Source organism: Phalacrocorax carbo, chromosome 2 (assembly GCF_963921805.1).
Source record: "Phalacrocorax carbo chromosome 2, bPhaCar2.1, whole genome shotgun sequence".
NCBI classification, from domain to species: Eukaryota; Metazoa; Chordata; class Aves; order Suliformes; family Phalacrocoracidae; genus Phalacrocorax; species Phalacrocorax carbo.
In genome coordinates, this window is record NC_087514.1 from 121192354 (window position 1) to 121308906 (window position 116553).

General features: G+C 42.4%; 2 protein-coding genes across 4 annotated transcripts; one reads left to right on the forward strand and one right to left on the reverse strand.

Annotated features, from left to right (window-relative positions):
- Positions 1–381: 381 nt before the first annotated feature.
- CAPN7 (calpain 7) lies at positions 382–37432 on the forward strand. Of its 3 annotated transcripts, XM_064444142.1 has the most exons (21): positions 383–567; positions 4884–4992; positions 6638–6795; positions 9021–9088; positions 10171–10371; positions 11943–12029; positions 12924–13050; positions 13750–13835; positions 14768–14861; positions 16795–16941; positions 18675–18781; positions 20327–20447; positions 20689–20833; positions 22608–22707; positions 24367–24502; positions 24983–25058; positions 27419–27564; positions 28249–28311; positions 31778–31908; positions 33129–33221; positions 33298–37432. In XM_064444142.1, exons 1-21 carry the CDS (start codon positions 466–468, stop codon positions 33440–33442), a joined length of 2442 nt encoding a protein of 813 aa, XP_064300212.1. In that variant the 5' UTR covers positions 383–465; the 3' UTR covers positions 33443–37432. The 3 variants fall into 3 exon arrangements, with proteins under 3 accessions (XP_064300214.1, XP_064300212.1, XP_064300213.1); XM_064444144.1 differs by lacking the exons at positions 24367–24502; positions 27419–27564 and having other exon boundaries at positions 382–567; XM_064444143.1 differs by lacking the exons at positions 383–567; positions 4884–4992 and having other exon boundaries at positions 6653–6836.
- Positions 37433–38551: 1119 nt separating this feature from the next.
- Positions 38552–92505, reverse strand: SH3BP5 (SH3 domain binding protein 5). Its single transcript, XM_064444146.1, has 9 exons — positions 92329–92505; positions 90155–90217; positions 79907–80035; positions 59086–59250; positions 50867–50997; positions 46482–46524; positions 44277–44496; positions 40695–40955; positions 38552–40014 (listed from the first exon to the last, which is right to left on the reverse strand). Exons 1-9 carry the CDS (start codon positions 92407–92409, stop codon positions 39833–39835), a joined length of 1275 nt encoding a protein of 424 aa, XP_064300216.1. The 5' UTR covers positions 92410–92505; the 3' UTR covers positions 38552–39832.
- Positions 92506–116553: the final 24048 nt, after the last annotated feature.

The window sequence follows — 116553 nt, forward strand, 5'->3', positions numbered from 1 at the left end:
ACCCCTCCTGTGGGATGCAAAGGCGGGAAAGCCAAGCCGTGGTCCCGCGACCCTGCGCCTGCTCACCCCTCAAGTGGCGCAGGCACGCGGCACGCTGCCCCACCCTCCCCCTCGCGGCACGCAAGCATGGACACGCGCCAAACGCGAGAGCCCCGCCCTCTCCCCGCCCGCGCGCCCGCGCATGCGCAAGACAACGCACACGCCCACCCACGCCTTCAAGAAAAAACACCCCAAACGCGACCCCTGTTCGTGCGCATGCGTAGTGCGCCCCCGCGGAGCTGGGGCGGGGCGCGGCCGGCCGCGAGCGGCGGGGCAGCCGCGGTCAGGTTGGGTGGGCGTGGCCAGGGAGCGGGCGGCGGGGATGGGGGCGGGGCCGGCGGCCGCGACGTGGGTAGGGAGGCGGGGGGAGCGGCTGGGTCGGCTCGGATCGGCGCTGCCGCCGGTGGCAGCGGGGGGGAGCCGGCCATGGATCCCACCGCGCTGGAGCTGGACGCGGTGAAGTTCGCGCAGCTGGCGGTGCAGCGGGACCACAGCGGGCGCTACCAGGAAGCGGTCTTCTACTACAAGGTCCGGGGGGGCCGGGGAGGGGGGCGCGCGCTGGTGACGGCCGGTTCTCTCAGGGCGCCGGTGTCCCTTTCCCCCGCAGCCACCGGTCGCCCCGAGGGCCTTGGGCTACCGGTAGGCTTCCGCCGCTCCCCGCAGCTCCCAGAGGGCGAAGGGAGGTAGGGAGGGGCGGCCCGCCGTGCCCCTGCGGCCCGGACTGGGCCCGCTGGCGGGAGCGGTGCGCCCGTTAGCGCTGCCCCCGCCGCCCGGTGGGTACGCCCCGGGCCGGGAGCGCTGCTTGGCTTCGGGAAGACGGGCCGGCTCCAGGCGAGAAGAAAGCGGAAGGCCGGGCGTCCGCGTCGAAAGTTTGGCTGTCCCCGGAGGAGCGGCAGCGCCCGGCTGGGCAGGTTGCGAAATGCCTTTTCCCGGCGTTTAATTTTTAGGTGGGAGCAAGCGCCGCCCGTGCCTGGTGTTTGCTGGCGGGCCAGGGGGGAGCGCTGCAGCCGAGGGGCTTGGGCAGCGGCGACGGGCGCTTCTTCCAGCTGCTGGAGGCACCGGCCCTTCGGTGCTTCTCGGCAAGATTCGTTGCAACCGAGCTAAAAACGTCCCTGGTTCGCCAGTTTCACTCCTGGCCTCTCCCCTGCCCCCGCCGGGCCTGAAAGACGGTTCAGTTTTATGTCGGAGGTGTAAAGGGTGAGCATTTTGGAGGACTGCAAGCGGGAGTGTTGCGGCTCCTGAGTGTGCAGCTGTGTACAACTTTGTTGTACAATCAGTATATGGTGAAATACAGGATGCTCAGCAGTAAGCTAGCTTCAGATCACAAGCTACCTGTGACATGTTTTTTACCAGATGTGAATATTCTTTCCATTAGGGATCCAATTTTATTTCAATACAGCTTCACAAGTCGGTGTAACTAAGAGTGTGATTAGGTTGATTCAGTGCCTTGCTCCGTACCTATAGAATCACTGCTGGTCTTTAGTAGCTTCTGTGCAACCATTATGCATTTTTCTACCTGTATAAGTTGTCTGATTTTGTTGGATTTATGTTTTGTGGAGTTACATTAAAGTTCCATACCCCGATGGCTTTACTTCTCACTTGTGAGGGAGATTTCTTTGAAGCCTATATTTATCCTTGTTGCAGTAATCATTCCACATATGCTGTTATCCTGCCAAAGTAATTCTCCTCCATAACTTGCGAACAGCTCTGTAGTTGGCCTTTTACTTCATGAGGTCTGGGTGTCTTTGAAATGTATAAAAAACGTAGTGTTATTATCACGGTGGCCTATGCACGTAAGTGTGAAAGGAAAGGAAGAGAAGTATCTCTTTTTTTAACCTTATTTTTAATATAAGGTGAGCTAAGTTTATATATGTAAAGTATACAGATGCAAAAGTTACGGTTACCCAAAATAATGCTGATAGGCTCTGTGTTTATCAGCAACAGTGTGTGCACGTGGTCTCATAGCTGTGTGCAGTGCTACTTTGTTACAGTACATTTCTCAGTATATCTGGAAGAAATTATCAAATGCTTTACAGAAGAAAACCATCTTTTTGTGGAAATAATCACTCTTGTACACTTTTGAACAGGGTATGGAAAATCTTTTCCACTTGCTGCATAGAAGTAATATTCTCGGTAAATGGAAAAATGAATCCCTGGCAGCCTTGGTGCACTTCAAGCTGCACATGACAAAAAATGTAATCTAGAAAACATTTCCTGGTTTGCAAAGGGTGGGCCACGGAGCAAGCATGATTACGGACACTGCTTTGTGTGAGGAAAGCTTTGAATCAAAACTCTGCAGCTAAGATTTTTGATATTCAGACAGGTGACTCTTGCAGTCCAAGATCAGGTATTGACTCTTGTGCCAGAATATGTGTGAAGGTGTTGGTGTTCAAACCTATTGTGAACAGGAGGAGTGAGAGCAAACTCAGCAGGTATTGTTAGAGCATCATTCTTTTTGTATGATTTAGCCTAGATAAGTTTAGCTTTCAGGACATTGCCTGAAGAATCACTGTCAATGTTAGATTAAACAAGAGCAGTTACAAAATATCATCTAGTATTTTGGGAGTATTTCATGCATTGTTTGCACAGTGCAAGTAAGCTCTGGCCTATCACCAGCTTATTTATCAACTGCTTGAAGCAGTTCAGAGCCCACTGGTGCAATTACTAAGCATGCGGAAAAGTTGGGTGCTAAACTGTATTCTGCAAGAACTTGACCGTAAGGATAAAGCATGGGAAATGCGACAATTTGTTACCAATAGACAGCAAGCGGACCCATCGGCATGGAGTTCCTGTGTCAGGCAAGTGCTGTTCAGTTCCTGCTGTCATGTAACTTTGATAGATCCCTAGAGGAGGGCTGCATGTGAACCAGCTTAAGGTAACTTGCTAATGGTGCTGTGCATAAATATCAGAAATATTTGTTTGGGTACTTGATGACTTCAGCAAAACTGATGAAGATTGTTGCTAACTTTGACATGCAAACCGATGATCGGTAGTTAGCTTGGTGCGACTGTGGCACACAACTCATGCCAAAGAACAGTAGTGGCATTGAAGAGATCATAAATACCAACTCTGAATTGCACGTCCATCTTGTCACTGGGAACAGTTGGCGTGTTGGCTCTGCAGGCAGTTGATCAACTGCTTCAGTCCTTTAGAGCCTTAATTTATAAAAGGCTGTTTCCACTATATTTACATCTTAAAACCAGGCAGAACAGCTGTGCTTGAAATCACAGAAGCAACACCAGTTGTGTTGTTTTTGCAGCACTAGTTTACAAATCCACATTTGTTCTTTCCATCATATGTAGTCAACTTACTGTTATGGTACAGCGCCTGTTTTGTCAGTCTGTACTTGTGATATGTCACAGAGAAATGTATACATCCTTTGAGCAGATATCAGTAGTGCTTTTTTTTTTTTCTGGAAAAAAAAAAAAAAAGTTGTATGCTAGACCTTAACAGTAGTTAATTGTTACATATAGATGGCACAGTTCTTCTTTACACCTTTCTGTTGCTGTAGAAGTTTTACGTGATGTATTATGATGATGGAGTTGACAGGGAATATGTGGTGTTTGGTTTTGTGTGCTTGTCAGTGAAGACCTATCCTGATAACAAGTACAGACTGTATCAGGATCAGTTTTAAGCTTGGGCAAACTAGGCATATGTGTATGGGAGCAAACTGCTAAGCTTGACAAAAACCATGGCCTTAAAGCACGCAAGAGACCCTCTGGCCATGGCTCTGTGCTTGCCCTGTGCAGAGCGTCTTTGAGCACCATCTTTGTGGAGCAGCTCTCTAGTTACTCTTCTGCTTCCGACATGCTCGGCCTGCTGCATGACAGCCTCCTTCTCTCTTCTGCGGCTGGGAAGGCAAGGTCTGCCACAAAAGTGGGGTGTTTTTCCATGCCAATAATGAGGACAAAATAAGGATTTTATCCTCATTTTTGTGAGTGACAAATTTCAATACTCCATATGCTTCTGAGACTGTGTCAGCTCTGACTGTTTATTACAACCCTGCCAAACATTACATGTTTTTCATAAATTTAGTGAATGGATAGATGGCTTATGCAACTGAAGCATTTTTTTCTTAATAGATTTGTGCAGTATAGAAAAAACCTTAATGTAGATAATGTACCGTGCTTCTGAGCTGGAGGCCTATGCAAAAACCTTAATGTAGATAATGTACCATGCTTCTGAGCTGGAGGCCTATGCTCCCTCCCAGAAGCAGCCTTTCATCAACACCTGGCGTTTTGTGTACGTACAAACAATTAAAAAACAAAGTTTGAGGAGCTAGGAAACTTTAATTTGTAGACTTTTGAGATTTGATAGCTTTATGTGAGTCTTACAAAAGACACTCTAAACCAAAATTCTATGCATTTGATTTTGAAAAGCTTTTATATTGATTTACTTTCATTATTATCAGATTAAATGTAAATAACTAGTGTGTAGCTTTTTTTTCCCCTAAGCTTAAATCCACACCTTTAAACATAAAAGGCAGTTTGTGGCTTGTGAGCTTTGCTGAACTGATTTTAGCGCATGCTTGAAAAATTGTACTTAAAATTCTCCTAATTCCATGCATTACTCTATGTACAGACCTAAGATTGGCCTTATAGAACCTCAAAAGTTTTTTTTTTTATAGTCCTATAGGTTGTCCCAAGTGTGAGAAATTGAACGTTTTCTCATTTATAACTTGACACTTGTTCTTTCCAGCAGAATTTTCCTGCAGCCAGTGAGTCTTTTTGCACATACAGGGGCTTGCTTTCACGTAACTCATGGCTGCTGTAGGCCCTCTGTTTATGGAAATTAATTTTCTAGGCAGCAAACATGATCTTTGTCTCAAATTCTTCTCCCTGCAGGAGGCTGCACAAGCCTTGATTTATGCTGGGATGGCAGGGTCCAACTTGGAAAATATTCAAGAAAAAATAAATGAGTACTTGGAGAGAGTTCAAGCTCTCCATACAGCAGGTGAGTAAGGAGCTTTCTAATTAAAACTCTGCTTAAATTAATTTGGTGGAAAGCCTTTCAGTGCTGTGAGATATGTATCAATGATGTTTGCTCTGTTTTTCATTATTCTAAGTTTCTTGTCCTTTGTGAATGACCATAAATACAATGATCTCATCAGTGTTTTGAATTCCGAAATACATCAGGAATGAAGCGGAGGATTAATTACTTCCTAAGGACTTGAGTGTCAGTGTTCTTTCCTTTTAAATGTTCTTAGAAACCACATCTGCAGAGCAAACCTGAGAAAGTAATAAAATATAGTAATAAAAGTTGATCAGAAACAAATCAAAACTCACATCTAAGCCTCAGCTGCATGATGGATTTTGAAGAAAGTGGGTTCAGGTATTTATGTAGAATTACTAACTTTGAGAGGGCAAAAGAGCTCTTTGCTTTCATAGGGGTCTACTTGTTTGATCCAGTTTCAGTGCTTGTGCTTAGACCAAAATCTCAAATTTTTACAGACCTGCAATTCTCAGTTGGAACCACAGAATCGCGTGGCCAAAAAGGGACCCTGGTCTATAGACTGCCCAATCTCCTGCTCAAGACATGGTAGACATTGATTTTTGAACCATGTTGCTCAGGTGCAGTTAGGTCCTGAAAACATATAAGGACAGAAGTTACTATACCCTGTTCCAGCGTAAAATTCTCTTTTTGGTGACTTTTCTTCTTTTTTTAAATATATCTAGTTGGATTCTCCCCTGTTGCAATTCATAGCCACTGGCTCTCAGTCCCTTTCTTTGCACCGCAGTAAAGAGTCTGAATCCATTTTCTCAATAACATCACAGTTACTAGTAGGTTGCTAGTAACTGGACAAGCCCTGCTCCCTCAGCTTCTTCTCAAAAGGCTAAGTCCTCCAGCCACAGCCATCATGAGGGACCTGAGAGTGGATGTGGTATTCTAGATACAGAGTGCCAAGTAGAGGGTGGTAATTGCTGCCCCCATCTCCTGGCTGTGTTCCTGCTGTCACAGCCAGGGTGCTGTTGGCCTTCATCACTGGCTCGGGCTCACCCAGCTGCCCTCAGGACCCCAGGCCCTTCTCCGCAGAGCTGTACCCTGCAGGGTGTTAGTCTGTCCAGACACAGGGCATAGCGTTTGTCCTGGTTGAATTTCCTGATGTTCCTGTCAGCCCATTACTTTAGCTTGGCTGTGTCCCTTTGAATAGCAGTTTTGTCCTTGAGTGAATTGGTTTGGTGGGGCCTACAGCCTCGATGAAGGTGCACTCCATCTTCTCCTTCAGGTCATTAATAAAGTTATTCAATGAGATAGACACCTAAGGAAATTGTATATCACCATAGGTGATGTGTTTTCACAAATTATGCAATATTTTACATAATTAAAAATCCTTGTCCTTAGTGTAGTATGAAAGAGATTTTATTTACATTATGTGACATGTGAAATATCCTGAGAGTGTTCCTCTGCTTTGGGAGGGGGTGGTGGTGGTGTTTTCTTGTCCTTGCAAAGATGCTTTTAGCAAAGTTTAGAAAGATTTGGTTTCTAGCCAAGAAGTAGATGTTACCCATCTGATAAGAACTGCTAGCGTGTCAGTACTTACTGGATGTTCTTACAGGTCTACTGCTGTAGAAAGCTAAATACTTTCTTTTTCATTTAGTTCAGTCACAGAACAGAGACCCTCTGAAGTCAAAACAACAGTTGGACTTGGAGCGTGCTCACTTCCTAGTTACACAGGCTTTTGATGAAGATGACAAGGGCAATGCAGAAGAAGCTATAGAGCTGTACACAGAAGCGGTGGAACTCTGTTTGAAAACAGTATGTTAAGCTACAGGTTAACTTGGTGGAATTACGTGATGGTAAGAAATTCTTCCACTTACACAAGTGACTGACCCTTAAAGGCTGGCTTAAAAATGGAGTACCTAATGGAGTATTTCTAAAAAACTACTATTTAATTTTTTTCCACTGGTTTTTTAGTGTTTCTTCCAGTCTTTATGTTATATTTTGCTATTCAACACTGTAATTTTATGGGGGTTTGTGACTTATGTTATTTTCCTGAACTGGATTATACTAAAAACTAGAAATATTCTGGAACTTTTTTCATGTGAATTTTTGTCCTGGAGCAAATGAAACAGTAAAACAGAAATTAAAAACAGCTAAAACTGAAGATGACTTGGTAATGTGTCATCTGTATTACTTTCTGACTACATTACAGGAAGTAATTTAAGGGAAATTTTTGTGTGTAACACTTTCTGAAAACCTAACAGTCTACTGACGCCAAATCTAGTAAAAATACTCCTTCATTACTCAGTGCTCAACGTGAAAGCTATTACAAGTGAATTCAATTCACAGTGAAATTAATGATAAGGATGAATTGGCCGTTACATAAATGATGGAGAATATAATTACAGGTACTGCTTTTTTCCCTTAAGTCCAGTTACCTTAACTAACTCATTACAGGAAGAGCTCACCATCATAATGTAACTCCACCAAGTCTGTTTTTCTTTCACCCTTCTTTTTCCTTTTTGTAATGTAAATATGTGTGGGTTGTTGGGAGGGGAATGTTATTTTTGCTACATGCTAGCATGAAGTCTTCTTTTCACTGAATCCTGTAAACTAGTTTTATGTGTACAGTGTAACCAGATCACAAGTTAGTAGAACTGCTCTAGTTTTTCCACTTGAGTTGTTGGAGCAGAACATTTTCAGTCTATTACATAAAATTTACTGCAGCGGCATGCTGGTTTTCCTCTGCTGTGTTCCTCCTGTTGTGTCAGTGCATGCAAGTATTACTTACATATATTGAAGTTAGTCTGAAATTATCTCATATTAACAACTGCTTTTATCGGGTACTTCATTAGGTACAGATACTGCTGAAGTTTCTTTTAATCTTGACTAGCATATTATTTACTTAAGATGACTGTAGGCTTCATCCCTCAGGGTAATCAAAAAGTACCTCTTCCTCCCAGGATGAAAGAAGATTGAAGGAACTCTGCTATCTTGAACCTTTGCTTCTGTCTTTCTTCTCAGTATATTCAGGTGGAGAGATTTGGTTCTTCCTTACCCTTGAAGTTCTCAGAGCAGCCATTCCTCCTTTTCTATGGCCAACTCCTAGATGGGTCTGCTGGTGTTCCATCTCCACTGCTTACCCTCATACATCTTTCAAAGTCTTTTCCAACCAGCAACTCCAGAGTGTAATTTATTTGCAAATGAAGGTAGTTGCTTATAGAGGGTATTTCTAGTTTTGTTTCTTGGAGTGAAAGTAGCTTCCCTTTTGTTTCCTCAGTTGACCTAGCTGACCTAGGAGGATCGGTCAAGGTACAAAACTAGAACCTGAAACCCGCTTTTGGGTGTTAAAGGAGAAGCCACGCCTCATGTTGTGCCTCTTGCAGATTGCTTAGCTGCAGTAGCCATGCCTCATCTGTAAGGAAAACAAAAGCATAAACTGGTTGCATGAGTAAACTGTCGTAGCCAACCTCCCACTGGGACCAGAAGTTAGCACTCTTGATAATCTGTTTTGGTGCCCCATCATAGATTATTTTATGCTTTAGATGTGCAAGAACAAGGTTTTTAACTTGCAATCAATCTTGTTTAATCGTATTTTATGAAAATAAACATTTAAATTCGTGGTTTTCCTAAGTTACTATGATTATCTTTGACTCATTTGGGGAAAAGAATTGGAACACATCTAAGCTCAGTAATATACCTAACATTTGGTTTTGTCATCTTTCTCCCGGTAGTGTTTTAATATGGTTAATTCTTCTGGCAGACTTTTTGTGTATACAATGTTGCCCATGCTGAAGACTTTCAAATATCAGTTTTGCTTCATGAACATTCACCAGAACAGCAAAATGATATTTGCATACTTAGTGTGCTTTTTATGCTGAGATTTTAAAAAAACCATATTTGCTTATTTCAAGAGAGAATTGGAAAAAGTATCTAGTTATTGTTTGCTGCAACCTATAAGTGTGGAATTTGACAAATTGAGCCTATAAAACCTGTGGGTTTTTTGGATGTGTAGCTTTTTCTTTTGTTTTGCACTTAAGGCTACTGAAACTTCAGAAGCAGGCCTCCAGTCAAAACTGAAACAGCTGGCTCGGCAGGCCCTGGATAGGTGAGTGTTGCTAATGTTAGTAAACATACTTGCTGTCGGGCCTAAGTGCACTCTCTGAGTTGGATTCTCAATCTATCATATCTGTTCTGTACTGCAGAGTATGGATTCTGGGTAGATCTAGCTCCTCTAGAGGTCTCCTGGCAGATAGCTGCCAGCTGCTATACAGCTGAGCGTAGTAGCTGTTGTGCCAGCCCTCTGGGAATCTGGGGACACTCAGAATTAGGAAAGGGCTGTGTATTTGTTAGTACCAATGTACTACTTCAGCCTTCAGATATATAAATTGGAGTACTATACTACAATTTCTGGCTTCTATAAAAATGCTGAATTCAGCCCAGCACCAAGTCGGTGACAGTGTCCCTTCATAAGGAAGACAGCTTAGAAACTGGGAAATACATACCTCTAACAGAATGGAGTCTCTCTCTGAAACAAGTTACTCAAGTGTGAGTTCAATGTAACTCTCTAAATCAGCCATATGATGGTGAATAACAGCCTAAGTTGGGCTAAGTTTCAATATAAGCTGGTTTTCAGCACTTCTCAGTCTGTGTTCAGAAAAAACCCTGTATTTTGCATATGTGTGACTATCCAGCAGCTTAATGCAACAACAACAAAATATGGTTCCTGAATACACAGTCTTCAAGCAGTTGAAATGCTAGGTTGTAAGAATGCTAGTGGGTTTTTACTGCTATTGTGGCTCCTAGACAAATTAAATCCTGAAGGTATGAGAGGATGCAAATCGTTTTTTCTTTCTCTGTGTCTCAGTGGTCTTGTTCTGAGCTTCCAGATAATGAACAAATTCTCCTATTAGCATAATTTAAACGCAACAAAAATCTAATGAGTTCTGCCAAAAGTAGCTTATATGTGAGTTGGAAATGCTATATTTTAATTGATTCTAGAACAGGAAAATAAAGAAGTACTGGCATCAGAAACTGATTTTTCTTAGGAAAAGTGGTGTTGATCAACTTGAGTGTTTGTTCTTTCCATTTAACGTATGTTAATATGGGAACATGAACCAAGCAAATCAATAATTGAACCATAACTGTATTTTTATTGTTGTAAATAAAATGCACCTTTATTTGCTTTAGAGCAGAGGCACTGAAGGAATCTGTGTCTAAGTCATCTCAGAAGGAGAAGTTAACTGCAGCTAAACCAAATCAGCCGGTCAGAACATTCTTTCCACTGGGACCTGATTTTTCTTTAAATGATAAACCACAGACAATCAGAGCAGTACAAGCTAGTGAATCTCAAGGACAGAGATACACTGCAGAGGAGATCGAAGTACTCAGGTAAGTTGAAGACACGTTTTTCCAAAGTGTGCTTACATCCTTTGTGCATCTTGCACAGTAGATTGAGACAGCTAAAAGCATGAGGTGTATAAACAGAGGGTTGGAAACCCACCTCTTACAAACCCTGTTGCTGGTATTACCTACACATCAATAAATTCTTGTATTCTCTACAGTAATGTAATTAGTGGCTTTTATTCACAGAGCATACTTCCTAGTTTGCATGTAGAAGACAATTTCTTGTATCTGACTGTCAAGATTATTTTTTTATAGCCTTATTTTTGTATGTTATACAGAACCTACCTGTCTGAGTTCATGAAAGATCTGGCTCTGAGAAGCCAAGGTACAAAGATGTTTTTATAGATTATACAACTACTACTTCACTGGAAATTGAGGAAGCAAAATATTTTGTAAGACTGTGACTTCGGTTACATCCAGTTCCTTTAGCTTTGGTTTTTATTGTCGGTGAAATAAGCTACAAGTAATCGATAAAACCTTTAGCCTAAATCATGAATTTTGAAAACTATCAAATATATATTAAAAAAAGAAAAAAGAGAGAAAGAAAAAAAGCATTGTTTGGTAGGTGTTTCAACGTTCCTCCTTCTTTCCATGTAATTAAAAAGATTGTGAGAGAGGAGATGCCCAGCACTGTCCAGGATTTGATCATAAAACATTTAGTCTGCTTGTTGATGTTAGGGGACTTAAATGGGCTAAGAATATGAAGACAGAATCTATCTATCATATCTAGAATCTATATGAAGATACAAATGTACGTGTGTTGGAAAAGTTGCAGAGCATTAAGAATTGCCTTATTAAAACTTCACTTCCCCCCCCACCCCGCCACCCCGTAGTGTCTGTGCAGTGAATATTCCTGCTTTTGTGGATGGTTTGGGTGTTCAGGGCAGGGGGGCTTGGGTTTTTGTTGTTGTTTCAGTCTTGCAAGAGAACTTCAATTGTTCACATCTTTAATCATCATTTGATTTAAAAATATTTCCCATACTTTTTTCAATTTAACTGAAACTTAAATTACATTCGCTTTTTAAATGATTCTCATTTTTTAAAAAGTGTCTGTGCGCTTTAGCTAAAAATGTACTAATACGCATGTGCAGTATTTTTGTTATTGTTGTTTGACAAAGTGTTCCAAAATACTGATCCAATTAGAGGAAATCTAAGTGTTGCTAGTTGTTAATTGGTGTCAAGTTATCCTAAGAGTCTCTTTAATGAGAGGCTTAAATGACTTGAGAAATTCTATTTAGACAAATGTACTTTTAATTGTGACTTCTAGAACTATGAAGGCATTTGTTGCTGATAATCATTTCCATCCTGGTACGGTGACTTGTCCGCAGGTATATACTTGCAGGGTTAGTGACTGAGCCATCAAGTACTGCTGCGCATTTCAAACCCAAATAATACAGTCGTGGTTTCATTTTCAGGAGGTAGTTATCTTGTTTTCAGAAGCACTGTGTCTTGTTAGTTTTTAAAAACTAGTTTTGTTGTTACCTTCTGGAACTTCAGTCTTTGAAAGATGATAAATAGGTTTGTAACTACATTTTTTTTTTTCTTATGACTTGCAGGAAGACTTCAAAAATTAATGGCATTGAATATGTACCTTTCATGAGTGTTGATCTGAGGGAACGTTTTGCCTTCCCTATGCCATTTTCGTAAGTGTGATTCAATTACTGAACTTTGCTTTTGTTTTTATTTCCAAAGCTTTCCCATATTTGGTATTTCTGTGTTTTCTTTTTCAGAGTTTAAAATTGTTTAAGTAGGCTTTTAAGCACAATTCAGGCAGAGATATTTAAATACTACCACTTCCTTCTTCCAGTCTGATCTTAAAACTTTAATGTAAGCTGATCCTGCTCTGCAGTGCTTTGGCAGTTGTGTCTTCAGGCCTATAAGGACAAGGGTATATTTGGCTTTTTGCAGGATTGGGCTGGGCTGGCAGCTTGGGTTCGTTTCCTGATTCTGCCGCATGCTAACGCGTTTAGCTCCCTCTGCCTCAGTTACCTGCAAAATGAAGGTGATAGCCATTTCCTCTGTAAAGGACTTTCTGAGGAAGAGTGATAGGTAGCTGATAGACCTTCATTCATGAGCAATAATAATATGTTAAAATTACATGCCAGAATAAGCAAAGACACTTGGGGTTGTTTTCAGTTTTTTGCTAAAGGCTTGTCAATCAGACAAGCCTCTATTTTCAGAACTAAAGCAACTTTTTATTATTCATTCATATTGAAATAAAGTTCAGAATTTGAGTTTCTGCTGGTGTAGATGGCTTTTTGGGATTCCCTTCTCCTCCTGTTCAGTCCTGTATGAAGGAAGCTCTTGGGTTTTATTTCATGGTTTTACTATTTTTGCTTTCCCCGCCCCCCCAAAAGTCACAAACTTAACAGCAGTGTTCTTTGAAATTGTTTTACAGCTCTGTATAGAAAGCTGCGTAACTGTTCTGCACATGTTTTTCACCATCTATCAGACATATGTATAAGACTGGACAGACCATGAAAAGCTTTTCTAAACCGCTATTGATTTATTTCTAATTTTTTCTCTCTTAAATCTAGTGATAAATGTGGGAAGTTACCATTATCCCCCAAACAGAAAGCGATATTTGCCAAGTGGGTGCGACCAGATGACATAACAAATAACCCTACGATGATTTATACTGTATCAAGTTTCAGCATAAAGCAGGTAAATATTTCCTAAAGAGAAATGTGTGCTCCCAGCAGTTCATTGCAGGGGATCTTCTTGTTGAAAAAGGAATCCCCAAATGTGAGAGTGCTTTCCTTGGTTCTCATGAGATCAAATAAATTGTATCAATTCAGATTCCAAGCAGTCTCTAGCCATGAGAATAAACAGGTGTGTTAGCAGTGGAAGTGAAAATCAGAATTTGAATTCACGCTGGAAATCCTGTTTTCCAGAAATAGCGGTAAGGTTAGTATGAAAAAAGGCAAGGTGTACCCTGCAGCAAATTGATCACTTAATTTCCTGCATGGAAAAAATAGTGCACAAGGTGTTAAAGTTTTTATTTGACAGGAAGCAGAGTGGCCCATTGAGAATAGTGGAAATGGCTTGCTTCGTGTTAAGTTGCAGATGGCCCAAACTGTTCTGAAATCAGCAATAGATTGCGCCATCGAATATGGTTTATATCGCACAGTGTTTTGGGGAGGAAGGAGTACATGTGAGTGAATGCTGAGGTATCTGCATTTGCCTCTTATTGTCATTAATAATTCTAACTCTGGTTTGCTCGGTAGGGGCATCATGTTGAGCAACCATACGTTTCCTACCATTTTAGTAGTAACTGACAGTTTTCCTTCCCTCCACGCATCCTGTTTGTCTTTCAGTATCTAAGTTACTAGTAAATGTCCTCACTGTTTTTTTCCTCTGTAGACAATAGTGTCAGATTGTTCTTTCGTGGCATCGCTAGCTATCAGTGCAGCATATGAAAGAAGATACAACAAAAAACTGATCACAAGGTAATCAGCTGTTGCTTTCTAAGATCTTCTCAGACTTAATACTGCCAAGTTTTTGCAGTAGGTTCTATGGCAGTTGGACATGGTAAAAACTGAAAAACTAGCATTTGCTTGACCTTCATTTCAGTGGGACTCGTGGCTTCAGCACTTCTGAGAGGGAAGCCAACTTTATATAGATACGTATACAGACACTGGAGTCTAACTTCAGATGTGCTTTGAGAAGTAATAAATAGTTGGGAAGGTATTGTTTGGTTTTTAATAGAAATTTTAATTGTAATGCTTTATAGGTTTATTTTCCTACTTTTCTGTGCCAACTGCTGTGCAACAGGTGGTCCATCTTGCATCTTATTGTAGAACTAATGTTAACAACACTATCTCAGTTCCACTTGACCGGCATCCTGTGATAAATCTGGCATGGGTTTGGCAGACTCTGCCAGGAGCCTGTTGCCAGACCAGTGTGTGAACATTGTTCCTGGATTGTTGTTGTTCTTGTTTTTTTAACATATACTCATTAGAACTGAACTTATTCTTTTTGAGAGCAGTGAGTCCTGCCCTGTCTTCTCCTCCTTCAAATGTTTGACTCGTCATTCAGGCAAATACTGTATTTATACTACAGATATATAAATACTGTATGTTTAATAGTAAGATAAATTTGTTTGCCTTGTTATGTTGGAAAAACAATTAGATTACTTATGTTGGTTTTGTTACTATATTTAGCAGAGAGCTGCAGCAAGAGCAAGGCCTGAAAAAATAAAACCATTTAAACATTATTGTAATTTTTACTTAATTTGAGTTGCTCTTTCATTAAAAGCTCCATATTTATGTTCAGCATAAATTCCAGAAACAAGAGTATGTTAACACCACTTTTATTGTTATCAGTGTATGTACAGCCAAGTCATTTATTTCACAACTTCCTCCTTTTTTCTTTTTAACAGTATAATTTACCCTCAGAATAAGAAAGGAGAACCAGAATATAATCCGTGTGGCAAATACATGGTGAAGCTTCATATCAATGGTGTACCTAGAAAGGTGGGGAGACTTCATACTGTTAATGTTTAAGTCATATTTTAAAGGCTTGGTCTGCTTCACTGTGAAGCTATGATTGCACAGCAAAAACTTTAGATACATTTTGTTGGAAGGTGGTTATTAATTGTTAAACTTTTTGATATTCATTTTCATTGTGAAGTATGTAGCAGAATACAAGTATTTCTTCTACAGACATTAATGAAAATAGGCTTACTCACATAAATTAATTTAAAGATCCTCATATTGCTTAAAAGAATTCTGAAAACCATACAGGAACAGAACTTTGCATCCCATATTTATGAATAGCATGTGCAAGTAACCCACTTTTTCACTCCATCTTAGAAAGGAAGTTACAGAACTAAAAGTACAGAGGGTGACATCGAGGAAGAGTAGACATGGAATGACCAAAGAGGAACAACCCAAATGACCACAGATTCTTAGTAAGGAGAGGAGATGCCTGAAGATATATGATAGAACTTTGTAAACTCACAAACAACTTCATTTTCTTTTCAGTGCCATGAATAAGGGCATAAAATAGTGTGTTTCTTCGTGTAATACTTACTTAACGGTGGCACTGATTATTGCAGATCATAGCGACTGATGAATGTTTACGGGAGTTCAGAAGTTGAGTGGTCATATTCACAAGGCAGGGGATTAAGGGGAAAGTCCTTAAAGGCTATTAATTGCTAAGATATAACCTCTGGGTCAGGAAGTCCTTGAGCTGCAAAATTCTGGAACCTGAATATTTCAGGGAAATATCATTTATGTGCTTGCCTTGCTCTTAATACTCTTTCCAAAATACCTCCTAATGGCTGCCTTTTGTTAGGATGAATGGCCATTTGGTCTTCTATAAAAAGGATTATTCATTCCTGCACAGATAGGATTTGGCCAGAAAATGTGCTGTGCTAGTAGCCCACATTGGTAACAAACTAATGCCAATGTGAAACTGAAACATCTGCTCTGGGAAACTGTTTCAGACCACTACAAATACTGCAATAACAATCTGTAATAATGCCAAATATATTCTACCTAATTTAAAGAAGAATGCTATTATTTTATCAATACTTATATCTGAAGTGTGGGTGTCAGGAGGATGGGACTGGACTCTTTTCAGTAGTGCCCAGTGACAGGACAAGGGGCAATGGGCACAAACTGGAACACAGGAAGTTCCACCTCAATATGAGAAAAAACTTTCCTGTGAGGGTGACAGAGCAGGGGAACAGGCTGCCCAGAGAGGTTGTGGAGTCTCCTTCCCTGGAGACATTCAAAACCTGCCTGGATGCGTTCCTGTGCTCTCTGCTCTAGGTGTGCCTGCTCAAGCAGTGGGGTTGGACAAGATGATGTCCAGAGGTCCCTTCCAACCCCTGCTATTCTGTGATTCTGACTCTGTAGTACTTCCACAACTGCTGCTTTGGGTTGTTTTTCCTTTCTGGAAACAAAAAATGTAAATCTGGAACTAGAGACTGTGAAAGTGATGTGACACATAGTTTGTTTCCTTATAGATAAATAAATGTTTATTTTTCTGCTGGTTACCGAGCACAGTCCATGCTCTGTTTCCTAATTAGGTGAGGAATATTGTCAGGGTTTTGTTTACTTTTCATACTGGTAGTTACACTGAACTTTTCTGCAGCTACCTTTTAGTATAGGCATTAGTCACTTTACAAGAGCATACTGTCTTCATCCCTATGGGGATAGTGAGGCAGGTGATCACAGGTCACCACATAGACCAGTGCAAGTAAGAGCTGGCAATAGAATTTCTTGTTCACTTGGGAGAACTGTTGTAGGATTGATAGTGGCATCCATATGTGAGAATGATGGTCAGGTCTGGCTGTGGTTGAGAAGCTGTACATTAATGAGAGTGTGGTTTTATTTTTTAAATACTTCCAAAATACTTCATTAGCTTTATGATGATTTTTCATCTGTTTATTTCACACAGGTAATCATAGATGACCAGTTACCTGTTGATCATAGCGGGGAGCTTCTCTGCTCTTATTCTAACAATAGGAATGAATTATGGGTATCACTGATAGAAAAGGCTTACATGAAGGTCATGGGAGGATATGATTTTCCTGGATCAAATTCTGTAAGTACTAGATTATTTCTAAGAGGCAAAAATTCTACTTAAATAATCTTGGGTCAAATAATTTTCCTTCTAGGAAAATTGAAGTGAATTGCTTGAGGAGGCAAATGTTGCTTTTTTTTTTTTTTTTCCCTTTTCCTATTTCTTTCTTTCACAAATATGCCTCCTGTACTTAAGGAGGTTTATTCCATCAAAATAGAACGAGCAAGACATCTTGATGGGCAGAATTAATCTTAATTCTCTGACTGCAGGATTGGCAGTTATGGTTGTGAAGTATATGTGCTTATATAGAGTCTAATGAAAGTGTTGGCTGAAGCCATAATTTTTTTTGCCCATATCAATGGTGCTGATTTTGGTTTCTAACTGTCATTCAGTAAATAGGGCAGTTCTCCCTCGTTAGGTAGGGGAGTGAGCTAGAAAAGGAAGAGGCTAGTCGTTTAGTACATGTGTATAGAGGGAGCAAGTACTCTGATCTGTGCAAGTTTATCAGATTGTTCCACTCATTTACATCAGGTTCCTATAATGTGGTTACTGAAAAAAACAGTCGTCATACTGCAGCTAGGCTGACATGCAAATTATTCTTTCAAAGAGGGATGATTTACTGAAATGAGTAGCCCACGTAATCTTCATTTGTTACTTAGGAAGCATTTCTGATATGAATTTAAATTTCTTTACAATTTTAACAGTATATTTTTGATTTCATGATGCTGTTCACGTTCTAGTTGTTGTCTTGATAATGTCATTCTTGGAGGGTATGCTTGGTAATCGCCACCTTTTGAAAAATTATTATGGAGACAAATGTGGCTTTGTATACAGGGTAAACATAGCATATGCTTTTATGTTTATGTCAGTGTTGGGCTGCTTTGTTCTGGAGGACAGAAGCTGGTGAGAGTAGCTGTGTTTTATTCCCATTGTTGTCCTCTAATTTGCTATCTGGAAAAACAGCTTGACTTGCGACATTTAATCTCCACCCTTCCTGCCCCCTCTGCTTTCAACTGTATTATGGCTTCCTTGTGTGATCAGGGTAACTTACTGGCTGTCTTGTACCTGTAATTCCTCAAGTCCCCACCCACCAGTGCTGGTTATTAACACTTGAAGCATTTATAGTCTCTGCTTTTGCTTTGAGGAGTACAAAGCAAAAGAAAAGGGAATAAGCGATATTTCAAGGAGATGGAATATGGGAGGTTGAAGCATCTTTTTATGGAAATACACGTCAGTGTCAGCTTTACCAAAAAGAATAAGCCCAAACCCTGAGCCTTGAAAGTGAAACATAAATTATTTAAAATGCATATATAATAGCAAGGTTCCAAATAGTGCTTCTGAGACTGTGCTTTAAAGGTCTGTGAATCAATGAAATAAATAGAACAGATCATAGAATTGAGTGTGATTGATCATTCTCTTATTCCAGTTTGTTTCAGAAGTTCATTTTCCAGCCCTTTTTCTTTTTTTGGGGGGGCGAGGGAAGGTTGGTTGGTGTTTTTTGGGGGTTTGTTTTTTGTTTTGGGGTTTGTTGTGGGGTTTTTTGAGGCTATTTGGAAATGGTGTCCTAAACTAATAAGTTTTTGTTTGGTTGTTGTTTTTTTTTTCATATAGTCTTATTCTTAAGTCTTTTATGAGTAGAGCTGTATTGTAACTTGTGTTTATCTCTTTCAAGGTGCTTTCATAATTTGTGTACAGACATCCTATGCTTGTAGATGGATATCTATTCTGATTTCTTTTGAATGCTTGCATTTCAGAATATTGATCTCCATGCGCTGACTGGTTGGATACCTGAAAGAATTGCTATGCACTCTGACAATCAAGCTTTCAATAAAGATAGTACTTTCAGAATGCTTTATCAGAGGTAGAATTTTATTCTTTCCTAAGTAATTAAAATGCTTGCTGTGTAGTAGCTACATTACCACAGCAAATGCAGTACAGTCACCGCTAATCCTTCAATAGCATTTTGGTACTACTACAAATTGTGCTTTAAAAAAACCTCTATATACTTTCTGGAAGAAGAGGAATTGAGGTATTGATGGCTTTGATAGAACAGAATAGTGAAATTTTGTGGAATTTCATTTGAGGTGATTTTTTCTTGTTTACATATGAAGAAAAAAAAATAGTAGCCCGTTTGTTGATGATGAAAATGGAATACAGAGTCAGAGAAAAGAAGCTTGGAACCTATATACCAGTTAAAAGTGTTTAAAAAGTAGAAGGAAATGTGTTCTGTGTTCCCACACAGTCCCCCAGAACTTTGGCATTGATCTGCTGTCCTTAGCAAGCAGATCAAATACAGTATTACTGATCATGTCACAAGGTCCTGGTTGTTAGACCCATGAGGAAATCTCCTGGAGGAGCAGCAAAAGTCTATCAAAACTGCAATACTGATCTTCAGACCTACCATAAAATTTTTGTTTATGGTGAAAGATACAGCTGTAATTTATGTTAGCTAGCAAGTACTTTGACTTCCTTCAAAACAGTTTTGTGCAACCATTTTTTTACGCATTTCAATGCAGCAGAAGGGGGATAGTCTGTTGACTGAAATGTTTGCATTCATGATAAAAACGCATGACTCCCCGACAGTGCTTGTTCAGTTGGTTAGGAGCTCTGTTGATTGTCAACAACTTTTCAGAATTTGTGGTGCTGCAATTTGGAGGTGTGACTGCAACTAGGATAGGATTAGCATTACTATTGTTCACCTGTGCTAGACTGAAAATGTGTCAATCCATAGTCAAGTGACCCTGTAAACTGCCTAGGGATGCTGAGTATGTACGTGGGTTTTAGCATGGGCTGGGAAACATGCTAGTGTGTTTTCACAACAATAATTGCTGTGAAATTAACAATTGCAATTCAGAACAATTGCAGAACTCAGTTGTTCTGAGTTGACAATTCAGACCCTGTAAGGCCTCTGCTGGGAGACAAAAAACTTTAGTGTAAACACCTGCAAAAGTATAGAAGCATGAACTTCTGATTCTTTCGGTTTTGGGAAGCTCCTTTAGAATCCTGGGGGTGTGACAGATTTGTTAATTTGCTATATGCAGTCATTGGCTAAGCTGAACATGTTTGTGTTCAGCTGAAGATCTGTGAAGAGTATCTTTAAAAAGTGACACAGATTGAACTTCGGGTTGATATATGCTGATTTTTATTCATAAAGAATACAAAATGATATTAAAATATTACTTTTTTACTTAAAGCCTATACTTAAATACTGAAAGAAAATAACTCTACTTTCTCAAGCTTTTTCAGGAGTAATTCCTGCTGACAAACCCCCCCTGTATTCCACTTCTTATAAAAACAGGGTCACCCTAATGGACAGTGTAAAAACATGCTATTACAGTGTCTGGCAAATGTTAGTTTGCAACTTGCCAGATTTTAATGAAACAATTTTTCACCTCTTTTTGAATAGATTTCACAAGGGAGATGTCCTTATCACGACAGCAACAGGGGTGATGTCTGAAGAGGAAGGAGAAAAATGGGGTTTAGTTCCAACCCATGCATACGCAGTCTTGGATATAAGAGAATATAAGGTATAAAGTAAAACTGAAAATGTTTTCAGATGCCGGTTTGAAACCTGTGTCTGTGATAGGTAGTTACTGGCCGTTTTCTGTAACAGCTAATATAGTTATTTTGTCTTGAGCTCCAAGGGGAAATTGCAGAAAGCTTAATGATGCTGCATTTTCTTGAGCATGGTCCTTGTTCCATGTTAATGTAAGTATAAAAATTATGTTGACAAGATGAATCCAGCAGTTTTATTTCGTATTTCTTTAGGGACTTCGATTTCTTCAGTTGAAAAATCCCTGGAGCCACTTACGTTGGAAGGGACGATACAGTGAAAATGACACAAGAAATTGGACCCCAGATTTACAAAAATACTTGAACTTTGATCCAAGAACAGCTCAGAAAATAGACAATGGTAATAAGGTTTAAAAAGTCAATACCTTTTCAGATAATATAGATCTTTGTGGTGTATCCCTGAAGGAAGGTGGAAAGAAATGCTTAAGAACCACAAGAGAGAGAGCAAAACAAACACTAGAAACTAAATAGCCCAAAAGTTTGGGAAGTATTTGTGTACGTAAATCTGTCATTTCCAGTTTGTCTGGGGTTTAGGTAATCTGGACTGTTTAATATATCTCAAATTCATTGACAAGAAATTACCTCCTTGCTTAGTGTTGCTATCTCAGTATCTAGGCATGGGGGGGAGTTCAGTGCAAAGATAACATTCTGACAAGAAGCTGTGTAATGCTGGCTTTAATTACCAAATAGACTTCTTGTGGGGTTTTTTTCTCCAACATTTGCAAATAGGTATCAACATGCTTACTGTAATTGGTATTTAAATTAGTCTTGCTTGTATTTGAGGTTATGCACTGGAGGTAAGTGGGATTTTTTTCCTTGCATTACATTAATATATCTATAAACAAATCTTTACATACACTCCATTTCCGGCTCTAAGAGTAGATTGAGATCTGTCTTTGAGACAGTGGTACTACTGTGTCGGTCTCCAGAGAAGCCACTTGGGATGATGCCCAGTGTTGTCCTGTCCCATCTTCCTTAGGGAGCAGCAGCATGTAGCATCTGGAAAGTCAGTGTGGGTTTGCTGGTAGAAGGGCAAGTTGCTGACGGTTCAGAAATGCTGCAGAAGCTGCCTTTTACATTCAGAAAGAGATGTCTGCTCTTCTTATAGTATCCTAATTGCTGTGTGTGTGTCTCTGTGAGGGAGCCCTTTTGTTCAGTGCTACTCTATTTTGACAACAGTACGCATCCAAACCCATTAAATTATAGCATTTATTGGTAAGCCTTGTGAAACGGATAAGGAAAACTTCTGATTTAAATCAAAAGACTACCAGCCCTGGCTTATGAGAGAGTATCTCTTTATTTATTTACCAACTCATTTAGTAAGGAATTTATAAATAAAATTACATTAGTAATTTTAAGAGATTTGTTTCTTCTGACTGGATTTACACTCTGGTCTTGTCCTCTAAGTGTATAGCTTTTTTTTTTTCTTTCTTTCTTTTAATGGGCTGCAAGATGTTTGACTGCCTGTGCCAGAGACTTGAATTATAAGGCTGTTACCTTGTTGAGAGTTCATCAGGAACCTGTCAGCTTGCAGGCATTGTTGTTGGCTGGAGTTGCAATTAAGGGAGCTATGGAGAATTAACATAAATGCACAAGAACGTTGTAAAGATGAAGCAGATTCAGGGTGCCAAAGCAAGTCATGTAGGTGTTGGATGAAGTATCTTAGAAATACATTCAGGTGTACTCACATGATTGTGCTGGATGACTACTGAAGTAGGTTGTTGTATTGGGGGAACCTGTTTGACTATGTAAATTTTTATTTTTATTTTTTTCCAGAAACCTAGGAAAGGGGAAGGCAGGTCAGAACCACCTAATGGTGTCACTTTCCATAACACAGATTGTCTCATACCTTCTGCTTAGCACTTGAGAATGAAAAGCCTTCTGACAGCTTCAGAAAGTCCTTCATGATAAGCAGACGCTAGCTTGTTTTTCTTGGTTTAGATTGTTTGTTTTGGGGGATAAGTTTAAATTTAGAAATTTGGACAATGCAAATGCTAAGTTTTTCAGATGTGCTGGTTTATATAAGCTATATCATATGCCTGGAAGGAGACTTCTGAAAAATGAGTAAAATCAAGGTGTCTGGTAAGGAAACAATAACAGCATTTCCTTTTTAGGCATTTTCTGGATTGCCTGGGAGGACCTATGCCAGTACTACGATGTTATTTATTTGAGTTGGAACCCAAGTCTTTTTAAAGAATCTACATGTATTCACAGGTTGGTGGTCCAAGAGATTGAACTTTTGTGTCTGTATCTCGCTAAATGTTCTGAAGTGGTGTCTCCTTCCTCCCATTCTTCCTAGTTACAGCTGAAGAGGTTGAACTCCAACCATGCTCTCTTGAGTCTGAGTTTACACTTTTCAATTTTCAGCCCAGGCTTTGTTTTTGACTACTTCCATAAAATAGTTGAGACTCCAGCAACCTTTGTGATGTTGCTGTGGACCTAAGGTTGTATAAGCAGATTCTGACCTCAGTCCCACATCTCTCTATTGGAATAGAAGTCAGATTTTTGTGCAGTCCGTCTTTAAGCAGTGACCAGCCAGCACTTGAGTGACCTAGTTTCTATTTGGAATTCATTTTCCTGGCCAGTTGCATGTTGTTTGTGCAGTGCATGTTGCCTTTACAGGGTGTGTTCGTTGATGTCAGAGTAGTTTAACTAATTCAGTTTTTCACCAGTTGTAGTTATCATAAATAATCTTCCTTGCCTGCTGATTTTTTAATGAACATGATACCTGTCTTCTACCTAGCATCCATCACTTTCAGTCTTTTTGTCTCCCAGATTGAGGATAAGTGTGTGTCTCAGTTCCAGAAAGCAAGGGTTTCTATATTTTTCCACTCCACTATACTGCATTTTGCCACTGCTTCTACACAGTTGCTGTGAATGTTGGCTCTGCACAATCTCCTTCATCTGTAGTGCAGCTGCCAAGCTTATCTGTAAAGGCTCCTTCCATATTTGTGTTCAGAATAACTCTAAAATACACTGTGGCGATGTAGAAAGATGAGGTAGTGTGTATGCTCATCTCAAAAGCTCATCTACTAGTCTGTCTTTCCTTATATTATTAGCAATTGTCGTACCTCTGTGTAGGGAAATGCCTAGCACTGGGGCAACTGCTGTAATGATGTATGTAACTCTGTAACGATGGTGATAATTTGATGCTTAGTTGACAATGCAGCCTTCCACACATGCTGTTCACTTTTAAAAATGTGGGAGGGTCAGTGGGACTTAGGAACAGTTTTATCCACTTCTGTTTCCAGCATGCCATGCTTTGTGTTCTGTCATCAGTGCTTTGTTTTTTCATACCTTATTTTCCTTGGCTAGACAGTTGATGAGGCAACAGGCAGATTTTGCAATATAGTACCTCAAAGATATTTTTTTTAAAAAACAGTTCATGCAGGCACTCTTCAAAGGTGAAACAGATCAAATTTTAAAATAAAAATTATCTGCATAAAAAACTGGAAAAAAATTTGGCAAGCTTTTGGAACTCACTGTTGGACTCACCATGGAGTCTTACAGTTACAAAAGCATAGATGTTTTTCCCTTAATGTACGCAGTCATCACAATAATGGGCTAGCCTGGGCTCCCTGAGTGGCTCAGCTTTTTCTGTGCTTTGTGTGGTTGCAGTCACCACACCAAACAGCCACGCTATCTGTATTTAGCATGTTTTATTATCAACCTGCAGTAAAGTCATTTATAAAACGAGGATGCTTTTGACACTAATGCATTATGTAACCACTGTCATAGATTCCTGCAGAAAATCACCCTTCAGTAACTTTGTCACTGATAACGGATAGCTCTGTATGTGTAGGATTTGGAATTAGATTTCAAAGCACAAATTAGTATCTTACTCATCTAATAACATGTCTGTATTACTTCTAGTACTTGGGATGCGAAGCAAGGCCCGGTGAAGGATGCCTACAGCCTGGCTAATAATCCTCAATACAAGCTCGAGGTCCAGTGCCCACAAGGTGGTGCTGCCGTCTGGGTTTTGCTTAGCAGGCACATCACAGATAAGGTGCCACGTTCTTTTTCTTACATTTGCTGTATTATGAGTTCTATGATACCCTCTGTAAATCTTTTAAAATAGCTTTCTATGTTACTAGTATATTACTATTTTATATTTCCATGTTCAAGTATGTATATCTATGTATTTGTATAAATTTTGAATTCAGCAGTTACACATAATCGTATACGAGATGGTTGAAATAGACTCAGAGTAAAAATTTGACTAAGGTAATTATATTCTCCACCATAAAGGTAATGAAGTAATTCTGAACTGTTATATATGAAATTAGTGGCAGTTTGTGTATTTCAAGGTTTGGGGTTTTTTGTGTGTGTTTTGCTTGTTTGTTTTTTAAATAATTGGATCAGGTATCGTAGTAAATACAAATATCACTGATGTGATGATCGAAGGGGGTGATATTGATTCTGCTTAAGCATTAGTTACATTCCACAGACGTCTATAACTCTACTCAATTTGTCATTTTTTTCATAGGATGACTTTGCACACAATCGGGAATTCATTACAATGGTTGTATACAAGACTGATGGCAAAAAAGTTTACTACCCAGGTTAGTGTACCTTAATTGTCAAGAAGATGATGTCAGAAATAAATGAAGAATTGCAAAGCATTTAGTGGAGAGAAAAGGCACTTTTTGCTTTAAAACCAGGTGTTTCACTCTAAGAGATCGTTCTCCTGGACTAGTCGTTTAGCCCTGTTTGACCACTTCCAGCAGTCTACGCTGAAGGAATAAACCATGCTGTATGTGTTGGAAGCACACTAAGGTCTACGTAGTCCTGCTGACACTGAATTTGGCACAGCATTTTCTTGATTGTTCTGTTGATTTTTGCAGTGGCAGTAGTTAATACTTAGAGGGAATAGACATTGTGCTGCTGTTTATCCGATAGCATAATTATTTCCCAGATTCGTGAAATCATTTAAACGTTTGTGGCTTCCACTAAATGAAAATGATCAAGTTTAATTGTTCTATGAACTTGGCTTAGCAAAATACGTAAGCAAGCTCATGAGATACAGCTGAACACGTCAACATATTTCAAAGTATCAGGTATGGAATGTTTAAGAAAAATATTTAGATGTTCATATTTTATCAAAGTATTACTGTTGGTCATTATAGGTCAGATTCTACTCACCTTGACAGGAAGGGGCTTTGACTTTTGGAGTTGCTTTGTAGCTGCAAAACCCCCATGTATGTTTTATTTCAAGACAGATAACAGATCTGTAATGCAGGCTGAGACACAGAAAATAAAGGTAATGCCCAGGTTGAATGGATAGGGTAGGCTGCAGCTTTAAGGGAGAGCTAATAATATAATATTTTTATCTTTACATCAAGTTAGAGATCTCTGTAAAAATATTTCTTGGAATAATTCGGTGAAGATGCATCCTAAGGCAGGTGGGATTTGGCCTTTGCTTTTACAGGTAGGGAACCTCTTTAGAACCAGCGTTGCATTCAGGTAGCTGCTCATGCAACACGTAATAACAACAGTTAATTAGAGAGTAGCTTTTAAAGCTCTTTTCACCAGAGTGGAATTTGTGGGGTTTTTTCCTATTGGAGTGGCTGGTAAGGGTTGCATTGTTCATCTCTGCTCTTGTTCAGGGAACTTTGTCGACCAATTCCCCTAGAATCCAAGCTGCCTTTCTGCGGAAAGCATCTGTCGAGACCTGACCAAATCATCATCTGTTTTTGCAAGAGCTGATCTTGTTAAAGCATCTGCTTCCCCTTACAGCCCAAGACATGCTTCTGGTGTTGCCAGTACTTGTAGCAGCGCTTATTTTACACACTGTCTTCCTGAAAACATTCTTAAGTGGGCAAACCAAACACATTTGTGTAGTGGAGGGAATCGTTCAGTTGTGCTTGAAAGAGACAGTCTTCCAGCAAGATCACTAGCAAGAACTGGATGATCCATATGTTTTGTCTCACTACCCAAACTCTTTTGTAAACTTTTAATCTCACGAGCTCAAACTTGTTTAAAACCTTTTTCCATGGAAATAGATTGGTCAAGCTGCAGTATTATTTTTACCATCTGTTAAAATGAGATCAGAACAAAGCAAGTTAATCCTTTGGCAGTGAGGCTGAGATTTCCCATTCCTAAGCTTCTCATTGTTTTATATTAATCCTTTCCCCTCTCCCATGTTGCTTTGTGGGAGAAAATAAAAGGACCTGATCCTGGCCTTATTGAAGTAATTGGCTGGACTCGTTCCTGTTTTGCTGAAATAAAAAGAAGTCTGGAAAGCACCAATTAGAGGCCAAATAACAAATTATACTGTTGAATTATAAAAAGCAGTATTTGGGATGTTTGGAGTAAATGCTGGATGTGCATTGGTGCAGCTGGGGTGCAACTACATCTCTGTAATGACACAAGGATTTGGGGAGAGAGAAAGAGAGACAGAAGTGTGTGTCAGTTAAAGAAATTAACATGTTTTAAAGTTTTGTTTACCCAACAGCCAAAGATTTTGGCAGCTTGCATTCTGGAACTGTCCAGCCAATGGAGAAGGAACAGTCTCCTCAGAGGGTTTTTTTAAAGAGTGCTCAAACATTCCTTATCTTTTTCTTTAAATTTCAACATAAGGTCTCCTTTGAGTAGTGACATTGGTGGGAGATGGATAAGCAGTTCTTGCGAGTCATGGGATTTAAGCTGCACTTTCAGGTGGAGAATTTGTGTCCTGTCATGTGATGTACCTCTCCTGAAAATGAAGTTGCTCTTAAGATTATCTGTCCTTTTTTTTTTTTTTTTTTGAGCAAATCTCGAGACTCTTATTCATTTGAGAGCACTCAAATCTGCTTACAGTCTAACCTTAGTACCAACAATCTGACTTTCCTGGCCAAATTCACTGATATAAAACGGCTCAGAGGTTTACCAAGCTGGGGGATATTTTGATCAGGGAGAAGTGTTCATCCTTTTCTTTTTTCAGCTGATCCTCCTCCATATATTGATGGTATTCGGATCAACAGTCCTCATTATCTGACCAAGATAAAGCTGACCTCTCCAGGGCCCCATACGTTTACCTTAGTGGTGTCCCAGTATGAGAAACAAAACACGATCCATTACACCATCAGAGTACGTAGTGCTGATTTCATAATGAATGTAAACAATTTAAAGTGTCCTTTATTCGTAAGTTTGATAAAAAAATGTACTTCTGGATTGATATTGTTATTCTGGGGGAGGGAAGCTATGAATGGTGGAGCAGAACCACTGCATGAAGTGCTTGATTACATACTCTGTTGTAGTTCAGATAATACAGTGTGTGTGGTTTTAGTAATGAAATTTTAGTAATTAGCTGAAAAATACTTTTATTTCCTAGAATAAAAAATTAATATCTGTGTATGGGCAGAGCATTGGCTCTCTATGTATCCAAAATAAGCCTATTTTAGATCCCACTTAAGATTTGAAGTTGGGGTTTTTTGGCTTCTCTAAGTCCTTGGACTTGGTATTTGGGTTTTCCTGTAACTGCTGAGTCATGGGGTAATCAATGCTAGATGTCTCATTTTGGCAACGAAAAAAAGTAAAATGCAGATTGTTTCCTTTTTGCTTTTCTTAATAAAAATTAAGTAGAACTAAGTCTTGTTAGTCCCAGCGCTATTATAGATTTTGAGTTTCAGACAGGGTTATCTCATGAGTAATATAGGCACGTAGCGAACAAGTATCTAAAATGTGTGGGTAGTTGTGCTTTTTTTTAACATGTCATGATTTCATATGAAAAGTGCAAGATGAATGTGACCAGCTTATTCTTTTACAACACAGGTGTACTCCTTGTGCAAGTTCACCTTTTCCAAGATTCCTACACTTTACACCATTTCCAAACGGGTAAAGAAATATTTTCTTTTATGGGTCACTGGTTAATAATTTTGGTTTATCTTTTCTGTATTTGAGATGTCCATGGTTTTCAAATATATTTTTACACTACTACCCAAAAATGCCAGCCTAGGCCATCTTCTAACAAATGAAACTTCTTAACTAAAGCTTAATGTAAGCATATTAGCACAAGACCAATCCTGTACTCAAGTTACGTATAATTTACCAAACAATTAGCTGCACTGTTAGCATAATTTGTACCAACATAGAAATCCTTGGACTGGTTCCCTCTGTTCACACCACTCTGTCTGGGTGGTGGCTTAACTTTCACTGGCATTTGGTGTATAAGCTCCACCTTCAATGCAGAGTATGGTGTTAGAACTGTGCAATTGCAGATATACGGTAAAGTCTTTGTAGAATAGACTGGCCTTTAGAATAACAACCTGTACCCTAATATGTAACTGTACTGCAGAGAGCAGATTGTGCTAGTACTACTGCAGAGTAAAAACCCTGCAAGAGTGTTGCTCATCTTCTTTTGAGAGAATTGCCTGATTTTCTTGGAAAAAAAAAAAACTCCTGGCACAATGGGACAAAATCAGCAATGGCACACCAAAGGCACCACTAGCAAGGCTGTGACAAATGGACTTGGGAAGGCAGTATCACAATACATTACTATGTCTAAATTTTGCAAAGCCTTCTCAAAGGTCTGTAGCCGCTGGAATGAGCACTCATACTGCTGAACAGGATCAAGGCAATGTACCCGTGGTATATTTCCTGTAGAAATGCTCTCTGAGAGTACAGCAACAGGGGTAAGAGCAAAAAAACTTGACTGAAACTGTCAGAAGCCCAGGCAGTTTTGGGGCCAGCTGCTGTTCGTATTTTAGCGGTCAACATGAGCTGCAGTTATACCTTCAGCTGAAATATAAGAGCTCAGAGGATAATGTAACTTGCATGTATTTTCATGTATTATTGATTCTATGCCCAAGAAAGAATAAGCCAGCCATTGTTGTTAACTTTAATCTCTGTACCTACCATGCATACCCTGGGGAATCCCACTATAGGCAGAAGTCTTCTGTTTGAACAGTAACCTCTTAAGCTTCTGTCTTCAGGGTGGGAAGGCTCTGCAGAGGGATCTGGACAGGCTGGATCAATGGACCAAGGCCAATTGTATGGGGTTCAACAAGGCCAAGTGCCGGGTCCTGCACTTGGGTCACAACAACCCCAGGCAATGCTACAGGCTTGGGGAGGGGTGACTGGGAAGCTGCCCAGCAGAGAAGGACTTGGGGGTGTTGGTTGACAGCTGGCTGGACAGGAGCCAGCAGTGTGCCCAGGTGGCCAAGAAGGCCAACACCATCCTGGCTTGTATCAGGACTAGTGTGGCCAGCAGGAGTAGGGAAGTGATCGTGCCCCTGTACTCAGGCACTGGTGAGGCAGCACCTTGAAATCCTGTGTTCAGTTTTGGGCCCCTCAGTGCAAGGACATTAAGGTGCTGGAGCATGTCCAGAGAAGGGCAACAAAGCTGGTGAAGGGTCTGGAGAAAAAGTCTTGTGAGGAGTGACTGAGGGAACTGGGGTTGTTTAGCCTGGAGGAGAGGAGACTGAGGTTAGACCTTATCGCTCTCTACAACTACCTGAGAGGAGGCTGTAGTGACGTGGGTGTTGGTCTCTTGTCCCAAGTTACTAGTGACAGGACAAGAGCAAATGGCCTCAGGTTGCATCAGGGGAGGTTTAGGTTGGTTATTAGGAAACATTTATTTACTGAAAGAGTGGTCAGGCATTGGAAGAGGCTGCCCAGAGAGGTGGTGGAGTCGCCCTCCCTGGAGGTATTCAAAACACTTGTAGAAGTGGCATTTTGGGTCATGGTTTAGGAGGCAGGGCGGTGTTGGGTTGGCGGTTGACTTCATGATCCTAGAGATCTTTTTCAACCTTAATGATTCTATGATTCTCTTCGTGAAGAGGGAAACAAGGCTTTTTTGAGCCACAGTGGAACAGCCCATTTTCTAGGACACTCCTGCCTGAAGCCAAGGATTACATTACCCTATGTATGTGGTCAGGTGGGCGTGTTGGCTTGCAGCTAGGCTCTTGGGTTCAGTGTTTCATACCAGTTTTTACTTCTGCAAAAGTTCCTTGAAGCTAGCCTGTTCTGGAGAATGGTAACTGGCTAGAGAGATTCCTGGGAAGGGTGAGATGATTTGCTTGGTTCTTCCAGAAACCATTGTCCTTTTTAGCTCTTCAAAACTGGCCTTAGTTTGGGAGGACGTTTTAAGAGGGCAAAAAGTGACTGAAGGTGACCAGCTTGTTTGAGGCAGGACATCTGTTTTATGTTGTATTATGTTTCAAAAGAAAACTAAATATGTAGAAACCTCCTGTTAATTATTTGAAGATGTCTGTCTAGTATTGTATTCCTATCTATCCAAGGCAAGCTCTGCCTTTTTGTATTTAATCATAAAGTTAGTTGTTTGTGCTTAATGCTTTTTTGGTGCTTGCTTAGCAGTTGTCACACTTTAAAACAAGCAGATAACTAATTCACAGTTTACCAGTCAAAGCAAGTTGTGCTAGGTGTCTTATACTAGAGTTGTCACTTCTGGAGCTCACCAAGCCCTAGGCCCATTCCTGGAACTAACTAACTGCAGCAGAGGTGGAAAAGGCCTGAAAAGCTAGCAGCACACAGCAGTTTTAGGTTCCTGGGCAGTAGTATGGCAGGGGGAAGAAATCCCCCTTGCTTCCAAGTTTGACACATTCGAGGTCTTTGGGCACTGAGTAAAGAAATTAAATCGCAAGAAAAAATGTTACTCCTTGCTGGTTTGACAGAAAGGGAGGGAAGTATCAGGAGAAATGGATCTCAGCTATAAATTTGTGTGAATGCCTGGCATGTCTTAGAAGTCTAACCTTTCAGTTTAATGACTAGCAGGAGGAACTTGCAAACAGATGGCCCGTTTCTCAAAGCCTGAGCAGCTTTTTCCTCTTGTACGTCTTTGTCCTTGCAGAATCTGTCCTTATGGGTATGTTGTCCCTGTAATGCTGGTTCTCAGAGTGCACAGAGGTAAATGGACAGTGCTGGAGGCAGTGCTTTCAAAAGGAAATATTGCAACACTGCTGCTGTTTCTCATTTAGCACAACAGGGGGGTCTTTGAGCAGAAAAAATAACCTGCATAGCCCAGTAGTCATGGGATAGCTTCTTCATAAGATGCAATTTGTCAGAGTTGGAAACAGTTACTCAGTACTGACTTAGTAAATATAAGCTGAAAAATACGGTGCATTTCTAAGGGATGTAAGACTTTGATCAAGGTGGATGGAGGACTGCAGTGAAACTTCCTGAATACTTAACACAGTCTTTCACTTACACTTTAAAAATTAGGAGAGATGACTGAAGGCAGTGAACTCTAAAGTGAGAGGCGCCTCTAGTCTTGTTCGTGTGTATAAATAAGCAATATAAATCCTCAGGATATAACATTTTGTGTAATTTTGACATCTTTCAGGTTAACGGACAGTGGAAAGGTCACAGTGCTGGAGGATGTGGAAATTTCAGAGACACCTACAAAAATAACCCCATGTATCAATTCCAGCTGGACAAGAATGGGCCATTATTAATTGAACTACGTGGACCAAGGTTTGTAGACAAGAAATTTGCATCAACACAGCGAGAGCGTTACGTACTAAAGATAAAAGCTTTGTCAGTATCCTCCACAGGGAGGGTGGGAATCTCCCTGAAAATCCAGAAGACAAGGGATGGAAGGGGGCTCAGATTGAGTACTATTTATGTTTGTAACTAACTTCACCCTCAATGGTGATTTAAACCTGCTCATTTGCTACTGAGGAAAGCTGTGGCCTACAAGGAGACCAGGAGCTGGCTTTCTCTTCAGTTTTGGGGTCTGAGCAGAGCTAGGCCTTGCAAAGAAGGGAAGAGGGTACAGAGGACTCTTTCTTCCCCTTAAAACTGATTACGATCATAATTCCTTTTCTTTCGTAGGAGGGCTGATATGCAGGATACTAAACCCTTACAGGCTCTCAAATAATGGCCTGTGGAGTAGCTTCAGCTCTGAAAGTGTATTTACTCTGCCACTAGCAGGCCAGAAGTAATGGATGCCAGTGCCCTATAGAGTAGACCCACACAGGTCAAATTCCTTTGGCAAAATTAATCATCTGCCTCAAAATACCAGTACACAGTGCTTCTAAATAGCAACATCTCCTGGCACGCAGTCAAGTGTTTACCTTTTTGCACAGCTGTATGGTGGCCCCTGAAAAATGGCAGCACTTCTCTATCCATCCCCCCGTCTTTGAGGAAACTCCTTCTCTCATGAAATGAAAACGGGTGCAAAGGTGTGGCTCTACTGTTCCACTAATTGAGGGGGGGGTTTGTATGTGTGTTTTTCTGCACTTGTAGATCATATTTGGGTAGTTTGAATGACAGGGGCCGTGGTGCCTGTCACATGCATTAACAGGTCATAGACAAACTGTCCCAAGTTACAGTGCAACATGAGAAATTCTGCTGAGATCAGACACTGATTCCTCTGACAGCGATCAGATCACACCTCAGGATCTGTGCCATGTTGGCAGAACATGCCACCACAAGTTTAACTACTTGAAGTCCACTTAAATGTGGAGGCAGACTTCTAACAGGCATTTTCCAAATAGTCTAGTTCCAAACCTGAAATGTGTTCTGTCTTCCTCCAAATTCTAAGTTCACATCCTAGTAAGTTTGGCTTAACCTATGTGATAAAACTTTTGGGTGTCTTCCATTATACTGTGTTGTTTTTAATGAATAGTCCTCTTTGTGGTAATCCTGATGATCCAAATAATTAAAGTAACAGTCTATCATGTCACTTGCAGGCAATACAGCGTTGGTTTTGAACTCGTCACGGTCTCAACAGTAGGAGATCCTGGTTCCTACGGCTTTCAGAAAATGAGCAGTGGTGACTACAGGTAACACTCACTTAAAGTCTGAGGTTTGAAAAATAGAACTAAGATCTGAACTAACAGGTAGTTTCTTTTATCATAGGTGTGGATTTTGCTACTTGGAAGTGGAGAACATATTTGCTGGCGTTTACAACATTATCCCCACCACATTCCTGCCACAACAAGAGGGTCCTTTTTTCTTAGATTTTAACAGTGCTACTCCTCTTAAGGTATCACAGCTGCAGTGAGGAGACAGACCTGTGCAATACCATTTAAGGAGGTGGTTTTGATATGTCCTGCAGCCTGAGAACAGGTGAATAACTCTTACTACACATATGTGTAAAAAGAAAATTACATTCTAAGTTATAGCCAAAAGCATGGCATCACTGATTGGCCAGTTAAGGGTGGTGGGCTCTTAGCTGTAGTTTTTGCTGCTATGGTATGGGAGCAAGCACTGATCGAGAGGCTTGTGAAGGGGCTGAAATTCTTGTATTCAAATGAACTGGCAGAACTTGTTTATTGCAGTTTTTCCACACTTCAAATCAAAGTCTAGTGAGTTAAGAGGAAAACTAACATTGAAGTTCCCTTCTCCCAAAATACAGGGTATATGGGTTTAGGATTTTATTCTTAAAGTAAACATGTAAGGAAAAAAATATTATTGTGTATTCTGCTTATTCAGTCTCAGGACCAAATAGCTTTTACTACATATTTGTGCTGCTATCTTGAATGTTTTCAGCATTGAACTAGTTCTCACATCTAAATGTACATTTTCTACTGCTGAGCATGTAGTATTCCAGACTAACATGCTCAGCTGATCTAGAATATGTATACAGGAGCAAAGGACAAAGGAAGATTGATACTTTTGCTATTTCTAAAAGAAAAGCAGTGGCTTCACTCGTATTACACCTACTTTGAGAACTGTTATTATGTATAAAGTAATACAGGTATGAAGTATTACAGAACAAGATACTCTGTGGCTTTCTTCCTACCAGCTGCAAGACCTAGCTTTATCCAGGTCAGCGGTAACATCAGGAGATCAGCCAGCAGCAGCATACAGACACCGCAGCACACCCTTCATTTAGCAGGTGTGAAAAGTTTTCATCTGAAGGTGCACTGTCAGATTCTCTGTATCTACTGAGGTAGTCCTATTTGCTTGTGTGAGGAGGTAGGGAGCTACCCACCATCACCATCCCAGCAAAGACATGTTTTATCCTCAATATTTTTATAAGTATTCAGCTTGTAGGGGAAGGATTGTTTAAACCTCTCCCCCAATAAACCGCAGCCGCAAGAAATGCACTTGCTGATCCCATTGTACAAGACATCTTTTAAAATAAGGTACCTTTTAAGTTGAAAACAGTGAATGCATTGAGCATTTGGCCAGTGCCATCAACAGGAGTAGGGTCAAAGTTCTTAAGAAAATAGCAGTAGTGGGATTAGTCCAGAATAAGATATTATTTTTTTTTCAGAAGCCAACTATCTGCACTCTTCCTCCAGAAGATCCATATACATTGTATCTGAAAAGGATTAAAGATAAGCAAGTTTTTCTTTTTAATTTAAATTCTAACTGCCTCACTGATCCTAAAATGCATTGGGTTTTGTCCTTTTACGAATGGCAGACTTAAGATTTCACAGCTGGGGGAGAGGGTGTTTTTAAAACAGCCACAGGAAGTTCTTTGCCATTCAGGTTGGTTTGGCAGTTTTCCAAACAGAAAGGTAGCATTTAAATCTTATTTTAGAGCACAGGTGCCACTTGGGAAACTGAGCACACATGCTACAGGAGTACCAGAAATGTTATCTGTGGGCTAAAATTGTTCCTGTGGAAGTCTGCTATTAGCCCTCTCCAGAAAATACAAGATCCATTTTGTTTAATTTCCTTCATCAGACAGCTGCTTAACAAATGTCTAGCTTTAAAAGGTCGTTGAAAACACATGCCCTTCTGACTGCCGTTCTCTCAAAGACCATCTGGGCTAGGAAATTTGTGACAAGTTTGTCACAGTGTGTCTTACCATCTTTCCCAGGGAAATTTCTGATGATTATTGCAGCAAATCAACACAGGGAACAGCATGGGCACAAGCTGAGCAAAAATCAAATTAGGTTCTTTGTGGTTATCCTTGGCTTTTGGGAATATGTGCCAAGGACTGCTTCATCCCTACGAAATTAAAATTTCATACTAGTGGCAGTGGAGCCTTGCATATATTTTATCGCCTCTGAAGTTAGAGCTCAAGTGAGTATATTTTTGACAGTACAAAAGGCAGATGCCAGAACTGCCAGCTTTTAGTACTAAGTTCTTGCACATCCTCAGCTGTTTGAGATCAAGCTGGTAGGCTTGCCTACAGTAAAATCTGTTGTTTTTCTTCTGTAGTTGGTTTCTGCTCTGCAGGAAGGGCTTTTTTTTTTTCTTCCCCCTTTCTCCCCCACCACTGCACTCACAAGCTAGTGCCAAAAGCTTATGCTGGATGAAATGAGCATAAGGCTCAACATCCACAGTGTACTGAACTAAAAGCAAGGAATGTTGTTGCTTAATGCCAGACAAACGCTTTGAGGACAAAGGATCCTGGGTCTCCACCAGAATACACTAACACTTCTTACACAGTACAGTCAGGGGCTTGGGCTCACCCCCATAACTGCACAGGATTTAAGCTTAGGATCAGTGTCCTTTGTAAGGCAAGTCCTATTCAAACGTTTTACCCACCCAGGCTATTAGAATGCCATCACTCCGTGTTTCCCTCCATGTATAAGACAGAACACTCAGGTGGAGTATTTAAAAGGAAATAAATACTCCTAAGAATAACTCTGCAGATTCTGGTTGTGGCCAAGTAATTTTACAACATAGTTTTCTTGCCCTTTTTTTCTTAGAAAAAAGTTACTCCTGTAAGCACTTAAGATTTGCTTTGATATATTCTATCAAATACCTACTTCTCTTTTTCCCACAAATATATCTGGAAAATTACTAAAGAGCAAACCAGTCCTTAGCTTATAACACAGCATCAGACCAATATCTAAGGTTAAGCTTCCCACCACCACCGTTTAGCATTTTTGATACATATGACCAAGAATATTAGAGGCTGATGTAAATGTTATGCAGCAAGACCTCTAGAAGGCATGTGCATGCAAAAGTTGAAACAGCTGCACAACAGCTCAGACCGTAACAAAGGTACATCAGTCATGTTACTTTACTTCCAGTTAGCGTGTCATGCACCTCTTGACACCTAAGTCTTCTGCCTGTAAACATGCAATTCAAGCTTTTAAACATGAAAATACAAAGCCTCATAAAGTATACCACCGAGCACCCTGCCCTCCTGAGTTGTTTCTCACACACCGTACAGTTCTATACTACTGCCTGAGCTACAGTGCGAGGGGGTGACTGACAAAATGAAAGCCAGTTGCTGTAAGGGGCCTTAAGAGGATTTATACTTTGAGTCACTAAGGGAAGACTGCTACAAAGAAATGATTTCTAGTTCTCTATCAGAGGTGCAGAGGGGAAACTGGAGATAGCCTCATCAGAAGTTTTGACATTCTCCTCACTTGCACACTGCAAAGCCTTTACTGTGTAGCTTGTTTTTTTTTTTAAATCTGCCTTAAAGCTCCATACATGACCCTGTAATGCTGCTGTTTATGGCTCAGGGTGAGATGCCCTCCCAGACACACACAGCCCCCAGTTTTTCATAGGAAGACACAGGTTAGTCCTTGATTAATCCGAACCATCAGTTCTCAACGACTCAGTGAGCAGTAGTACATGGGGCAGATGGGCTGGAGGCTGTTGATACTGCTCATCCATGAGTCAGAGTCAGTCCTAGGTTCCTGATGCAAGTTTCACCTAACTGTTTTGTACAGCAGTTATGCACCTGACTGCCCAATCTCTGCCATGTTTGAACAGCCAGCTATTTAGAATTCAGTTTGTGTACCTGTAGTAGAGATTTTCATTGCACAGTCAAAAAGGACATTTAAGTTGTTTGATAATACCAAAGAGAAGTAGAATTCCAAGGTTAATGTTTGCTTTATACATTCTCACTTCAGGGCAGCTGAAGTGATTATGTATACTTTCATACACCAGAGGCTTATTTTTATACCCATGAAGGCAGCTACCATCATGTTACACTTCAGAACACAGAAAGAGCTCCAACTGGAGAAAGCTTGTTCATTTGCCTGTACCCCATAGCAATGTACATTCATTTAAGTTTGTCATATTTATAATTATGGCTTTTATGAAGTTTCAAATAAAATGAGTTTTCCATTAATTTATTAGACACGCAGTTCTGCCTGTTTGCTTGCACATTTGAAGTGTGATTTACCTGCTGAGTCCAGGGGCTCGCCAAAGAAAGAAGGCTGCAGCAAGATCTTTAAACAAATTGGGCAGAAGTATGGTATAAGAGTAAGAGGATAGCGAGTTGTTCTGCACCCTTTCATACTTCCTCATCGATGGTTTTACCCTGCTGGGAGCTGAACCCAATCAGGACATAGGCAAGGCAGCACACGTGACTGCTTTTATATCCTGCTGAACATAAAATTAATTGATCGCCCAAGTGCAGGGAGTTGGGGGTTCCAGTCAGAACTGGCAAGATGAGAGGAAATTTGATAGCAGGAGAGGATAAAAAACCCAACCAAACAGAAAACAAACACCCCCCTCCAAATACCCAAAGAAACCCAGGAAAGTATAATAGGGGTTCACTGGCAAGTCTGCAGAAAATAAGATATCCAGCCACAACTACCTCTGCTAATTTTTCTAACTATGCAGCACAGCCAATAGCTTCACTACAAAGGTTTAAGTAGAAACATTTCATACAATGTGGCACTTGAGTCCTGCTTTTCATTTTGTATTTAATACCATCAGTCCCAGCTTCTCTCCAAGTATTGGTCACACCAGAGGTTGGAACTACTGACTTCTTTCCTAAGCATTTATCAGCAGAGGTCAGCCTCCAAGTCTTTGGAAGATGTAAATGTATAAGTATTTAAAGCTCTGACAGCTTAACAGCTAGAATGTGTCAAATCAAATTTTTATGAAAACTGGTTTCTTTACCTCCAATTCTGCATGGTCTTACAGCAAGTTTCAGCAGCACTGAGTACAGAGGTGTTAGGTAACAGAATACCTTCCTCTTTCCTGCATAGTAAGGAATTTTGGAAAACTTGACTAAAGCTCTGGTCTCGTGCAGTTCAGAATAAGAAGTGAATCACAGATGCAGGGATTCAGGAAGCTGGAAGGAGGTAACAGTTGTCCACGTACTGTGAAGGACTGTAATACCAGAGTGATGCTGGGTTGCAATCTTCAACTGGAAGTGGCTGTTTAAAGGCTAACCTTGCCGCGGGAGAAGGTTTGGTTCTTAGCGCTTGAGATAGACTTAGCTTGCACAGACTCAAAATGTGGAAAACAGAAATGTTTACTGTAGTGTGAAGAATTTTACATGAACTTTGAGAATAGATACACAAGCCGTGGCAGGGACGAAATACAACAGGACTGCAAAAACATAGAATAGAAAATACTTTGGGCAATACTAAAATTCCCATCAAATTAACAATATAAACCAACATCTTAGATAAAATGGTGCTTTCAGAAATGTTTAACCACCAAAACTGAAGAGTCCTAGGATTTTTACTACCACTTATTAGCATAATTACCAGACACTACTACTGCCTAACAGCTGCTGGCAAAACATGCCTGTGCCCTTTCTAGTTTTATTGAACACTTTCTCTAGGGCATACTAAAATCCCGAGTCCCTTTAACAGTTATAAAACCCCACACAGTACAACCTACAGAGAAGCTTAAGAACACATCGTCAATCTACACTGGCAATTCCTTCATGCATATTTCAAGGGCAAATCCCTTATAACTGTCCTGAAAACATCTATGACTCCCATTTTTTGAGGGAAAAAAAAACCAAAACAAAAAAAAACACTTAAAGTGCTGAAAAATAATACTTCACTTCTCAGGGGAGGGGAAGGGCAAGGGGCCAGTCAACTCTGTTTGGTCACTGGAATCGCCCTCAGAGTCCCAGCCAGGCTCAGGAAGGTGGCTAGAAAGGGCCTACCACTGCTGAGTGTTACCATCCCCTTTCTGTCCATCTGTCCCTTAACACCAGTTTTTATAGGCATGACTCATCTTTATTCTTTCTGTGAGCACCAAGGGAAAAGTGAAGGTTTTTAGACCCCACACATGCAACAGCTTTCCTGTATACAAAATATTTCTACAGTTTCAGCATAATACAGACAAATACGGATGTTTAAAGAATATGCCACTTATACTCAAGAGATCCACTCTATCTAAAGAGCTTTTCATTCTACAAAACTGAAGCCAAACCGCTCTCTGCAAACGTCTGGCTTGAATTTCAGACCCCCTGCTGGCATGAATTTACACGGGAACATTACTAGTTATTGCTTCAGCCAGGCTGCTACAAAACAATGTACAAAGTCTGTGAAATACGAGCACAGCTTAAAACATTTGATAACTTGTCCGGCCTACAAAGGATTTACTGAATAAAAATGTCAGCCCTCCACATCAATTAGACTCCTTAGTGCAGTTTTAAATTCTTAGAGTAAACGCTTAAGATTTGGCATATCTTATTGGCACAATGTTCTTCAAACACTTAGAAGTTCATGTATAAATATTTATACTCCCATTAATCAGGACAGGGCACAAGAAGGACTCAGCCAATCTGGGCAGCTTTTCTGCCTGCGCATATTCCCTCTTTGATTTTCATGCACTGAAGGGAGAGCTGCTTCATTCGGTTATCCAAAGCCAGCCCCTCAGTGGAGCTGCTCCTGTTGCTGCTCCTATTCTTGTTCACTCTGTCGCTTGTCTTGTTCTCAGCCCCTTCTGCCCTATCCCCTGCAAAGAAAGGATTAAACTAGATGTTAAACCCGGATTTCATTCCGCAAACTTAAGCTTCAAGCGGGTCCCTCTGCAGCTTCCTTTGCCAAAGCATGAAAAAAAATACAGGAGCAGGAGCAAGATGCTTTAATGGAACCGAAGTTGGCCTTCCAAGCCGCGCTCGTCTTGTGCACTGCATCAGCAAATTACAGTGTAAACAGCCTTAGGTTGGAGTACACAAGAGCGGTGGTAATCCTCTAGTGTGGGTTTGTCAGCAAGGGCTGGCAGAGCCTGCAAGAGGTTCTTTTTGGCACATTATTTCTTTTTTTTTTTTCCCCTGGAAAGCAGGATTTTCAGCAAGCAGGACAGTAACTTAAAAAAAATTTAAACTCAGACTTTCCTTAAAATAAACGTACCGTCAGAATCCCACTGATCACTTATTTCGTGAGAAACCTTGAACCCCTCCACTCAGACAGAACTGGGGAACCTTCCCAGCCAGGAGAAGAATAATTAAAACATTTTAGATGTCATCATTAACTGCGGGATGCAGGGCCTTCGAGAACTGCCTTCCCCAAGGAAGCAGCCAGCGGGTCAGAGCTCAGCGAGCGCGCAACACGCCTAGGGGAGCTGAGAAGGTTTTCCTGCTCCCTTTATAAAGCTGAAAAACATTGGCCCAGGGCGTATCCAGCTGTGCGTACCTCTTTCCGCTTCGCATTCGGGGGAGGATGCCCCGCTGCATTCACTTCGGGGGCCAAGGACAGGAAAAATCATCCCAAACTCGGAGAGGGATACGGGGCTGGGCAGATCCAGGCTTCCAGGTCGCGTCGCAGGAGGAAACTGAGCGGGCACCTCACAGGGACTTGTAGGACCAGAACTGAAGCTGGACACCGACTGAGTTTCCGAATCTTCTTCGGATATGAAGCTGCTGCCGTTGTCATCCTCAAATGCTTCTGAAGCCACTGCAATGTTCAAAGGATATTCCAGTTAGCAAACCTGCCCCGCTCCTGCACCCTCCCAGGCAAAGGGAGTTTCTCAGGTTTGCATTTTCCACACACACATGTGCTGCTAACCCACGGGCTGCCTCTTCTCGTACTCTGTCCCCTTTGCAAAGCCTTAACCTGGCATTTCCGGCACGGGTCATGAAGGCCTGGTTCTGCTTTGAGGAACAGCATGCCTGCCAGCCATGCTGTGCAAGACCAGCTCTCCACTAGCTACTGCTCCTTGTGCCAAGATGCTCTTGGATTAATACTGTCCCTGCTGCCCCCTGCCCAGCTGGCCTTGCTCACCTCAGGTCTTTGGTACCTAACTTTGGTCAGGGCCTAGTTCCCTGGGCCCACCTCAGCCAGCACCATCCTGATCCCTGCACAGATTCCTGGTTATTTAAGGCACTAATTAGAAAGACATAGCTCCAGGGGCAGATTGCTTCTACCTTATCTTCCCACTTTGGCAGTTAAAATCCAGCATGAACTCCCAAGATCTCTTTTTGGATGCAGATCACCAAGCAACACTAAATTAAAAAAAAGCCCCACCCACATATCTCATTCTCCCTGCTCATGTTTGCTCAGATCTGTATTATAATTAAAGCAAAGCACTCCCAAACTGTCTGGCTAGATTAAGCTGCAGGCTCTTTGTTAGCAAGAGGAATAGGTATCCATTAAAGAAGGTTCTGATTTGTGCAACATAGGGGTGTAGATTTTGCTAAAATTCAACATTTTTCAATCTTGGCTCGTTGTGGGATGGGGACCTGCGAACCAAAGACTTCCACACACAAGTAGTCCCACTGGGATCAGAAGGTTTTTTTTACATGCATCAGCCTCTACACAACAAAAATGTGTGCTGGAATCACACTGGCCTGAAGAAGTCCCACGAACAGCAAGATATTTACAGTGACCTGAGGTTATCTTCAATTACTCCTCCTTGCAATTCCTGCCATTGTTAGACAGGCTCAGAACCACCTTGAAAGAAAAGCAGGAGCAAAGCAGCAGCGTTAACGAAATGGCTCAAAGGACCAGTTTTAAAGTGGTTCTTCTGTTTCCCCGGCAGCCTGGGGCTCACGTGCACCACTCGGACACGAAGGGTGCCAACAGAGGTGGCTGCCGTCATGGTTTTTGCAGAGATGTTCAGTCTCTTTCTGCTGTATTCGCAGATTGCAGAACTTACAGAACTGACCTAAAAGCCTTCAAACGTAAAATGGATAACAGCATTATCCACCTTCTTGAGCCCTTTCCAGGACACTTTGAGCTCAGAGACAGGTTGTCATGGTTTAGGTTCTGTTATTTTGTTTTTAACGATGTCAAATCCAAGACTGCAGAGTGGCCTTCTCGCTCGCTGTGTTTTATCAATATATGGGGTCCAATACAGATAATTTCGCAGGGGGTGAAAGCAAAAAAAGGTTGGGGGGAAAAAAAAGATGTTTCCAATTACAGGAGTCCTCTGCTTGCCAAGAAGCACTAACACCAGCCTGTCTACAACAAGCACAACTTAAACTCTAGCTTACTTATCACCATCTAAACTTACCATAAGACACAAGAGCAACTGCTAGGGCCAAGAAACTCTTGCTGATGATGAGGTGTTTTATTCAACTCCAACAGACAGAAATCAAGATACAGGATCTCCTTGGTGGAAAACACACACACACACCCCGTTACAATGCACAAGGGCTTAACCTGACAACGCTATTTTGGTTATTATGTCTGGCAGGATGCTAGTCCTGCCCTGTCATAATCCAGTTCTGCATTGGCACTAGGCGCAACCTGGAGTCCTTCCAGCCATGTCAGACGGTGCAATTCAAAGAGACGGATGAGCCCGTGCTCCCAGTCCTTGCCCTCAGCCTCAGCAGTGGCCAGGAGGGCCAGCAACTGGTTGCTCTGAATTAGCTGTCCTGGCTCTTTCTGCCCCCTACACACCAGGCCCCTGAACTCCTTCAGCACTAGAAAACCCTCAACTCAGTTACACCTAAGGCTCTTGGGAGGTGCAAGGAGGGGGGACTTGTGGGTATCCAAAGAGGCAATCCCTGCCTAACTCAGGAAGGCTCAGCCTTGGGACTTCAGGGTGGCAGAAGATACACAGCCATACCAAAACCCCATTACATCAGCTGGCCCAGGCACTGCACTCATTTGCTGTGGCAACTCAGGTCCCCGCTGCACAGTACTGAGCGAGAGAGCTCCAGCACATCACACAAAAACTCCTGCCACTGCAGAGGATGGAGGCCAGACTAGGGCTGCCTCCCAGCTCCTACAGCACAGACAGGCTGTACCATGGACCTACGAGGCCTCGGCACCAGTATGCACCAGTGTCTATGAGGGAACTGCACGTTCAGCCTTTGGGCACTGGGCTTGTGTAATTATGAACTCCTGCAATCCTGACGTAGGCTTTTCCCTGCAGAAATGGAGCCAAGATACAAACTAAACCAGGATTTGTGGGACTGGGCGGGGTGGGGTAATCAAAAGAAAAATACTTTCTGCATCAAGAAGGGGAAAAGTAGTGTCCAGGAGGGAGAAAAAAGTAGGCCACATGCAATGTCAATCTCTCTGCTTTCACAAAAACAAACTCACAATACAACAGCCCGTTCCAGTCTTTGCAATGCAAGGTCCCCATGTGCCCCCAGAAAGCAGAGGTTACCTAGGCCTGGAGCTTGCTCGGTGGTCACCTAAGGGAAATGCCTCTCATACAGAGCCTCTTGGTACACTGCATTAGCATATTGCTGCTTCTTCGCTTCCCTTATTTACAGCACACATGCTCTGCTGAAATCACATATTGGCAAAGGATCCTGCGGTGTAAAGGAGCTTACCCTTACACCCCTCCTATGCGAGCGTCACGCCTTTCTGTGCTACTGTGACCACAACTTTAGTCCCTCTGCCTCAGGCCCAGCACTGCAAGACAAGCTCTTGATCCAAAAGGTCTGTTTCCAAACAGCACTGCTGCCTCAGCAACAGCTTGCAAACACCCCAGGCAAGTCACTGACAGCAGCATCACTGGCTTAAAAATTAGAAGTATGGTTTGAAGTACATCAATTTTGTTCCTTCCATACAGCACTGTACAAAAAACAACAGTGATGCTAAGGAAACAGCTGATGCACTTAACTCATATCCCTTCCCCTTGAGAACAGGCTATTAAAGAATACAATCAACTTCTGTAATAACAAGAAGTATAACAAGTTAGCCACAGTCCCACAACAGCCAGCAAATTTCAAACTGCAGAATACACAGAGCAACCTTCATCTCAGCATTCCTTATGACGCCCACAGGATATTCCCAGGCACAGGAGCACTTTGTACTCACTGGAGATAGTGTCTGACTCTGGTTTACTCGCTGACAGGTCTTCCACAGAGGTATTGCTCCCTTCAGCACCCACACCACATCCTCGGGGCCCCATGGCAGTGGATCGTCTCCTCTCATGAATCTCATCCGAGATCATCTCCAGGTTTTTCAAGGCAGTCTTATACTCTCCTTTTGCCAGAGCCAGTTTTGCCTGCAGGTCATCCACTGTTTTCTTCAGTTGCTAACAAGGAAGACAGGTATTAGATGTGCTTTTACTATGAACAATGCGCAGTATGCAGTTCATTATGTGTCCACGTGACTTGGCTCCGTACAGGCAAGCTAGCAGAAGCCAGGGTTGGTCATCTAGGTGATGGGAGTGCCACTTGCGAAGGAAACAGCAGCAAGGCAAACCATGGGAGCCAGGGGCTGGGACTGCCTCTGGGGTGTGGTAGCAGCCCCTGACTAAGCATAGAGCAGGGTGGCCCCCGTTGACACGCAGGATTTCTCATTAACATTAATGCGGCTCGCAACAGTACGTTGCTCCTTATCCCACAACCACCCCTAAGGGTTTGCCGGCAGCCCGACTGCAGGGCATAGCAGGGCTGTGGGTTGTCCCTAAAGGGGCCGAGTCTCACTCTCCTCCGAGCATCAAGCCCATCACTTCTTGGTCACTAAACCTGCAAACCAGAAAACATCATGCCTCAAGCCCTGGCAGCTGTAATACAGCAGTTTCTGTGTCCCCAGACACGAACCCCGTTTTATAGAAAGGGCAAAAAATTGTTGTACACCTTGTCTCCCAAAGGTAAAACACTGCTTGTGTATCTGTAGCTGTCTCAACTCTGTTTCATATTGTACATTAAAAGCAATCTGTGCTGTCTTTTGTATTATGTTTTAAACAATCACCCCGCTTCAGGAAGGCACTGAGCAGCTGTCACAGAGAAACAACAGGCCCCCAAACAATGAGCCTTTGCCCACAGAGAAAAGGGGATTTCTCAAAAGATGCCTCTAGCCAGAAGGGATTATTGGGCTGGCACCCAGCCCAGGACCGGCGAGGATTCAGCTCCATGGAGCAGCAACTGCTGACCACTGCTCCTCAGGCAGGCAAGCCAGAGGAGGAGAGGGCAGCCCCAGCCTGGATCCCAGTAAGGAGAAGGTGCATGCCAGAATCTCAGAGGCTTACAAACAGCTGTTGCATATTGGGCAGCCCAGGGAAGAGCTCACAAAAAAGGTGTGGGACATACCTTGCATCCCAGGCAAGGAACGGGAATCTTCTAGCTAGGCTCCTGCTGACCTACTCCCTGCTGGAGCTTTCCCACACCTGTGGCCAACAGGGCAAGGCAATGTGCTCCACTTTGACCCTGTGTGCATCCCACACACCTACAGCACCAGCCACAACCCTTCAACTCAGAGGAGCCAGGCTCGCAGTTTTTGGGGGCAACATGCAGCAAAAGTCAGTCAAATAGAAAGAGAGCGGTTCTTCCATTTAAATTTTTAGGGCAACTTTGCTCCCCCACCCCTGGCAGCTCCAAGACTAAGGGCTGTGACAGCAGGGATTATCATCCCATGCACAACTGCCATGCCCATCTCAGGGCCAGTGTGCCCTGCAAGGGGTGTGCTGTGCCAAAGCACTGGCCAGACATCGTTGCACCACACAGAGTGTAGTGCAGAGATAAAAAAAGGAAAAAATAAATAAATTAAAGAGGCAGCCCTGGTAGCCTATCCAGCCAGACCCAAAATTCCACTTCTGCCAAACCCAAAATCAGAAATTCACATCTGCAGGATGTCTGAGTACTGCAGGCAGGTTACTTGTTCTGTTAATTGACCCAACCAGTGAACAGAAAAGAGCACCCCAAGCACAGTTAAACAGTCTGATGCATAAAACATAGGGAGAGGAAAAAAAAACAAAAACAACAAAACCCCACACACAAAACAAACCACACCAAACAAACCCCAGAGACTTCAAACTACAAGAAGTAGAGGTGGTCAAACAGTATTTTTTCGGTTCTGGCAGTAAATGGTAGGGTGCAAACACTCTTATTTCACACAAGGAAACAAAGCCTCTCAGTCTTTTATCTTTAAAATGTGCTTAGCAGATTGCTGAAGAGGTTTTGAATTGAATTGGTTTTGTACAGAAACACAACACGGTTGTCAGAGCACTTTAGATGTAATTTCAGTATTTACCATAAGCAGTAAAGAGTTTCAGATGGATCTGAATTACATACGTACCTCTAGCTGGACATAGTACTTCGCCTTGAGTTCAAAATAAGGTCTGTGGAAAAACACAGAACAATTGTTTACAATCACTGGGCTGAATGCAGAGTGCTGGAGTGGGAGTTGCTTTCTTCGTAGCATTAACGTAGCTATTTTGTGCTTCACTGTAATCCCAAGCGATTCCTATCTAGATGATAGAACACCTACATGTGCTCTCAATGTCTTTCTTTTCCCCTCTAATATATCAATTTCTCCTGAGTCTTTTGACCTAAACACAAATCACAAAATTCCAGTTTTTGGAGTTGACGGCAGAATTCCTTCAGGCCTAGATTCTGCAAGACATTTAAATACGATATCCAGCTTCAGGCGTAGGCACCCTGTCTGTATCCATCTACTTTTTGAGCCCACAGCACATGAAAATTCCCCACAGAAGGTGAACCTTAGACTTCCTCATGTTCAGATGTTGGGGGCCGAGGGGCAGTTCTTAGGTTTTTCAGCGCAGAAGAGGGGATGAAGGGTGGTCAGAGCACCCCAGGCAAGGGCGCAGCACTTCCCTCCAGTGGCCCATGAGGTGCTTCCCTCTCCCTGCACTGCTCTCCAATAGTTTGCTTGGACACAGAGGACAGTGCCACACCTGGTCTGTTTCCCACTATAGACAATAAAACTTGCTTATGAGGTTGCAGGAGAACAGGAGCACAAGAGGTGCAGTACAAAGCCTAGAAACCACATTCCAGCTTCAAAACTTTGAAGCCCACAAGCCAATATCATCTGACGTAACACTGGGCAGTAAAAAAAGCCCTGATTTTTAGCCAGGCTCACTACCTTCCTCACCTCTCTGAAGCTCTCCTGGAATGTGTGGAAGAGATAATCAGATACGGTTTTATATGAAACAGAACGGTAACTACTCTCATCATAATTCTACCCTGACAGCAGGCCTCTTCTGAGCTGTAAGTCCTGCTACAGCTACGTTTTGGACTGTGGACCAGAACTCGGGAGTGTAAAACTGGCTTTCTGGTCCTATACGCTTTGAAAGGTTTAATTCACTACACAGTCATATACAAAATAACTGACGTGCACTTCCCTGAGACTAGGTTATTTCGCAGCTTCTATGCTTTCAGTTAACCTCCCTACCATCACTAGGAACGCACAGCCAAGTCTGATGTTTCCAGTGATGCTGATCCAGCCAAACTGCAGCTCTGCCTTCCCTTGCTGGGACATAACCCTGCCAAAGCCTACACAGATGGACCTGCCAGGGATGGTAAAATGGATGGATCCAACACTTGACTCCTACAGCCGTACCCCAAAGCAACGGAAGGGCAGAGACACCGACAAAATGGTGTTGCAGAGAAACATGTGCAAGGAAAACAGTGAAACCTACTCACCTCAAATGACTTAATTCTTTCCCTTCCTTACCCTGGTGGTAACTGGGAGGGAACAACCAGGCTGGAATCCTAACCTCCCATCAGCTTCCACAAGCCTGGGTGAAAAGTCCCCTTTCTATCAGCAAATGAGCATGTGTGCATTTATGTGGTGTGAAAAACATATATACAGACACACACATATACATGTATGTTTAGCCTGAAGAAGAGAAGACTGAGGGGGGATCTTATCAATGCTTATAAATATCTGAAGGGCAGGTGTCAAGAGGATGGAGCCAGACTCTTTTCAGAGGTGCCCAGCGACAGGACAAGGGGCAATGGGCACAGGTTGGAACACAGGAAGTTCCATCTCAATATGAGGAAAAACTCCTTCCCTGTGCAGGTGCCAGAGCAGTGGCACAGGCTGCCCAGAGAGGCTGTGGCGTTTCCTTTTCTGGAAATATTCAAAACCTGCCTGGTTGCATTCCTGTGCCCCCTGCTCAAGCAGGGGTGTTGGACAAGATGATCTCCAGAGGTCTCTTCCAACCCCTACCATTCTGTGATTCTGTGTGTGTGTGTACGTACACGTGTGTGTATACACAAATACATACACATGCACCTATAAGCAGGCATGTTTATAGGTAACAGACAAGAAAGATGCTGCCTAAGCCAGGAAAAGGATACCAACAGCCTAACATTTAGCAGCTCAAACATAAGCCCCCTTCCTCATTCATCACTAACAGGCAGCTGGGCATCTGATGCCAGCAGAAAGCAATGCACTGGCAGGGGACTCGCATCTCCTCGGGTCACTTCATTCTCTTACATTTGCAACCCTGTAACTATTGAAACCTGGTCCATGATGCAGCAGGGCTGGCGAATCGTTCACTGATGCAATCGGGGTCCTACATCATCACTTGTCTAAGTCTATAACATTGCACAGGCAAGCAAAGTGCTTTTTAAGTAGATGACAGGAAGAGTGAAAGGCATTTTGCCCAAGTCACCAGAGCAGAAAGTTACTTCCAAAAACCATATAACACTGGCAAGTTCATTATCCTACAGCTCAGAGGCACTGAGCCAGAAGACCGTTAAGAACACGCAGCCATATGCACATTTGTAGCTTACAAGCAAATAAACACCCAGAAACAAAAATTAAAAGCAAAGGCAAAACAAAACAAAAAACCCCAGTAATCATCTGCTTATCAACTCTACATGGCAAATCATCTAAATTACTTTCCTCCAGGCTGTCCCAGTCTTACTTTCAAATAGATGCTTTAAGCATCTTAATCCAGACTGAAGTGAGGAGCAAATACAGATAATTTTTTGCATGGAAAAGAGCAACTCATTCCCATGAGTTTGTGGAGAGGGAGGATGGACAACATGGGCCTGAAATGCCAGGGCGTTACAGCCAACCCTCTTGCACCACCCAGGGAGAAGCGCAGAGCAGTTTGCTGGTGTTAAATCCTTCCTGAAAAGCAGCTAATAGCCAGTTACATTTCCCTGTTTTATGTAGCCACTTGACAGCACTGGTGTTTTCAGCTCAGTTGCAATTTTTCTTTACATGAAAACTGCAATGCTGAGAGACGACTGACCTTTCCAACATCCCTATGTAGTATGACAGCCTGTTTGTGCCATCAGGCATCTTCCACTTTAACACTAGGTCAGAATTGGTGTTTCTGTACACCCCTTGTTAAAGGATCTCCAAAACACCCTACCTAGGTGGTTTATGCTGCAGTCAGCCCTGCTGTAAGACAAAGGAGTATGTTGGGATCCTTCTACGCAAGTGAAAATCAGCTTATCCTGAGGAGAATGACACAAGACAACACTCTCATGAGGGTACTTTCAGCAAGGAAACAAAGATTCAGAAGACAAATCACACAAGAGGCAGCTGGGGCATCAGGCTCAGCATCATCATTGTTACGAAAAGGTATGCAGGACCCTGCTGACAACTTATCAGGGTCTTTATGTATACATCTTATTGTTAGGAAGCATCTCCTAGCAGCCAAACCACTTCTCAAATACTGCTCTTATCCAGAAGAATCTGTCATTTAGTGATCTGATGATTTTTTTCACAGTCCCTGTGCAGTGCTAGACAAAACACCATACAGCTCATTCTACAAAGCCACACTGCTAAGCTGTTTCAGCACACATGCTTGAATCTTCCTTGAGAAGTGCTAATCCTTTCTTGAATTGAGCAAACACCAATCAAAATAGATTTTTAGTTGATTGATTTCACCAAAAAGTCATTTTTAGATGGAGGGATTAAAAGCTAAATACAGAAAGCAGATTGTTTAGACAAGCTACAGTCTGGAAATATAAAGAAAATGTTGGTGAAATATAGAGAGGATTAAAAATTGGTTGTAAACAGGGCCAAAATTTTAAACAGGTTTTGAGCAAAAAGCTGTTTCACTTCTCCGCAACAGAGCAAAACCACACATCAAATGTGGACACATTTATTAATGACACTTGCTCCTTAGCTATGCTCTCTGAAGTGCATTTCCCTCCCCAAGAACAGCCCTCACACAGCTTTGCTATGGCAGCAATAGGAAGTAAACAAGTCTGATGTACAGCATGCGACACTGACGCAGTCTCGCACCTTTCAGGTTTCTGTCACTTGCTTTGTTGCTCTCCTAAGAACTAAACTGCAAACAATCCTAACCTGCGAAACATCTACTCAGAGAGCTCTGCAGCTCTGTAGGCACCATCTACGTAAAACCCATGAGCCTGTTTCTCAAGTCACATGCCACCAAAGGGTTCAATGCACTAGAACAAGACCAAGAATATGCCCAGAAAAGATTTCTTATCCCACTTAGTTCACCAAGTCCATCAAGTCAGATGCTTCAAAAGACACTCAGAAGGACAACAAATGCAAGGACAAATACCAGTACCAGCTGTGCTGTGAGGCTGGTACATGCAGTCAGGAGACCAAAGCGAGAGAGGTACAAAGGGCAACACACTTCCACAAGTTTGAAAAGAACCCCACAGAATCACTATCTCCCCCAAACATATTTCGCCACTAAATTAATCTCCAAATGTAAAACGTACTTTGATTTATTGATGGCTCTTTTCAGCTTCTTCTCCAGTTGTTTCATCCTTCCCATGGCAGCATTGTATTTGGCTGCAGTCTCCTTGTGAACCAACTCACTTCTCGTTTTGGTCTGTTCTGCCTCCATTACCTTAAAGAGGGGGAAAAAACAGGTTGAGTGGCAAGACACGATGATCTACTTCTTATCATTTTAATTAACATCTTGAAACATCTTTAACATCTTTAATTAGCATCTTCATAATCTCTTCAATCAGCTCATGTCAGGAAAGTGAGGGTATAGAAAAAATGACTTTCAATGAATCTACTTAAGTCATTCCTGAAAGAAGCAGCAATATGTCAGATTTGCAAACACTCTTAATTATCACAGAGCTGTTGCAGCTTCTTGCATAGTATCTCTTACGTAAAGTTCAGAAGAGCCTCAAATTTTAGGATCATCCATTTTTTAACCGAGTTAGATATTCAGGAATGGAGCAGCGCTAGCAGAAGTCACCCAGTTACATTGAACAGCATTGTTTCTGTTTCTTTACCCCTGCTTCTCTCACGGGAGCCTGCCTTTCCCAGCAGGCAGGCAGTAGGCTGCTCAGCCCTCGGCTGCACTCCCACCACTCAGGAAAGGGCTGAAAATCAACCACAGCAGTGGTAGGACTGAAATGCAGTTCAGCCTGGATCACCAGCCTCCACAAAACAGCGTGTCCAATGACTGCCTGTTTGCAGAAGGCCAGGAAGTCACCTTTTCAAACAGCTGACCAGCCTCAAATCACGGTTTCAACACCGAAAATGCACAGGGGTTCAAGCCCTGAGCTGACACCCCTAATACACAGACAGGGGAAGCTATGCTGGTGACCAGCCCACTATCTGGGCAGGCAGATGTTTAACACGCAGCAGTACCAGGCCCAGCACATCAGCCACCACTCTCCATGGCCAGCCCAGGCCTTCCCCAGCCAGTCAGGCTGCAGGCCTGCACACAAACTAGCAAATTCTTTAAGCAATCAGGTATTCGAAGCTTTATAAACAAATTCTCAGTTCCATGGCATTTTGCAGCAATTAGGAGTCTACAAAAGCAACAGGAAAAGTAAATGTCCCTCCATTAGATGCTCTGCTGGTATCCCCTAGTCACGCTTTGCCAGTAATTCTATCCAGGGTACTTTCGTTGTGCATATTTGAGATGTCAGAGGCATAACTCAGAAAACTTGTTTTCTTTATTGCACTATCAGTCAAAATACAGATAAGGAGGTAACTGATTTGTTTGAATTAAGAAAAGTAGTGACACCTCTCCATTGGTCTGGCAATGAGGGGAAGACACAGTCTCAGGCTCCCTCTCTTGCAGCTATGAAGGTATCTGTACAAAAAAAAAAAAAAAATGGCAGGACTTGATTTTATCCAGTACTGGATTTTGAAACATCTCCACTGTGAAACCAACTACTCCACAACTTCAAGCAATTTTGCTCCAACTGGCTCCCACCACCAGAACATGTACCTCGGCTCTCAGATCCAGAGAGGGAGAATATTCAAGATATCTTGATTTTAAGTAACCTCACCCACAAAGCTCTAATTTCTTGAAACAAATTTCTTTCTAATTTCTTCCTAGCCTTCAGGCTGAACTGAACAGGGAAAAGACGACAGTCGATTTCAACTTGCTTGGAGTGCTGCTCCTCTCAGGGAAACTGTCATGTCCTTTCTGATGCCTAAATGGAAGCGTGAAACTGATACACACCAAAGCTGAACTGCATCAGCATCAACTAGAAGCTCTTGCTGCCACAACTACAGGCCACGTTTTACTCATCTGCACACACCACTGATTATTAAACAAAGAAGTTGCTACAGAACTTTACAAGAAACAAAGGTTTCCAAAGGCTCTTTTGATTATATATAAAATAATATACTCAGCTCCAACACCCTTCAACTATTTATATATAAATAAGGCATCCACTTTCAAAGAAAGGTCAAAAAAAAAAAAAAATCTACCAGATTCATAACAGGCTCTCCCCTGCGTCCTGAAAACAAGCTGCAGCCTCTTATCTTGAACAACTGTTTGAAAGCTAGGTTAATGCAATGACTTTCCCCAGTCAAATGTGTCAGACAAGGCTGGTTTTAGCATGGAAGCATCTTAAATTAAAATGCAGTCTCCAAAGACTGCACAGAAGCTGGTTCACCTCCTTGTAGCATGGCAAGGTAACTGCAATTTAAAAATGCTGGAAGCTACAAAATCATGGAGCATCTGGAATATACTAACGGTCAATTAAATGTCAATCCCTCGCATCCATTCTTAGAGCAAAATTAGCATCAACTTTGATATCTGGGATGAACCACATGGTAAATACTACCAGCATCAGGGTCGTAAAGCAGGTTAGGTGTCCAGTATCGTGTTGATTTTGCACATCTTTCATATCAAACATCACAGAAATGCTGAACCCTGCAGAACTGGGATTTGAGGATGACAAATGGTAAACACCTTAAAATATCTGACAAAACACGGAATTTGCTGTCAGCCATATATATCCACGTTCATCACCCTTTCCAGAAAAAAAAAAACAAAACAAAACATAAAAACGCTGTATACTTCATCCTTTTGAGAAATGACTGATGTAAGGAAAACCGTCTCCCCCCACTCCCTTGTTCTCCTATGGTCATTCTGTCATCGCACTCACATTACCTGCACAAATCTGTGGAGATGCCAGAGACAGCCCATCCCCTTCCCCCGGGACGGTGGCTCAAGCTGCATGCCCAAGGCTGTGGATAATACCTGGAAGACTGCAAGGTATCTCTGTGGAGATCCATTGTATGCCAAGATGCGTTTAAGCATTTCATTCAGACAAGAAGAAACAGAAAGATCACCCACCCCTCCACAAAAGCAAAGTGGGCTTTAAGTAGAGCAGCTGTCCATCACGGCAGGTGGACAGAAACAGACTGCAAACCATGCTGCCACCTCTACATCTGGGAGGTTCAATGTAAGACCAGCTAGGGAAACCCCTTACCTTTTAAAAAGGTCTTAGAAGACCACTGACAAGGCTTGTGTGGGAAAGAAGTACTTCTTATCAGACCTAATAATATGGTTGGGGAAGAACAGTCTTATATGGACTTACAAACAAGTTTCTGGTCACAGCTACTGAATAAGCTGTTTTGCCTAATAAAAGTCACTGTGCTTCTATCACCAACCTTGCCTTGTTGATGTTCCTACGTGATCACAGATGTAACAGCATCACTTAGAAAAAGGCAGAGATAAAAGTGAGGATGATACCTCTTCAAACTAAGACTGCTCAAGACACAGCTCTCCCCCCTTATATTGTACCTACTATTCGAACCATTGGCATGAGCAGGAGATGTACTCTTACACAAAAACATCCAGAGTGGGTGAACTTCTAGGACGCCCATACATTCACTAGACATTTCTGTAGCCCACACCTGTCCTTAATTACTAGATCACCTATTCCAGGCAGAATTCATTCTCTCAGGTAGCACAGACTACCAGATAAAATTATTGGAAAACAAAAACAAACAAACAAAAAACCCCACCCAACACAGGTATCGATCAATTCCTCTTCTCTTCTTCCCTACCCTCTATTTCCAACTCAGATGTCCGGGAAAGGAAAGTTGGTGTAGAGTATATATTTTTAGTGAATAAGCCTGTACAAGTAGCTTTGTTGCCCCCAAAAGATTTGCATGATCTGAAGTCAAAGATGGACTCCAGGCAAAATTTCAGTTATAACAACAGATGCAAAAGAAAAATTTATCAGGGAAATTAAGCAAAGCTGCCCATCTAATCACTCTGGACAACTGTTTCTTTCTCAAAAAATTAAACTGATACCTATTCTAGGCAAAGAATTAGAAATAAGAGGTAAGAGACAATGCAAGATCAGTAAACCAGGAGGACAGAATCAACAATACAAGGGATTGCATTTAACCCCTGCATTTCCAGGGTGAAGTGACAGACATTACGGCAGGGAAGGACGTCGATATTTTTGTTGTTTCTCTCACAGACCTTTCTTTCCCCTCCCTTTTTCTCCAAGTATTTCTATCTGCAGGAAGTATCTCTTCTCCCTACATCACAAAAGTACCCACGCATTTTACACTGACAGATGGCACTTCACACTATAATATCAAAGGGAGCTTCACAAGCCAAATTAAACCAAGAGGGAGCATGTCTCCTCCCTCTTCACTCTCCCCTCATCCCTTTCCTTTTAAAATGTCTCATGATCAAGAGCCAAAACATTTCTTCTCCCTGCCAGAATTTATGAACTGAACATATCTCAGGAACGACTGTAAAAGCAGAACCTTTTTTAAGACTGCAGGTTGCATCGACAATTAGAAATTAGAAATTTCTCTTGAAATTAATATAGGATCTTCCTTTCTGCTCCAGCTTGTCTCAAACTTGAGGTAACATATCTGTCAGCACTTTCCTTCTGTACACATATACGAATGATTTTCAAGAGGAGTGTAAATGTGAAGATTTCTCTTCTTCATTCCTCCAAAATTCTCCATCCTTTGGCCCTTTTATAGCCCTGCTCTCTGCACCCCAAACTGCAGCATTATAATTCAGGGTACTAGCAGGTAGACAACACACTTCCACTTCCCAAAAACATTTTCTCCAAATTTTAAAGACAAACTGCAGTTACCAAGAACGTGGTAAGCTAATGGCTAACAGCGAACAGTACTTTTCTTCTCCAGGCAGCTTAAGAGCTCATCAAACCTGACTACATGCAAGCTAGGTGACTACACTGTCATTATAATCAACAGAGAATTCATCTTACAATGAACTTGCCCCTCTGGTCACGTGAATTATTCTCCAGACACCATCACCTTACTCATCTGACTATAACGGAAGTTTAGGCAAGTAACTGGGACACCTGAAACTGATGAGCTAAATCCCAACCTAAGTGTCATTACACTAGATCTGTGGAGAATTGACATCTAGAAAGAAAACCCACATGAATTTACCCAAAAATACACATCAAGTTAAGAGTAGAAGTGGGTAAAGCAGCTGCCTGACTTGCAGGTTCGCATCACAGTCCTGTGCTTCACTGTGGTCAACACATCGCTCAAGCACAGACATTTACAGGGATCAGTTGCATCTTCACAGGCAGGCAGGCATCCAGCTCCTATTTAGGCACCCAGCTTCCTTTGGAAACACAGCTCAAACTGCAAGGTGAAAAAAAATTGCTGAGTGACAGCCTGTACTCCCTGTACCTATTCATGCTGGTCCTGCCTGCTCTGCGAATAAAAACATCTTCCACATGTTATGCTTCCAGCCCACCAAGGATAAGGAAAATTTCAGTAGCTCTCCCATTTCTCACCGGTTTAATTATATGATTTTCTATATCGGTGGCTACAAAAGCCTTGTTTACAGTAACCTGTTAGTCTGACACATTAAAAGTAGTGTTAATAGCTTTTCAGTCTACGAAGAAATCAAAAAGCAATTACAACATGCAACCCTTATCTCCATTTCCTCCCAGTGAGGGTCTGCAAACAGCATTTCCTGTTTGGTACACTGGAACCCAAGTCTTTGCCCACATCCATTGGGCCAAGTGCAAAAGTAACCTGGGAGTATTTCCATACATGCCTGTATAAAACAATAAGTGTCTCATTTGTTCTCTTGCCTGCCCTTTTCCTTTATGCTCCCTGTTTGCATTGGTTGTCAGCTACCAAGCTGCTACAGGGCTCAGGTTTTGTTCCAACTTCAGATTAATTCAATATAGCCTGCCACCTCTGCCTAAGAAGAGCAAATAAACACACTTTACCCTTGACTGACATTTCTATCAATAGAGAAACAAATTAATTAATAGCCCACTTCTAACATTTGGCACAGAGGTGCTTTTCTGCACTTGATTCATTGCTGTACAAGGCTCAGTGCAAGATTATTCTCTGCCCAGTACAACTGTCCTTTATAAATACACGCAAAAAAACCTAGCAAATCCAAACAACTAGAGTGCAAAAAACTTTCTCCAAGAGTGATTTTGTATGTGGAAGTAGAGGAATTCTACTTCTTAACCCTCAGAAACAGTTTTTTCCATTAGTAATTTCTAATCTACTTAATAGTTAACAAATGATTAACAGCAACACTGCGGCAGTCAAGCAGAACTTTTGTTCTAGTAGATCTCATCCTCCAGCCTGTTTTCGTTCATAGCTTGGTGGGGAATGTTGATGTTCTCTGCTCCTCGAGACCCCAATTATTCTGTTTACCTCACTGAACACTAAGTGCTTCACCAATTGCATGCACTGAAACCATGGAAGTATTCACTCTGCTCCTAAAGAAGTTATAAAATAAAACTCAGTTAAGCCCTCCAAACAAACTAATGTTGGGTCTATTCAGTCAGGACTTCCAACAGCATTTTCACCCTTCTTGGCTCTTGCCCTAGCCTCAAGACCTCCAGTATGGCCAAAGAAAATCACAAGACAAACTTCCATGTAACTTTTTCAAAATCTGCTGCTCCCTGGAAAGGTGCAGATAGGTGCTTTCTGGGAACTGAGCTTACCCAGACTATTTTAAGCCCTAGGAAGTGTTGGGTAACACACTTTCCATTCAAGGAGCCATCAGCTGCTCTATACAATCCAGTCCTTGCCTAGGAGATTTTGTAACTGCAGTAAATAAACCTAAGGTTCCTATTTACTGTTCAGCTGTAACCATCAGAGACAGTATGGTTTGAATCAGTCCTCTGACAAGGAGATATTCTGCATTCAGTGATGATACATATCAACACCACCAGCATGACACCAAACACTGTCAGCAGCCATCTTCTGCTCTAAATCACTGGGTTTGCCCACCTCGGGTATACTCCTCTCACAGACTGTCAGGGAGGGGTTGCAGAAGGACACAGGGATCCCCTTGAAATATCCAATGAAAAGAGGAATCCATCTGAAATCTCAAAATTGCTAGTGTTTCTTTCCTCACCTGCCCCAACACAAATTTTCATTATGTCAGCTAGAGAGAGGCAGCTGATATGTGGTTGCTACCACCCCCCACTAGATCTGAACAGTTTAGCAGTCGACTCTAAGCAACTCCATTAGATGCTCCCAGTTTTCTCACCCATCTACTCCGAGAATCAAAAATTGTGTACGTATTTCTGGACTTCGCTCATACTGAACAAGGATAACTAGGGAAAGTGACAGCTGCTGGTGTCCTGATACACACACACTGCAAAGGTAGGGCTCCCTTCAGAAACATGCAGAGGTTAGCAGACCTGAAAATACCTAAAGCCAACAGGGAGAGTAACACAAACAATATCCTGGAGTTTGTTTTCTCTTTTTTAATATATACCAGGTTTTCCATCTCTCTCCTACAGAGCCAATGTCCTTTTTGTTCCCTGTTTCTTCATCAGGCAGCTGTTTTTTTACAAGTCACACTGAAATAGAGGCTTTCTTATAAGTGAGAATCTTCTGCAACAGAACAGAGCTACTGCATTGAGGACTGCAAGACAATAGAAACATTGTACAGCACGCTAGCACATTTGGGATAGCAAAGTTCAGCTTCACTGGCATGTTAAGGGAACTCTGACAGAACAAAGGTTTTTAATTTTGATTTTTGGTTCTTTCATGCTAAAAAAAGAAATCTGCTTTTTTTTCAACAGACAGGAAAAAAGAGACACAGCAAATGACAGGAAAATTCTTCCTGACAGCTACTAAAATGAATACTGCCTTTCATTGTCAGACAGTACATCTCTTCTGTAGATTTAAAAAGACTTTACAAAGGAGGTAAAACCTTGTCTAAATTTAAAAGTTAACTCAGGGTAGAGCAGTATGCAAGTTTAAAATGCAACACATTGAGTAATCCTACATTGAAAAACACATTTCCGAAGTGCCTTGTTCAACTTACTCCATACGAAGAACAGGTTATACCAGAATTGGAACACATCCCTGTTTTTCCAAAGTAAGAGTTTCCATAACACATGTATTCAGGAATTTCCATCCCTATGCAATTATTCTGGCGTAACTCCACATGCAGATATGCCTTAAGACATTGTTTATCCCTATTATATAGATGGTAATTTTTTTTCTTTAGAGAGCTACTCCACTAGCTACTCGCACAGCCAAATATAGTTGTCACAGTAGCAGCCCAAGGCCCAAATCATTTAACCTTAGGCTTCATAATTATCTGTAGCTTCATTTCCTACATGTCATGTATCTGGACCAATACAAAACTTTGGTCTTTCAGAAACTAAGGCTCATACACCACAGGAGAACACAAAATGTGGAAAAGACAGATGCTGGGGCAAGTCTATATTACCCTCTGAGTAGCATGGTTGAGCATCTCTTGCCAGGCAGAGTCAAACTGACGTTTGTCATCTTCCAGTAGCCTCTGCTCAGCTAGCGAAATGGTCTCTTTTGCAGCACGCAGCACTTCAGTGGCCCTCTGAAAATCCTGAGTCGCCCTCTGAGCTTCCAGCTGTGCCTAAAAAAAGAGAAGTTGGGATCAGAGACAAAGCAATACCCACAGACACGTTTAGAAGAGCCACCACACTAACCCCGGGTCTTCAAAAACACCACGCCAGCATTACTGTTTCCCAGTCTTTTACTTGGAAGTGACACACATTTCCTCACTGGAGTAAGTACTGCTAAGACAGCAGTTCTCACCCAAACAGGTGATTTGCAAAGAACTGTCTCATTGTGTTGGTCATCAAAAAACACACAGCTGATGGCCTACAAATAAGGTATTTATCTCTCAGCCAGGTGCTTACGTTGCATAACCACTGAGAAACAAAACAAAAGAAAACGCAATAGCAAACTAGTAGCATGTCAAGAATATGTTGAGAATGGCACTCCCTGAGTTTAGTCAGGGTGGATTTTTATCTGGTGCACCATTAACCGCACTGAGGAAATGTTTTGGAAGTATTACATTGCTATAAAGCATAAACAAGTTTTCTGAGAAGGTGGCTACTAATTCTTCGGACATTATCACTGGGACACAACTGGTGCAGCAAGTCCACACTACACAAACACAGAGGTAACCAAAGGAATTTAAAATGCATGTAAAACACAGATAAAGGCCCTGCTATGTCCTTTGGAAACTGCTGCTTCTTTTCAGCAAAGTAACACAAAGCTTGAGCTTGAAGAGAGCACTTTCAAGTGTCTGCATGGAAGCAGGGGGGAACAGTGTCTCCTGGTGAACTGTATGGTTCTTGCTGTGAGAGCAAAGACTCCTCCAAAACAACATACAACCTTCCCAGCAAAGCAAACACAGCTTAGAAGCCATCTAGTCAATGAGCTGTGATCTCTCTTTATTCCAGACCAAAAAAAAAAAATTCTCCAAGACATTGCATTTACAGACCACCTTCATCTCTTCTGAAGGTTTTAACAAGGCTCTCACAATACCCAAATCCCACTCTGAACAGTCCTCGGTAAAATGCTCACATTCTATCTTGCAGGCTTGGAGCCACCTCCATTTTTCACAGCGCTGCACTTTAGTACCAGTGGCAAATCTTAAATGTTCAAAATAGGTGACCCTACAACAAATAGACAAAGAATATCCATAAACAAATTATTGGTGTTGGCTGGGTGTGGGTTGGTTGGGTGGGTTTTTTTGTTGTTGTTGTTGGTTGGTTGGTTTGGGTTTTTGTTTGGTTGGTTGGCTTTTGTTTGGGTTTTGTTTATCTTATTTAAAAAAAAAGATATGTCCCCTCTTTCTATAGTTATCACTGAATGACTAGCAAGTTTAACATTCAGGCTTTCAAACCTGCAGGTTTCACATTGTTTTCCTTCATCAGAAGTTTTTTATTTCTGAAGCTTTTGTGTTCACCTGGTGTCTCAACTATATCAGCACTTTGCTGCTGTAGAGCCCTTTTGAGATTGATGCACAAATACCCTGTTTAGCTCAAAAGTAAAATCTTTACCTGAACTTTTCTATATCACATATTCCATAAATTTCTATTTAATTTTGAGCTGTTTTGCACTGAAACACCACCCTTCAAATGTAAGCTTCACATCCAATTAATTGTTGAACATCCAGTACTGTGAAGACAGTTTTCATTTACACTTCAATGATTTTCTTAAAAATAAACTGGAATTACCCAGTTTATACCTATGGGAAATGTCTTTGACCAAACATGACTGACAGAACAAAATAATGAATTAAACTGTACATGTCATGATATACAGAGAGGGAGTCTGAGGCTGAAACAGGGGAAAGGACTCTGACTACAGAATACTAAGCTGATAAAGATGACACGTTATCAATAAAGGAAGAGTTTTTAGTGTTAAGAAATGGTGGTCATCTGGGAAGTATCAGGGATTTTTAGCCACGGAATGGGAACTAAGTAGAACAATAGTGCATTTCTCCAGCAAACAGCTGGGCTACACCTCAACACCAGCTGCACCAAATACCTTTACACTTGAGACACCACAGTTATTTGTAAAGGTAATGGAAAAACCCTTCCCTCCCCGCCCTGTGGCAGGGGAGACAGACTCTTAATTTAAACACAAGTCTCAAAAGGAAATAAAGCACACTAAGTTTCCCTCACAGTGTCCTGAAATAGCAACAAGCTCTTCTTACTTCCTTCCCCCTATCATACAGAGAGGTACTTCACCCCAAAGTGACCATGGAAAAATAGGAGTTATGTGTCAGAGGTCCTTCAGCTACTAGCTGGGGCAGGAAATCAAAGTCATCACAATCAGTGCAGCAATTTCCTTCCAACCAAGGTCCTTGATGCACTTCCTTCTGAAGTGACTGCTTGCATTTTCCACAGAAGAGAAATTCATCTAACCATGCCCTTTGCTGTTTTCGGGCAGCTTACACCACACCACCATGCCTACAGCCTTCGTGAAGAGCCAGGGCATTAAAGTGTTAATTTCCATGCAGGACTGCACATCCCAAAGCAGCACAGAGCTTTGGGCCAATATTAGTGGATGAACAGCATCCTGGTGTAAATTCATCGTTAATACACTCTCTTAGAAAGCCTAAGGAAAAAAACCACACGTTACATCTCACCACCACCCCAGTCAACAGCTGCCTGTTTCAAACATATTAACACATTTTATAAATTAAGACTAAGTCTGACTAAAGAATATTTTAATTTAGCCAGTAGCTAACCTAAACCGTGGTACCCACCAAGCACAGGAAAGCTGAGGATCTTTAAACAAGGCCTAACCTAAGGTTCCAACAAAGGACACAGCAAGAAGCCTGAAGCTTAGGCCCCAAAATATCTCTGACATTTCACAACTTTTTTTTTCTTCCCGTAAGTTTGACCTATGCTAGTAGAGGGATCAATTGCAAATAAAGGCCAAAAGTTTTCCATAAAAACAGTTTGAGATGGGATTTTTAACAAGTGAAATAAAATGCAGTAAAAGCCTGCACCAAGCACTGCAGAACAGTGCTGAGGATGTTGGGAGGAAGAACAGGACTGATTTTCATGGAAGACCCTATGAGAAGGAGCCAGGTTCCAATAACTCCCAGGCAATAAGGCCATCAAAGCCTATCCTCAGTGAAGACTTCAGCTCCATGGCTGCCCCACTGCAGGAGCGGGCCTGCCCACACAAGAAACAACTTAGAAATGCAGGAAAAGACTGGCAACCCATTCCTAGCACAGGCAGAACCGCACCAGCGAGTAACTGCTTTCGAAACTCTAGTAAAACCAGATCCCAGGAGCAATGCGAGCACAGAAGTACAGTTTTCTCACTGTAACTGCATCAGCACTTGAAAGTTTCTGTTGGCACAGATACCCGGGTCAGAGATCAACACATCTAAGCCAGCAAAAAGTCTGCAGAGCATTAGGAGCTCAGTTACTAAATCCCAACAGAAAACAACATTTAGTGGTTGCTTGCAGTACTAGTAGCTCTTCTGATGAAGCCTCTAAAGCACAATTGGCTGCACAGCAGAAAAATGTTCTTTATGATAAGAAAACCAGAAGCTAAATTTACAATTCAGGTAGATATCTGCTGGCACCTGGACTTCTAGGACATTGAGAGCTGAAGCTGTGAACAGGCAGGCCTGTAACTCTGGCCACATTCAGCTTCACGCCCCATAACTCTGTGGGCAAATGGAAGACTGAAACAAAACCGTACTTAAATATTGTCTCCCAGCTGTATCTGTGGAATGCTACTCTGCATGGCAGTTTGGAAACTGTTTTGGAACACAAAGTGCTTTTTTGTTTATGCAAAAGAGTTAGTCCAAATAGCAATTTAGCTCCAACAGTTATCTGAAGTCAGCCTAGTCTTATTTTAAGCAACTTACAGAAAGCCTGGGAAAGAAAAAAAAAAGAGCCAAATGCTAGGGTAAAGAATTATACAGTAGTCATTAAAGACGCATCAACAGGTTTGTGGTTTTCCAATGTGAAAAAGAATACTCGAACACTTCTTAGTTAGTACAGTTACTCAATAATTAGCCTTCATTTAAAACTCCCTCCAGCACGTACAAGTTGTTCTGCACCATCACTGACAGACTGCTCTCATGCTCTCAACCTCAAGCCTGCAGGTCACTCAGTTTGATGGAAGAGACAATAGCATATTCTTCACGTGCTTTTAAAATCAGAGCACAACAGGAGCTCACGTCTCTGTTCAGCCTCCTGACATTGTGTATGAACTTCATTATTTTAGACAGTGGTTGCTTCTCTCAAAAGACCAGAATTCAAAATTCAAATGAATGGCTGAAAACTAGGTTATTTTGCTTTCAAGCACAAACTGGTGCTCAAGTTAAGAGAGGTTTAGCCCTGGGGTAGCACGAGGGAAAAAGTATTAGGGATCACAGAATGGCAGGGGTTGGAAGGGACCTCTGGACATCATCTTGTCCAACCCCACTGCTTGAGCAGGCACACCTAGAGCAGGGAGCACAGGAACACGTCCAGTGGGTTTTGAATGTCTCCAGGGAAGGAGACTCCACAACCTCTCTGGGCAGCCTGTGCCACTGCTCTGTCACCCTCACAGTAAAGGAAGTTTTTTCTCATATTGAGGTGGAACTTCCTGTGTTCCAGTTTGTGCCCATTGCCCCTTGTCCTGTCACTGGGCACTACTGAAAAGAGTCCAGTCCCATCCTCCTGACACCCACGCTTCAGATACTTATAAGCATTATAAATTCTCCCCCCTCAGTCTTCTCTTGAGGATGAGGACAAAAAAAATCTCCAAGGGAGTTTGAAGGCAAGTGGGATGTCAACTTTCTGCCTGTCACCCATATCACTGGCACCTGATGGAGTCTACCCAATATAAAAGTGAGCATCTCTTTCAAAAAAAAAAAGTCAGAAGGAGCTAGGCCAGTGAAACCCCTTACCGGAAACAAGAAAGCTTTGACACCTTGGGAACTGGGGAACCCGTGTCCCAGCTCCTACCGCCACAGTGACCAGGAGCTTGTTGTGCCTCATCATTAGTGCTTTCTGCCAGGAAGCTCAACTGAATGTCCTCACCATTGCAGACCCTTCCCCTATTAGCATAAAATATAAAATGGGGCCCCTTGAGAAATGCAATTAAGCAGCCACAGAGATCTCGGCTACGAAGAATCCCACCACCACAGCAGTCTCTGTCACACACCATTTGCACAAAGCACCTACTCCTGCTGCTGCTGTGTTCATCCCTCCTCTGCAACTCAGTACCCTACAATCAACCTGCTACAAACAAGCATCCCACAACAGTAAATCCCTTCCCAACAACAAGCAGCACACCCAAGAGTCCTGCTCTGCCCACTGAGCCCCCTCCTCTCTACCTCTCCTCACAGCCAAGAGCTTTCTCTTCGCCACTGTCCACCCTGTGCCCTTCCACATAGGTGATCTCCTCTCACCAGCTCATCCACCACTGATCTCCCTGCCTCCGATACACACAGCCCCAAACTTCCCAGCCAGCTCCCAAAGACTCAGAGGTGACACACAGTAGCGGCACTAGCAGAAACAAATGGAGCACTGCAATATAAAATATGACAACTTTTAAAATAAACAATGACATAAAATTACCATCAGGGCTCGTAATTGCAAGCTATTAATGTATTGCTGAAAGCAGCTCAGTCCTGACAAATCACTTCTGGGGGGATAAAAGTTGCACCCTCATGGGCAATCCTCTGCTTAGTCTATAGAGGGTCTTGCACAGAAGGGGACCATGCACAACAGCTGGATTATGTTGTTAGCTAAAGACAGTGATGAAAACAAAAAACCTAGGCCATAGCAAGCTAATAGAAAAGAAAAAAAAAACAGGCACTTTTTAAAATGCAGTCACTCTTCTGGAATTGGCAGCAGCATACAGACAGATTTTTCAGGCCAGCAGGCACATCTGCTTGTCCACTTTCAAGGCAGAAAACCCTGTACTCTTCATTATGAAATACAATTTTCTGTTTAGTCCACATAGCTTTTATTGCCCCAGTCCCCTTTGGTAGTCAGAGTCCTTGCCCAGCTGACTTAACAGAGGATTTTTCCCACCCTACCATTCATTGCTTGAATATTCTGCATCAGCATCAACCAAGACATATACCCCTCTTCCTCATTTCACCTGATCTCCAATTTTTGTTTTTGCCTACCTAGTTATACAGGACTGCACAATATCACTGACACTAAAACACAGTGCAACACAGCTACAGCATTCCTGTGAGGTTAGCTGACATCTAATACACCCTGGTAGACACTGCCTAGCCTCTGACCCGTGAGCACATATGCACGCAGCTAACAGCCAAGCCAGGTTGCCAGAAATAGATGCAGAGGGGACATTTTGTGGGGCCAAGCCTGGTACAGAATTTCTCCCCTTGGCCAGCCTCCCTCACCAGAAGACCAGACCACAAGTGCTAGTAAATTCGTGAAAAGGGCATCACTAACACAACCAGCAAATTTCCCATTAGAAATTACAGCAAAGGTCAGTTATTTTCAATTATTTAAAAAATTGGCTTCTTATTTAGCCAGGTGAACCTATCTCATGCCAAGATCTTGATGCCCCACTTTCTTTCAGCATCTCTGCACTATTGCCAATAGAAGGCATGAACAATCTCTGTTTATAAAAATCGCTCTAAGCTGGAACGTGAAGGGAACACACAGCTGCTGCTCAGAACAAGGCACCAGCACATCACGTGCTGGCCCAAGGCCTTTGCTCTAAAAGACACTTGTTAATGTGAAACCAATGTCTCTCCCACTCATTAATGTTTAAAACAATAGTTTAATTGCTATCAGCAAATGCTTACTTGCTTACTACCAAATAGATAATGATTAACTGGCTTCCAGTCACACTCTTCAGAGGGAAGCAAGTTTCAGATGTTTCCATTCTGGGCCCCTTTCATTCATTTAACAACATCCCACGGTTAATTTGCTGTGCAAAGTACAACAGGGAATGTGTTTTAAATCAGCAACTTTCCTCCACAAGGCGCCCACCAAAGTTGCCGTAGCACTGCCTGTCTTCAGGGATCACTCTGATCGTGGTGACCACACCACAGCATCCTGCACAAGCTTCTGGCAGGGATGAGGACAGCAGGATCACCACTCCATGACCACAGCATACCTATCTTGCCCACCACTGCAGTGGGTTCAGTAATTTGGAAGCCTGCAAGGTAAAGGCAGTAAGTGCTTGCTCCAGCGTTCACAGTAACTAGCCACTGAGTGCTGCTATTTTGGCTCCAGTTTTCCTCAACCTGTTTCAATGCAGCTGGTAGCCAGTAACGAGAGCAGCAGCCCAGACATCACAAGGGCCTATAAGGCTCATCATCCTAACAACAATCTTGATACCAGCACAGCTGCGCCTCAAGCAAATCTGCAGATGATACTGAGTTAGAGGAGGTGGTTGAATAGGCAAATCACCTCAACCCAGATGGACCTTGTGAAACTCGACTGGGCCAAGAGAAACCTCACACAGTTCAACAAGGAGAAGTGTTGAAGCCCTGCACCTGGGGTGGAATAATCCCATGATTAGCACTGATGGGAAACTCAGCTCTGCCAAAAAGAACCTGTGCATTACAACCAACAGGTACCAGGCTGAAAAAGCTGAAAAGGTGCACCTAAGGCAGACCGTGCCCTCGGCTACATTAAGGGCACCACAGCTGGTCAATCATGGGAAACTATCATTCCTCCCAGCTCAGTGCTGGTGAGGTTGCACGCTGAATACTACATCCAGGTCCCCCAGTTCAAGAGGGATGTCAAGACAGGGTCCAGAGGCCTACATTGACTCCTACAAGGAGCGCTGAAGGATGTGGGTTTTTTCAGTCTAGCAAGGAGGAGACTAAGGAGTAATCTAATTAGCTGCCAGCTAAAACTTGAAGGAGAGCTGCAAAGATGAGAGAGTTGAACAAACGCTTCTCAGCTGTATTGGATGGTATAACATTGAGCAACAGCCACAGATGGCAGCTTGGAAGTTTAGGTTGCACATTTAAAAAAAAAAAAAAATCTTTCCTACCAGGAGGGTAGTGTGACCCTCAGACATGTTACCCAGAGAGGCTATAAATCTCCATCTCTGGAGGTTTTCAAGACTTGGCAAAGCCATGGTTGATGCAATCCAAGAATGGTGACAGTCCTGCTTTGAGCAGGAAGATGGATCAGATGACCTCCAGAGGTCCTGTACGACCAGCATTTCGATCAAATGCCACCATTTTTTCTTACAGTTTATCAAAAAACAAAGAACATAGTTGCAAAAAAAATTGCAGTGATGCTGAATGTTCTCCTAGATTCTCAGACCCATGCATTTATTTTCCTGAATAATCAGAATAGCAACGCAGTTGGAGGAGGTGGGGGTTTTGTTTGCCTTTTTTTTTCCCCTCCTTAAAAGGACCATGACCTTCCTTTCCGCTCTCCCTGCAGACTAAAAACTCCAAGCCAAACCAGAACTGAGAGTTAGTAAAAAACAAAATAAACCCACCCAAAAAAACCAGAAACCCCTTCTTGCTACAGGCCATGTACAGATGCTTATAAACAACTTGTAAAATGCAAAGCCTCGGGAGTGATCTCATTTTGGCAGATCTATGAGGCGTTTTGTGAGCTATATATTAACCTGTGATGATTGTTTGCATTACTGACAGAAAATACAGTCTCTCAAGAGTCTAAAACACCCTTGTATTCTTTAAGCTGTTTATTGAAAAGCTATAAAATTGTACACAGGTTAAAATTTTCTTTTTTCAAAAGCAGATTTGAAGATTTGTATTTGGGTAGAGAAGGCAAAGGGGAAGAGAGGGTGAAAATAAGACTTGCTAGGGCTTTTGGGGGAACAAACCATTTCCTCCCTGCTGCATAACTAAATGAAATGCCTGTGGAATACACTGACCAGATGTCCCTTAGTCTCTGCTTTTGATTAGGTGTCTTGTGATTTTGTGCTGGGCTTTTTGGTCCCATCTATGCGTCCACCCCTCCTCTTCTAACAGCTTGATTGTTATAGAACTGACCTAACTCCTGACTCTAGTTTATTTTCTGGTAAACCTGTAGTCTATAAAAAGGCCCAGGAAATCAGAGTAGACCTACAAAGCATGTTCTGAGAGACATCTAGCTCTGTGCTAAAGTTAGGTGATGCGTATAACTCCCTTAAGACAGGATCACAAGCCATATTCCATGAGACAAAAAGTTCAGGGCACAACCAGCAGCTTGCTTCATTATCTACTTCTGTTACAGGCAGTTGGTCTCCTCAAAGACAGAACACCACCGTCCCTTCTTTAGGAGCCTCAGAAGAAAATGAGGAAGAAAATATCTAAACATACAATATCCTTAAACGAGCCAATCATTGCCACTGTGCACTCAGTCATTTGAAATCTACTGGACTCCTTGCTGGTTTTAATCAGCCTAGCTCCTTGCCTCAGAGGGGTAGGGAGGTGATACTCATTTGGGTGTTGTATGGGAGATACTACACCAAGCCTTTTGTCCCTCCCTCATTTTTCATTAGGTTATTGAGAGATGCTGGTCTGCTTGGAGTTACTCACACTAATTAACAAGTCTATGGCACCAGAATATGACAAGTTGTTCATCCTAATACCAACCAGACACAGCCTTCTTGGGCACTCACTGCCATCTGCTTGTTAGTTGTGCACTTGTTTGTGGCCAAAATTATAAAGCTTCTGCCTTCTGGAAGAGGAGATCACAGAATACCTCCAGGTTTCTCTCTCCAAGGTAAAATATCTTATTAAGAGAGAAAAATATCAATATAAAACCTATCCCCAACCCCACCCCCCACAATATGGACCTGCATTCTCAGGGCTTAGGCAGTGACTCAGTGAGCCTAGGGTTTATAGCTGGTTTCTAGGTTTACAGAGGCTCTGCATGCTCATCTGCACCTGGCAGCAGCCTCCTTTGCTGAAACCAAACATAGAAGCAAGGAACCAACTCCCACAAATACACGCTGTAAGATTTACACAGCCTACCCTAGCGGATTTTGCTAATTATCCAAGAAAATAAATGCTCAGCACATACAGATGCAACAGATAGATTCAGGAGAAACACCGGATCATTGTCTCACCTAATTGCCACCAAAACAGCAAATGTTTGTTGGTAGAAGTTTCCAGAGGGTTGGCAAGAAAATGGCAGGCTGGTTCTGAAAGCACATCTTGTGCACGCAAGGATACCGACATAAGCAAAGAGGCAGCACCTAGGTACAGGTTTTGCCTGGGTGATGGGCTCCTTCTGGACTTGTTCTCCCAGCCCCCAGAAAGCCTCACACCCATCAGCAACAGCCCACGCTCAACAGCAAGGACATCCGCTGGAAGAAAGGCCCAGGCTGACCTTGTACAACTTTGACAGCACACTCACAGCTACTTTTGAGAGAGTCATTTTCCTAAAGGACTTGTTGAAGATAAATTAATCTATTGACCCTTCATAATTTTACCTCATGGAATTATACATGTCTCCATGGCATGTGTGAGTAACAGGCTTGCTTTCTTGAAGGAAAAAGTTGGGGTGGTATCCTGGACAAATGAAGGGCTAAGTCCATTCCTTGAAGGAAAAAGCCTAGGTAGCAGCAGGAACAGACAAAATTTCAATTTCACTGCACAGCAATAAAATTCTCCTTTAAGAACAAACCACTAACACCCTTTACTAAGTGAAAAAAAAATCAGAAGCAGACACAGCTAAAGACGACGGACGTTTCTTCCACATCCTGGCAGTGAAATTTATATCCCAACAGTAGAACTGCAAGTTTGCTACAGCCGAGAGAGACTTTTCTTACATAAACTGAGTCAGTACAGAGCCATTCCCACACACGACAGAGAACTTAAGACTCTTCAAGGTAATCTTTTCCAGTAAGTACAGGCAAGAGCTCACAGATTCGTACTGTTTTATTAGAAAACGTAATGAAACACATCCAGAAGGCAGTAATCAACATCCATAGCAAGTTAGTTTTCGTAGCAGCCCCTAGCATTAGCTTTTATCACTTCATAATAAACTCCTACCTATTTAGAGCACTGTATACAATAAAGATTGGGGTGGCTGAATAACTTCCCCAAAGTTGCAAGGCTCGTGCTGCCTTCAGCAGTCATCCCTGAGCAGTTACCACACAAAACAGGTACACAGGGTATCACTCAGACCTCAAGTCACCCACAGGCTCAAATGCCAGCTACTATTTTTTAACACATGATCCTGTCCATGGCTTACAATCTCTTGAAATAGCCTTTACTAGCGGCCAGAAAAGACTGAGAGGGGAAGCAGTAAGAGAGAACAAAGCAAGGCAATCTTTCCTTTACATTACCTTTTTTTTTCAAATGGTGTAGATTTGCCTTTTGGCAATAGCTATGCCAAGTACTACAGCTATGCAAAGGAACCCACAATCTAAATCTCTTGGGTTTTTCCAAATTGAAGAGGATGCAAAATTTTGCTAATCAACTCTTCAAACAACAGCAGAGGAAAAAGGAATTAATGTCTATTTTCACATCCCAGCACCCTTTGAGAACCGCTTATACCTTCCCACTAGTTCTGGCATCTGCCATTGCATCAGTAGCTAAGAATAATAGCCAGATCACCTGTATCACTTTTTGCCTAAATCAGTTGACATCTAACAACAAAAAAACCACAATCAAAACTTTCCTGCCCTGGCCCTCTCCTTGTTGAAAGAAAAGAATGGAGGGCATTTCTACACCAACTTACCCCAGTATTCCAATATTTCAGACCTACTTGCCCAACACTTGTAGTACTTCACAACAAAAGAACAATCAAAAAACATTCTTGAAGGGAAGGGAAAATAATTAGGTCATTGCATTGTTGACAGTTACTGGAGAGGATGTTGAACAGCTACGCTGGCTTTGTATTGCTGCCTTCTGGAATAGCTAAGAACTGATGAATGCTTTGTGGGGTGGGAGAAAGACACCGAGTATTTTTTTTTTAATCTTTTCTAGATAAATTCTTCAAAACACTTAGATGAAAACAGTATTTTCTTCTACTTCTGAAAAGAAAAACAGAAGAGGGAAGAACCTCTAATTTACAGTGCACAGCTAACAAATCTAAATAATGGAGCCCTCCAAGTCACGTCTTCTACTAATGATGAGAAGACCGGTTACAGTTTTTGCATCAATAGCTTATCCAAACTAATCATCCATCAACAGAATAGTGCTAACATAAAATGAAAATGTAGGATGTATAAATACCAACCAAAAATAACTAGATCCATTCACTGAGGCACAGAAAGCACAGGCAGACACTGGAGGTCTGACTTTTAGAGGGGACACATATATGCACAGAATTTATCGATACAGGTATTTCAAGTGGCTAAAACTTAGTTCCTACTACCCAAAGGTGCAAATCACATGGTATTTACAGATAGTTTTGCTACAGATGCCACCTAGTCTGCAGGAAATATGAATAACAGAGCACTAAATATGAATCAGGTAAGGATTTTTTTCAGTTCATACGTGAAGTAGCAGCTGTTAGTGTTCCCAAACACAGGGCAGATTTCCAGCTACTCAGGGTTAAGAGGGTAGAAACCTGCCAGTCACACTGACCTACTATCCTGCATTAGCAGGGTTGATGGGAAGACAAACACATTCAGGAGCTTTCATTTACAGGATCTTCGGCATAACTTTCCAAATCTAACCAGGCAACATCTGTTATCTTCTCATCAGTTTAAGGACATCCAGTTTGAGACACTAGAATATCACACTACTCAATCCGATGACAGAGCCAGAACACAAATGTAAAACTATTTACTTAGACTTTTAAGGCCTCAAATAACCAGCAAAACCCAGCTGGTTGACCCAGATAAGTCTCCCTGAGCAACCTGCTTCCTAGGCATTGTCACAACTTTGGCCTGAAGAAAAAACACAACAGAACCATAATGCAAGATTTGAAATACAGTTTTCAGGTTTTAAGCATTCAAGTGGAGCAAACCGAGCGCACCAAGCACAAGCTCCGTCTGGCAGCAGTGAAACACTGAACCATATGTACCTGAACACAGGGTACTGACTCCTACACGCTACTCGTGGGATTTCAATCACAGCTGTGCAAACATGACAAGAAAGCACAAGAAGCACTTCATCAAATTTTGAGAGGAGCAGAACATTTTCTTTACTTAACCCAAAGTGCATCCTAAGTTTACAAAACTCCATGCATTCCCTGGTGGAAGTCCAACAAATGACTCCTCACCCTCAATAATAAAATTACTGATGTCGGGTTCCCTTGCTTGGCTTATTTCCTCTTCAGATGGATGCCTGGCCCCACAGCCAGCAACACACCATGTGGAAAGGGAGATGAATATACTGAGAATGCCCCTGGGGATCACAGCAATGGGAACTCCACGTTTCACAAGACGACTGACGTCACATCGACATGGTTTCCCCAAGATTTAATGACGTGTTTTGCAACAAATTAAAAAAAAAAATTAAAAAAAAAAGGAAAGAGCTAGTGGGAAGAAAAGGTTCAGGTCTAGAGCAGGTCCACAGGGAGCAGAAAGGGAAAAAGGGCACATAAAACTTTTTAGGCCATCAGGTACAAGCCGCAGCCTCTATGCTTCATCCTTTCAGGCACCACTTCTCGCACAGCTCACCTACATTTCCTCTCCTTATCATTTCTTTACAGCCCTGGGCTCCCCAATTACCCACATGGCAACTTCCATGTCTCCTTTCCCTTCAGAGCACCCCAGTCATCTCTTCCCAGGCAAGGCTTGTGCTGCCTGCCTCCTTCCCTCCTGTGTCCAGCCTGCCCCAGCACTAACCAAGCCATCACATCAGCCTCCACCCCACAGACAAGTTTCTCGACCACCAACACGTAAGTCCCAGTTCAGGAAGGAAGCTGGTCCCCTGCCTCTGGGTGGCCTTTCCACCCCACCAGCCTAAGTAATCAAAAAACAAATCACAGCCATTTCTGTATGGTTGATTTACACACCTGGGGAGCAAGCTGCTTCTCACACCATTCACCCCACCTCCCTAAAGCAGAAATTGTTACCACCTCTACTCTCACACTACCATAAGGCTCCTCAAAAGCCACTAGGGCAGCTGCAATACAGCATCTTCAATTAAAAAGGCAAACTATCAGCACAGACAGACCACAGATAACATTACTTATATTGCCAGCCTAGACTGATTATTGCAAATGGCCGGAGGAGCAACGCCCATACAAAATACCTTCTGCTGGCTCCACCACCATCACCACAAATATAGGTGGAAATACTCTTAGGAGCCTATGGCAGTTACTGACCCCACATTGACAGGGGTTGTTTTTATTTGATAAAAGGGACACTTTTGCACACATCGTTTTCTACTGCTTTCTCCATGTGCAAGATGAACAAACTGTAAGAGAGACCAGAATTAACAGTTCATTACCAGCAGTGCTGCACAGATGATCATTAGTTACCAATGAAAACACAGCACTGAACTATAGCCATAGAAAGCGGTCAAGTATTCTGGATGTTTGGGTTTTTTCTTAAACCATTGGAAGGATTTGTATAAGGTTTATTAAAGTCAATTTTCAAGTTTCTGTATCCTTGCTTTGAAAATGTGAATCCACCAGATAGTTTTTTGGTTTCTAAACAGTTAACCAGAAACACTCCTTCAGCCATGCAAGGTCAGTTGGTTGCTCCACTGTAACTGTGCCAATAATTTTTGCTTTCTACTAGCTTCACGGCAAGTTGCCAAACAGGAATGCAAGTCTGTCACAGTTCTGCTGACATTTAAATTTTGCATCTCAAGTTTCCTCTCCCTCCACCTTTTTTGCCAAGATAAGCTTACCAGATAATACGAATCACTCTTAACTCCTTGTTTTCTTAAATGTGAGCATGAAGGCTTCAGCTCATAAAAGTAGAATCAAAAAGGAGATTCCTTATGACATGACTACGTCCAACATACCAATGGATAACACAGTTAGTGCCTAGGAACCAGAGGGGAACACCTGGATATCCACCGCTGTTGGATCTGGACCCAGGAGCTGTCACCCACACTCAGTGCTGCCCTGTCCACAGCAGAGCCAGCTGGTGCTGTGATCCCATGAGCTCTCACTCACTGAGTGAATTTGGATGGGAAACTTGGGTGCTGCGGGAAGCAGCACTGGCAAGACCAGTTTCCAGTTCCTAATTAATTTTTAAGAGTGATTGGCAGTTTTGCACCTCCAATTTATGTGAATTTTAAAAGCTTTTGTCTCCTGAGCTAAGAAAGTTACCATCTGTAACATTCCACACTTGCCGCACTACTTTCAGACATGTCAAGGTGAACTCATAGAAACTGAGGTACAACAGCCACTTTGGAAAGGTCCGTTCGTTTACAGGCACTGCAATCCTGACTTCTGCAAAGAATGGTATCGGTCTCATCTGCTGAGGAAGAGTCTTCCAACTAGGTAAGTGTGCTTTTATCTACTTACACCCCTCCCACTTTCACCATCAAGTGGCTCAGTTCCTCCTCAGTTCCTGTTCTGCAAGGTTACAGCAGCTACTTTCCATCCTGATTCACTTTGGATATAAGATTCATCAAACCACCTGATGCAGGATTCACCCAACAACTTTCAAACGGCTAAACAACCCAAGACAAGATGTCCTAACTCCCTCTGCATTTAAGGAAGACGTATGTACCTCAAAAGGCTCTTCAAATGCACCTACCTCTCACCACTGACTACCATCAGTGATTAAGGGCCCTAAGTTTTGTGAAGACAGGCAAAATGGAGACCCAGGGTCTGAATATCTGAAAGCTCACTCCTAATAATTCTTTACCCTGTCAGTTATTTTCTTCAAACAGATGTGGCAATTTAGTATAAAATATTGCATGAGTGAAAGATTATTAGTGAGGTGAGAGAAGGGAGCTCTACTACGTAAAAAGTCGCAGTGAATGAGACAGGTTCGCTGTCCTTTCTGAACACAATCTACTTGTCCATCAGCTGCACTTCCTCTTGGGTATACCTCAACGTTAGCAGGGAAGAACCATTGTACATACCGATTCCAGCCTGTTTTTCCAAGCCTTCTCAGATAAAAAGGTACTGCTTAAGAAAGTATGACAACAACATGAAAAGAAGAACTAGTTGTAAAGCTGAACCAGGAAGAGTGACCCAAGGGGAAGCAGAACATGCATACCCTTCAACATAATTGTTCTCTGAACACTAGCTGCACGCATTAGTGAGATGCATGTGGCTATGACCTAGCATAGATTGTTCATCCATTTTTGCCTGAAGCAAGTTTTCTGACACTCTGTTGTAAAAGCTAAACGAGGGTGAGGGGAATATCACAAAGCAAAACGATGTCCCTCCCAAATAAGCTCAGTACTAAAGCAGAGCAAAGCATCCACACCTACTCCCAGTTTGAGCCAGTACTGGGGACTAAAACAACTCCTGGCTCTGCAAAAAAGCTACTCAATAGTAAGAGCTAAAGCTTAATTAAAAGCAACACTCCCAGGGCTTTCATACAGGTTACAGTCACTACAAATGCATGGCTTGTTTTATTCATGGGCGTGGGAGAGAATACATTTTTATCAGATTTTTTTTTCAGCAGAAGCAGAGCAGAAATGCAAGTCCTTCTGTTCAGTTTGTCCCTGGCTTCACAAGTGATGACATACAGATAACAGTGTTTTAATGGCACCTTTCACCCAATGACCCCACAGTGCTTTTACTTCCCTTAATGAACTTGGCTTCACAGCAGCCTGACAGCTCCATTATACACGGGAACTAAGAGACAAAGTAATTTATCTATGCCATGCAGCAGCACAAAATCGGCTCCTATCAGCCCAGTGATTTATGCAATAGACCGCAGTTGCTTTTGCACAGCATCCTGTCACTAGGGAGGTAACACACTTCTCAAACTCTATTACCTGCTCAGACACTATTGCGCAGGTGCTTCCCAGCCCCAGCCCTGCAAAATGCTAAGTCAACAGTGGCTTAAGACACTCCTTGCCTCAGAGGCTCAAGCCCTATACTGTTGTTTACATTATTAGTGTTTCCTGGCAACTTCACCCTTCTTCCCCATTACCTCTGGGCAATAAACATCTAATTCTCTGACTAGTCAACCAGGGAACCAGATTACTAGCAAAAGAAAAAAAAACCACACAGAAAACACAAACACCCCACAATCCGCAACAAAAAAACACAACAAACCAGAAACAAAGAACAAAAAAACCCAACTCAAACACACACCCCCCACCCCAAAACAAAAAACAAAAACAAACAAAACAACCAACCAAAACCCACAGACATGGAAGATTGATCTTCCCATAACCACCTTCTGGATTATAGGAATTTCCTATTGCTGGTTCTTCCATTGGACATGTGCATTACAGCATAGGTTAAAGAACAACATGAAAAGACAATATGCCAAATGCAAAAAAAGTTCTTGCAGCAGAGAAATACATTCAAATTTGATTAAACAACAAATTTGCATCAAAATGCTCCAAAACAGTAAGGTGTGCCTGCAATAAACACAAAATGCCCACTGGTGTACCAAGTGAGGAATCAAACAAAGTTGTCTTGGCAGAAGTTGCATGAAAACTACAGGGGCAAGAACATTAGCCAACTCTCACTTCTGTCTCGGCAAAAGCTGAACGTTACTACTTTGGTGCCAACAGACAGCATCTTGATTCCCTGCGCCACCGCTTCAGAGGGCAAAGCGCTCAAATCTTAACGCTAAGGGACCATTGTTCTGTTAAAGCAAAGTTTCACCCTGTGATAGGCCAAGCTGAAATTCTCTTGGCACACATTACACAATCAAGATGCTATGAAACTCTTGCATGGGAGAATTAATTTGTTTTGAATTCACCATTTTCTGGCAACAGAGGATTGCACAAGATGGGGATAAGGGTGAGGAGACAAAAGGACTTAAGGTCCTATAGCTTCTCCAGGGAAATACTTGACTGAGGGACATCTGTTTTTTGCTGACCCCACATCAGTGCCCTCATACCATTTTAATGGGTTTTATCTTAATAAATGAAACATGTATTTCCAGAAAGGAATCATGCTTGTGCCAAGTGAAAACAAGCTCCTCGGTATGACTAAATACAACTTGCATCAGCCAGCTCACCCTACGACTGACATCTTAAATGCAAGTGACTCTGGACAACTCCCGCATTTCTGCCAAACTAGGCGTCATTAATTATGCCATTCTTTGTTCCCAGAAAACTTTAATTTATAGGTCATATTTTTACTTCCCCTTACTGAAAACAACAAACAAGAATTTACACTTCCCTTTCTCTTACAAGCAGTCGTGCATTTTTCTGTTATTGTTTAATTAAAGCTGTTTCAACCACAGAGAACCTTGTGCCTACGTTTTTCAGAGGCAGCCTAATGGCTCTAAAATAACTGTAAAGACAGAGGTGGAAAACAGTCTTCAGAGGTCAGATGTTTTTATAATTTTTAACAGAAAAATATCAAGCTGTTCCCATGATTTCTCTACAATATTACAAATCAAAGTATAAAAGAAAGATGTGGTCTGGCTGGCACCTAAACGTATTAATATTCTGATAACTCCTCTAGTTTCATATTTCCCTGCCCACTCCTCCCTGGCTTTAATATAGTTGTTCCCAGTTAAGTGGAACTTTTCTAGACTAAAAACTCTTTAGGCAGGTGCTTTACTGATGATCGGTACTCATCTTTCCAATCTCCTGGTTTCCAGATAGATTCGCTGTCTTTCAACACCAATACTCCTCCTAGCACTCACACTTTCTATTTCAAGATTTTATTAGACAAAGAGCCAAAGGGAAACCAGAAATCATCTTCCAGCTCTGTCTGCTAAGCAGGTACAAAGAGGGAGCTCTGTTCTGTGACTGGCTCCATAACACAAAATGGGAAAAAGCGAAATGAACAGTTAGAAAGGAAATCCCTGCTTTAAAAAAAAAATGAAATGCTATCAAGGAATTAAAAGAAAATTGAGTGCATAGCAAATTAGCAGATCTGGGACAAACAGCATTTAAATCTAGCTAATGACAGAATGGATTGGGTGTCTTAGTGGTCTTGTAAAGCACCTTTGAACTAGAATGACTGAATGGATTTCAGGGGTAGCAAAGACATAGCAGTAAAAAATTCCATTTTCAGGACATAATCTGCTGCCAACTTCAGGACAGAGGACAAAGTTCACTGGTCTCAGCGCCTGATGTTACAAACCTCAGTCATCTGATTGTTTTGTACTGCAGAATACGCATTTCTACCATTGACTTTTCTAGGAATAACTCTTCAAGTCCTATGCATCATGCCTTACATAGCTATTCATAGTAACAGAAGTATATGATAATACTCGAGGCACGATTTGGGGGAATTTTTTCCCCTAAATTGCACATACTAATACAATATAAACAATGCCTTGATCTTATTTTGTTACTAACTTCCTCTCTTTCTCTGACTTACTACTGATTTATCTCTAGCACACACCATAGGCCCCATGAACAGGGATTGCTTTCAGAGTGGTTACAGTTGAGTAGCAGATACCGTGCTTGCTGTGCTTTGAAGCAGAGTTTACCTATTTGCTGTGCTGCTTCTAGCCTGAAGGATTAAACCTAACAACCCCTACACATCATCCCCACTGCCTGAAACAATGGCTCCAAAATAACGCCGAGCAATTTAAAGGGTCAACATGGTTGCATATTATCTTGCATACCGCATCTCTTCCATCCAATTCCTGCTTCATCAGGTTTCAAAGCAATGAAGCTTGCATTCATGCCTCCCTCTCCTGTGCCTTGTTCTGAGGATGTATTCTCTTATCTCCCCTTCTCTGCGAGTTTACTTTCTGCCTTCTGGAACACACCTACACTACTTCTCTCATCCCTCAACCTCATCCCCTACCTATTATTACCAACAAAATCCTTCCGTAATTTTCATGTATTTCACACGTGCTACCCCATCTCTCACTCTTCCCTTGAACACAATGGCAGCCAATCCTGGCTGCCCAGCCACCGATGCTGCCCCACACATCTTTCTAGCCAAGCACGGAAGCAGCAGCTGTAGGCAACTTTTCTTCTACTTCTGCCTCTCCCTGCCTCAAGAGAAAACAGAAGTAGCACCCAGGAAAAGCCTCCCCCTGCCTTAGGAAAAAATCAAAAAGCCTCAGATACCAGCAAACCCCACTACAGACAACAAGCAGAAGCATTGCCTAAGCCACCACATACTCAACCCTCAGCTACTTTTTCCCTAAAGTGAGAAGCTGCCTGACATCTCACAAGCTTTCTTGCTTTCCCTGCAGCCAAGTAGATCACACCTTTACTTCCACACCTCATCCTTTCCTGCTTCAGCCACACAGGCCTATCAATAATCAAGTAGTAACTGGGGCAAGGGAGGTAAGGTCCTAATCACAGTACAGAAAGCAGAGCTCAGTTTCTCACCAAACCAACACACTTTACAGCCATATTCGGCAGATTCTTGCTTCAACACAACCTAATCAGCACGAAACCCTGCAGGTTTCCCCAAGTCTGCCCCACTCCAGCCTCTTTCCCAGCAGCTTCCAGCTGCAGCCATTTAGCTGCTGAGCATTTTGTTTTAAGAAGAAAAAGCAGATACACAAATTTTACACTGCATTTTCAAATAACAACAACTACTGATAGGAAAGAGCAGGGCTCTGAAAGGCCACTGATAATGAAAGAACAGCTACTCATCGTTTGTGTCTGCTCTAGCTGCTCTTGGACTAAAGAACACGTGCAGCTGTGAAGAAACACATTTTTGCCATTGATTCACATGGCTGACATGCAAGTGAAGACACAGACCAGTGTCAACCAAGTGCATCTGCTGAAGATTTTATTAATAGCAGGAAAGCAATGCAGTCAGTATGTACTCTGCGACTACCAGCACAAGCTTTATAAGGCAGAAAGTTCTCACCTGCCTGGCCACCCTCCGAGCCTCCCAGTAAGGTTTAGAGTCTTCTACAGCTTTTCCAATCTTCTTTACCAGTTCATCCAGTTTTACTGTTGCTTCTACCAGCACGGAGCGGAACTTCTGGCGTGCATCCTTCAAAACGTAGCAGAAAGGGAAGAAAAAGGACAAAGACAGATTAGAGTTTGAAATTTATTTCTACCTGTTTGTTCCTACCTTCAGGTTGCTCTTTACATTCACACACAAGCTGACACATTCAAAACAGTTACTGGCATCTTGACTAAGCCAGAATTCTTCAATGGAGGTAATAAAAGGAACCCAGAACTGCATCCGAAAGCTAGCATCCTGGACACCAAATCTTTGTCTTTCAGAGACAGCTTTCATAAAAAGCCTGCAATAGCCTGTGCTAGATGTCACTTCTGGCAGGGCTTCTCAGAGATGAATAGTTTGTAAATTACTTGGCAAACAGCAGCGTAGTAAGTTCTGAGAGGGAGTTCAATGGCAAAGACATCTTTTCTAGACAGTGCTAGAATGGGGCTAACAGGCAGGCTAAATCCCCACAGCAGGCTAGCAAATCAGCAGGAATCAGCATCTCCAAAAGCTTAGCATGTCACACCCTTAGTACTGTTCCCCCCAGACACACCATTTCACAATGCAAACAAGGATGGAGAGGATCTGCTTTCTGCAGGAAGAACTGGACACTTCCCACATGGCATGTCTTCAAGTCAGCTCCTCTTTCCTTTTACAAACACACCTTACTTACTTCAATAGCAGCAAAAAGCTTCCAAGTCCTCGTGGCAAGACTTTCTGCCACAAAAGCCCATGTTTTCTGCTATGGTTTGCATCAATGGGTAAGGACGCCTACTTTCAATTTGATTGTTAGTATCTACTACATTTAAGAAAAGTAAATTCCAGCTACTTCCAAACTGGATGAGTTGCCCTCTTTCCATGATTAGCTGAAGCCATTAAAATACTTTCTCTGCTCCACTGAAATTTTAAGCAAAGTGATTCTGATTTCGATCTCAGGCATCCAACACAGACTCTAAATCAATGGAATTATTGCAGAGAGATGCAAATTCAGGCTGGGACCTGGCCCAGAATTTAAGGAGATGAAGAGGAAGGGCCATGTGAGCTCTTGACAAGCCTTGTAATTCTAATTAGAGAGCAGGATTTATGCAGACTGCTAGAGTGACATGTTGATTATCAGGAAGCAGCTGGCTTGAAGAAGTGCTCTAATTCAGAAGGTTTTTGTCGTTATTGTTGAGGATTTCTAGAATGCACAACTGTTTATTCATTGGAAGAATTAAAATACATTGGAACCTCCCACCATGCTCTCGGAAGGGGGGGAGGGGGGTGACTGCAATAACGCATTAGTTTTTACAGAAAATGCAACGTACTTCAGTAAAAGCTTCTTTGCTTCCTTTTTACTGTTAATATTACCATCAGTAAAATTTTAGTCCAATGCAAATAGCTTTAGATTCTTAAGGTACTCCAATTTATTCTAAGGAAGTATGCAAATGGATAACAAGGTCAAAAATGGAGAATCAAATGCACATTAACTTATTATTTTACTAACTCAAATCCAGTCAATAATCTAATTTCTTAGTGAAAGCCTGAAATGTGTCACTCAAACAATATGTATCGAGTCAATGATTTTCTCAGCGAGAAGAGTTTGAATATTTCCAACTAAACTATCAGGCATGGTTCACTGCTCAAGATGAGTTTCACAAGTAACTGAAATAAGACTGCAAGCTCGATGACTATATGGCAAGAAAAACGTTGAGGTACTAAAGCATATTTAACAAAAAATTCCTACAAGCGCAGGAATAAAATTAAAAACTCATTTCTAAATAAGTGAGCCTGAAGGTTTGTTTTTTACTTTCTTTGTGAAAGCTGCATATCAGGATACTAGTTGTGGAAAGCAAATAATTAAAGAAAAACATAACTGTATACGCATTAATTTTAAAAAAGCCCTATGCAGTGATTCATCAGAAAATTCAGTTCCCATGTTTGTAAGATAAGCACTTGGAACAAAGAAACCATCACTACCACATCTGTGCTTAGAGACCTACCCCAAATGTATTAATGTGATAATTACATACACTTTTATCCAATACGAAAGAAGAGGACTAGTCACCACCTAGAGTTTTAAAAAAAAAAAAAAGAAAAAACTAACCAAAACACACTAAGGACAGAGCAGTCAAACTAACAGCAACTTCTGTACCCATTAATCACCCACCAACTCAGACAAAGTACACACAAATTACTAAACCATAACTAACCCTGTAACTGGCACCTGAGGCACAGGTCTTGCAAATGGTTAAGGACACATTTACCCATGAGCGCAGCCCCGCCACGCGTAGCTAGTTACACAGAACAGCGAGCTTCAGCTGAAGAACAAACTGCTGTGAACTTCCAGTTTATCATTTTCCGAAAAAGATGTCTGCTTCCTATTTTGAGGCTTTATTTGGGTCTGACCATCCTCATTTCTTCCAGTGAAGAGCAATAACTAAAACCAAAACACCCTAGAACTTTATACCCATGTCATCCATCACATTACTTATTTTAAATAGCATTTATTCTCAGGCTCCTGACTGTCAGGAACACAAGCCTATAGGCTCCACCACCTTCTGCATGAGAGAATAAGCAAACACTCGTACTCTGCTGGGATCAGCCCCCCTACCAAAGGTTTCCAGCCATTCACTTCGGTCACGGCAACAAGATGCTGAGGTCTCTGAGAAGGTGTCATTCCAAACCCATGCCCTCTCCTGCACTACACAAACCAATTTTACTCCCCACTAGCCCCAACTACACTACAAAAACAAACAATCCCACACTGTCTATCAACACCGTGTGTGCTCCTGCAGCATCCCAGTGCATTCACACCACCCAGCCTCCTCTGTCCAAACTGATTTGGCTCCCATGGTCTCAGTGACCACAGCTTTGATCTGGGAGCTATGGCAACATCTCCTGTGAGCAGGGGCACAGCTCTCTCCTGCACACGCACAGCCGCACCCAGCGCGTCACCCCTGCCATGTGCTGGCAGAGCACCTCTAAAACTCATCACCCTTGGGACAGTGCAAAATCCCCCTGGCAGGTGCCCCTGGGGAAATTTAAACAGGAAATACAGGTGCAGCAGCTATTTTTACTCTTCATGTGAAACTGGGGAGGTTAGAAGCACCAAGGCAATTGCACCAGGAGCACTGGACTTGGTGCTCTTGCTACTTACATGACATGAAAAGCACATCTGTGGTTCATGGGAAGGATGGGCCTGTGGTCAGGGCAATAACTTGGGAATCAATTTAATTCCCTGCTCTATGTCTGGCTTCCTGTGTTACTGTCAGTGAGACACTTCAACCCACATGTGAAGTGGTTCAAAGCTATAAATCCTCTTAATGGTCTTTTCTGGAAGAACACTCACTTCAAAAACTTAGAGGCTCAGGAACAGCACAGCAGTGCAGTTCATCCATGGCCCCCAGCATGAGGGAAGCCTTACATCTGTGTTAGGAAGACAACCACACCACCTTCAACTCACTTACCAAATCCTCTGGTGTGACACGCTTCCCTACAAGTGTTACTATTTAACTGCCAAACTTGCTTTGTTCAGACCTTTACTTAGCACATATGGATAATAGAGACAGGAAAGACAACGATTCCTGCAACTCACTGCACTGTGTCCGTTTTGCCCGTGGCAGCGTACGCCATGCAACTTTCCTAGCACAGTCCTCAACTCCTGGTTTCTGTATTTCAGTTCCTTGGAGGATGATCCTTTCCCAGCAGAAATGCTAGTTAGTGATAAAAGCAAGTATGCAGCCTTAGGTAAAAGACCTGTGAGTCACACTCACCATTTCTGGGTGTTTCTGGAAAAAAAACACATGGATTTGTTTTTCTCATCACTGCACTGAATAAATACACAGACCGTATAAACCGTAACAGAAGCAACACAACTGACAGAAGACATCTCAAACACCCAGACAACATTTCAAAAGCTTGTTTTCCCCCCTACTTGCTCCTAATCTTACACAATCATTTTTAAGAACACCTTGTTACTGATTTTGCAAACAGAAATGTGATATTGAAAGCTGCCTGGCTAACATTTTCAATGTTTGTTCCCTCCTATTTGCTCAATGAGATGATGACAAGCCTTTCTAAAGCTGGACAAAAGCCAATTAAGGCACTTTAGCCTCAACGCATGTCGCAAGTTGCAAAAAAACAAAAAAGCTGCAGTTGAAACTTCTCACTGAAGTGATAGTCTTAATAACTAGACTCTCACTACCTAAGCATTTGTCATACACACACTGTAGCAGATAGCACTTAGTGCATCACATGAACAGCTGCAGTTTACTTTTCAACATCTTGTTCTACGGCTGCAAGAGCTCCACTCTCAACAACTTTCTTCCTGGAAACCCTGAGCACTTTTCTCCCAAATGATAGATTTCACAAGCACAGTTTTAGGGAGCATGCCAGACTTCTACCCCATATATGCTTTTGCTGCAATAGTTCATTATTAAAAGCAGACCTTGTTTCCAGCAACTGGCTGCTGGGCAGCTATCTGCTACAGCTCCAAAAGAGGGACCATGCTTAACAACAGGCCATCCATACAGCAGCATTTTGGAGATCTACCCTCAAATGTGGAAGGAAACAAAAATACAATTTTACACTTACGCTGCACCTGTTGGAGAATAAAGCATGCTTGTTTTCCTTTCACATGAGTGATGGTGATGAGCTGGTGTTAGCTGCCAGATGACAGGCAAATAACTATTTCTGCCCCTCAAATGAGGCATGTATTTTCAAACAATTTTCTTTTTAAAATTAACACATCAACCAGCTATGAAGCATCTTAGTACCAAGCACATCTAAATTTCATTTACAGAGGTTGTCCTATGACCTTTCTGACAAACTGGTGTGCAGAACCACTGGCAACCCATTAAGCCAGCCTGGAATGTGCATGGGAAATGAAATTGCTGACCAAGAGACATGCTTCATCTATTTCCAAGAGGCAGGCAGTATCCATACCTGCCTTCCACTGCTGCAGAGACCTACCAGCTGCAAAAGCTCATTTCCAACTCAAAGTAGTGTCACACTATCAACAACATCCAAGTGTGAAAGCAGGTAGGCTTCCCAGTTACATGCATACCAGAGAGATGCACATGCGTGTGCTCAGAGATCTACCTCAGAGCATCAAACAGGTTAATGATATTTTTAACATCTATTGGTTTACTTGAACTGCTCAGGCACCAAGACTGACTACCAAACCTTAAAAACATAGTGCAAGGAAGCCTCACTTAACTTCCAAGCATGGGGAAGAGCATTTCCCCCCCCCTCCCCCCAGCTGCTAATTTGTCATATAAGAACAATAAAAATTGGCATTTGGAAGTTGCTCTAACCTCCTGCCTGCAGACAGTTACAGTCTGAGACTACAAACACACTGGTATTTTCAGTTCTCTTAGAAGAAAGGAGAGGAAAGCAGGCAGGGGAGGGCACTGGGTGCTCCTTCCAAAACACGATTTCTCTCCCTAACCCTTCCTCCCTCCCTTGGGGTGGAAACCCACCTCTGCTTCAAGAACGTGAATCAGCTAAAGCCCTTTGACTCACTCGGGTGACAAAATCTTTCCAGAGCCATAGCAGAGGAAGGAGCCTTTCCTTACTCATCCATGGATGAAAGCAGAAGGCAAAATAACAAGCAATCCACACGCAGGAGCCATTTCCCATGGAAACAAGTAGACTACAAAGAGACATGGAAAGATTTGTCCTGCTAGTGCTGGACAAATCCATCATGTACATATATCACCCTCCAAAAACCAACAGGAACACCAGCCAGTGAGCTGCTTCTCCCTTATCCATGTACATGTTATGGGCATTGGAAAATGCTGCACAGGGATGCTGATAAGGCAGCAGATGTTTCTACAGATAGACGTTTCCCCAGGCCAAGCAGGCGTGCCCAGAATGAAATTCCTGCCACTGACAGGCCATTTTTCTAAAACTTGAAAGATTGAGGAATTTTTTTTTAAAGTCTACTTAAAATTCTTGTGTGTGACAGGGTCAAAAGCTTGAGCTTTACCCCAAACACAAGTATTTTAGTGAGGAAGTAAGAACAGCAACTCTAAATAAAATAGCCCTTCCCCTTCTGAAAGGGGTTCAAATGCTGACAAGGCTTACAAGTGAAAAGAGAACCACAGCTGATACACCCTTTTCCTTCGACCCTAACACCAACGCAGGGTGACGTCTAGGATAAATCGAGGACTAAATGTAACATTAAGTCTTGTAGATTGGGACTAGAGGATCTAGGCAAGCATACAAGAAGGATCCTAACCAGGCCCTACTTAAAACAAGAATGGCTGAAAGCAGCACTGTTCAGCTCTAGTTTTCACGTGCAGTTGTTTCCCCTTAACAACACTGGCAAGCCTGTAGCTCCAGCAACACAAAAACTCTCTCTAACAAAAACCACATTTGGGATAGCTGGGATTCCAGTGGTAATTTTAATGGTATGTGCTGTATTTCCCCTCCCTGCAATGATGCCAGAGGGTCACTGCGTGAATTTGTTACAACGGAATTGTACATTCAGGAGCCAAAGATGTGTATGAGTTAGCTGGACAGGAGAGTTGTGCGCATTTGTTAAGTACATTTGCAACCCCTGATGTGAGTTCAGATGGAGATGCATTTCCAATAAACAGGAAAAAAGCTCAAATAGCAAGGCGCCACTCTAACTTGCATTTGGCCAAAACATACTTCTATCTCTACTGCAAGATGTTTCCCCCACCTCTTCACAGACACTTCAAACATAAACAGGGACATTAGCGAAGCCAAGCGTTAAATCCCTCGGAGGACCCTTATCATCCTTTGCTGTGTCAGTAGTGCTCAGTGTTGCACTTAGTATGAGCAGCATTATGGATTTTAAATCAAGCCTAATCAAAGATTCATTAACAGGCAATACATTAACACAACATATAACTACCAGCCACTCAGTGCCCTTTAGCAGCTCCGCAAGTCCTGAACAGGCTTCAAGCATCATCAGGTCAGGGTATTTCCCCAGGGTTTAATAGGATAGGTCAAAAGAGCAAAAAACCAGAAACTGTTCAAGTCATGCCACGCGTGTAAATCCACCCCCTCGCAGGTGGCTTTTATGTTTTAAAATAAGATTAAAAACAGGCAAGCTGACTAGAATTCCCCATTTTATCACCTCTGTGAACAGCAAACACCAGTATTTTCTACATTGTTCTAACACGGACATGTCTACGGCTACACCAAGACAGTGTAGGCTCAAAATCCTAGAAGCCTCTACTGATTTCAGCCCCATAACATTTCCATTGGGTAAAGCAGCATTTTTACTTCCATTTTGCAGATGTAGACCAGAGGCACAGCGAGAACAAACGCACGGGGTTTAGAAGCATTTAACACCTACAGCCTTTTTTCCCAGTTAATGGGAACTGGAGACAGTCAGCAGTCACATTTAGAGCGACTCCTACAAAGCTACAGGAAGTCCAGAACAGACTCGCACTACTTAGATGCCACAAGGTTACCCTTCCTGCTTATCAGAGTGTACATCAAGTCACAAAAACATGGGTGTCTTTTTCTGAACTTCCTTCAAAGAAACATACCTTCTACTCAAACGCCCCCATTGCTTTTCCAGATTATTCTGGGAAAAAATTCAACAGTGGGAATGCATGGACTGCCAGGTAATGCTACAGGAAGCTGTCAATCAGCATCTTGTGCTGTACATAGTCTAACAATACTGTCTATGTTCCCATTAGTCAACTATGATCAGATACTAAAAAGATGAAGAAAATAATAATAGAAAAATAGGATAAATATAACTCCATTGTCTGGTTAAAAAAAACAGACCACCACATCTTCTAATGAAATATCTTGCAATAACAGCAACACCACAAACTAGGAAGGGGTAGCAAGAGGGACCCAAAGCAGCTAATAACAGCCAAAACAGCAAATCTTCAAAGAAAGACTCAGCACGGCTCCCCCAGAAGCCCACGTTTTCAGCAGCACTGAAGGATTTTGAAAGTCTCTGAAGCACAATCATCCCAGTTCTAAACTCCCCCTTCTAGATTCTGGATTTACCCTATAAGTCTGGTTGGCAAAGCTTTCTTTTCTTTTCCAGAGTATCAATGCAGGGTTTTTTTTTCTAACCACAAGTGTATGGTGGGTTTGGTTTTTTTAAATATCTTTCCTCTAGAAAGGTCTTAAGTCCATTTAAAATGCATTTATCAAGGCGTACATAAATTAACCCTTGCTTACATCATCCAACTGCATTTGTCCTCAGAATTTAAGCAGATCAAAAGTAATGACAATCCTCCCGATTCAAAATTATGCAGTTGCATGATACCACAAACTGGCTTCAATCCAGTAAGATTTTCAGATGAAAAGGGAAGAGGAAACATTCACAAAAGCATACTGTTGATGATATTTCAAATTAATTCCATCAAACACTGCTTATAGTAAGTACTACAGACAGATCTGCAGTAAACATTTAATGACATAGAGGTAGAAAGCGTCATATAGTCATTCTCTGCACTATCTGACATCTAGTATTTCTTAGACTAAGGTAAGCAACAACATTAAGAGCAAGCTAATGTAGAAACACTGCTCTCTTATTTACAATGATACATCCAGGAGCCTTTTGAGCTCACCATCTGTCACACACACAGTAGCTACAAATCTCCAGGCTCTACAAATACTCGAACACATGAATAATTTTAATCAAGCAGTAAAATCCCATCTTAAGTCATTCGGACTTATTTCATGAGTATGCATTTGCATTATTATTACTATTCTATCTGCTTCATAATATGTCCTCCGTGCAAGGTTATGACAAGATTAATGAAATCCAGGCAACTATCCATAGCACCATCTTTCAATTTCAGTACCTCAGCATGAAATAAGGAGACTGAAAAGATATATATAATTATTTTTTTAATATATGTATATAAAGAGTCCTGAAGTCCATTTAATTGGTACTGTTACAGACCAGCATACTGATTTTTAAAGTTCCCTCATAAAATTTAAATCAAGCTGGTGACACTGAACAGTTTTCACAGCTGAAATATAGTTTAATTTTGCATAACAAAATGTCCCCCATTCCACTAAGTTTATTTGCCAATAAATTCACGATCTACATGCCACAAAGCACAGAAAATGCAAACACGTAGGGAGAAGACGACAGCCACATGACAAGGCTGCTTTGTTTCCAAAGAAGTTCATAACCCTGTATTCTGTTTGGTGCATACAGTAGATACTCCAATATTTTAAAATACTACCAGGAACCATCCCATGCTCCAGGTACCCATCTCATGAAAACACACATACAAGGCGGGGAATCAAACACAGACTTTGACATTTTGAAGATGCAGAACAGAAATCTATAGATGTATTTTTAGAGCATGGTCATCACTGCAATCTCAGCATGTTTTGATACAGTAGTCAAAATACTGTAATGTTATCAAAATCATTTAGGATCTAAAGTAGCATTTTATGCCAGTTTTCCCTTAATAGCATATTCGTCTTACACTTCCACTGGCTTTATCTTCTTCCTTTTGCAGTTAACAAAAGAAAATTTAGACACACAAGTAGGACAGTTTGTTTTGATTTGTTATTAGGTCAGTAATACTGAGCCTTCCAGAATAACTACTAAGTAGCTGAAGCTGAAATTAGGGGACTTAGAAACAATTCCTTCAGAACTTTCTATTAGATTTTTTTAAGTGCCCAAGGAAACCTCTTTTTTCAACTAGGAAGTAATTTCCTTCAACTCCTCTAACCTTCCTTCATTACTTCTCTTACTCAGAAAGTAATTACAAAAAAGGCAAAACTAACAAGCTAAAAAAAAATAGCCACCGAGGAGGAGATACGGGCAGGTAACTGTATGGCAAAGACCTTTTACCCAAAGAAACTTTCACTGTCTATAATCACAAGAACACAAACCCAAAACAGTTACTTGTAAAAACAGAACTTATCTAAGTTTAGTTTCAAAACCTAAATATAGGGTTTCCGGGGTGGGGGGAGGAGAGGAGAGGGCTCTCCACATAGGGTTTTTACACTGTCAGCATCCCTCTACCTTCTCCCTTTCTGTTCCAGCTGTTAGCTCAATTCACACCTTTAAAAAAAAAAATATATCACCACCAGACTCTTGCTGCCAAGTTACCATTCAGGATCAGCACAATTCAGGAAGGAACCTACTCATAAACAGTTCTGTTGCTCACAAAACGCAACATGAACAGAAGGAAAATGCAAGGATGAATTCCGTACCTCCAGCTCCGTCTCTCTCCGATTGATATCGTCTGTAGATTGATTTAGTTTTTCTAGCTCCCCCTAGAAAGAAAGAAGGAAAAGTCAAACGCGTATTAAGAAATCGGGGGAGGGGGGGGAAAAAAGTGTCTGAGAAGGCTCATTCAGTACCCCCACTGAAACCTCACAAGGGCTGTGGCTTACAAATTCAGTGACAAGAGGAAACCTTGGGACATTTAGAGTAACTTTGCCACTGATCTTCTATTTTGCTACTTACAAGAAAAATAATCAGAGAAGCCCTATAGTTTTATTTTAAGGCTGTACATTTCCTGTTCTGGCTTACTCCTCGCTATTAAAAATAAACATAAGGTACAGTAAGTTCTGTCTTGTTGATCAATACAGTCTGTATCTGCTAGTTTGCAGAGAGATACACGCTCCCCCTGCAAAAGGATCAGTGTGAAGTTACTACTATCACAGGAGACATACAGTGAAAGCGCAGCATTGATAAGAAACACGTCTTGCAGCACGAGAGGCATTTCACTCTGGATTTTGGCAAACCCTTTTATAACACAGCCAGTCAATGGGACATATGATTACGTTTACTTAGTCTGCCTTCGTGCCAGCATTTTGATCTCTTAACAGCAAAAACAAAGGTGTTAAATCCCTTGAATAAATATTTACTAGAGGTGGTGTTGGCATGAACCAAGTTACTGTAAAAAACAAAGCTCATTCTTAATGACTTTCTTACCACAAAAAGCAACCCTCAGGAGCAGACTCCAATAGCCGTCTTTATTTGAGCAACACATTACTCCACGTGAGAGCCTATGATTTCAACAGGAGTGTCCTCTAACGCAAACATTCTTTACTTTTCAACCAGCGTAACAGAATCCGCCTTGAAATGTTTCGCTGTACAAACCAAACACTGTAAATTGATTGTCACTTGGGTGATTTCCCACTAGATTACAAAAATTGCTCTTGTTACAATCAGAAAGGAATTAGTCGTAGTAGCTTAGTTCTCCTATCCTCAGAGGTCAGATTTCATTCCCAGCTCCTAAGATTTGGAAGATAAATATTTGCATAGCCATGTTTTCTGAAACAGACACTCATACAGAAATTACCTAATTGCCTTTTACTGTAAGGCTAAGAACGTTATGGCTCTCAGGGAGGCAGATGCAGCAGCCTGTTTTTTCAAACCAAACAGAAAACTCAGCAAAAACACTGTTTAATCAACAAGGTGCAAATCAGGTACGGGGAAACGTGTCGCAAGCTGAAGAACCTAAGGCCAAAATTAGATCAATAGGCACTAAGGGAGCTCAGTTTCCCAAAATCAGGGCAGTAACAAGCTAGCTTTTGGCTGAGGGCCTCACCCTGTGTAACCATGTTTTGTGAATTTTGCAATTGCTCTGCTCGGCTCTGGAAAAGAAACCCTCACGATGGAGAGGAGGATGACAATTACAGCAAGAAGGGCCCTATGCCAAGGATCCATCCTCTCAGCAATGTACATATCCTTATATTCACTCATGACAAACAGTCCCAGCAACATCGGAGGCGAAAGCCGTAAGCCTGCAGAGACCTAAAAATACATTTCATTTCAGGGACCACAGCATGCTGAAGTTTGCACCAGGCAATTGGTAAAGACATGATTTGGGGGAGGAAAAGCTTTGTTTAGGAGCCATGCAAGAATAAAAAGCATTTCGGAAGGCATTCATAGAGAGGAAACACCATCTTCCACTAGAGCTCCTTTTTTAAACAATTTTTAAAAAATAATCTATGTTTTCCCCCATATATTTCTGGACATCAGCCCCATTTCACGAGCAAGGTCACGCTGTCACGGTCAAAAAGAAAAGGGGAGGGGGATTTCAGAGCAGGAGAGGACGAAAGGCGGCCCAACGCAGCCGGGCGCCGAGCGGTGCCCGGGGCCGCGGGGTAACAAAGGGCCGGGGCGCCCCGGGGCCGCTTCCCCCCGCAGCCGGCGGGCGCCGGGACACCCGGGGCTGCTCCGCACCGGCCCCCGGCACAGGCACATGAGATAAATATATATATGTGTGTGTGCGCGCGCTATGCATATGTATGTACATATGCATTAAAGGCAAAAATAAGAGGCAATCATTAGAATAATTATTATATGCATTTTTAAATAAAATCAAGGCAGCCACCCAGCCCCAGAGAGGCCGGCAAGGCGAGGCGGCCCTCACCTGGATGCGGGGGTCCACCTCTTCCTCCTCCGGGCGCGGGCCCTCCTCGGCGGCGCGGCCGCGCCTGCCCCCCGGCTCCATGGCGGCGGCGACCGCCGGTGCCTCCCGCTCCGCCGGTGCCTTCCGCGGCCGCCTCCGGCTCCTCCGGCCGCGGCTCCTCCGCCCCGGCCCGGCCCCCGCCCGGCCCCGCCTCCGGGGGAACCCCTCCCTCCCGACAGCGCCCCCCCACCCCCGCTTTGTGCATCCGCACCGCAAGGAGGAAATGAGCGCAAAATTGCGGGGTTTCCTTTTTTTATGGGGTTTTTTTTTTTTCAACGCTCCTTCTTTCTTCCCCCTCCCCTTCCCCCCCCCCCCCCCAACCCCGTGTTAATGTTTGTGTTTTGCAGTGCTCGGTGCTGGCCCCGCCACGCTCCCCGCCCGGCAGACCGAGTGCGCGCAACTGCAGTGCGTGAAACCAAAATTAGTAGTTTCAGGTGCAGGGAAATGCTAACGATACCTTGGGAGGCTTTCATCCATCCCCCCCCCCCCTTTTTCAGGCTCTGCTGGGGGCTGACATGTCTATGGAGAAAAGGAGGCGATAAAAATAATAAAGGCCCTTTCAACAACCTTGACAATTCAAATGAAACTCAGATTTCTATTGTGTGGCAGCTAGGCAAGCAACTATTGTACCCACTGGATGCAGCGGAAAAAGATACACTAAAGACGTGTCCTTTTGTCGTCGGTAAAAAGGAACTTTCTGCAAGAAGCACCAACGGCATGCACACCCAGGGCCCCTGGCCAGCAGGGCACTTCGGATGAGGGTCTCCTTAATCATGGGGGCAGCGCCTAGGCTGGCAGCCAAACGCTAATAGGAAAAAGAGCGGACAGCCCTCCTGCCGAGCAGTGCACCCACAGGGATGGGCTCCGGCACCTATTCACCCGCCTGGCCTCAGGCACCGCTGAAACCCCTTCTATAGGCTGCAGAGAAGACATAAAATTTTAAACAATTACTTTCTCTTCCCTTCTCCCGGCAACCCCAGAGAGACTAACAGCACATTCCCTTGTCATTGGAAAGGAAAAACATGATGCTTTGTCTTTTCCCTCCTCAAGACACAGAGAGGACAGTCCCAATCAAAGCACGTGGGCCAGGCTACCCACAGAGGAAAAACAAGGCAAGAAGTAAAAACTGGCTGAGCCAAGGGCCCCCTCAAATCACACCAACCACACTGAATCACTTCCTCTGGGTGGATAACGAATCATTTCAAACACATGAGGAATATATCTCCACCTTAAAAGTATCACTTATGATTTAATCCCACTTTTGTTAGAAAACTCCTCAAAAGATTTAAAAAAAAAATTAAAAGTTTAGATGTGGTGAAGAAGCTTCCTTTGTGAGACTGAAGATGAAAAAGAATCTCAGCAAAGCACAAGAAGATAAAAATTTATGTTCCTAAGGCAAAAAGGAGGTGAAGGAAAGCAGCCAGGCTCTTCCAAACACTGTACAGCAACCAAAAAAAAAAAAAAAAAAAAAAAGAGACAGGAGGAAGAGGAGAGTGGCACAAACATTTGGATATAGTATAAACATGCAAAGTGACACCAACAAACTAAAATTATCAAGGAACAGAGGAGGTATTGAAAAACACAGATGGGTTGTTTGCAACATCTTCATTTTTCACAGCAGAAGAAATCACGTAAAGGGAAAAAAATCCCAAAATCGGCCAAAGCCAAGTGTTTTACTCTTCCTGCTGTCCATTAAAGGAATTCAATGTATACGCACAGCCAGAGGTTCCCTGGCATCGCTCATCCAGGTATGCTCTGGCTCATGCCAAGACCACAGTGGTCCAATGTCCAAAGATCACGTCCTCCTAAAAGAGCACAGAAAACACAAAGCATCATGTGGAAGAGTTAATGCTGCCAATCCCCACTGTTACCGCTTGCATTTCTAGGAAACAAGGCTACATAAAACAGCCCCTGCAGCTATGCCAAGTTTCTCCAAAACCTATGCAGTCTGACCCATGGCAGCATCATGCAAAGTCCTGCCCGCTGCTTGGGGTACAGAAATGCTCCTGCAGGGACATGCTCTCCCCAAGGGATTTGTAACATTTGCGTGAGGAACCTGTTCTTCCATTGCCACCACGACAGTCCCCATGATTGTCACAGCTCAAAAAACCTCCAGCCAAATTCATCAATCTGCTACCATCAAGGCAGAGCAAGCTGTTTCTTTCCTCAGTCATACAGTGGAATTAGCAAGTTGGGAGAGCTGCATGCAGAGCTTAGCCCCGTGCAAGAGACAGTATGAATGCACAGGCCCCTTTCCCCACGGCTCTGAAATCTCACACCGAGCCCCAAGGCAATTGAGTTTATTTTATATCAAACCAATACATTGGCAAGATTTATATATTTTTAAAATCACTGAAGAATGCGCAGGTCATACATCTGTCATCACTGCAGACATCACTAAGGCATAAACAGAAAAGCGGCCTTAAGGGAAAGACCTGACAGAAAAAGGAGACTATTCAGGACAAATAAAGATCAGTAAAAGAATCTAGAATATTACCTGCGTGCTCAGTTTTTTTCTCTTCCCCATGAAGTAGTTTTGGCTGGAACTGCTGTCACATGCAAAGGGTGGCAGAGCCCCGGGAGTATCTGAGGAACAATTCTGCTCAGCACATAGGCAGGCTTTGTGCTCTGCTTAAGTCAATACGGTGCACGAGGTCAACTATGGACGATGGCATTTGGGTATTACTTTTGCCAAGATATGAGTTCTCTAATCCCAGCAAATCTCCCCTACATGGTCTGTTAAAAGCTAGCCACCTCCCCAGCCCCAGCCCACTCCCAGGCCGCCACTCATACTGACCTTTTCGCCTCCCCCAGATGCACCAAGGCAGCTGAGTAAAGCCTGCACAAGGCTTGACCAAGGCGGTCTGTGCTTCCTCCTGTACCAACATTTCAAAACCCTGGTCCCAAGCATTCAATATTTGAACAAAGCACCGTGAAGTTAAGGCAGGAAGAAACAGCTTGCTCTTTCACTAATGGGATTCCAGAGTGGCCACAGCAGAGAATTAGCCCAGACCTGCTGGGCCCGGCTGCATCTTGACACGAGCTATGCTGGAGATGGTACAGCTCACCTAAAAAGCACCAGGAGAGGTACCGGTGCAGGAAGAGCCATGATCCAAGTTACTTCAACAACCAATTTAATTGCATCAGGCAACACCTCTGTGTTGCGACACGACAGCAGGCTTTTGGGGTGCAAGCCTTATCAATGTTCTGGAGCACAGAAACTCCTGGGCAAGGCTGATGCTCTGGTCAAGAGCACTGCTACAGTCTTACTTTTGGGGAAGTTGCTAGATAATCTTATTTTCAGGTCCCACAGAAATCCTCAGTGTACAGGCATTATTTGGCAGTAGAAGAGGGAAACATCTGTATTTTGAGGGAGGAGTACAGAGAGGAATTTTCTCCCTCGTTCCACAGGATGGTTTGTAGATTAGGTATTACATCTCTGAGTAGACACTGGGGAACTAGACGTTGCATTTTAAATGAGATCAGCTGGGAAGAAGTATGGATCAGTGAAGAACCACTTGGGGAAACATACTAATGACTGGTTAATTGGGGGGGGGGGGGTGTCAAAATGAATGGATAATGTAATTTTACGTGTATTTGATAATGCATTTTAAGGAAGGGTTTGGGGTTTTTCCAAATCTCATCTTACATTCAAATTTCTGCTCATACTTGACCTTAAAGCTTGCTTCTGCCCAAGCACTAGAGGCAAGGGCCTAAAATACAAATCAAAGTTGCATCTCCTTCCTCAGAAACAAGCATCTCTCTTTCAACACTGAGAGCATACTGAGCAGAGTTCAGGACTAATGCACATTTGATTACTGAAGATACATTTGCAGTTCGTGGAAACCTTTGTGCAGAAAAAAGCCTGAGACACAGAGCCTTGCTTACAGAATACTGCCTCCCTCCTTGAGGGAACTGGAGAAATAGTTCTGCTCTAAAATGTTCTTCTGCTTTGATGATGCTAGAGACTAACTTCCAACTGGCCTCAAATATTGAAGCACTCCTGCAATTTGGTTTTAAATAACTCACTGTCAAACACAAGCAGAAGTAGTATGAACAGTCCAATTCTAAGGAGGAAAAAAGTGTATAAAACATGGCCCCCAAAATGCATTTCTGGGCATAAAATCCTCCATGTAATTTCTTAACTGAATTTACCCTGAAGACTAGTTTACCACACAGACTTTTGCAATGTTACACCAGAAATTAGTTCAGGTCAGGGAATGTCTCATTTAAAAACAAAGCCCCCATCTCCCTCTTCCAAACTGCAGCAAAGGCATGTCAACGTTCAAACCCCATATGCTTTCCTGGTTTTCAGAAGTACATTGCACGTGTTCAAAACATTTTTAAACATGAAGTAGGATCTCGCCCACAGTCACAGCACATTTGAAGATTTGGTCCTTTATATCTTAATCTTCAATAAGAGGCTAAGCACATACATTTTTTTGAAGATGTGTGCTGCATTTACGGAAGATTTTACATTACCTGGATGCACATGCAGGGTATTAAACACTTAAGAAGCGGTCAGGATCAAAACTTCCTCTGGCTTCGTTCTCAAGCAAATTCTCACGCTTCCGTACTCACAATTGTTGCAGCACATTTGTGCTCTGCATTTTAGGAAGCGCTAAAAATCAATTATCTCTTTTACACCAGTTTGTAAGATGCTTTGGCCTTATGAACTTGCATACAAACAATGCACACAGTCACATTAATGGAGCTTGAGCATCTATGGTACAAACAACTGTAGATTTCGCCACCTACAAGGAATGTATTTAAAGAAAAAGCTACATCCCAAAATACCCTTTAATTTCATTTCTTCTTAACAAGCACCATTTAAGGATGATTAAAAATACCCTCTAGGCTTCACAGGGCTACAAAGAAAGGAGGCTCATTTAGAGAGGTACCATCTATTTTCTAGCCACGCTAATCTTAATATCTTTCATAAAAGCTAAATACAAGGATTATTAGCAAAATTACCTGCTGGGCCAATTTCTACTGGGTATACATTTATATACCCAGAGCTACTTATTAATCTGAAGCCTGATATTGATGATGCTTTATATAGTGTGAGTGCTATATAGTTTTTATATATATATACACACACACACTCTCACATATACTACGCTTTCTATATATATATATATAAAATGCATGACTAACAGCTTGATGGATTTCCCTCCCTGTTGTTGTTTCATTGGAAAAGAACCACCATCCCAGGACTTACTTTCTTGTCCTCCAACCTGTCTTTTGGCAAGGCAGGTTGCAGGTGGAATTTCCCACCGGTAACCATCAGTACAATGACACTACATCTGCAGAGGAGCAGAGCAGTCCCGCTGCTCATCTGGCCAAAATACAGCATGTGCTGCTTTTGCAGAATTAGAAAATAACAGAGTAACATGAGAGTCTGCCTCAGATCTGCTGCTGAACGATAAGGAAGATCCCTTTTACGGTGCTTGATACTTGAACCGGGAAAAACCCTATACTGCACCCTTTTAAGCTGAATATATCCACCCAGGTTCCCAGTCCTGCTGTCTGCTTTCCTCGATACGTAGTCTCTCATCAGTTTCAGTAGGAGAAGGATCAAATGCAAAGGTGTTAGTCTGTACCCAGAATAAGACCTTAGACAAGAAGCGTTGCCTTTTGAGAGCCAAAATGAGATGCAAGTGCCATTCTCTTGCACCCAGTCTGACAATTCAGTAATGCTTCTGCAGTGGTGCAGATACATCATTGCTATTCAGTACAAAAACACCCACCCTCATCTTTTATTCTTTATACTTAGACATCTGGGCAAACCATTTTTCCAGTATTTGTTTGCTTAATGTTCAGACTGATTCCATATTTGTGGCTACTTAACTATATTAGTAGGTTTCTCACTGGTAGATTTAAAGGATTAAATCCCCTCACGGGTCTCTTGCCACCAGACCACACTGCCCATAATACCAAACACAACACTGATAGGATGAAGGCAGGAGGTCCTGCAACACAGCACTATGAAAATATAATGACAAACAAGAAACTCCAGGTAGTGTAGCTCCTGTGGGTCTGGTTCAGGGTATTCATGTGTCCAGTGTACTTTGGTGAGAGCCACAAACAGTTGCCCAAAGGTGGCAGCATCCACAACCCTTCTCTCGCACAGCATGGCTTCTCTATGTACTCTTCCAGCTCACCAGGAAAGGGGCTCCTTATGCCTCCCAGTCACGGGCAATGCTCCTGAGAGGTGTTTTGTGACACTATTCACAGGCACCACCACTCACACTGCCAGTGAGACACCTCCCTCCAAACAAGGCTACCTCATGCATGCAGGCTGAAGCACAGGTCTGTGCAAAAGCAACCCAGTGACCGCTGAAACTCTCTGACCACAGACTTTGCTTCTTAGTAACCTTGCTATCAGACCGAAAATCCACTCATATCCTATTTTAAGCTGCTGAGCGCAAAACATTAGCGCATTGAGCCTCCAGAACACTTTTCATCAGAGGATCTCAGAGCATTCCTTCAAACATCAGCTATCCAGGGAAGCTTTCCCTTTTGGTTTCCTGCACAAATGCCACCTCTTAGAGGTGCTCATTGATTAAATAGAGGGAAACAGCACAGGCATTTCAAGTACAAGGATGGCCCAGAGGATCAGGGGAATGGACACCTATGCAAAATGAGCTTTCAAAGTGGGCTGAGTAGATCAGGTAGCTACAGGAAGATTTGGGACCTCATTATCATCATGATCAGCTCAAGTGCAGAGAAAAGGCAGAACCCTGGTCTCTATCTAAAGAAACAACAGATGAGACCTGGCAACCAAAGGGGAACTCCTTCCTCTCAGTTGTGAAGGCAGACTGGCAGCCAAGAGCGAAACAGGCCCTTCCACAGCCAAGCTTCATTAGCAAGGTATTAAGAAAGGTCTTTGTGTGGTCTCTTTGCTTCCTAACTACACTTGGCTGACCCATAAGCAGTGACAGGAGAAATAGGAAATGTTTTTTCTACCCTCCTCTTTAGTTTCCTTTCCAGGCCCATTATAGCCTAATTTACCTTGTGCCAGAAACTATAAGCTTATCAAGTATCTAGATACAGAAAAAAGTGTCAGTTTAACAAACCTGAGTTAGATTCCTGCAAGATCCTAAGCATCCACACTTCAAGTGTCTCCTTTCAGAAATGTATAGAAAACCACAAGTCTTTAAAGCATTCAAATAAAAAAAAAATCTTTCTCAGCTTTGTAAAAGTGAAACGCTTCCTGTGTACAAAGTCCCTTTACCCCCTCTCCTACCATTAATAGCAAGATTTTCTGCCCTCCTCCTACTGCCTGGCAGAATCATACTCTTCAGTGCTTCCCGTTACATAAAAGTCAAGCGATTGAGCACATTGTGTGTAGGAGTGAAGCAGAGTCTGTTTTAGCACCCAACTTTATATATCAGGATAAGAAGCAGTGATTATCTGCATTCCCTCTCCTGTCTTCCCCCATGCCACAACCCGTAGGGGTATGCTGCTGCAGAGCCACATCCCTGCATTTTCACCTTGGTGTCCAACAGCAACCCAGAGCAGCACCAAGCCTGTGAAACCTGCACTGATCCAAAGTCAGTCACACAGGGCAGGTTTTGAAGCCTTGCTACCACACTGTGCTGCCAGCAGTATCTGGCCAAGTGCTTCACACCTGCAAGAGCTGAATAAATGCTTTTGGATTGCAATGCAGATAACAGGCTTTCCATCTCACCTCTGTTCCCCGCTCCTCAACTCCCCATCTCTATTTCTCCCTCACCATCCAAGCTCAGCCTCAGCCTTTTTTCCCCCCAGTCTTAATACCTTCTCCTTCTTTCTACCATCTCAAATATCATTTAACCCACTGCTTCCCTCCTTCCTTAATTTGTCTTTGTCCTTAATATCTTTTTTTCCCTTCTTCCAGTCTCCTCAACTTTACATTCTGAAAATCCTTCTCCTAGAAGCAGAATTTGCTGTCACTATCCCCAGCTGAAATTTTTCCTCTCATTTCCCTGTTTCATCCCATCTCTCATTCACTTCCCCACACCCCAACTTTACACCACCAAAACAGTCTCAGTAGTGCTCTTTCAGCACTGCAGCGCAGACTAGACACCAATCCTCAGGCTGACCTTCACCCACCCCACCCTTCATCAGTTCTTCTCCACAGGTCCCTCAGCCACGCAGAAAAGGGAGGCATGAAGAGGAGGTTGTTGGGGCTGCCTGAGGGACCTAGGGAGGAGCAGAGGCAGCAGCAAGAAGACACAGTGTAGGTTCTGCAAAAAAAAATGAAAGCAAAACTGCCCACTTCTTTGGGGATTTCTGAGGATTAGGAAATACCCTTACAGCTTCTACAAATTGACATTATGTCTGGAAAGTACAGCATAGATATGCAGGAGTCGGCGGGGGGGGAAAGGGTCTTCAGAGTTTCATGACACTGAGTGGTTCAGATCTCCATCGACTGAAGAGCTTTGAAGGCACAAGACCAAACCTTTAAAACCACCAGATTACAGACACCTGCAACACATGCTTCTGGTCTCACTATTAGATGAACTGCTGCAGATTTTTCTCTTTCATCAGCAGGTACAGGCAAGTTCAAGACCTACGCTTAAAAATATTAATTCAATATGCCAGTAAAAATCTGTTCCCAAGACCAGGCTCTCCGGGATGGTAAAAGCAAGCACTGTACCAGAGAATGCCAACAGAAGTCGCTTTGGGTAAGAGACTGAGAGAGGACGTGAACTAGTATAACTGTTATATATACTCTTCAGGCAAAGCCTGAAAAGTAAAATATAAAAACATAAAAATAAATATAAAATATAAATATTTAAAAAAATATAAAGAGGCCAAATAACTGCAAAAAGGCTGTCCTGGTTTCAGCTGGGATAGAGTCAAATTTCTTTGTAGTAGCTAGTATAAGACTATGTTTTGCATTTTTGCTGGAAAGAGCGGTGATAATGTGGAGATGTTTTAGTTGTTGCTAAGTAGCACTTACACTGGTCAAGGACTTTTTCAGCTCCCCATGCTCTGCCGGGTGCACAAGAAGCTGGGAGGGGGCACAGCCAGGACAGCTGACCCCAACTGACCAACGGGATATTCCATACCATATGATGTCATGCTCAGTACAGAAAGCTGGGGAAGAAGAAGGAAAGGGGGACATCTGGAGTGATGGTGTTTGTCTTCCCAAGCAACTGTTATGTGTGATGAAGCCCTGCTTTCCTGGAGATGGCTGAACACCTGCCTGCCCATGGGAAGTAGTGAGTGAATTCCTTGTTTTGCTTTGCTTCCGTGCACAGCTTTTGCTTTACCTATTAAACTGTCTTTATCTCAAACCATGAGTTGCCTCACTCTTACTCTTCTGATTCTCTCCCCCGTCCCACCAGGGGGGAGTGAGTGAGCGGCTGCGTGGTGCTTGGTTGCTGACTGGGGCTAAACCATGACAAAGGCACATAAGAATCTCATGGCAAAATTCAAAAGCAGACCTCAAGAGTCACTTTTTTTTTTAATTTTCCTGTAACATCTCTTCTGGATCCTCCTTTTTGGCATGCTTCATCCTTGCTTTATTCCTCTAGCTCTGCAAAATGCCTTTTCTCATTTCAAACTAGAACTACCTATTTAGGAGCCATGCCCTACTGCACAGTCCTTAAAAAAACCTCACTAACATTTCCATAGCCCAAGTTACATAACTAGAAAAAGTAATTCTTGCTATGGTAATAAATTATTTCAACATCAGATTTCTTTTGTTCATATATAAACTGTTCCATAGCACTTGCCATAAACTGTGGTTCAACACCAGTGTTTGTCCAAATGATGCAGCTATATCATTTCAATGCCCATTTTGAGGTCGTGTTTCCTTGCTCGTTGCACAGACCGGAGAATTTTTGCAGTACCACCTGGAGTATGTTGATCCTCCCCAGACCAGGTGAGTCTCTTTTGCCTCAGTAAACATGCTTAACCCTAGGAAAGAGTAAGATACAGTGTTGTAAACGCTTCTCTACTAGAATCTCTCCAATATGAGGGCAGTTTTACAATCCCACTGAATAAGAGTTCATAGGGGCAGAAGTGAAGCATTTCACCTTGGGAGTCCCTGCAAGCCCCCCAGCAGTCAGGAAACTCACTTTTTTTTTTTTTTAGATGCCCCCCTAGAATTCCAGAGTGGGGGGTACATAGGATTGCTATGTGCCAGGTAACTGGATTAAACAACTACTCCCTTTCATCCCAAAGGCCACTCATTGTTTTGTTTTCCTTGTTCCATTGTTGCAAGGAGGTAAGGTGACAATTCCTTTATTCTCAGCCAGTTGCTATATCAGAACAGCATTTTTCCAGCTCAAACCTGCAGGAAGGCCATTTCCCAGCTATAAGAGGCAGTGCCTGTCCCAGGAGCAAGCTCCACAACAACAGGAAGAGATAAAGGAGCACACTTCAGCCCTTCGGAAAATCCTGCCCAAGAGGGCCACCGGGAGCCTGACAGATTGTCCTTCATTAACAAGCAGATGAACACAAATCACTCCACACTGGGGACTACATTCCTCTGATCTACAATGCGACCCCTGAGCCTCCCTTTTAGCTCCTTTGGCCTTTCCTCCCATCTTTTCGTTTCCTGTACTCCCACAGGGTAACTCCTTGCAAGTGAGCTGTTAGCACCAGAAGCCATACATACACCCCTCCATCCACACTTCTGACGAGCTGCCAAGGCACAAGCAACTCTCCTGTGATGCAAAGTATCTGAATTCCCTGGAAATGGTAGGCATGATGAATACCTGAGGCAGGTTCTAGGTAGGACAGGGGGATTTTACATGTCTGAAATTCAATCTGAAAGGGCACCTTCATTTCTCCAAACTTTTCATGTTGCTTTTTGTAAACAAGAGGCATTCAGGCACTGTGCCTAGGAAAGGGAAGGATGCCTAGGTGATTCGTTGCCAGGACTGTCTCAGCAAATGGACTGAATGGCTCAGGAAATCAGCATGGTCACCAGCCAAAATGCAGATAAAGAGGAAGGTAGTTGAAGGGGTTTGTGTTTGACAGCTGTGTCAGGATCATCCAGCCCTGGTTTGGAGAAGGATCCACATATTGCAAAATATTCTTTCTGAGAATACAGTGGACATGCAGATCTCTCAAGAGCAAGCCTACTGGAAAGGTGATGGATCTGCCTCCTTTGTCACCATCACAAGAAAGGGTTCATTGTGCTCAGCACCCTGGGGACCCAGAAGGCTTGTCTCTGAGATTCCCCAAGCAAACTGGGAAAACTGTCAACAGTGCAAATGCAGTCCTGACCCATGGGGACAGAAGTTGCTCTAACTCGGTCTGGCATCCACACCGCTTCCCAGTCCCAGCATGCAGGACTGGGAGGGAGTGCCAGTATAACAATAGCTGCAGTGGTGCAATCGGTCCTCCAGCTGCTGTTGCACTGCACGGTGGGATGCAAGCACAGGAACACCCTCTCCAAACAGCAGGAGATTAAATTGATTTTCAGATGCAGGCATTTTGCAGAGAGAGCGAAAGGAACAAAGCAGATGTCGGGCAGTCTGCAGTACAGCTCTCCCCTTGCAGGCGCCCCTTTGGAGCAATAATCCCTTCAAGGGGGGTAAGGGGATAAAAAACAACCACCCAGCAGTGTGCTAATCTTCACAGACAGAGCAGCTTTAATGCAATCTAATCCTCCAGAGGGAGGAAACAGCATTTCCTTTGTGCCAAGGATATCAAAATGGTTGAAGGTGGCAACCTCCACTGACATTAACTTTATTAAAGCAGGAGTATTTCCACAAGCCCTGAGAGGGCTTGGTCAAGAGCCAGCTGGAGACCCATTGCTATGTGAGCACCTACTCATAACAACAGAAAATAGCAGGCAGTTGGGAACTCCTAAAAGAATATATAGGCATCAAGCGTGCACACAAACTAGAGACTGCATATCACAGACACACATATCAATTATACAGCTATCGAACAGTAGCATAGCAGCAGCAATGTGAGCAGCTAATAATTGCCTTTTTTCCTTTCTTAAATTTGGCTCCTGTATTATTTTGCTGCAGCTATATAATTAACTTGTATTCTGAAGGGGGAAGCAGTGCCCCTGGGTTGTTGTTAGAAGAATGCCAAACCTTCTTAAGCCACTTCCTCAGCAGAGAATGATTTTTCCATGTAAATTGGATGCAGAAGTGCAAGAAAGGAGATAAGCATTCTCAGTAAAATTCTGAGTAGTAGGAGCCTGCATTTAATTAAACATTACTTTAAATAACAGTAGTATTCACGTTCTACTCATAGACACTTTCTTGCACCTAAATATCAAACAATCATCACTTCACGATGGCACTGAATATAGTCTGTTCCTAAACACCTTTAGGTAAGGCGGAGGAAGCATCATCTTGAGTTCATATTGGTATCTCAGTACATCTCATCCAGCCTTTCCTAAAACACCTTAGAAATACCAGCTTGCACTATATGCCACTGCCTGGACATTCAGAGTTTCATTGTAGAAATCGGCATAGATCTAAGTTACATTTCAGGATCAGACACTTTCATTATTTATGTTTGGTTCTACAGAATTTCTGAAATGTTTAAAAGAGTTGCACACATTGTCTCCTTCTTGTGAAAAAATGGAAAGTTAAAACTCTGAATCAAGGATCTGAAATACAAAGCTCTAGTATTGTAACAGAAGCAGAAAATGCCAATGTGTTCATCTCCCCTTCCTGGAGAACAGTTCAATTATAATCATGTCCCCAAGCAGATTTTGCACTGAATCACTGTGACATCTGCTAGGGAAATGAACACAAATCTATATCTGCATGCAGCAAATACATTGGCAAGGTTGCAATGAGGGGAAGGGAAATTAAGCGTCACTTTTCACACAAACTAGAAAATGACAGCTTGTCACATCCATGAGTAAATACTAGCAGAAGTGAGAGGAAGCAAGATGCTTCTTCACCTTTTCCCCCCCAACCATAGCGCTACAGAGATACAGATTAAGGACAAAACTGAGGCTTCTTATCCCCTGCCTACAATAACAGCATCTGGATGTGTATCACCCTCTAGGAACACTAACAATATTGGATCATATCCAATCATATCTGCCACTCACCTATGTTAGCAGAGCTCCACTGAGGTCAAGGGAGCTGCGCCCCTTCCCTAAGCTGAAAAGCCAGTCCAACATTCCGTAGCTGGGGGGTACAGAGGCCAGAAGAGCCCCAAAAGATTAGGGTGCTGAGTAACCTCCTTTGGGTCACTTCGGGAAAAGAAGGATTGCCCATAGCCCTGTCAGCAGTGGAGCAATGTTATGATACAGAAGCAAGGGGTTTAGTCATGACTTGCCTACATGCAAAAATCATGATATATTGTAGCACAACCCTCTTTGTACAGACAAAGACACCCAGAAGAAGGGAAAAGTCTGCTCAAATTCCCCCAAGGACAGGAGTATGCCCACAGACAAGTACCGCAGAGCCACCCACACACTATAGCTTGCTTGCCCAACTAAGCCCATGGGCACAAAGGCGAAGACTTCTCCCATCTTCCTTCAGTCCAACATGCAAGGTTTCACTGGTTGCATCACATGGCAGGGCACAAGGTTGGCTCCCAACTGCAGGATGGAGGAAGGGCTATGGTATGAAGCTACTGCTAGAAAATCACCTTTGACTCCAAAACCTACCCCAGCTGCACCATAACACTGCAGCCTCTCCTCCATCCCAGTCACACACAAGGCTGGAGATGGAGGCAGCACGGCAGAGCATGCCTGAGACTCAAATACCTGTCTCATGCAGGTGAGATTTTTATTACAAGATGGATCTCACCTTACACGCAGATGGGAAACAGCAACATCATTCTAAGCTCCTTTTAAGCTAATGATACCATTTACACAGGGTTACAGTAACTGCAGCTGTTTTGGGAGGAAACAGGCTCTCTACCAAAAATACATAAATGGGTACAAAAATTCTGCATATCACACCCTCACCTATAAGAAATGCATTGCATTAATACTTAACAGAATCTCATTGCCGGAGCAAAGCAGCACAGCACCCTTTCATCAATTATGTCTTGTTTTCAGCTGCACTTTCCCCAAACCCAAAAGCCTACATTCAAGGTATTGTATATTCTGTGATTTATATAGCAAGATTAACATGACTGTAAAAGGGTTATTATTTCAGTTCCTTTTTAAAAAGATGTACAACCTTCCACCCACTCTTCCTTGTGCTTTTACAGTGACAATTTGTCCCTAATTGGTATCCAAGTGTGCAGACTCAGATCAATTCCTCTTCAAAAGAAGAGTGTTGCTTTTTATCCTGACAAAAACAGATACTCCAGACTTCACTTACAGGATCTGATTTTTAAAATTGCCGTTATCAAGCTTTGATGGAACCACTCTGATAACAGATGTGTGACTAACGTGTTTCCTAATTTTATGACAATTTGACTGCAGACAAAGTAAATAAATGGCTTAAAAATAAGCAAAACTTTAGGAACTTGGACATTGGTGATGAATGCCAAATTCAGAGCTCAGAGGTCTCCCCTGGAATGTTATTAGTCCATACCCTCCTAGTTCTCCACAGTCCTAATCTTTAAAATTTAGGACAAATGTACATAAAGACAACTTTGAAACTTGAACTCCTGACCTGAATTTGCTTTCTTATACATGAGATAAACTTTAAGCTTTCAGGTGTTACACATTTACAGTCTGATTTCACAACAAAGGACATCGATTCTTCTATTCAGTAGCAAAATAGAAACACTTTCTCTAAGAAAGCTGTATTCTATAGTTTACAATGAGAAACTGCTTGGAAAAAACTATAAATGGAACAGTAGGAGTTTTTTAAGCTACATAAAGAAAGGTTATTCTTAAACTGCAAGAATTCTTTACACTGGAATAATTTAGTAAGCACACCAAAATACTTTTCTACTAAATCATTGTTTTCAGCCAGGCACTTTAAATTTATATTTTCACAAAGCCACACGGTCTAACTGGAGGGCTGTTAGCTAGAGCCATCCCACTGCCTGTTTCAAAACAGAGGTGGAGAACAACTGTATGATCTGTCAGATATCTCCTCCTGTGCTTGCCATAGCCTGACCGAGAGCCAGGATGCTGCCTCGAGCACTGAAATGGAAGATTGCAGTATGATCATGCACAGAGACAGCAAAGAAACACCTGTATTCCCTGAAGGGGAAAAATAAATGCTGAGAAAGAAATAAAATTTGAGTTTAAAACTACTCTCCTTCCAAAAGATGTATAAAAAGGGTCTCATAGCTGTTTTACACATCGACTGACAAGCAATAAAAAGTCAACGAGAAGTTGAAAAGACACTGATTGCTTTTATGTGCCCCACAGTTTGCTTTCGAGTCTGTAGTTCTGCGTGGTCTCTCAGATGAGCTGATCTGCCTTCTAGGTGTTTCTAACACGCCTACTGACTTAGATTCCTATCCTGCAAATAGTAACAGTCATCACATGCATGCATTCTTGTCTGCAGTATCCAGAATATATTCTATGTGCATTATACCTAGGACATCTTTAAAAACTACAAGCACTGAAGAGGGACACACATAAAACACAGAAGAGTTTTGTGAAATATTCATGTTAAAATACAAGAAGGCCGGCAGTTTTTAAATCAAGAAATCCTAAATAGGCTTGCCCCATCAACTCCAGATAACATGGTACACTTCCCACCTCTTCATCTACAAGAACTGTGGGGGGAGGAAGGGAATTCTGCAGCTCCTTCATAGTATAGCCAAATACCCTCCTCCTGTCAAATCCTCCTCCTCCCCATAAAATGGCTTAAAATAGATTTGAAGTTCAGCCTCATTTTGGGGATCTTACTATCTTATGCTATTGTTTCAAGCTCTAGAGGACCGAGAACTGAGATTGCACTTCTAGTAACAAGAACTGAATTTGTAACACAACAGCCTGAACCAGGACTCCAAGAAAAAAGGAAAAACAAAACGATGAAAGCAGGCGGCATACTGGGGAGACAGCATAGAGTAGAGAGCTGAGGTGGCACACCAAACCTTATTTCCATGCTCCTTACTTATTTTCCCTTCTAATGGTGTCCAAAGTGGGTTTTTGTCCTTTTTGTACTGCATTCATTCCCTACTTTGAGACCAGCTGAATAACTTTTTTTTTAGGGACCTGAGGAACTCAGGGCAAGACAATGAAATTGTTGCTTGCAATGAAAAATGCTTTCTTGAGAGCTAAAGCCGAGGATTGCTCACTATTTATACTGACTAGGAGTTTGAGCCTCACGCTACTGTATGGTATGTTACCCAATAGTCTTGAGCCAGCTAGAGATGCTTGGGAAAACAAGAAGAGGGGAGTCACCTCTGACTGCCTGCAGCCCAGTCTGACACCCAGACTATGCTCCTGAGCACAGTGCCCATGAGCACAGAGAACCACAGAGCTGAAAACACCAAACACAGCCAAGAAACTCCAGCCTCAAGGAAAAAAAAAAAAAAAAAAAGCCTACCTCCCTCTGGTCCTTTTCCAATGTCCTTAACAGACTGCAAGAGTGGCCAAAATACTTTCAGAGGTGCTTAACCCAGCATTTTCTCCCTTGTCCATATCCTTGCAGGGCAGCACAGTCAGCAGCTATTTCACAAGCTCAGTGATACACATCTACTAGTGAGCCTGGCCCATCTCTCTCTACTGCTTAATCCTCCCTTGCCTCAAGAAACAGGAGCTGCTATTTATGTTTCTCCAAACAGATTTTGTGTGTGTAAGGCACTACCACCCATTTGCTAGCCAGCTTTTAGTTATGCAAGAGTTACCTGGCCAGTGTAAATCCCACTGGCCAGGTAACTCTTAGGAACAAAGTAAACTGCTTAGAACACAGCTAGCAGTAGCACTTACATTGTCTTGCACCACTGTTGACTCATCTGTGTTCATGTTACAGTAAGGATCCTCACCTGAAGCAACTCTCTAGGTAATAATTAGCTCTACCCATGCTCCTCTGGTGGTTACAAGATCCCACTAGCTTGTGTGCTTTTTTTCGTATGTGCCAGAGGCAATAATACAAACAGGCTTCTCCTCTGTTTTGCCAAACAGCTGAAGCTCATCCTCAAATCTTTCACTTCTCTTCAGCTGGGCTGCTCTTCCTCTCACACATACTTTCTGAAGGGAACATGACCCAAAACTGTGAAATAGGCACTGGTCCTGGCTCTACAGAGAACAGGTGCTTTCTTTGCACAAGTGTCTGCAAGCACCACTTGGCTGAAAGAAATTAGAAAACAGGCTTACAGTGAATGAGGCTGCTTCTCTTTCTGTGCAGCCTCACAAACCAGGCTGCATTACATGTACGCTCACAGGCTAATTAATGCAATTTAGGATGTTTAGTAGCGTAAGAGCTTGCTGAGATGGGAACAAATGGCTGAAGGGAAGAGGCTGGATGACATACTCTGCATAGCTGTATGTGAAGAGTAACATGAAATTGTTTGAACTCACTAGTCAGCATAACAAGGAGCCAGAGAACACTATTACTGCTCATAAAAGAAAAATAATCTGAATGGTCAACATTTTTGTTAGTGCTTAATAGAAAAAGGAAAATTAAAAGAAAAAACAAAAAGGTGTTGAATAAGGGTATAATAAGGAGCAATTAACCCCATGTTGGGTGTAGAGCAATTTCCTCCAGCACATCCTCTTTGCAAATGAGGCACAGCAGGAACTGGGACCAATGGAGGCAGCAGTGCTTTTGCCAAAGCAATTACCAGTAGAGCTTCTCTTGTATAAATGATAAATAACAACAGCGATGACTAAATCCTGGTAGTTTCAGCCCAAACTTGGGTTCCACTGTTCTAAATACCACATGGTTCCACTGTTCTAAGTACCACATAAACATACAGGAAGTCAAACCTGCCCCCAAACATCTGCAGTCTAAGGGCAACAAAACTAGAGGAGGAGGGAAATGTTTATCACATACAAATGGCAAATGCTAGTTACATGGTAGCTCATATCACGGAATGGAGAAAGAAGCCAGGCAAGTCAACTCACTGAGGGGAAGAAGAGTTACAAAGAAGGACATTACGGAAAAGGGAGAAAAGGACTGGATAGAAGGTGACTTGCTTAATGGCTCAATTTCCTGGTTCAGAAATCACCATGAGCCAAGCAGGCACAGAGATCTCCTTTACACAGTCTGTGGGCTGCAACCACACGACCCTGTGCAACATGGGACTCTGCAGAGGACCCTCCCAAAAGGTGCAGCACTACTTTCCTTCCCAACCATGCACAGCTGGTGCTCATCAGCATCCACACACTGCAGGGCCTGACCACTTGAAGCTTCTGTCAGTTAATAAAACATCTCAGAATTGTCTGTGAGAGAAGGTAATCCATGCAGTGATTCAGGCTGCCAAAGAAGCTCTCCATATAAACCTCTATATCTCTTACCATTTATCATCCTTTACATTTTCCAGCGAAATCCCAAATGTCAACTTAAGGCTATCAGGATGAGTATACTCCATAATACAGCCACCTGGGAGTACCCTCGGAGACGCTTCTGGCTCTCCCCCTGCCTGCAGAGCTATGCTCCTTTTTAATGAAAACTAGGACTTCAGGGTAGAGGAGGGAAAATGGTGCACAGATAAGCTTATCCCAACATTCAGTCATTTGGGGGCCAGCATGCAGATCGGAGTCCCACAGTTTAGCTACAACCTGAGTAAGCAGCGTCACAGGAACACTGGAAGTTTGAATATGTGCATTCACTTTTTTTAGGCTAGGAGCACCTTTCAGAACTTTGCTGGTACACTAAGCTTAAGAAAAATATTTGACATCTTCAAGCATTTTTCTTCTAGGTAATGGAAAAATGCTCCCTTTCTAAACGCTTATTAAATTTCTTTGGGTTCGTATATGAAGTGGATGATTCTGGGTTTTTTGCCCTCTTCCACAATAAAGAGTAAATGGGCATCCATTCTGTTAGCTCCCCTATTGATTTTGTGACTCTTCCTGTAATCAATCTTCCTGCCTCCCCCCAGACTTCAACCTTAGGGCAAGGAGAACTTTACTAAGTGTGTGAATTATGGGGCAGTTGGACTATCTCTGTTTGGTGCTGTTACAAATATTGCTGATCTGTGAACACACTCTCAAATTCTTTTATGATTTTTTTTTGCCTCCTGCCTCTCTAATGGGTATATCCACATAAGGAGGTCATCAACTAGGTAAGTCCCAGATTCCCATTACAATTACTCTCCTCTCCTGCCCCCCAGCAAACTGTAATAGTTCCCACTCACAACTTATCAAGATAGCCAATTCACATATCTTACCATCATCACTTAGCCTTTATCTGTTTCTCTTCAGCCTTATCAGCACTGTTTTAATGCTGATATTCCCATTTCTGATGTTATATCAGTTTGTGCCCCACTGGCTAACTCATTGCTAATACATGTCCTATTTCCTTTAGAAGAGATTAGTCTACACAGCTTCAGCTGCAGCATTATCCACTTTCCTTCCTTCCTGAAGCTCACTGTCCTCCAGTCCAACCTATACTCACTGTTGCTGCTAGCACATAATACAGCCCACAGGTGTTCTCATATCCTTCTTTCAAATGCTGCATTGTCTTGGCTCACAATGTTTGCCAGAGTCTCTGCATTGTCACATTTTGTTTCTTGAGAATCCGGTTTTGAGCTCTGGCATGCCTTTCTGTGTTGTATCTCCTTACTTGTAGTCTGTAGTTTTTATTTTCTAGTACTTCCACAGCATCAGACAGTTGTTCAGCCTTCATTAATTTCATAGACCAGTCTGGGTGTCTTCCTCTGCTTTGCAAATTACAATTGATCAATATAACTGGTCAGTTTTGTGTTCTCTAGTAATAGTCTTTCTCCAATGGCTTTGTCTCGGATCCCAGTCAGCATATGGCAATTCATGAGGAACTACGTCAACTCCCCAATGGAAAAAGCTGGTGCCTTGGTTTACATTTTCATTCTTTATTCCCATGTTAAAAACAAAACAAAAAACTTCACCCTCCCCTCTTATCTTTGTTTGGTTAATGTCATGGAGGGTGAAGCATGCCTCAAAAGTCTGAGAGACAGCAACTGATTCAGAATGTGAGAAAAAAAACATCTCATGACTGTCTTCATTTTTGCTGGTACTCACTGTCTGCATAAAAGGCTTTTTCAGTTGGCCTCTGCTTTTCCAGAGAATGTCAGCTGTGGTGGCATTTTTAGCTGTGACATTTTCCCCACTCAGAAAATTTTCTTAGTCCATTATACTCTGCGTACCATCTGCCATACAATAGTCATACACTGCCAAAAAGCCTGGCCACAGTCTGCTTTATTCAGTGGATGGGCCCTAATTGCTTAGCCTGGCACAACGTGAGCCACCACATAGCACGGCACGCAATTCCAACTGCCTGTGCCACGATTTCTCAGGGGTACAATGCTCCAGCGCAGTCTCAGAGGCAGCTGTGACCACCGATTAGTTCCAACACAGAACAGGCGTGCTTCCATTCAACTTCTGTGAAGACAGGAGGGAGCAACTACTCTGTAGGCCTCCCAATGCCCTTTGTTCCCAGTTTCATGCTGAGAATGTAGCGGAAAGGAAGAAGCCATGAAGCTGGGAGCTAAGCAAAGCACTGCACATCCAGAATACAGATTGTCCGAGTCACTCTGCTGTCCTGCCTAGTGCTAAAGAGTGCTGGAGGGGTGAGAAGCAGGAAGGCTGGGGTTACGGTGCTGTCTCTAGCTGTGAATTGGATGCAGCCCCAGTATGTGCCAGGATGGTCCACCCTGATGAACAAAGGGCAGGTGCCAGTTTTAGTACCCCCCTCGCAGGCTGTATGGCTGTTGGCTCTGCACACCTGGCTTGGTGCAAGCACTGTAGAATGCAAGCATCCAGTCTCATCCTTCTCCCTTATGAGATGGCCATGGCTCTGCAGCCAGTGACACAGACCAACCTGCCAACCAAAACACCACAGTGCACAGTACCACTGAACATCCCTGCTCCGCTGCTGTTTCAGTGTCTCCTGAAAAGAGATGCCAAGGCTGAACATGATCCTGACTTAAATAGGGAAACTTCATACTCCCATGGCTCTGTCACACCTCAGCAGCCTGTGTTAACCAGAAAGGGAAGACCTCTTGTCCTACCCAATTACACCAGCACGCTCTCAGCTGGCTTTGTCTCTGGGTTTGCTGCTCTCTCAGCCTGTGCAGACACATGAATGTCGACATGACAATGACATGTTTTCTTTTTGATCACTGGCTATTTAGAGAGGAAATGGTAGGCCAGATACTGCTTCTACACAGTGGTAATCAGGACAAGTTTGGTAGACTGGGAAGGAAGAATAATACAATGTCTAGGATTCCAGTACTGCACTATTAATAGTCACTTGTAAACCCCTATCGCAGTTCCCACTTATCCCCCAAAGTAACCTTTTATTGAAAAGTCTCAAGGCCTAATCCCATGAGATGCTGTTGCCCCCCCAAGGAAGTCAGTCAGCATTTTGTCAGATTAGGCCGTCAGTAAGATATAAGAAGGCTCTGAGCAACAAAGACCACAAGAAGACTTAATAGACAGGCATACTGCTTGGAGAGGGGCCAGGAAAGAACTATACGTGAAGAGGCTGCCTGTGGGAAGAGACACTTCTCCGGGGCTGAACATACCAGTTAGTCCCACTCACCACTGTCCTGGTTAAGTAGGAAAAAGCAGCTCTTAGTCTGCTCCATTTCTGCCTATCATCCAGTTGCTGGGAAGGATGCATCTAGGATACAGCCTCTGCACTTTGCTTGGTGACAGGTTTCAATCCAAGAAGCCTTTCCATGGAGCTCCTTATTTTTGGGTTGGCGGATCCCACTCACTTGTGCAAAAAGCAACGATAAGCTAGTCCTAAATAAAGAGAAGGGAAAGCATAAGAAAGGCAAGGAGAGGAGCTGCATTTTTACAAATTGGTTTCTGCACTGTCAGATATTTAGCACTTAGATTAATTCAAATATTTAATATCCAAAAGAATTACTGTTGCATAAAATGCAGTTGAGGCAGTTTTACACGTGGCTTACTAGTGCTGCCTGGTAACGGATTGTGCTAAACACACAACATTTAAAGTGAGAAAGCCAGCAAGATGCAAATGCAACTTTATTCTGTTCTTCCTCTTTCCCTTGAAATGAGGAGGGCTTGCTGGACACAAAATGGGGATTGCTAGAGTAGGAGAAACTGTAAAATGGCAAACTAAACCACAGCCGAGTTCGCACAGCAATTAATGAGAGAGATAGCCTCTCTAATCATGTGCATCTTATGCAGCTCTGCTTGAACGGCTGCTCAACTGGAGAGCAGCTCATCTATAAAACAAAAGAAGTGGGAAGAAAAGCATGACCAGTTCATATGAACAGATATTTTTCTCATATTTTTGAGGAGTTAAAAAAATATTGTATTAAGGTACTGCATTTTGAAATCTGTACCTTAAGTCACTGTAGTTTCTAAGGTAACAGTTTAGTGGGACTCAAAATAAACAGAAACAAACTACAAGTTGTCAATGCAACAAATTATTGCCGTATGGATAGAGACAATGAGGATGCCTGCTACCATTAACAGTAATAGTATTTCACCTTACTCTCCTTCACATTGTGCTAAGAACATTCCATCTCAGTATCTCTGAGATGCAACTATATTTTCTTTTTTTAAAAAAAAAATTTCTTTCTCTGAGATCCAATAGCTGTTTAAGTAGACAAGAAGATGACTTAACTGCATAGGAGAAAAGACCTTAGCTTTCTTGTCTATGGTTAGTCATTACCAGCTCTTCCTACCGCTGTGTTAAAGATTTAGACAATTCAGTGCTAGGGTTAAGAGGAAGGTAGCACTGGTTAGTGGCTAGTGCCATCTTGTGAACAAAATCCCCAACACCCTTCCTTCACCCTTTTTAGTCAAAATGTACCTATGCAGCACCGTAGAGGGGAAAAAAAACCCACAACTTTTGGATTCATAAGAGCTCCACGTTTAGGCATAAAACATGAGACTAAGCCTCCAACCAGGCCAGATAAGTGCTTGACAAACTAGAGACAGTCTAGAGTGAAGAAAGTTATTTTACAGCACAGCTGATGGCAACAGAGGCTATTCTTTCTTCACTGCATTGCAAACAATACCTAATGTTACCCTTACTCAAGAAATACACGTCATGTCAGCCACTGACTTTGCTAACCAACACTGACAGGCAAAATTTCCTTCCTTTTTTTAGGTCAGTTTTTTTTTAAATCTATATTTCTTCTGCACCCAGACTTCATCAGCCGTGGAAGAAAAGGTTGCACTAAAATTATCAAATATAAAAGGATTTACGTTATAAATCCAGCAGGCTGCCAAGCACAGGGATCACCAACTCTCCAACCTCCCTACAGACGCCACAAGGGTTGGATTTGCCGCGTTCTCACCACGAGCAAACTGGAAAGACAGGAGAGAGCAGGCAAAGAGCAGCACTGCCATTTCTTGTAACATACTAACAATGTTGTTACAGTATCTGCTCCTAGCACCATGCAATTGTAACTGAAACACTTCTGCCTAAAAGATAAATATGTATTTTGTATCCCTCACCAAGGCACTTTCGTATCTTTTTCTCTCCCCACACCCCCAGTCTCATGGATTTTGAGTACCTACAGTCAATCCTGATCATAAAAACTGCTGAAGTATCAGTGGACCCTCTTTTCCCAGGATCAAGGCTGAGCATGGGGAGGGATGCATTAGATCTCCCATACTAAAGTGCGATTCCTTTTGCCATCTACGAGTTGCAACAGCTCTCAAGGAAGCCAGATGAAGTTTTCCCATTGACTTCGATAGAAGAAGCAGCAGCCTTTTACCATGTCCATTTCCAATCTGGGAACGTACTTTCAGGTGTTGCCCTTTTACCCAATCTTTTCATTCTCAAGGATGCATTGTGGTTACCTCTTCATCTGCTAGACTTTGAAAAACTTCATGGTTGTAGCAGGAGAAAAAAAAAATAGGAAGACTTCAACTCACACTGAAAGCAGCTACTGGTTTCCTATGCACCTTCTTTCACTCCAAGCTGATTCTCTCCTCCCTGCCTGGCAGAAAGTGAGAGGCAAGGCTTGAAATCAGCCAGGAAGCCAACAGGAGGGTTGGGAATGGTACACCTGTCTTTTGAATTGCAGTGACAAGACATTCAGGAACCACATTTTTCTTCATCAGGGTTACTATCTCTCATTAGCAGAGGATCTGTTCTGCAGCAAGATGGCTTGTTATGTAGGTACTGAACTAAGATATAGGAAACAATTTCTTCAGTCCTGTTTTCACAGTAATTTAAATTTGAAGTAGGGAAAATATTAATCTCTGTC

Excerpts from the sequence above, each read along its gene's own strand:
- CAPN7 (XM_064444142.1), top strand. The coding sequence starts at position 466 with ATGGATCCCACCGCGCTGGAGCTGGACGCGGTGAAGTTCGCGCAGCTG. Across the intron at positions 24,503-24,982 it reads GCAGGCACATCACAGATAAG|GATGACTTTGCACACAATCG; the intron begins GTGCCACGTTCT and ends TTTTTTTCATAG. Across the intron at positions 25,059-27,418 it reads CAAAAAAGTTTACTACCCAG|CTGATCCTCCTCCATATATT; the intron begins GTTAGTGTACCT and ends TTCTTTTTTCAG.
- SH3BP5 (XM_064444146.1), bottom strand. The coding sequence starts at position 92,409 with ATGGAGCCGGGGGGCAGGCGCGGCCGCGCCGCCGAGGAGGGCCCGCGC. Across the intron at positions 59,251-79,906 it reads CTCGGAGGGTGGCCAGGCAG|GCACAGCTGGAAGCTCAGAG; the intron begins GTGAGAACTTTC and ends CTCTTTTTTTAG. Across the intron at positions 44,497-46,481 it reads AGTACTATGTCCAGCTAGAG|CAACTGAAGAAAACAGTGGA; the intron begins GTACGTATGTAA and ends CTTCCTTGTTAG.